We start from the raw sequence: 126,677 nt of genomic DNA, 5'->3' as shown, positions 1-126,677 counted from the left end.
TCGAGATGTTGCGTGCGCGAATCGCAAGCACAACTTATGGCCATTTCAATAAGAAATGAAATTTAAACGTTCCGAGCATTTTTTGTAATCATGAAAAAGATTTGTATCTAACCAAAGAGTTAACGCGATCGCGAAGCGCGGGCTGAAATTCTTAATATACTGACCAGAAAAGGAACATGTTAAGGTCTACATTTAGTGACTCATGAATGAACTTATATATATATTTCACAAATCGAATAATGCGTGCGCGAAGCGCGACCTGAAAATTTGTAGTATCCAACCTGAAAACTGGACATTCTAAGCATTTTTATAAAAAAAATTATGGTTTTCTAACTTAAAATGAATTATGTTGTAGACCTACTTAAAAAAAGGTATTTCATTTCGAAAAAGGGGACATTTCATTTTGAAAAAAGGGCATTTTTTTCCTACGGGGATTTTCCTACCTGGTTCCGCCGCCCCAGTGGAAAAGGACTGATCTATCGTTTTCAGGGACATGTACGCGTACGCAGAATTCTCTCAGAGGTGTGATTTTAGGCTTACGAGGCTAGTTCATAATGTTATCTCTCATTGCCAGACCTGTCAATTTCGCTAGAGGAGTATTGATGTATTTGAAATTGTTTTGTCCAAATTCAAATCTACTAAAAGATCCATTCTTGATTAAATGTTTACCACTCAAAAAACTAAAAACAAAAAATTACTCTGCGCGGAGTTGGGGATTGTTTCGACCAGAATAAAAACGATTAAGATCTTAAACAGGGACATCGATTGCCCCTTTTTGGGCGAAACAGCCACCAGCTTTGCTCAGCTTATTTACTACAAAACACATAATGACCTCATGCAGATGATAATATCATGGTTAAAATACCTATTTGCACCAAAATGCCCGTTTTGACATATAAGTGCCCTTGTTGGCTTTGCCCCCAAACAAAAATACGTTCCATCGCCCCTGCTTTTCCATCCTCATAATAATTGACAGCAACGGTGTTTCTACCCCCCCCCCCCTCCACCACGATTGCCCTTCCTGTTTTTCCGGCTCCGCCACAGATTATTTTATTTTCGGATTAACGAACCTTTGGAATAACGAACCTTATTTCGTTTTTGGACGAACGAACCTTCGGATTAATTATTTCGTTTTCGGATTAACGTACCTTCGGAATTACGAACCGTCGGAACTACGAACCTTCGGAATAACGAAACTTCAGAATATTCGAATCTTCGGAATAATGAACCTTCGAAATAACGCACGTAACCCGATACGCCCACAAAAGTATTAGGGGTGTATTTTATTATGTATTTGTAAGAAGAATTGATTTCCTGTTCAAATCATTTTCACATACAAGGAATCGGGACAGGAAGCATTCGATATGTTTAAAGTCTCTTTTAGATGTTCTGCCCCTCTCTCCCGGCCCTCTCTATCCTCCTCTCTCTATTTTCTCAATATTATTTCCTCACTATATCTTCTTTTCCTTCTCCCCCTTTTCTTTATCTCTCATCCAACCCACCATTAATTCTTATTATCATAAATGGGGGGGGGGGGGGGGCTATACAGTAAATGTATATGCTAAGTTTACATAAGAACCATTATACATATGAAAATAAAGATTCATATATTATTTTGTCACAATTTTTTTTAGACAAAAAGTAAGCACTCCCATGCACCATCTTCTTCATATTATTTCTAAGCGTTTCCATGATTTGAATATACATTGACAAATATTTGTGAACATGCAGACAATTTGCATAAATGGGGAGCTTGTTGTCATAACCATAGCCCCCATAATTTTACGACCTTGAAAATTAAAGGAGTAAACGAAAGAAAAAGAAAGGGGTTTAAAATGTCAACATGTCAAAATCTATCACAAGATGGGATTTTTGTATAAAAAAATGTTACATTTTTTTGGTCTAAACTTTTGCTCCATACGCCCGCCCTGTCTGACCTTTAAAAATATTTGAGTCATAACATCGGTGTGTAATCTGGGTGCTACAATAATTGTTCTCTTAATCGATTTGATATTCACTTCGTATTCGATGGTTGCCCAAGATTAATCTGTTCGCTTATGCTTTATTTATTTATCTAGGTTATTTATTATTTTTTTTTTGGGGGGAGGCATTTTTTAAAAGTTCTTTCAGGATGTATCTACAAATAACCCTATAACCAGAATATGCCCATCACTCGCTTTTTTCCGGTCGAAATCTTACGTCTGGCCCCCTCAGTATTTGGAAGCCGCATTATGCTTTACTGTATTCTGGCAAGATTTATTGGTACAATGCGTGACTATTTCATGTTTTTCAGTTTTAAAAATTCCTCTTGTATTATATATAGCACAAAACAATTTGGCAGTTATGGGTGGCTCATATTCATAACATGCATATTGAACGCTTCTGTTTCGATGTTCAATACACACGTTGACTGGTATCTAATTACATTTCATCGCTAATCGATAATACTACCTTAACCAAGACAATAGCATTCACAACATTACTGTAGAGATTTTCTCACATGATGAATGACGGTTACTGATGTTATCAAATCGCATCATTCAGATTATTATCTTGTGGGAATTAGGTTATAAAGAATTTTAAATGGCGGTAAAACAAATGACATGCGTCACAATAAACTCACAAATAACGCAGAAACACAGCTATTCTATACATACCGTTAAAATCAACACCAATATGTGAGAGGACAGTGCAACGGCTCTTACTGGTGTTAAAGATACACCATGGAATTGAATATAGCACAAAATAATGTCGATATAACATAATATGTTAATATAATAATCCCAAAGGGTGCACATTGAAGTAACACCATGAATTTAACGCCGGTGTAAAATACTAGGTGCTGTCCTCTCGCAAGTCCGAATGGTCTCTAGTTTTTATTCCACTATTTTAGGACAACGATTACTTGTGTCAGTTATTCAAAATCAAATCCTATGAATCGTTGAAACTCACCTTCTTATGGAAGCCAATTTCTTCCATTTGCTTCCCTCGCCGGAAGATGAACCATTGCTTCCCGCCATTATACGAAAATCTCAAATTGTATTCCTTTATAATCCTCCAAAATAAGGACGAAGTAAAGTTAGAAACTGAAGTTGCTCTCGGATCTCCTTCAAAACAATAATATTTAGTCACATGAACGGTCTGTGATGTTTGTCAACGGTTTGCGCGGTTAAGCATTTTTTGCTTATTGCATATGCCTACTCCATTAACTTTTCATCATACCGACACTGACCTAGGAAGTTCAAAGGTGAAAGGTCACCACGAGGACCACCTGGTGGTATCAAATTTGTGATGGCAATAGACACAGGGGCTCATGGTATATCAATATTAACAATGCAAAGTGCGCCCCTTCATCAGGTATTGGTCATGTTGGTGCATCGAATTCTTTGATAAATCTGTGATGTTGTAGGATTGTCTAAAGACATAACTACAACAACTTCACAAACCAAGTTCAATCAACAAATATTTCCATCTCGATTATCTTCGTACCAGAAATAGAAAATTGCTCAGTCGTTAATGTCCAATTAAAGTCGTTTGCAATCTGATAATAAACTGATTCAGTAAGCTTGTTCTATATGTCTTGCTTCTTCTGCTCATGTATGTCAGAAACGAGTGTTTATCCAAGCAATCATTTCCACATCGAAAAATATTTCCAAAGCATGTTACAGTTATAAAACCAAACTGACGATTTCTCAGAACTGATCATTTGCGTCAGATATTCGACTTCGAAAGTTGTAACAGGCGAAGAAAAATGACATAAATGAACAACGTGAATCATCATTCTTAAATCAATTTCCCTCCATTTCTATATGCTCTAAATCACCAAGGGTTCTTCGTCATTAGATATGAAGATAGTTAGGAACACAATGTATATTGCAAGAAAATATAAAGAGGCTCATAAGCAAAAATCATACTGCTTAAGAGACAGATAAAAATATATAGCCCAGATTCTATATCTACCGGTCGTTTCAAGTAAACTTGATAATAATAGACCTGTCTATTTTTAGGGAACAAAGGAAAGATCAGACAAAATTGCCCCCCCCCCCTCAGTCACTGGTATCACGACTTGAACACTTGTGGAATGGAGGAGAAAGAGAGAGAGAGAGAGTAAACGAAAGAAAGAAAGGAAGAGAGAGAGAGGGTCAGGGGTCACGATTAGGGTCAGCAAGGGTCAAGCATGTGCGCTCGTAACTAATCACAACCGTGGCGTTGGTTACCAAGAGTTCAAACAAGTTCAATACAACAGTAGATCAAGTTCAATACGAACATTGAACCGGCGGAGAAGTTTAGAATAGGAACTTGAGCTATATGACGGAAGAACTTATGATTATTCGCTTTGATAAGTTTAAGTTTGGGAATTTCTCAAAATGCTTTTCTCGGGGGCGTAGTTTGTATTCCAAACGATAAAGAATTAACCCACGCATTTGAGGATGAGGGGTGGCCCCTTCCGCCACAAAATGGCAATATCAATGTTGCTGGTGATTTTATTTAACATTTTGTTATGCTTCGAATTAACTTGACAATCTTACCCTCTGAACTTTATTTTAGACATGTTAGAGGGGTTTTTGTAACATGGGAATCCTATTTTCTCCATCAACTTCGGTGAAGTGCAGCACACGTTCTAAAACACTCACTATGATGGGGCCCCCGGAATATCAAATAGTAATTACTAGCGTATACTATATAAAATATGGAGCAATGGGAGCGTGCAATCAGGGGCAGATTCAGGGTAATTTTGAAGGGGAGGGTGATGTCTAGACGATGTAAACATGCTAAAGGTGACGTCACCTTTTCTCCGTGAGGGTTGGTAGGAAACCGAAACAGATATCTCTTTCTTTACACTTTTTTATTTCCTACTCTTCCATGATCCAGAGTATAAATAATTATTTGTATTCACAATATACAAAAATATGCTCATTATTACTAGTTCATCTGGAGGATAAAGTCAGGAGTGTCTACATGATTTTTGAACGACAGAAGAAAGTTAAGAAGGGCCAGAAGATAATGGCAATAATAACACAAATTAGTAGTTTTGTATCCAACGGTTGTGCGAATTCTCAGATCAGCTTGCAACATATAGCAAACAAAGAGGTATTTTGACTGTTTGAAATTACAAGAGGAGTCTGTTTGTGTCCCTCATTCCTAAGCAATATTGATAAAACTAATTGATCGTTGATTATAATAATTCAGTACCAATGATAGTTCGAGGGCATACTCATACGAGTGCGAGCGTATAACCATTTCTAGAGATGGTCAGATGGAGGTAAATATTGATATTCGTCAAAAATTGAAATTAATTGAATTAATTGGATTCGATTATATTTCAACTATAGCCAAATTGTGGCACACTATTCATTGCCAATATTTGAATATGGAGGCTTGAATTGGACAGTGAGATTAAAAATTTACTTCAGTACAATGGCGGGGAAAATGTGTGTAGTATATTGAAAAATCATGAGTCGTCGTTTCTTCATTATTCTACGTTAAGCTGCAAGTCGCAAAAAAAAGTACTCATACCACTACTACTACTACTACTATTACTACTACTACTACTACTACTATACTACGACTACTACTACTATACTACTACTACTACTAATAATAATAATACTTCTACTACTACTTCTATACTACTACTACTACTACTACTACTACTACTACTACTACTACTACTACTATACTGCTGCTGCTACCAGTACTATTACTACTACTACTACTACTACTACTTCTACTACTACTTCTACTACTACTTCTACTGCTGCTGCTGCTACCATTACTATTTAATAGTATTACTACTACTACAACTACACTGTAAAAACGCTGTTTAGAAGTTTAAGCACGTTCTTTAAGCCAATCACTCTAACAACTATTGCTTAAACTTTTTAAACAACTATTTAAACTCTTTAAACAACTATTTAAACTCTTTAAACAACTTAATTTTTTTTAAACAAGCTGTTTAAAAAGTTTAACAACTTGTTTTACTACTGCTGCTGCTACTACTAATGACTAAAACAATTGAGAGAGTCGATTTAGAATACATTTTAGATTACTATAGCATCATTCAAGAATACATTTTTAAGACCACAGCATCTGTTTGTAAAGCGTATTATGGTTACACTCTATGTACTGCTCAGGTGCTGATGGTACCTGATATTCCTGTCTATATAAATGAACTGACATTATAGCGTTTATCAACCCATAGGAACTAATCAAGTTTATTTCACCTGTATTGAGTGCAACACGTTTTGGATTAATTTCCTCCTGAATGAAATCTTAATAATAATCTTATCTACTCAATAAATCATAAATAGGCTAATCTATAAATAAAACAAGAAGAAAAAAATGAAAACTGGTATAAAATACCACATAGCATATCTTCTCGTATCGGTGTAAATATGATCCCATTTTTTTACTAGCATTTGAAAAATCAATAGATTAGAGTGCGATATTTTGGTTAAAGCTATCTTGGTTTATGGAAAATTTATAATATCAATGATATCGATAATATTCTTTAAACAATGAAGAGCAATGAGCGAATATGATTGTTCACTGTACTTAGTTACTTACTTGATAGTTTTGAAAGCATTTCTAAACTTTATTGCTGCTGTGCTCAACGTTGATCCATCGTCAGTATTAAGTTTAGGCCACATGTTGAATTTGCAGACAACGACAAAGATCAACTTTGTCCTCACGAATTAAGCAGTAGTAAAAAAGGAGACGTCAGTTTATATTCCTCGTAGTATTCCAATATTCCCCAGCTTATGAACCCTTTTTATTAGATTGTTCTCAGAGATATAAAGTCGAGAAATGGTCGAAAGAATCTCGGTAGTCGTAGAAATATGTAGTCAGGAATGAGACATCAGTTGAGAAATAATTCCTCTTAGATATTCCAAGACTTAATTGTGCCAAGAAGACTAAAGCTAATAGAGAAATTCCCGGCTGTATAACCTATGTACCAAAATGTTTACTAGACATCTTCTCTACAACGTGCACAATGAAGAAAATCTACCATGTTCTAATATCAAATCAATGAAAGAATATATAGTGCGCGCAGAACTAAAACAATGCAATGATCGGATATATCAATTCCACCAGATACTGCCTAGCATATCAATCGATTGCTTCCCGTAGTTAAATGTGAATGAAAAATACTGAGAAGTTTGACCGAAGTATAGCGACTTTGTCCACAAAAAGAAACGGACGTTGTTTGGAGCAATAACCAATAAACCCATAAAACACGTTGCCCAGTTGTAAAACCAAAATAATTGCAATCTTATCTGAACCATTTCTGGTTATCACCATTTACATGGAATAGATCAAATAGAATGGGAGATTATGAAGGTGACGAGTTTGTGGGTAGATCGTACGTATACAGTGCGTCCCAAAAAAAACTATACACTTTTGAAATGGCTGCCAAATAAAAAATGTAGCACTTTGGGGGAAAAGACTTATAGATATGGAAAGCCAATAAAGTCAACTTTCAAATGACACCAAAAAGTTGGAAAACTATTCATGCTTGAGCGAGCACTGCCCACTGAAACAAAGGGTATGAAAATTAGGGTGGGCTGGAATTAGCCTTCCAATTTCTTTCAGGTTTTTTTGTTTGGTACTTGCAAAGTTGAGGGTTATTTGGTGAATTAATGATCAGTTGTGATCAGTTTGTTGTTTGTGAAAATTTAATGCGTTATTAAATTGAAATTTAATGCATGAGTGATCATGAATTGCAATTTTTAGTGCAGCATTTTGTCTTTATCATGTGGATCTCAACAATGTGTTCATGAGAGTCAGGAGAAGAGGGGGTAATATGACTTAGGTAGGTGAAGTACGTTGATGGGATAAAGGTCAACAGAACATTTAAGCAACCCCTCTCTCCATCTCAACCCCCCCCCCCCCCCACTTCTCTCCTGAGAGATTAAGCTCGGCTAGACTGGGCAGGAATTAGCCTTACAGTTTTTTGGAGTGGTTAGTCCTTTGGAACTTGCTAAGCTAAGGGTGTTAAGCTAAATTGATGAGTAAGATAAGTTTTGGTTTCTTAGGCAAATTTCACGAGTTACTAAATTGAAATTTAATGCATGAGTGAACCGGAGTTGTAATTTTAGTGTACCATATTCATCTTGTGGACCTCAGAAGTGTGTTCGTGAGAGGCAGAGTAATGTGATGGTACCTGTTACAAGCAAGAGGGCGAGATATGCTAAGACTTGGTTAAAAGGGCATTCCTCTTCTTTTTGTCCTTTTTACAAACTAATAGTCATATGTACCATCCCTTCTCCACCTCCATTTCCCAGCCCCCCCCCTCTCTCTCTCTAGCTCTGTCTCTTTTCCTGGATTGTAGCCTATTCAAAACTTAACTGCCAAGTGACCGGTGGCTGATGGTCATTTTTTTTATTGAATCATTACCAAGAAATTTAACGATTATGATGATTAATGAAATAATTTATTGAAAAAAAATGTTTGATTGATCACATTGCACATTGAATGAGTTGATTTACTAATAAATTGTTGATTCAATGATTGATAGGAAAAAGTTGATGCCCCAATTCAGAATTTATCATTAAATCGACATTCTGCTCTGGACTTCACGCATACATGACAATAGCCATCAGTCTCACAACAGGAGGGGAGATGGGAAAGAGGGTGGGGAAGAGGGAGGGGGCGGGGACTCAATGTTCTGTTGACCCTTATTCCATCAACCTGCTTCTCCCACTTAAATCCTATCTCACCCCCTATCCTCCAGACTCCCATGAACACATTGCTGAGATCCACATGATAAAGTTGAAATGCTGCCCAAAAAAGAGATCCAAATGATAAAGTTGAAATGCTGCCCCAAAAGTATAATTTATGCTTACTAATGCATTAAAGTTCAATTTAATAATTTATGAAATTTGCTTATGCAACCAAAACTGGTCATGGTTGATCATTAATTTATCACAACGCCCTTAACTTTGCAAGTTTAAAAGGATTTGCCTCTTAAAAACTGACACAAATTGGAAGGCTAATTCCAGCCCACCCTAATTTTCATACCCTTTGTTTCAGTGGGCAGTGCTCGCTCAAGCATGAATAGTTTTCCAACTTTTTGGTGACATTTGAAAGTTGACTTTATTGGCTTTCCATATATGTAAGTCTTTTTCAGCAAAGTGCTCCATTTATTATTTGGCAGCCATTTCAAAAGTGTATAGTTTTTTTTGGGACGCACTGTAGAGAGAAGGGTTAATGGACGGATGAGAGATCAATATTGATTTTAGTGAAGGATACGAATTATACCAAGCACGATCTGATTAATGGTCGTTTCACCAAAAGTAATTGAACATGAATGGGAAAACAAAACACATTAACTGCTAACCCAGAACAGGGGCGGAATTGTAAGGGGCACTAGCATACCCACGGGGGGCAGACTGCCCCCCTGACGAGTCACAACCCATGCAAGGGACATATCCCTGCCCCCCTGACGAGTCTTGAAGACCTTTTTTTTTTGCTTTTCAAATTTTTTTCTGGTACGAAATCCTTTATTTGTGGTTGAAGACCTTTTTTTTTTTCTTTTTTTTTTCGAATTTACCCCCCCCCCCTGTGGAAAATCCTAGGTACGCCACTGGTAAGGGGGTGTATGTATTGTAAAAAGAAATCTAGGCAGATTAATGGTCTTATAGAATCGACTTTCATGATGCAAAATACGAAGCGCCTTTTGTAGATTCATTATCAACTATAAGAACACCCACCTTACTTTAAATACATTTTAATGTTATAACCCGAGATATTATGGTGATTTATCATCGTTCACCTTAATGAATGAAATTTGTTTACATTATGTTAAAAAGGCATTTCATGCAGCGCATTATCCTAAATCGGCGGCTTAAAAGACGTTCTGTGCAAAGACCCTTTCGTGCAATCGGCGCCTAATTGATCGACGATGACATCAACTCTGAAATGTTTTGTTGAATGATTAAAGATGGGGTTTTCATAACCTGAATATTAAAATTTTTTAAAGAGGAATTCAACTCTGGTAATACATTTATATAATTTGTATGAAGGATAAAGATAAGAAAAATAGAAAGGTTAAAATTCGAAAGAAATCTGACTATAGGGATAAGAAAAAAAAAAACACTCTTTGAAATTTAATCTATAAAAAAAACATCTTTCAATCTTATGCATCACAAATCAACCGCTCCCTACTGCACCAGCACCTGCACCTGCATTGCACCCACTTGATCAATGAAGAAATACATATAGGCCTACATCTTTACCATGATTACGAGGCCGCCATCATTTTCAATCCTAATCGCTCACGATGGCGGTCTCCTGCACTCCTCTAAACTATATGAACGCTGAAGATTTTCTTTTATTCACAGCAGAATAAAATATCGAGAGGAAAATAAGTTGTTAACTTGCAATTCTTTATTACTTCAGTGTATATTTCCAATGTAAATCTACCACCAATGTCTGTCATTAGAGTAAGTATCTGAGAAACTTGTCTCACATATATTTCTTTTACACTAATCTTAAAAATATATTTTTTAGAGAAAGACCAGAAACAATCCTATATCGCCGGGCAAGTGCTGGATCACGTGGCTAATTAGCCTATAGAAAGAAGCAACTGAGTTAAACATGTAGTTATTCCTGTAGTCTTTTGGATTATTACTAGCTGTCTTGTGAATAATACTGGTAATGTTTACCAGCATGACCAGTGGTCTTAAACGGTGATCAGAATAAACAATCCAGATTAAAGCTTTGTCATAGGAGGGTTTCGTTGTTGCTCTGGACGCAGCAGTAATCCTAAGACTTTGGTCAACAAAAAGGACAACACTAGAGAAAGTGAAAAAAAAAGAAAGAAAGAAAGAAAGGAAGGAAGAAAGGGCTACATAAGGAAAGAAAATAAGGAAAGAATAAATTATTAATCAAATGAATGAATGATCGATATAATGAATAAATATATTGAAATAAAAAAATGAATTTGATCAATAAAGAAAGAGAAAAAATAAAGAATTAAAGAAACAATAACTAGAAATAGGCAACAACCTAGCTAATAAAGACCTGTACGTATAGCAAGATAATAACCTAACCAAATCATGTCTGCTGAACAAGCGAAATTAAATAAATGAAGGCTTCTACTGACATGCTTGTGTTCATAGTAAATTTTGTGAAATTTCATTCTACTTACGCCACAACCCCTGTACCAGTAGACGCCCATCTCTTCTTGGACTTCCCGGTTCCACTGGGGGTCGGGTTGTTGGACTCGTCACCCCTATCTCCAGACTCCGCTGCCCGGCGAGCACTCGCCCTTTCCTTCCTTCTCATGAACTCCAACGCTCCCATCAACATTTTGAAAAATTTGAATTCTTTTTATTGGGAAAATTACTTGTATCCGGGAGTGAGTGGTGTTCAGTTTCAGTTGTCAAGAAGTCCAAGATTTCTCGATATGTTCTTCGCTTTGTGGAGAAGTAATTCTTCTGAAGAAAGTGAATTAATGATGGAAAAGGCCCAAGGTATCCTAGAATGGTTATTTCAGTGGTATTGAATGCAATTCAGAACTCATTCGTTCACGAATGCAAAAATTTCAATGAGAGTCACTTTATAAATTTTCCATTCCACATAATTGGCTCCAGTCAATTAACATGAAGTTTGCATCCATCTAGAGTGAAGAGTTACCATGGTTACGAATGAAAGTCAATGGCTCATAAAGTCGTAATTTATGTATCAAGACTCATCACCTCTATATAGTTTATGAAAGTCTCTCAAGTTGGTCGAGCGATTATTTGTCCAAGATGTCTCATGAAGTATACAGATTGATGACCATACAAATCTGGATTTAACGAAAATTGGCAAAAATTAGAAAGTATCGAGAATTGTCAAGATCGCGAATGATATAAATATTCAGGCTATTCTCTTCGATGAAATATACGTGTCCTCTTGAAAAGCGCTTTCGTACGTCCTTCGAATGCTAAAACCAAAGTGAACCACTTAACAACTTTCACTCTATTCAGTCACAAAAGAAAAAAAGCAAACATAGCATGACGTCAGCTTCTTTCTTAAGACGTTCACAAGTACACGGCATCAATGAATTGCACAATCAGATAATTAACAACACAAGAGTAATTTAGTATTGAGCACTTTGTATCATACTGAGCTAAAAAAAAATCCATGATCATATTCTAAACAATCTCCAAGTCCGACGTTAATGGGTATATGCATGGGTGAAATCAATAATGGGCGAAAGTATAACAATATGACCTGTTTCATGAGAAAGTCTGAGATGAAACTGAAGCAAGACACTCAAATCATCTCTGTCCCCAAGAGCCTTCATCTGCATCTTGACAAATAATGCGACAGAACATTCTAATCGAATCAAGTGTTTGTTTGTCATGTCAGCCATGTTTGTTTTGTCGTGCGAGTTTGGGCTTCTATTCTGAATAAAGCTTTCTTAAAATATCATTGATGTAAGATGTCACCCAAACCGATTGATTTTCTTACTTGTCTGGATTCATTTAGAAGCAATTGACAGTGATTGTTTTGCAAAGTTTTCAGTAGATTTTCGTCAAAATATAATAGGAAAGACAAATTGAGGAAAATTAGTCAAAATAGATATTGTTCAACTTCTGAAATAAACCAAACAAGTAGACCTACGTTTAATTATTGAATATAAAAATTTAACAATTAAATTGATCCCTGATGTGGGTACCTCGTCTTTTTGCCTAATAGTACTCACTGCATGATAAATATAAACAATAAAATGGTCATGTCTTTCAAATGGCACATGCACGCTGGTGCTCAATAATTATGAATTGACCAAGGTATAGGTCAATATTCAAGGAATGGATTTTTACCGGGTCCCCGTTTACTTCAACTGAATTGGACAAGACAGTATCTAGCAAATTTAGATCAACACTTTTCGCGGTGGCATTTGAACTCCGAAGCTTGTGATATATTCTCCATGCAGAGACATATCCACAATGATCATTGTATAGGCCACATCACCTCTACAAAATAGGCGGAAATCGCAGAATTATTATTCAATGTAAATAAAATAATAAATAAAAGTAGTCAAGTCGCGATCGTTAACCTCTTTCGTTTTTTTTTCCAAAGAGTATACTCTCAATGATGATTTTTTTTAACCGGTAGATAAAGAATTCAAAAATATCAATCTCTTGTGTTTTAGGAAAATGATGAAAATCCTCAACACCTGCATTAAAACACGGTCAGTGGATGAGAAACTCAAACTCAAATGCAACTACTCGAAGAGAGCATTGTTCAATGAAAAGAAAGGTTTGGTCAATAAAGTTGAGTGGTCTTGAGAACTGAAATAATCAGAAGGTAAACAAGAGCAAAGACTCCTTTCTCCAAGTTTAATGCAATTAACGCTCTGCTGATGGAAACCATACGTCAAAGGCTTGGTATTGTTGCTGAGTAACGTATACAAAACCTTATTCTTAGTCCAATATTTTTCTCACTTCTCTATATTAACCTCTTCTTACTATCCGATCCATCGTCCAATCCCGTAGCTACCTCTTCATTACCCCCCCCCTCTCGTCAATCTCTCACTGTTCCTCCCCCACCCTTGCTCTAGCTCTCACACCATATGAATAGTTGCAAAAGGAGTTAAATCCACTTTTGGTGTTTTTCTGTAAATAAAGTTTTTTTTTTAAGTCACGACTTTCCCTAGTCCACAACTGTTTCATTTTGATATGATGGTACTATCATCTTAGATTAATTAAATTATGTGTTTAAAATCTACCATTCAATATCGATTATTAAGATTTTTTTTAAAGTTAATTTTTCATGGATTTAGCTCCTTTTGGAATAAAACATTAGTTGAATGTCATTTTTTTCATATTTTAACATGTTTATACAGAAAAATGAACACGAAACACATAAATATTGCTAAAAGAATTTTTCATCAAAATTTACACAGATGGTGTGAACTTGTATCCTCAACATGTATCTAAAAATTTGAATGCATAACTTTTATGTAAAGTAGTAAAATTATCAAATTTTAAATGACCCGGTATCGTGGATTTAGCTCCTTTTGGCATAAAACTGTTTTGGATTTAGCTCGATTCTTTTGGAATAAAACTCAAATTTGCATTCAATTTTTACCAATCTTCCCATTTTTTTTCAAATGCGATGTGGTGCATTTGATTCCCATGTCTAAAATAGGTCTACATAATTACTAAAAAAAAAATTAATTTTGGTCAAAACTGGATTTATTTAGACCCTTTTGGAATCAAGCTCTTCATAATATAGCGTACCTGAAATGAGAGGGGGGCAGGGGTAAATAGCTGCCCCTGACGATGTTCGAAAAAAAAAAAGATGACAGAAATAGCGGACATGGGAAAAGAGATGTAACGATAAATGGAAGGGGAAAGGAACAAAAATATGCATGTAGATACACAAAAAGAAAGATAAACAAAAAAAGGAGAAAAAGAAAATACTGAAAATTATGTCAACTCTATCACAAACTTAGATTTTGATAAGGTAATTATTTTGTAATAGCTCACTTCCCTTTCTCGTGAATTCAGATTATGGTTTTGGTTCATTATGCCACTGTAAGAAACATTTATATGACGTCACACTCCCATCATGCATATCTATTTTCATAGATTGGTAAAGAGGAATTTGAATAAATATATATAGGTTTCAGTAACTAAGTAACATGCATTCACAGAGTAGTTGGTCATCATTACAAAACGTGGAAAATCACGTGGTGGGTGGACCCCCTGCAGGGGCGGATCCAGCCTTCGCCAATAAGGGGGGGGGGCCGAATTTTTTTTTCAGCCATATTTTCCCCGATCGGCCGCTCGAAGATGATTTTTTGTTTGTCCCTTTGAAAAGGATAGTCCTTTAAGTCACTTCTTAGCTTTATTCTATAAATCGACATAAATATTTAATATCATAATCCTTATTTTATAATGCGAGCGTGAAGCGCGAGCAAAATTTTTTTGTTGAAATTGTATGTATCTTTTCCTAAAATTTGAACATTCTGGGCAAAGTTTTTATCCTGAAAAAGATGTGCCTGCAACTAAATAATTACTACAAACGCGAAGCGCTAGCAAAATTTTTTGATACACGTTTTGAACTGATCGAAAAGGTAGGCCTACCTTTTAAAGACTGCTTGCAGTTAGCCATGAAGACGTTACATATTTTAACAATCAAATAATGCTGAAAAATTTTGACATTTCTACATAAAGAATGGAAGATTTTAATCAATTTTTGTAATCGTGACTAAACAATTAAACAATTAATGCGAGCGCGAAGCGTGAGCGGAAAAAAAATCGAGATTTAGACCTAGAACGGGACACTCTATTCATGTTTTGTAAATCATGAAAAGGATGAGAAAGAGGGGACCTTCCTACATTAATAATTCGAGCACAAAGGGCGAGCAGAAAATTTTTGATATTGTGATCTGAAACTGGATAACTGAAAGAACATGCGCGCACGTGTTTAAGATTGAGATCTAGAATCTGGGCATTCTAAATACATCTTTTATCATGAAAATAAAAGCGAGCGCGAAGCGCGAGCTTAAAATATTTGATATTCCGATCTGAATAAGGGGTCAATTTCAGCTTTATATTTCAAGCACTTTGTAGGAAAATTGTAAGGTGGATATAAATCGCACTTAATAAAGAGTTGATATTTTTCATTATTAATTACTTTGAGACATAGGACCGGGACATCCTTAGGACATGTTATCATATGAATATGATGACTATCTTCCTATCCTCTTGCTAAGCGCGAGATAAAACAAAAGGGACAATTTAATTATGAAATTGATATCTTATTTATTAATGCATAATGGGGGCGCAGAATCTGAAGATATTATGGCCTAAACACTGTACATTTCAAGCACTTTAATTATTATGAATAGGATGCATCAGTAATCAGTTGATATATTTTTAACCATTAAATGTGAGCGCAAATCGCGAGCCGAAATTTTTGATAAACTGTCATGAAAAGGGGATTTTAAGTAGTTTGTTATATAATCAATATTGAGACATACATAACCCGCCAATCAAAATGCAAGCACAGCAGCGCTAGCTGAAGTTTGACAATCAGACCTGAAAAGGGATATTTTGAAAACTTTATGTAATACATGAAAATAATAAGTACCTGATAAATCAAAATTTGCGAGCGCGAGCAGAAAATGTTAATATTCAGACCATAAAACTGACATATCTTTACAGAGCACTTTTTAAAAAACAATTTGTAAATCACACAAAATCATGAAAGTTCGTTTCCGAGGAGAAATATGTTTTGTATATTGACTTCCAAACTTGATATTTATAAACTCCATATTGAACAAGATATGAAAATCACCTAACAGGCAATGTGAGCGCGAGCGAAAATTTTATATAGTGACATGAAAGATCCTTTTTTTCCAAGTAACTTCTTATTTTATTCACTCGTCTTCCTCCTCTTCTTTTTCTCCTTCCTTTTTTCTTCATTCTTTCCTTTTTTTTCTTTTTGCTCCGCCAACAGGGGGGGGGGGGGTGGGCAGGCCCATCGGGCCCCCCTGGATCCGCCTATGCCCTGCCATATAGCTGCTACCTCCTAATTACCCCTCTACAGTTATGCTATTTTATGCCAAATAGGCCTACATATGCAGAATCGTATCCGACATTACGTCTGGGGAACTTTTTAGCCACGACATATATAAATAGATTATGTATAATGTGAGCGCGAAGTGCGAGCTTTGATTTGTCACACTGACAGGAAATGAATTAACGTTTAGCATTGTTTGACATATGTAGGAAAATTGTTATGCGAATGCGAATTGTCAGTAAATAAAATTAATGAATCGAAATGCAAGGCTCACAAAATTTGGGGCGGGGCCCGGCCTATCGTGTTCTGCACTGTTCTCCATCCTTTTACTAGTATTTATGTTTGGTGGCGTGCCTCAACCCCCCCCCCCCCCCTCGGTGTGACGCCCACTGTTTCTTCCGTGTATTTCGCTATACAAATAGGTGCCAAGGGAGAATTTGGGTAAAAAGTTGGCCCATATATGAGTCATCCCAACGTGAGATAGAAATGTCAATCATATTTATTTGGAAACACAAACATATATAGCCTGCAATAATCTGCATATGCTTTGTAGAAATTAAGGTATGACCCAAATCAAGTCTTCTAGAATGACACTTAAAAAAAACCCCAAAACATGAGTTACAACAACAACAACAACAACAAAACAATACTAATTAAAAACTCAGCTAGACAGAGAGAAAAAATAAATGAATTACAATTATTTTGAACTCGATAAATACGCCTATATATGATCTATAATATATGATCTAAATATGATCTATTTATAGATTTGTACTTTACTACTATCTCCTCGCCTCTGTTTCACAGTTCCCTGATTCATAATTCACAGCCTACTAGTACTTCGAACTTAACTGTAAGTGTAACATAATACGACGAACAGTCATGGCGGCGTCTGCGGAGTTACCTCCTGTCCCCATCATCTTGAAATCTATTCGACCTTATATCGCTGTTGCCAAAGAACTTGATGCCAGGGATCCCATAGTTTCATATTTTTGTAAGTAACGTTGCGATTCAATACATTTACACGTTAAATTATATTAATGGTGCTCATTAATAACGATGATTTGAAATTGAATTATGTTCAGTGATTGTGTGGTCCCTCATATTGGAATCGGTGTCAGATGAAGTTTTGAAACATGTCGACTCAGTCTCAGATCGCACCACATCAAAAACACTCATTCTAAAGTTAGGGGGCATTGGGACCTCAATAACGTTGAAAAAAAGCTTCCAGAGTAGTCAGAATTTCAAGCACCATTGTAAAAAATCCACAGATAGTTAGATGACTTAGGCCTAGATCTAATCAAAATTTTTATCTTACTCTTAGATATTATTTATAATAATCTAACCATTCTAACGTTAGAAAAATAGGCCATATTAGCTAATATGCCCAGCCGCCATTAATACCGCTCATCTAAGTAAAAAATCCGGGACGGGCGCAAAACGCACACATATGAACACACGGGTACAGTGCTTCGCGAAGCGAAGCACTGTGTGTGTTCATATGTGTGCGTTTTGCGCCCGTCCCGGATTTTTTTTTGTTGGTAAAGCTTTACGCGGTATATATAAATCCTAATTTCACTGCGACGAGTGAATAGATGAGCGTGGCGCAGTGCATAGTACTCTGGCATCCAAGCCTTCGTGGTTCGATCCCCAACATGGTTCTTTTTTTTTAGGGGATCGGGGATGTGAAGTATTTCGGTGCTATTTCTAAAGGTCGACATTCGATCGTTTTTATTGAGTATTTCATGAACTTCAACAACTTTTCTATATTGCTTAAATCCGTATTTTCAGGAAATTTGTCACTCTATACTAGCACCTTAATATGCCCAAAAGAATTTTGAATAAAATATGCCTTTCCTACTTTTCTCTTTTCGCTCTATCCCCCCTCAGACATTTCAATCCCCCTGTCCGCTGCTTATATACCCCCAAAAGAAAACCCCTTTTCTCGCCCTCCGGGCCAACACGAATTATTAGAATCTTGGCTTGTTCATCACTCTATACTAGCACCTTAATATGCCCAACAACTTTTCAATATTGCTTTATTCCGTATTTTCATGAAGCTTGTCACTCTATACTAGCACCTTAATATGCCCAACAACTTTTATATATTGCTTTATTCCGTATTTTCATGAAATTTGTCAATCTATACTAGCACCTTAATATGCCCAAAAGAATTTTGAATAAAATATGCCTTTCCTACTTTTCTCTTTTCGCTCTATCCCCCCTCAGACATTTCAATCCCCCTGTCCGCTGCTTATATACCCCCAAAAGAAAACCCCTTTTCTCGCCCTCCGGGCCAACACGAATTATGAGAATCTTGGCTTGTTCATCACTCTATACTAGCACCTTAATATGCCCAATAACTTTTCAATATTGCTTAAATCCGTATTTTCAGGAAATTTGTCACTCTATACTAGCACCTTAATATGCCCAAAAGAATTTTGAATAAAATATGCCTTTCCTACTTTTCTCTTTTCGCTCTATCCCCCCTCAGACATTTCAATCCCCCTGTCCGCTGCTTATATACCCCCAAAAGAAAACCCCTTTTCTCGCCCTCCGGGCCAACACGAATTATGAGAATCTTGGCTTGTTCATCACTCTATACTAGCACCTTAATATGCCCAATAACTTTTCAATATTGCTTAAATCCGTATTTTCAGGAAATTTGTCACTCTATACTAGCACCTTAATATGCCCAAAAGAATTTTGAATAAAATATGCCTTTCCTACTTTTCTCTTTTCGCTCTATCCCCCCTCAGACATTTCAATCCCCCTGTCCGCTGCTTATATACCCCCAAAAGAAAACCCCTTTTCTCGCCCTCCGGGCCAACACGAATTATGAGAATCTTGGCTTGTTCATCACTCTATACTAGCACCTTAATATGCCCAATAACTTTTCAATATTGCTTAAATCCGTATTTTCAGGAAATTTGTCACTCTATACTAGCACCTTAATATGCCCAAAAGAATTTTGAATAAAATATGCCTTTCCTACTTTTCTCTTTTCGCTCTATCCCCCCTCAGACATTTCAATCCCCCTGTCCGCTGCTTATATACCCCCAAAAGAAAACCCCTTTTCTCGCCCTCCGGGCCAACACGAATTATTAGAATCTTGGCTTGTTCATCACTCTATACTAGCACCTTAATATGCCCAACAACTTTTCAATATTGCTTTATTCCGTATTTTCATGAAGCTTGTCACTCTATACTAGCACCTTAATATGCCCAACAACTTTTATATATTGCTTTATTCCGTATTTTCATGAAATTTGTCACTCTATACTAGCACCTTAATATGCCCAAAAGAATTTTGAATAAAATATGCCTTTCCTACTTTTCTCTTTCGCTCTATCCCCCCTCAGACATTTCAATCCCCCTGTCCGCTGCTTATATACCCCCAAAAGAAAACCCCTTTTCTCGCCCTCCGGGCCAACACGAATTATTAGAATCTTGGCTTGTTCATCACTCTATACTAGCACCTTAATATGCCCAACAACTTTTCAATATTGCTTTATTCCGTATTTTCATGAAGCTTGTCACTCTATACTAGCACCTTAATATGCCCAACAACTTTTATATATTGCTTTATTTCGTATTTTCATGAAATTTGTCACTCTATACTAGCACCTTAATATGCCCAAAAGAATTTTGAATAAAATATGCCTTTCCTACTTTTCTCTTTTCGCTCTATCCCCCCTCAGACATTTCAATCCCCCTGTCCGCTGCTTATATACCCCCAAAAGAAAACCCCTTTTCTCGCCCTCCGGGCCAACACGAATTATTAGAATCTTGGCTTGTTCATCACTCTATACTAGCACCTTAATATGCCCAACAACTTTTCAATATTGCTTTATTCCGTATTTTCATGAAGCTTGTCACTCTATACTAGCACCTTAATATGCCCAACAACTTTTATATATTGCTTTATTTCGTATTTTCATGAAATTTGTCACTCTATACTAGCACCTTAATATGCCCAAAAGAATTTTGAATAAAATATGCCTTTCCTACTTTTCTCTTTTCGCTCTATCCCCCCTCAGACATTTCAATCCCCCTGTCCGCTGCTTATATACCCCCAAAAGAAAACCCCTTTTCTCGCCCTCCGGGCCAACACGAATTATTAGAATTTTGGCTTGTTCATCACTCTATACTAGCACCTTAATATGCCCAACAACTTTTCAATATTGCTTTATTCCGTATTTTCATGAAGCTTGTCACTCTATACTAGCACCTTAATATGCCCAACAACTTTTATATATTGCTTTATTCCGTATTTTCATGAAATTTGTCACTCTATACTAGCACCTTAATATGCCCAAAAGAATTTTGAATAAAATATGCCTTTCCTACTTTTCTCTTTTCGCTCTATCCCCCCTCAGACATTTCAATCCCCCTGTCCGCTGCTTATATACCCCCAAAAGAAAACCCCTTTTCTCGCCCTCCGGGCCAACACGAATTATGAGAATCTTGGCTTGTTCATCACTCTATACTAGCACCTTAATATGCCCAATAACTTTTCAATATTGCTTAAATCCGTATTTTCAGGAAATTTGTCACTCTATACTAGCACCTTAATATGCCCAAAAGAATTTTGAATAAAATATGCCTTTCCTACTTTTCTCTTTTCGCTCTATCCCCCCTCAGACATTTCAATCCCCCTGTCCGCTGCTTATATACCCCCAAAAGAAAACCCCTTTTCTCGCCCTCCGGGCCAACACGAATTATGAGAATCTTGGCTTGTTCATCACTCTATACTAGCACCTTAATATGCCCAATAACTTTTCAATATTGCTTAAATCTGTATTTTCAGGAAATTTGTCACTCTATACTAGCACCTTAATATGCCCAAAAGAATTTTGAATAAAATATGCCTTTCCTACTTTTCTCTTTTCGCTCTATCCCCCCTCAGACATTTCAATCCCCCTGTCCGCTGCTTATATACCCCCAAAAGAAAACCCCTTTTCTCGCCCTCCGGGCCAACACGAATTATTAGAATCTTGGCTTGTTCATCACTCTATACTAGCACCTTAATATGCCCAATAACTTTTCAATATTGCTTAAATCCGTATTTTCATGAAATTTGTCACTCTATACTAGCACCTTAATATGCCCAAAAGAATTTTGAATAAAATATGCCTTTCCTACTTTTCTCTTTCGCTCTATCCCCCCTCAGACATTTCAATCCCCCTGTCCGCTGCTTATATACCCCCAAAAGAAAACCCCTTTTCTCGCCCTCCGGGCCAACACGAATTATTAGAATCTTGGCTTGTTCATCACTCTATACTAGCACCTTAATATGCCCAATAACTTTTCAATATTGCTTTATTGCGTATTTTCATGAAGCTTGTCACTCTATACTAGCACCTTAATATGCCCAAAAGAATTTTGAATAAAATTTGCTTTTCCTACTTTTCTCTTTCGCTCTATCCCCCCTCAAACATTTCAATCCCCCTGTCCGCTGCTTATATACCCCCAAAAGAAAACCCCTTTTCTCGCCCTCCGGGCCAACACGAATTATTAGAATCTTGGCTTGTTCATCACTCTATACTAGCACCTTAATATGCCCAATAACTTTTCAATATTGCTTAAATCCGTATTTTCATGAAATTTGTCACTCTATACTAGCACCTTAATATGCCCAAAAGAATTTTGAATAAAATATGCCTTTCCTACTTTTCTCTTTCGCTCTATCCCCCCTCAGACATTTCAATCCCCCTGTCCGCTGCTTATATACCCCCAAAAGAAAACCCCTTTTCTCGCCCTCCGGGCCAACACGAATTATTAGAATCTTGGCTTGTTCATCACTCTATACTAGCACCTTAATATGCCCAATAACTTTTCAATATTGCTTTATTGCGTATTTTCATGAAGCTTGTCACTCTATACTAGCACCTTAATATGCCCAAAAGAATTTTGAATAAAATTTGCTTTTCCTACTTTTCTCTTTCGCTCTATCCCCCCTCAAACATTTCAATCCCCCTGTCCGCTGCTTATATACCCCCAAAAGAAAACCCCTTTTCTTGCCCTCCGGGCCAACACGAATTATGAGAATCTTGGCTTGTTCATCACTCTATACTAGCACCTTAATATGCCCAACAACTTTTCAATATTGCTTTATTCCGTATTTTCATGAAGCTTGTCACTCTATACTAGCACCTTAATATGCCCAACAACTTTTCAATATTGCTTTATTTCGTATTTTCATGAAATTTGTCACTCTATACTAGCACCTTAATATGCCCAAAAGAATTTTGAATAAAATATGCCTTTCCTACTTTTCTCTTTTCGCTCTATCCCCCCTCAGACATTTCAATCCCCCTGTCCGCTGCTTTTATACCCCCAAAAGAAAACCCCTTTTCTCGCCCTCCGGGCCAACACGAATTATGAGAATCTTGGCTTGTTCATCACTCTATACTAGCACCTTAATATGCCCAATAACTTTTCAATATTGCTTTATTCCGTATTTTCATGAAGCTTGTCACTCTATACTAGCACCTTAATATGCCCAAAAGAATTTTGAATAAAATTTGCTTTTCCTACTTTTATCTTTCGCTCTATCCCCCCTCAGACATTTCAATCCCCCTGTCCACTGCTTATATACCCCCAAAAGAAAACCCCTTTTCTCGCCCTCCGGGCCAACACGAATTATTAGAATTTTGGCTTGTTCATCACTCTATACTAGCACCTTAATATGCCCAACAACTTTTCAATATTGCTTTATTCCGTATTTTCATGAAGCTTGTCACTCTATACTAGCACCTTAATATACCCACAGAATATTAAATTGTGTTCAAAATTTTCTATATCGCTTTATTCTGTATATTTTGTATGTAGTCACTATATACTGCATCAAATTAATACGGACTAAAGCAATAGAGAATTAAGAATCTTGGCTCGATCATCACTTAGTACTTTATGCCCACAAACTTTTCTTTATTCTGTATTTTGGTAAAGCTTGTCACTCTTTATTAGCACCTTAATAATTATGCCCCCCCCCCCAAAAAAAAAAAAAATCTATTATTGCGTTTCAACTTTACTATATCGGTTTTTACGTATTTTGTTGAAGTTTTTATACTAACACCCTAATATGCCTCCCATTTTTGTTGCCTTACTTTTCCTTCGCTCTACCCCCCGCCCAGCCAGACATTTCAAACCCAGAACACCACTTTTCCCGCCCTCCGGTCAATAGTAATTATTAGAATCTCGATTGATTCGTCCTTATGCTCACCAAGTTTTCTCTATAAGCTTTATCCCGTATTTAGTGAAGTTTGTCACTATACTAGCACCTTAATCAATTTGCCCATCAAAAAAATCAAATTGCGTTTTAACATATGTTTTTCCTTTATTCCGTATTTGTAGCTAATCACCTTTGGAATATACATCTGTACCATTAAAAGTTCGTCTTGCTCTTTCTTGAGGAAAATAAAAATAAGCTAACATTGACAAAATCCATTTATGATAGAGTGACGATGGAAGAGAAAAGATACGCAAAAATGTTGGACATAATAAGATGCCCTATATAGAGTTTAACAATTACGGAATAAAGCAATATTGCGAAGGAGGAAAATTAAGAAACAACATAAAAATACAGCATAAAGTGAAAGTTCATGAATAAATAAAATCATGAACAGATGAAAAAAAGAAAAAAAAACACAGAGACACGTAATAAAGCAATATACACCATAAAGAATGAAGACTATAAACAAACGTAACAAATTTATTTATTTATTTAAATATCTTTATACAGGATAACAAGCTCAGATTCACTGTTTTTAAACATGGTCCTGTTAAAATGGAATAACAATATATACAAAAAGATAAAAGTGTAACTTAGGTTCTATACAAATAGTGAATGAATTCGATATCAATAACATTAAAATCAGAATCATCACTAGTAAAACAATTGTATAAAAATAACATATTCAATTTTTGAGGAATCAATGAAATGAGAACATTTCTCTCTTGCTTTATTCCATATTTCAAGAAATTTGGGCCTCCATGTATACTAGCAACTTAATATGCCCAACTTTTCTATATTGCTTTATTCCGTATATTTATGAAGTTTGTCACTCTATACTAGCACCTTAATATACCCACAGAATATTAAATTGTGTTCAAAATTTTCTATATCGCTTTATTCCGTATTTTGATAAGTGTGTCACTTTATACCAGCACCTTAATATGCCAACATTTCTGTATTGCTTTATTTTTTTTTATGCAGTCACTCTATACTGCATCAAATTGATACGGACTAAAGCAATAGAGAATTAAGAATCTTGGCTCGATCATCACTTAGTACTTTATGCCCACAAACTTTTCTTTATTACTTTATTCCGTATTTTGGTGAAGCTTAATTGTCACTCTTTATTAGCACCTAAATAATTATGCCCCCCCCCCCCCAAAAAAAAAAAAAATCTATTATTGCGTTTCAACTTTACTATATCGGTTTTTACGTATTTTGTTGAAGATTTTATACTAACACCCGAATATGCCTCCCATTTGTGTTGCCTTATATACTTTTCCTTCGCTCTACCCCCCGCCCAGCCAGACATTTCAAACCCAGAACACCACTTTTCCCGCCCTCCGGTCAATAGTAATTATTAAAATCTCGGTTGATTCGTCGCTATGCTCACCAAGTTTTCTCTATAAGCTTTATCCCATATTCAGTGAAGTTTGTCACTATACTAGCACCTTAATCAATTTGCCCATCAAAAAAATCAAATTGCGTTTTAACATGTGTTTTTCCTTTATTCCGTATATTTGCAGCTACTCACTTTTGAAATATACATCTGTACCATTAAAAGTTTGTCTTGCTCTTTCTTAAAGAAAATAAAAATAAGCTAACATTGACAAAATCCATTTATGATAGGGTGACGATGGAAGAGTAGAAAAGATATACGCAAAAATGTTGGACATAATAAAATGCCCTATATAGAGTTTAACAATTACGGAATAAAGCAATATTGCGAAGGAGGAAAATTGAGAAACAACATAAAAATACAGCATAAAGTGAAAGTTCATGAATAAATAAAATCATGAACAGATGAAAACAAGAAAAAAAAAGACACAGAGACACGTAATAAAGAATGAAGACTATAAACAAATATAACAAATTTATTTATTTATTTAAATATCTTTATACAGGATAACAAACTCAGATTCACTGTTTTTAAACATGGTCCTGTTAAAATGAAATAACAATATATACAAAAAGATAAAAGTGTAACTTAGGTTCTATACAAATAGTGAATGAATTCGATATCAATAACATTAAAATCAGAATCATCACTAGTAAAACAATTGTATAAAAATAACATATTCAATTTTTGAGGAATCAATGAAATGAGAACATTTCTCTCTTGCTTTATTCCATATTTCAAGAAATTTGGGCCTGTATACTAGCAACTTAATATGCCCACCAACTTTTCTATATTGCTTTATTCCGTATATTTATGAAGTTTGTCACTCTATACTAGCACCTTAATATACCCACAGAAAATTAAATTGTGTTCAAAATTTTCTATATCGCTTTATTCCGTATTTTGATAAGTTTGTCACTTTATACCAGCACCTTAATATGCCAACATTTCTGTATTGCTTTATTCTGTATATTTTTTATGCAGTCACTCTATACTGCATCAAATTGATACGGACTAAAGCAATAGAGAATTAAGAATCTTGGCTCGATCATTCATTAGTACTTTATGCCCACAAACTTTTCTTTATTACTTTATTCCGTATTTTGGTGAAGCTTAATTGTCACTCTTTATTAGCACCTAAATAATTATGCCCCCCCCCCCAAAAAAAAAAAAAAAATCTATTATTGCGTTTCAACTTTACTATATAGGTTTTTACGTATTTTGTTGAAGATTTTATACTCTCACCCGAATATGCGTCCCATTTTTGTTGCCTTATATACTTTTCCTTCGCTCTACCCCCCGCCCAGACAGACATTTCAAACCCAGAACACCACTTTTCCCGCCCTCCGGTCAATAGTAATTATTAGAATCTCGGTTGATTCGTCCCTATGCTCACCAAGTTTTCCGTTTTCTCTATAAGCTTTATCCCGTATTTAGTGAAGTTTGTCACTATACTAACACCTTAATCAATTTGCCCATCAAAAAAATCAAATTGCGTTTTAACATATGTTTTTCCTTTATTCCGTATTTGTAGCTAATCACCTTTGGAATATACATCTGTACCATTAAAAGTCCGTCTTGCTCTTTCTTGAGGAAAATAAAAATAAGCTAACATTGACAAAATCCATTTATGATAGGGTGACGATGGAAGAGTAGAAAAGATACGCAAAAATGTTGGACATAATAAAATGCCCTATATAGAGTTTAACAATTACGGAATAAAGCAATAACGCGAAGGAGGAAAATTGAGAAACAACATAAAAATACAGCATAAAGTGAAAGTTCATGAATATATAAAATCATGCATAAAAGTTTATGCATTATGTGCGAGATGCGGCAAGACACATCTTGATGTCAGTGGGGCACGATTGACATGGAGGGCGCAACTTTTCGCAGAGGATTAGAGTGAGGATTGTTTGAGAGGATTAGAGTGAAGAAAGAAAGGTTTAGTGAGAGAGATGATTGATGAGCTTGCCGGGCGAAAAAAAAATGAGGAAATTTGTTGACTTGGAATATTTTGGCGGAAGGAGTGAAGGAGGTTAAAATTCAATATAACGGGGCATTTATATATAACCAAAAAGGATAACGCAAAAGTGAGTATATGAAATTATTTACAATTTCTTGTGCATACTTTTTTTTTCAATTTTGCCGTGCCTACCAAAATGCCACATTTATTTGAAAATATCCGAGAAGATCGTATATTGGCGGACCGATAGCGACATGATGTTTGCTGTAGAGGGGATAACTTGGGAGTTTAGAATGAAAAAAAAGGAAGCTATATATATGTTAAATAAAGTTTTAGGCCTACACGCCGACTACGAACATCAAGTGCAAACTAGTTGCGTGACTTTTTTGTTCCATGTTTAGGCCCCCTGTTGCCTAAACAGAGAAATGTTCCGGGTGTTATTTCAGGTGACTCAATATACTCAATAGTAAACGCACATCGTGTTAAAATACATAGCGATAATATAAACGAAGTGAAAAAAATAACAAAATCCTGTTTGGAATTATTGGTACCATTATCTATAGCCCCTGGATCCTGAAATATATATATTTTCTAATTAATTAAATCACTGATCGTTGATTCCCTGGCGCTGGCCTGCTAACTGCCGCCGGGGAAACCTCCGTACGTCTTGAGCGCTAAACCAGTTTCGGCTATCAGCTCATCTCATGTGGCGTGCTGACTACGATGCTGGACTGCAGATCAAAAGGTTCGAGTTCGATTCCCATCAAGGACAGAAAAAATAAGGTTAGTAAAACAGTGTTATGTAATATAATATGAAATGAAATGTACAGTATGATGAATAAGTTGGATGGAATGAATGAATGAGGAATAAATCCACCCACCATGTATCATACAGAAAACACAAAAAGAAAACGAAAATACGATGCTCATAGTATTTTATTGAAAACCCGCCGATTTCATATATTTTAGTGCCCCTTCACCCCCCCCCCCCCAATCCCTAATCCCCGCCCCTCTCTCGCACAGCTGAAATACCCATTAACACGCCACTTCACTGAACGCCGATATCCCGCTGACTGAGCTTTGTTATTGTGCGGTCATGTGTGACACCGGTCGCACATGCTCTTACGCACGTCTAGCGATAAGAATTTTCACTCGGCTGAGCAGTTTTAATGGCGCTTGGGCACAATAGCGAATTTGGCCGAAAAATAAAACAAACCGCCCAGAAATAATTCATATAATTGGGCATGTTTTCTGCAATATTTCTTGTCCTAAAATGTATTTTCAAAAAATGAATTTGGCATCTAGGTTTGTTTGAATCAATTTGACTATTTTTACTTGCAATGGCCAATGTTTATTTTCTCATATTTCATAAAATCTTGAGAGAAATGTATTGACTCGCTATGTTTGTACCCGCCATTCAACAGCCTCGTCCTCTGAGATAGCACATTGCGCGTTCAGAAGTCTGCATGCGAGCGCCGCTAAAAAATTGTGACACACCGCATGCGATATGCAATACAGAAAAAAACGGGAAAAGGAGAAAAGGGGGGGAGAAAGAAAGGAAAAGGGGAAGGAAAGGGGAAAAGGAAAGGAGGAAAAGGAAAGGGAAAAGTGAAAAGAAAACAAAGAAAAATATATTTTTTTAAATGAAAAAGGAAGGAATTAGTGGGAAAAGGAACTAAAAAAAAACATTTGAGAAAGAACAAATCATTCCGAAATAGGCCTATGTAATGCAATAGCATGATGGGAAATAAATCAAAATATGACAAAGTGGCAAACAATAGCGGGAAACGAAGGTAGAATGGAATTAGTCAAAAGCTAAATTGGAAACAAAGAAATGGGACAAGAAAAAACCTTAATAACAGACCGGGCTGCCGAGGATTGAAAGTAAAGAGCGGAGAGAAAGATGGACAGTATACAACATTTTGCTATAAGCTTGCTAATTTTAATGCAAATACGCTACCAGGGCTTTGCCCCAGACCCCACGCAGTAGGGGCTCTTCATCTATAAAATTTAATTGGCTCTATAACGCCCCCCCCCCTCAGAGGAAATAATTGTAGGAGACAACGTATAATGAAATTAATGGAAAAAATGAAATGCGTTATTTGCTGAATATAATGGAAAATATATCACATAATTAGAATTTAATTTCAATAGGCACTTTTTTGCAGCTCGCTTTGCTCGCTGGCGACTTGTTACAAATTTTTCCACATTGCTTTGTTTTGCCCCCTCAAAATATTTGGTTCATTACGCAACTGGGTTGAATAAATGTGTTATGTGAAAGCTATATTCTATATACCCGTAATTTAATGAAAAATAGCGGCAATCTGCGAGGTTTAAATGGCTTTGATATCGAGACCCCAATCGCATTGCACTGCCATATATGAGTATGGAAGGGTTGGGCCATGGCCCCAAAAGTTCTACAACCAAGAGCGAAAAAAAAAGGAGGAAAGAAAAGCAAAGGAAAAGTGAAGGATATGATTTTTTTTACTGAATATAATGTCAAAAAATATCTCAAAGTTAGATTCTCATGAATAGGTGATTTTTTTCTCGCTCCCTTCGCTCACTCGGGACTTATATATTTAGCAGCTTTTTAGCACATGCGCCATACTGTGCCCCTCGTTTTTTGTACTCTTCACGTTACTGCCGCAAAGAATCCTGTTCACAGTGGGGTACAGACCACAAAAAAAAAAGGAATGGAAAGAGAGGAGAATGAAATATATTATTCTCTGGATATCATGTCAAAATCTGTCACAAAATTGGATTTATGTATTAGAGATGTCAAAATTTTTGCTCGCTCGCAACTTTTTTTTAAAGATAAATTCTGCCCGATCTTAGGTCTTAGTGAATTCCTACAAACAAGCCTTAGAATGCCCGTCCGCAGGTCTGAATTTCCTAAATTTTCATAGACTATGACAACAAAAAGTGATTCATGTGTTTAGATGTAATTCTAACAAAATCAGAAAGCGCTTGGCACTCGCATTAGATGACTATGATGAGATATGTATACTTTTAATGGATTCCTTTAAAAAATAGTCCTTAAAAATTTTTTGGTCAGTGATATACATACAAAAAATTCAGCTTTCACTTCGCGCTCGCATCATTTGGTTAGTGAATGACGGTCTTGGTGAATTCCTACAAACAAGCCTTAGAATGCCCCTCTTCAGGTCTGAATTTCCTAAATTTTCAGCTCGTGCTTCGCGCTCGCAGTATTTGATTAGTGAGATGCGTATGATAATCATTATTACAATGACTACGGTACGCCACTGCTCATTGGTACAAGGGTGATTAAAAATCAGAATAATTTTATCTAAATATTACTATTGGTGAACTGGTTTATTACAGGTTCGAAACTGTACTACCGCCACTTTGGGTTTTCCTTTTTTATTTTAGTTTTCTAATAAAAAAGGAGATGTCTCGTTGAAGTAATTATTCTTATGGCATAAGAATAATTACCTCAACGAGACATCTCCTCTGCATTTTCATGTAAATATTTTGCTTCCACGCTCTGCACAGGAAAAAGACCACATTGCCCCTCCCCTTTGTTTTTCCCCACACCCTTCCTCTACCCTTTTTTCCCTGCCTCAGCTATAGGACTAGTATATTTCTGGCAGCAAGTATGCATTCGGGCATAGTATAGAGTAGCGAATTAGTTTGAAGTATGAAATTGATAATTCCTTTCAAATTGATGACACAAAATTTCTGCACTTTTGGTTGGAGCAAGCAAACCCTGCAATATCTGCTGCCATTCCCTGTAGTTTGCGGTTCCTGCTTTTCATCTCATTACTAGACAACCATGTTCTGAGGGCAAACTCGTTATTCTGTCTTGGGATTCAATTGTTGTGTCTCTCTGTCTCTTTGTTTTATTCAGGTCGTCGCTATGCCATGGAAGAATCAGTGAAGGTGAAAGACCGGTCTCCCGAAGTAACACAATTTCAGTTTGCCCTGATGGATCATCTAGAAATTGTATGTGTGTTTCCCATGGTTTGGATTGAAATAAGTATTGATAAAAAACTCAAGTAGAATTACATATTTTTTTAAAGATTTTCTTTTTGGATGGTTAAATATATTATTTGTCTTTATTCTCCTCATTTAAAAAGGTATGACATAAGATAAAACTGTGCATGTAAATACATATTATATGACAACTAGAAAACAACTTCATGCACTTGTCTCAGTCAAAGGCAAACTTCAAAACAATGTTCAAGGCCTAATTGACCTAATTGAATCTTCATGAAAATCTCTGTTTGATGAAGTTAAATGCTGTAATTTAAGTGAATTATTTCATTTGTGGCTAATGGGCAGAACTTTGTAATACATATGATGTACAGTAATAGTACATCAATGCTGTAACATTGTAGGTCTCCTAAATTAAAATAATAATAATAATAACGCAGTTCTTGTATAGCCCATATCACATTATGTCATAACGTCCCTATGCGCTTCCAAAGGACTTTGATATCATTACCCTTGCCTTAGCCCTGCAGCCTTTTACAACGCGGTGGCATTTCAAGGAATAAATTCCTGCCAAGTACCCATTCACCTCGCCTGGGTTGAGTGCAGCACAATGTGGATGAATTTCTTGCTAAAGGAAATTACGCCATGGCTGGGATTCGAGCCCACGACCCTCTGTTTCAAAGTCAGTAGACTAATTCAGACCAAATGGGGAGCCAAAATAGATAAGATTATAATGCTTGTGAGGCTCAAATCCTACTTGCATTTATTAATTAAATTTCACTTAACTCTAGTTATTCTCTAATTTATTCATATTTTTTGCAAATACATAGAAAAAGAAAGAGTTAGTGGCCTCTTCTCAACCTGAAGTACTGTCGAGTGATATTGTTGCGTCGGCTCACATCGAGGAATATGCTTTGAAGTTATTTGGGTATGCCGACACTGAAGATAGAAAAGCAGTCTTCAATAAGTAAGGGGTTTTGCTATTTTACTGCTTATATTTTTGAAATACTATGGATTGATTGATTTGCTTCATTCATTTTCCACATTCACAAACTTTATCTCTAAGTATTGGTGAGTCCATACGTGTTGTACGGGACATTTCAACAACAATTTTTAGTCTCTTAGCTGAATTCTCAAGAGCAATAAAATTTTATTTTTTGTCAATGATAAAGTTGTACTGGGTAGTCATGTGAAAAAAGGATAACCAACAAAAAATATTTGATTATGGGTTAAAATTTGTGTTGTACAGGACTCAGTAAAGTCATGTACGACACGCAACATTTTCATCTCTAATTCACCCATGGACGACATATTTTTTTTAATGACTACCCAGTAGTACGGTACTTTATTATTACCACAAAACAAATTGAAGTTCCTTTTGTTTGGACAGCAAGTTGAAAAGTGTTGTGATGATGACTGATTTTTTTAGCATGGAATCACCAGTATTATATTGAATATAAACTGCAAAATATTGTTTTTATATTTGTATATACAGTACTTGTGCATGTTTTTATGCAAATAAAGAGAACATTGAATTGAATACATTTTATTCATACCGAATAAGATGATACTACATTCAGTGTGATCTATTCACCATTATACATGTAATACTACCCTACCCCTATGATTTCAAGGAGTGAAAAGATCACTTTTAATTTTTTCTTCCATAAAAGATTGTAGACTGATATTTTAAATCAATGTCTTAAAAAGTTATTATTTTTTTCCTTTTTAATTTCATCGAATAATTTTTCCATGGTCAAAGCTTCTTTAATCATGGAAAAATTGTTCGATGAAATTAAAAAGGAAAAAAAAAAAAACTTTTTAAGACATTGATTTAAAATATCAGTCTACAAACATTTTTCTACTCATTAATTGTGAAACTCTCAATGCTGCAATATTTGAGTGGTGCTGGTTTTTTTTCCTGCAGGCGTGTTGTAAAATCCTTCCATACAGCAAGCGTTCTTTTTGATGTTATGCAGTCGTTTGGACCGTTAACTGAAGAGGTAAGCTGTAACCATCAAGTCTTTCATTGTTGATCCTTTTTATGACAAGAGTGGTAGCTCTGCATCAATTGCTCAATCACTTATTAAAGGAGTCAATAAAAATTAAGGTTTCCCCAAAGTGACCATAGATGCTAGAATTTTATCATCAATGGTACATCAACATGTATTTGTGGAGCGTTGTGGTCCAGTGGATTAGTCTCTGCCTCTTCAGACTTTGGGTCATGGGTTCAAATCCCAGGAATGGGGGAATTTCCTTCAGCAAGAAATTGATCCACATTGTGCTGCACTCAACCCAGGTGAGGTGAATAGGTACCCAGCAGGATTAATTCCTTGAATGCACTGAGCGCTGAAAGGCAGGGCAATAATGATAATGATAACAGTGCACCTTGGAACAGATTATTTCTAGATAGATGGCACTATATAAATATCTATTATTATTATTTGATTTGCACAAAAAAATATATGATACTTTGGTTGTCATGCCCCCACATCAACTATCATGTTGCTGCCTGGCTTGTGGTAATTATTATTCAAAGGGCAAATTTATACCCTAATACATTAATGCATATAGATGGAAATATTTTTTGATTTTTTTTCTTCTCCTTTTGATGATTTTTTTTCTCCTTGATTGGTCTTTGACCTCATTTCCCTGAGGATGAATATTTAGAAAGCAACACTGATAATGAAGGCTTTTCAGTGTGAGACCTGAGCATGACTGGAACATAAAATATCAGTGCAGCAAAGATAACTTAATCGCAATTTGACTTGTATAGTTTCATTGGAAATTGCATGCTTCGGTTTTCGAAAGGCTGGCCAATGGATTCTTATCTGTTAACTGCCTTTTATTACAGCATTTGTAAAAATGATAAGTAAATTTAGCAATATTCTTTTTCTTAAGTGAGTGAAATATTTTATTGTTAATCATGAACATGAGTAATTGCAAATACTATATTTATCACTGAAATCTTCAGATTGCACAGGCTAGAAAATATGCAAAGTGGAAGGTAGTTTACATTCATGGATGTCTAAAGAAAGGAGAGACTCCGATCCCTGGACCAGCAGGAGGACAAGAAGGTATGTATCAGTTTATCTATTCAACTTCATTCACTTTTAGTCTATTCAACTTGGTTCATACTAAATATATTCAACTGGGTTCATACTAAATCTATTCAACTCTGTAAACTCTTTGTTTATGTGACTCTGTTCACTCTTTGTTTATTCAACTCTGTTCACTCTTAGTCTATTCAACTAGGTTCATACTAAATCTATTCAACTCTGTTAATTCTTAGTCTATTCAACTCTGCTCATTCCGACTCTGTTCACTCTTAGTCTATTTAACTCTGTTCATACTTAGTTTATTGGATTCTGTTCACTCTTAGTCTATTCAACTCAGTTTATACTAAATCTATTCAACTCCATTCACTCTTAGTCTGTTCAACTCGGTTAATACTAAATCTATTCAACTAGATTCACTCTTAGTCTATTTAACTCGGTTTGCATTAAGTCTTTTCAGCTTGGTTCACCTAAGTCTATTCAACTCAGATTAATTTTGTTGAATGCTGTTTTAACCATATTTAGTCTATAAGTGTTTTGTGAATGAGCTGAGAGAATAGTCATGCATTAAATGTGGAATGTCAAGGGCCCATACAATTTGTATGTATCTTTTGATTCCTTAGATCTCACTCATCACATTTTTAATGATGTGATTCTATTTTCACTTTCAAGCAGAAGGAGCAGAAGGAGGTGCATTCTTCCCTCCTCCAAGTCTCCAACCAGGCCCTCCAGCTCCAGCCCCACAGCAGCCAGGCTACCCACCGGGTCCTCCAGCCCCACAGCAGCCAGGCTACCCACCAGCAGGGGCATATCCACCTGGAGCTTACCCTCCACCTACCGGTGGTGCCGCTGCTGCTTACCCTCCAGCCCAACCACCATCAGTCAACCAGCTACCACCAGGGGTACCCCCAGGTCAACACGCACCCCCATCAACCCCAGACCAGGGGGGTGGATACCAGGCTGGCATGCCAGGACCAAGTGCAAGTACATCAGGTGAGAATATCACATCCAGTTAAACATGCCATGTGCAAGGTCAATTTCATGTAGTAGCTTGAAAGTTGCCGAGATAAATCCTCTAATTAATCATAAGACAGACTTAAAAAATGCACAAAGTTATTGTACAAAATCATATTATTAGGGGCAATAATGCATTCATTCCCCTTTCCTCATATCTAGAAAACTGGAGACCGATCTCACTACTTAATGCAGATATTAAAATTTTATCCAAAGTCTTTGCTACTAGACTATGCCACTCATCCTACGAACGAGGTTATATTTATAATATAACCTCGTTCTCGGCTGTATACCTCTCTATTGTTAAAATATACATTGGTCATTTTCCCCCCATCTGTTGCCCAAAGCATCGCGAATCAGTTCATACTTGAACTGATCCGTTGATGTAAACTGTTATTTTGACAGATATGACTTTAAATTAATAAATATGATATAAAAAATGAATAAAAACTCACCGATTTCTCAACGTGAACCTCATCCAACTGCCTCCATTACGTCTATTGTGTTCGACAGTGACAAATCGAAAAAGAAAAAAGAACTCACGAAACCATAGAGGCTCATCAACCCGTTTGGACCACTGACCATTGATGTTTCGACGAAACTTTGCTTGTAATGAATTCTGGTAAGGAAGTCTTGATAGCCTCAATCAAGACAAATTTGCAATTTTGTTTCATGTTTATACAAAGTCAAAAGTGATATTAGTAGTTGTGAAAGTGGAATGAAATAAGACATTTTTGTATGAAATAAAAAAAAATTAAGGAGAAATTCAGTTGTTTCGATTTTGTTAATTTTCTGTTATGGGACTCTTGATGAAAAAGCCCCTTATTCTTTTCTAATTAATGAACCTGACGATAGAAATACTTTTCACAAAGTTAGGCATTAATTTCCAAATTATTATGTAACAGAAATTCAGAATAACAAACTTTACTGTGGGTCTAATCAGGGGAGAATCCAGGATTTTCCAAAGGGGGAGGGGGTGGTTTCTTTTACAGAAAAAAATAACAAGCTCCCCCCCCCCCCCCCCGTGAAGGAGATTTATGTAACGAATAATTTCACAATTATGATTTGATTTTGATTTATTTGATTTAGTTATTTATTTATTATGATAACAGCTCCTCGCTATACAGTATGAAGTTTCAAGTTTGTTTTCATTGATTTAAAATCCTAACCTAAAGGATTTTCATTAAGAAATAAATAAAATAAAAAATCACTTACCACAAAGGCCTATTTAGGGGTAGATCACAATTTTCAAGGGGAGGGCGGGAAAGTTTCAAGTTAATTTAATTGATTTCAAATCCAAACATAAAGGATTACAATCAAATGAAATTAACAGTACAAATTATCAAACAAAATGGATACAAAATAAATGTGTTCTATGGCTTTCGAGGGGGTGGGCACGAGCCTGATGTGCTCCCCATCCTGGATAAATAAAAGAAACTCATTAAAAAGAATTGGAACGTAATTATGTTCTGTTTTATCACTTTGTCTTGAGTTTCTTGCCCCTTCCATTCTTTTCACATTTCAGCCTTTACCCATATTAATTTCAGGATGGTACAAAATGTTGGCTTACAAAAGTGATATGATGATGAATATTCCATAATAATATGAAAAATAATAGAAAACCAAAATAATAATATTAATAATTAACCCTTACAATGATAGTACTCAATATAAGAGAGGCATCGGGGATCGAGAAAAGAAGCAATAACCCCCCCCCCCCCCCAAAAAAAAAGGCATCATATTTCCTTTTAGCATACGACAAGATACAGTTCATTATAGAATAAACTAAGCTGATGGCGCTAAAATTATTCTGATGTATAAAATAATAAAAATAAAATATTGTGTGTCAGGGGAGAAAGAGACTACTATCGCTGGATCTTGGATTTCCGAAATAGAAGCATCACCGGAAACAGGTATCTGTGGTGAGAAGCATTTTTATACAGCTTTGTAGAGGACAGTGGTGTGGTCGCTTTCCGTTAGCTTTCTTTAATTGAGCACAAGAGGGCGCGTTACATCCTCTACGTAGAAGTCTATGCGCTGCTGAGGATCATGACAAATTTCATCATACATTCTGACGATTTACCGAAGAGTCCTCGAATAATTGACAAGATATCGTTGAGTCCAAGATAAATTCCAGCAACAACGGAAGGAAGATCAACGTTTGGTTCGGGGGGAAAGACTGGTAAGTCAAACTCTCTTACTTTTACATTTTTTATCACAAATTTTGTCTATGAGTACGCCTCACATACCTCTAGTCCCATCCCCTACCTTTTGCTGTTTGGCAAATGGTCGGGGATGACGAGTGGACTATGCAAAGTTTTACCTAGATTGATACATCCATGCCAGACAGGTTTTATGAAAGATCGATACATAGGTGAATCGATTCGAACTATCATAGATACTATGTTCTACACAAAAGAAAATGATATCCCAGGTTTGCTTTTATTTTTAGATTATCAAAAAGCCTTTGACTCTTTAGAATGGAATTTTATTTTCTCTACCCTTGGCAAATTTGGATTTAGTCAGAAATTTATAAAGTACATTCAGTCCTTTTATACAAATATCAGTAGCTGCATATGTAGTAATGGACATTCATCAGGATATTTTGATTTAAATAGAGGGGTTAGACAGGGAGACCCCTTGTCCCCGTATTTGTTCATACTTTGTATTGAATCTTTCGCATGTGAGATAAGGCAAAGGGATGATATTAAAGGTATTCTTAAAAATGAAAATATGATTAAACTTGCCCAATATGCCGATGACACGACATTGATTTTAGCGGACAAAAAGTCTGCAGAGAAAGCTTTTTCAGTTATAGATAAATTTTCCTCTTTTTCTGGTTTGAAAACAAACAGAGATAAGTGTAAAGCCATGTGGTTGGGCTCGTTTAGAGAATCTCAAGATAAATATTTTGATATTGAGTGGCCAGAAAACCCAATTAAGGGTCTTGGAATATTTTTTTCTTATGATACTGATTTAGCTTTAAAGCTTAATTTTGATAGATGTATCAAGGATGTAAAGGTATTGCTAAATATTTGGCGAAAACGTAATCTTACTCTGTTGGAAAGATACAAATCTTAAAAACTTTTGCATTGTCAAAGTTCATATTTTGTGCCTCAGTTTTGTCTGTCCCTGAACATGTGGTGGAAGAACTTGAGAAAATTATACATGTCTTTTTATGGAATGGAAAAAAGAACTATATAAAAAAGTCAACACTGATTGCCCCTTATTCTAAAGGGGGACTGAATATGATCGATATTCGTTCAATGGTTAAGGCACTCAAAATAAAATGGATAGTAAGATTTTTTGATGAAGGACTTTCTTCATGGAAGATATATTTTAATCATTTTATAAGAAAATATGGTGGTCACTTTTTACTCTATTGTAATTTTGATAAAAAAGATTGTTTAAAACTAAGATTTGTACCCTCTTTTTATAAAGAGGTCTTATATGCCTATTTTGAGTTAAGAGATCTGAGTAACCATGATGCATTTTCTCATGAAAGTATTATTTGGAATAATAGACAAATAAAAATAGCAGGTGTCAGTTGTTTTGTGAAGGAATTGTTCAATATTGGTGTTTGGTTTATACAAGATTTATTTGATGAAAATGGTCAATTAATCCCTTTTATAAAGTGGCAACAAATTGGCTTTAAAAACTATCTTCTTTGGCGTTCAATTGTTTCTGCTATTCCACAGACAGTTAAAGCTCGTTGTTTCGAGAGGCGACATCTGTTAAAAAAGTTAGATATTTGTATAGTTTTTGGTAATAAAAAAATATTTATATCAAAATTGTCAACCAAGATCATAAATATGATATTAAAAGAAGATAAATACCAAACCCCTACTTCTGAAATATATTGGAGATCAAGGTATGATATAAGTGAAGATGATTTTAGTTTTATTTACGAGTTGCCTTTTAAAGTTATTCCAGATACAAGAACAAGAATATTTCAATATAAAATAAATACAAGATGCTTACTAGTAAATGTAAAGTTAAAGAAAATGAAAGTTGTAGATAATGAGATGTGTTCTTTTTGTAAACAAGAACAGGAAACAATTGAACACCTGTTGGTAGAATGTTCGCATACTCGAGATTTTTGGAATGAATTTCTAAGATGGTGGCATACTAAATTTAAAAAACAAATTATCCAAGTAAAGGATGAAGAGATTTTATTCGGAATTAAAAACAAGCAAGATGTGTTATTGAATCATTGCCTTATTGTAGCAAAGAAAACTTTATATCTGTGTAGATATATTAATATCCTTCCTTGTTTTGACTTGTTTACCAGTAAATTAAAACAAGTGTACCAAACAGAAAAGTGTATTGCTTATAGGGACTCTACTATGTATAGATTTTTAAAAAAATGGAGTTTATTAGATTTTGGGTAATGTAGACGAACAGACCTGTATTGCTTCTCTATGTTTCTTTTCTTTTCCCTTTGTTGTTTTTGTTTTGTATGTATTTTTTTTATCAAAATGTAACCTATCCATACTGTACATTGTTATTTTATATGGTTATTAAACTCGTTTTGTAATATGTGTATGAGATGGTTATACTCAATAAAAACGTTTCAAAAAAAAAAAAAAAAAAAAAAAAAAGTGCAAGTACATCAGGTGAGAATATCACATCCAGTTAAACATGCCATGTGCAAGGTCAATTTCATGTAGTAGCTTGAAAGTTGCCGAGATAAATCCTCTAATTAATCATAAGACAGACTTAAAAAATGCACAAAGTTATTGTACAAAATCATATTATTAGGGGCAATAATGCATTCATTCCCCTTTCCTCATATGATTGCTGGTGTTTGTTGGGGGTGATGTATTGTTATGATAATTTGCATGGTTTGTATGACTGGTGTGTAGAAACTACCTTGTTCAAGTTCATATTAAGTTTTTTTTTCTCTGTTAATATTTATTTTTATACGCCCGTCGTAGATGGGAGGTATTATGGTATCACGCTCAGTGTCTGTCTGTCCGTCCGCCCGTTAACTTTTCCTTGTAAATGTGATAACTTCAGTTTGACTTAACCTAGGCTCATATAATTTGGTGGGTATGATACTAGCATGGATCCCAGGAAGCTTATTGATTTTGAGGTCAAAAGGTCAGAGGTCAAGGTCACACTGACATATTTTCATCTTACCCTTCTGCAGTCCTTCTAAACGTGATTACTTCAGTTGAACTCAACCTAGCCTCATATAATTTGGTGTGTATGATACAAGCATTGATCCCAGGAAGCCTATTGATTTTGAGGTCAAAAGGTCAAAGGTCACTGACCTGTTTTTGTCTTACCCTTCTGAAGTCCTTGTAAACGCGTTAACTTAACCTAGGCTCATATAATTTGGTGTGTATGATACTAGCATGGATCGCAGGAAGCCTATTGATTTTGAGATCAAAAGGTCAAAGGTCAAGATCACAGTGACTTGTTTTCATCGCCACCTTCCACTTTTCTTGCTTGACCAATAACTCCATTTTTTCCGCATTACAGGCGTGCGTATTATACAATTTTTCATTCCCAGAGGTTGGCAGGTCTGCTGAAGTGCCCTTCTCAAAACATGATCCTCCTCAACACATACCCATACCAACGTACTCTCTTAGCCTTTGGCATCTGATCTTAAGTCTCTTCCAAACCCAACTTCTGCATCTGGTAAAATATACTAGATATGCGCTTGTGGTCGTGGTTAAGAAAAAGAACTATCCACATTTAAGTAAATAGCCTTCACTCTTGCATTAGTCCATGAACAAAAACATGACAACAAGAACTAATTTAGCGCATTTTACCAAACATGCATTCTGTATCAGAAATCTTGGAACCATCCAAGTGCCTATGCCAAATGAACCAAACCTAGCCATAACATGGGAATTTGAAATACAATCTATAGTCTAAATTTAAACCCCCATTTGTGCCTTGCACCAATTTGGGAGTGAAGTTTCTGCAATTCTCATAATATCTTGACTTACAACATCCTTTGCATTCACAAACAATGAATTTAATTTAAAAAGATTGGATTCCAAGTCATTCAGTGTAGTTTTGTATGATGATTTTGTGCATTTTTGAAGTATGGCACAAGAAAGGTCCCAGTTATACGTCAAATTATGTGTGTATTGTATAATAATAATGATAATATATACTCCTTTATGAAGCACCACATGAGCAATGAGAATAATTGCCTTACCAAAGGGCACTTACTTGCACAAGGCTTAAACTCGGGTTGCCAGACCACTGTTCTACAAAAATCTCAATCTTTAAATTAATTATTTTAGATGTTTAAATTATCACTCTCCACTCTTAACTGACTCTCTTCTTTCCTTTAAATTCTTGGCAGATGCATGTGAGGTGTCACCTGCAGTCTCGGATAAGGCCCAGAAATTCTGTAAATTTGCCGTCAGTGCCCTCCAGTACGACGACGTTATCACAGCAATAGAGAACTTGGAAAAGGCATTGAGATTACTTCAGACTGGTAAAGAATAAGAGATGGACGTGTACATGGCATTCTATGAAGCATTGAATTTGTTGTGAATGGATCAACTCTTGTAGGAGTAGGATATAAATTGCGACATAACTAAGGATCATTCACATATGATGAAACAGGCAGCTCCTTTGTGTACTGCAAAAATGGCATATTGGAAAGAAGATCACATAGTTGCCATTGTAATAGTTTTGATTAATCCTTACTACCAGAATGTTATTTATTACCTCTTCAATTATAAACACAGAAGGTAGGTCGTCTTAACAATCATTGTGGCTTGTAAATTAGCAGCTAGCAATATTATGTAATGTATGAATTTAGCCCATTAACATGAATTATTTCCCTCGGGGACCCTCACTCACTGGTTTCCCAATAGGGAAATGATTAATTTCAATATGTCAAGTTCATACAGCAGTAGAAAACATAAAAAGGGCATTTAGATCATTCTTTGAACTGGTAAAGAATAGGTGAATTTGAAATTACTTTTCATTTTATGAAGCATCAGATTTGTTGTGATGGTGGGGGGGGGGGGGGTGAGGAGACTTGAATATGAAGCATCATATTGTTGGGTGCCGATAAAACTTTTACATTTATGTGGATAGCTCAGCTAAATCTCTATGTGATATTTCCCTATTGGAAATAGGATAATCTTTTTAGAAATATGAAGTTGCCACCATTGATTGCCATAGATCTAAAATACAGCTTTTTCTGAGCTGTTTCCTTAAATTGAGAAATGAGACATTAAACATCCATTCAACCAGTTTGATTACTCAAATTATAGTTGAAATTGTAGATGAATATCATTAGTTAGCTTTGTGCAAGGCTTTCATTCCGTATGACATCTCTTGGGAGGAAATTCATGATGTTAGAGTGGTAGTCATGTCTCTCAGCAATTCCCTTCACCAAATTTATAATAATAACAATTGCAATAATAGCCCCATCTATCTAACAATAATGAAAAATAATCTATTCCGAGGCGCTTTATATGGGTTGACACAAAGAAGTCAGTGTGTGATGATGTGTAATAAAAAGTTCCTTGCTATCATCAAGAAAATTGGTTAGCAAGGTTCTTGGAATCTTTGTCCTTCCTAGTCCAGGGGAAGCATTTCATGAAACAGTCTGTATTAATTTCAAGCTACTGAAATACCTGCATCTGATTGGCTCAGAGCAAATTTGTCTGTGAAACAAGACATTACTTTAGAAACACACTCCCTGATTTAAATGTTTTAAAGTGATTACATTGTTACCAAAGCTGAATGGCTTAAAAGTGCAATTTTTCATCTGTTGCATTTTAGGCATTGTATGTTAGTACCGGTAGTACAATATTTCTCTCTTATAAAAGATACAGTAGATGCACCAGTTGTGTACTTTATTTTTTTGTTGAATGATATATCTGAGGTTTAGAACTGGATTATTATGCCTTTTATTGATATTAATCGGGTAAAAGAAATTAGCTAGAAAAATTGAATTGTAAGCTTAAGTTGATTTGAACAAGACGCATAAAACCTGTTGCCTTTTACGTTATTTATGCAATATGGATTCTTGCAGCTTCCACTCAAATGAAGTATATTTATACAATGTTTGGTTATACTCTGGGCCCCATTTCATAAAAAGTTGCTATGATAGCTACATGTACTCTTGCTGGAATGTCAACTTTCATTTGGGAGAGCCAATCAGGAAGCAGAATTTTCACTGTTGTCATGGTAGTTGACATTCCAGCAAGATTTGCTATCAGGGGGGGTGTTAGAGTCGCACTTAAATGCCTAGTTGCGTGCATTATAAAAAGCTTTATTGCATTGGTCAGATCATGCCAAGAGGACGCGCACTATGGCGTATTAATGAGAATCTGCGTTGCATATCATGTACGCGCTGACATTTATATGTGACTCCTAAGTCATATATAAACCTTTGTGTGAAACACCCCTCAGATTAATTCTTTTATGAAATGGGGCTCAAGAGTTGAAATACCATAATTTGGGTATATGTAGATTTAAAATTTCTCAATTGGATTTTAGTCACATAGGCCAAAGTTTGAGATGACTTGGGTGAGTTCAATTTACAATAGAAATTCAATATATTGTATGAATGCATGTTTCATGGTATATTTGACATTGTGCATAATAACTTATAAAATAGTACTTTCTTGTTCTTTGAGTGAAATGTCCAGGCCAAAATGCAGTAATGATTCAATGCACTGGTAACAGCATAGTATAAGTCCTTTTATCATTTTGCTACTTAGGTCATGATTATGGCTGTAGTCTTGTTATGTACCATTAGATAAAAATCTAAAAAATGTCGATCTGACTTCATATTGTAACATATTACATATCTATATAAAGAATTGTTTTTTATTTGTCTATTTATGTACTATGATATTTTGTAGAATCATATGATGATACATTGAAAGAAAATATTTTTGTTGTTAAGCTTTTCTATTTGACAGGCAGAATGGATTTTGTTTCAATATTTTTTTTTATACATGTGTATTGCGAGTAAAAAAACATGATTGGAAATAATTTTGCCAACTTCCTTCATTAATATTTACTAAATTCTGTGTAATACTGTGCATCATGTGACCATAATTCACAAAAGAAGTTGTTGGGTACAAACCATGAACTATACAGATTTCAAGTACTTAATTGAGCTTATTTCATCCAATGGAAAATGTGCCTTTTCAGCAAAGAAATGGCACTATTAAAATACATGTTCGAACGAAATGCGATTCTGCAAGAAACCTGCATAGTCCATGGTTTTATATCTCCTGGTGGGTGTGTCATAAAGCTGTTCGTAAGTTAAGAGCGACTTTAAGAACGGCTGATGACCCTTTCTTATGGCGAATGGTATATTCATTAGCAATGGTTTTGCGCGTAAGAAAGGATCACCAGTCGTTCTTAAAGTCGGTCTTAACTTTTACGAACAGCTTTATGAAATGGCCCCCTGGTATGGTAAGGTCCCCCAAGTCTGCAAAGTGCCCGTTGTCTGCGCATACACAATTCTAAAAAGAAGATACGCAATGACCACAAACTTTACACCTGCAATACATAGATATTTAGCAAAAAGTCTGACTCAAAATGGAAAATATTCAATTTCAGGCATTTCGTGTAATGTCCTCAAGATGCAGCCTTTCTCATCAAAATCCCTGAATCGTGTGTAAAGTGAATAGGTGCGCAGACATATGGCACCAGTGAATGCTGCGATAGGATATGAACCACGGACCTTGTGGTCCAAAGTCCAGAGACTATGCCATAACCCTTTTGTTACTTACCTTTGGCTTAATGCAGGAGGTTAATACCTTGTATCAGAGTTACCTGTTCACATTATTCTTCAAATGTTACCTGTTACCTATTCTCCACATGACTAGTGGCACATAAGGCCTCCACTGAACGTCTCCACCTTTGCCTATCAGAGGCCACAGCTCTGGCTTCTGTCCACGTCCTCCATCCAGCCAAGTTGTTTTGGGAATGCCCCTTTTCCCTTCTGGTGCCCAGGTCAATGCTGTGTTGCAGATGCTTGCAGGTTCCCCCCTTAGTGTGTGCCCAATAAATTTCCATCTTCTCCTCATTATTGTCGTGCTCAGTTTCTCCATTTAGGTCTTGTCTAAGAGCTCTTCATGTGATTCTCCAAATCACTGACTATTTTAGTTCTCCTTCAGATTATCAATATTAGAGTGATAATTGTTATTAGATATATCTTGAAATAGTTGATTTGATATAGACTTGTAGATTCTTGTACCATACATGTAAGAGTAGGAGGCCAGAAGTTCAGTAACATTTTGGGAACCTTTGACCGCAGATGTAATCCACAGTTTAACATATCACATCTTTGTGAAAACGGGGCCATGAACTGATGAAACCATGTCATCATTGTCATTTCATGAAATGTTTGAAAATATATCTTATGAGATGAGAACTGTACACATGTATGTAAATAAAATATGAAGCAATTTTCCTTGAATGCAAATCGGATGTTGAAGTCTGTTTAATAGTGTGTGTTACAGTTTCGTTATCTTATGAACAATGCCCGAAACCATTCCAAGGTGGAGGATGACTGTATCCTCATACCAACTATCAGACAGAGAAGTGGACCTTGTTTCACAAAAACGTAGTATATCACTGTGAAAGCTGAAATAGATGGGAAAGCTGGCTGATTCAGGAGCCCATTGCATAAAGAGTTTGAATGCAATTGAAGAAATGAATTGCAAATTCCCAAATTCTTGATTCCGGCTAGTTAAAAATCAACCTGCATTTGATTTTTGCACTTGCGTTTGATTGTAACCCTTAATGAAACGGGTTCCTGAATACATGAATCTATCAGCCAGGCATCTAGGTATCAGTTTGAATGATCATGCCAAACCAGTAATCAGTCTTGTCTGCAGGTTACATGATGATGTACTACCTTATAATTACTAATGTCACATTTTAGTCTTGTTCTCAAAGGCAAGCATGAAGGAGGAGGGGGGGGGGGGAAGGAGAAATCAATGGGAACCCCTTATTTGAACACCCCTCTTGCCTTGAAATATTTTTTTTCTCCCCTCCCAATGAAGCCACAATCATATAAATATAATTTGAGAAAGAGAGTGGAGTGAGAAAGGGTGATAGAGCAACAGAACAACAATGAATCACAGATGACTTGTTCTCAAATTTTCTTTCTTTTTAATAAAAAAGATACTACTGTAGATGTATCCATGCTATTTACAAGAATAAAATTTGCATATATACATAATTGCATAAAGTATAATTTAAAAATGGAATGATTATACAAAGATTGCAGAGAGATCATAAATACGAATGGAATTTTCTATACACAACCAATTCACAACATCCATACTACATGTATACAGTTTGCTATCTGATCTATCTTCAACATGTTATCAATGTTAAATACAGGCAGGTTTATACATAAACTATAAACATTAAAAATTAGATGGGTCAAAAGGGTTTGCAGCCCCCTAATTTGCATACAGACCAGAATGTGCATAGAACACCTATTCTGCTGCACTGTTGTTACATTCACTCATATCAATAAATACTTGATAAATTACTCAGATAATCTAGTACTTGATCAGGGAGTGATTCATATACATGTAGCTGTAGTAAATTTTTCCATGACTACAGATGTTTCTGTTTCATTAAGACCCGTAAGAACTCCACAGTGCAGCTTTCTGCTGCATTAACACCAAGCTTGTATGACAAATGACTGAATCTTTCAAAAAAATTGCATTTCAATTAATCCTCTTACATTTAAGATCCCAAATACATACTTTGCTAGAAAGATATGGCCAATAAAAAGTGCATACTGCAACTTTTCCTCAAATGCAATTAAAAAGTATTGAAAACTCATTTGGAAATCAAGTCGGGATAGCTCAGTTGGTAGAGCGGTGGATTCTGATTCTGGTGAACCGGGTTTGATTCCCTCTTGGTGCGATAGTGCCCTTTGGTAAGGCATTTATCCTCATTACCAGGTCCCTCAGAGAGGACCTTAAGCCGTCGGTCCTCTGGTTGCTTGCTTATAAGCATTCATGCTTTCTTAGCAATCAGCTAAAAAAATAACCACCATTTACCATCAAAGTTGTTCGTAAAGTCATGCCTAACTTTAAAAAAGAGCTTAATGAAACACCCCAATCATTCACTTTTTTTAAAATCTCCAAATTCAAATATAAAAATAATGATCTACATTTCCATAGAATGCATTAGTATGTTTTACATAGAAATCTTTTGGGGTATATGATTCACATATTCTGTACAGAATTTACAAAAAATATATATATCATGTTAAAATACTGCCACACAAGACGTGAAAACTAACAATCCTATTAAGAATGCATGTATTGTGGACGGACCTAAAGAATAGGAGAAAGAATTACATGTACTCTAATACCACACATGCATATGACTTTTTTGCTAAGGCAGCAAACAAGAAAATTATAGAAAACAGTCTTTACAAACTACATTTGGATAAAACATAAAATGTTTATGTTTTCCAATTAATGTACTGGAATGAAATATTAAATAAGATGTATAAATTTCAACATCTGAGTTATTTTTCAATCGATTCATTCTCAATGCATACGGTTATTGGATTAATAATGAGTTGCTGATATAAATTTGCGATAACATATTCATTCCTATGTATCATAAAAGTTTGCATACAATGAAAGACATGAAGATGATTGATGGACGGGAATCACACAAAAATATGCAATTTATTCAATCTTAGAAAAGTCAGCTGCAAATACTGATAATTGACCATGTGATCTTTTGCTTCCTCATAATTTTTGTTCGTAATACTAAAGAGACCCACACTAAAAACATTTAATGGTTCTGTAGTACAAGTACTAGTACATGTAGCTCTAATCTGTTTGAAAAAAGTACACAGGCAATCAAAAAAAGTTTATAAAGAATTTCACCAATTAATCACTATTTTCTGATGAAAAACAATTGCGCTCTGCGTTGTGAAGACAAAGATGTGATTCACCGCACGATATTTGATTTTGAAGAGTGTATTTTCATTTTTATGCTAGATTAACCACCCCCTCCCGACCTATAGTATATAGGCACTGTTATATAAAAAATAATTGATTCAAAGCAATGTAGACTATGGAAAGCCAGCAACTCAACTTTTTCTCAATCCTTGTGATCTTCATATCCAAAACAACAATAGAATCAACAAACAGGTAACTCTGCCCGAGTTGAAATCTGTTCAACTTTTAGAAGAGGCATATAACACATATTTTGAATAATGTGGTCAAAAAAATGCTTAGACTTTGGTGAATATTTGACTTATGGAAGGTCGACCAAGACTTAGGCAGAGTTACCTGTACATGTTTTTTTAGACTAAGGATTGCGCCATTGCTGGCTATCCATAGTTGAGAATACTTTCCACTCTTGAATCTATATCACTATATATGACATCTAGATATGCCAATTAAAATTGATCAGAAGACCTGGTGGGTGTCTTATAAAGGTATTCATAAGTAACAAATGATTTCATGTATGACTAGTAATCTTTTTTCTGAGTAAATGATATAGGCCTACACCAAATATTCATTGACATTGATGTTGACTTGAAGCCTAAGAAAGAATCACCAGTCATTCGTAAAGTCGCTCATAACTTACAAACAGCTTCATGAAACATCCACCAGGTAATAACCTACAATGAGCTTTTTTATACACCAAAACTCTTCATTGGTGACCTGGGCCCCGTCTTACAAACAGTTACGATTGATCCAATCAATCATAACTCTATGGAAATCCATCAATGTCATAATTTTTCTACATTCATATCTAGAAATTTTTTTGAACAAACATGCATTTTGTATGTTGACTTTGCTGGCTTTCCATAGTTGCAACTAATCGGATCAATCGCAACTCTTTATAAGACGGGGCCCTGCTGAATACAAACTGCTTGGATCTAGGTGTGTTTCACAAAGATTTAAGTCTGACTAAAAATCACACTTCAATTCCGTGTTGCATGTATTGTAGTATTGCATAACTGTATTGGTCAAACCAAACCATGCACATAGGACCTATGCTATACTTGCACATTAGCACCTTAGCATGATTTAAGTCATTCTTAAATCAATGTGAAACACCAACCTGATTTCAAAATTCAGTCCAAAATACAGAAACCCTTCATGACATCGCCACAATTTTCACACCCTTCCAAATTCCCCAAATTTCCCAGACACCACATAAATTTGTTACCAAATCATTGCAGCTTTGATCTTCTTATACGAACTCTCAACATCCTGTAGGCATTCGTGCGCCATCGCAGACGAGTGTTTGATGCGAGCCCTACTCATATCAACCGCGTCCTGGATACCGCGCAGCTCTCGCGTAGTAAGTGGATTCTCCTGCTGTGCCCTCTTGATGGCGTCCTCACAGTCCTGTTCAATCTGGCCGTCCAGCTTCAGAAGAGCAGCGACAGCACCAGGACACTCATGAAGTATTGTCCTGCTTGCTACTGCAACCTGCATCATTACAAAGAAACAAATATAACACCCATATAATTACAGAATCTAAAAACTCTGTTATATCTCCTTGTTATATTTTGTTATTCACATCACTATGTTTGTTTTGAAGAAAAAACTTGATTTTAATATCACGAGAAAAGTAGATGCACATAACATGAAAGTCTTATTTACAAAGTCATTAATATTTTCCTTTCATTCATTACAAAATTGGTTTGGTACAATACAAACATTAATATGCTTACTCAATTATATACCCCATGGAATTCTTATATTATGATTGTACCTGAGCATTTAATACAAAAGGGGCAATTCAATTAAATAATCAGCCATCTTGAACACCTGACCCAATTTTCCTCCAATTTTATTTTAATAATCACAAGTCATGATAATTTGAGAGCATTATACTTTTGTTTTTTTTACATAAAGTGCAAAGTTTAGACAAACAATTTTAAGAAGGAGTTGCACAAAGAGGGTCAGATGGAAATACTTCACGGAATTGGCCTAAAGTGCATGCCATTTATTGGAATCTTCTGAGAGAAAATCAATGTTCTGTAAAGGGAACTGCTTACCTCTGTTTGAAATGTTTGAAGTAAATCTCTCATGTCTTCAGATTTCTCATCTTCATCCATTTCCTGTCCTTTCACTAGGAGTGTCACAAAGCCATTCTCATCTTCAGCCTAACAAAAAATAGAACATGGATTTGAAAGCTGGTTTCCTATCAAGCCAAAATTACTTTATGCTAAGAAACATTGTTGAAACTTTTTTTTTTCAAACTAAAAAAAAAAAAATGTTGAATAGTTTAAGAAGCAAAGCTTGAAGAGTCTGACACAGGAACACCAAATAGCAGAAGAAGGGGGAGGGGGTGAACAAAATATTCGGAATTTATATCACAAAGTGGGCAGTGCAAGATGACCCTGAAACTACAATCTAGATGCCATTTCCTTCCACTGTTCAGAATCAAGACCTGGTGGGTGTTTCATAAAGCTGTACGCAAGTTAAGAGCGACTTTAAGAACAACTGGTGAACCTTTCTTGCGCAGTCGGTCTTAAAGTCACTCTTAACTTACGAACAGCTTTATGAAACGGCCCCCTGGGATCCATTTCATTAAAGAGTTACAACTATTGTAATTTTGCTATTATGGCAACTAGCATAGGAGCTTGGCTTAGCAGCCAATCACAATCAAGGTTTACGGTGTTGTTGCCATAATGGCAAATCTACGATAATTTAGCTCTTTATGAAACAGGCTCCTGTGGTCAATAACACAAAGCTCAGTAATCGATTGTAATCTTGAAGTTTTACGATTGATTGTACATTTAGGTCAACTCAATCTATCATGAAAAATTAGTATACATATAATTGCTAACCTTAATGTTACAGGACCAAGAACTAAAATTGATTTCTAAACTCACCAGTAACTCTAGACTGTCCTTCTCCAGGGATGCCTTGATGCCGCTCACACAGTCTTCCATAGAACACTTAGGTCCTTCTGGAACCATCTCTGCTTCCATACACTGGCTCTTGAAGAGACGCACAGACTGTCTGTATGCTAGTCTGGTCTCATGGATCAGAGACATGTGGCGGTTACATTTGTTGAATAGACTATCAAGCTAGGGATAAAATGAAGACATGAATGATACAGTCAACATGCTTCAGTGACCCACTGTATAGAAACATCACTTTACTATAGAGACAACAAATAAAAATTCCCCTTGAAAAGTATTCACAAGTTGAGTAGTTGAGGTTAAGCATTCATATTCACTTGTAGGTATAAATACTGAAGTGTGTGAACAAATCAACAATTATATCAATGTAAATCATAGTGAAATAGGCTATGCAAAATCCAATATTAATTATTTTTTAACGAAAAAGTTTGCCCATCTAAAGATAAGAAGAATGATCCATTACTTTTTCCAAAAGTTGGTTTGGAACTGCATAAATTATTATGGAAGGGAATTTTATATCTGTTGGGAGTTCATGTACATGTATATCAATTAAGACAGGGAAAATAAGTTCTAAAACTTGTGCAATTTCCTTAATATTATATGGACAGAATTATGCAATATATCAATTTTCCTGTTCGCTCTTGAAAATTCCCTAGCATTTGTTGATTTATGATTACAGAGAACGGGTCATATATCATCAGGAAAAGGGAAAATACACTCCTAATCAACATTGATCATTCAGCATGAAAACTTCTCTGAAAAATATTTACCTCTTTGATACCAGTTTTATCCAGGGGTTCAAATGCTTTCGGGTCTTTCTTCTTTTTCTTCTTGCCCTTTATGACCTTAACCCTATTGACCTTGACCTCTGTCATCCTGTCCAGGGTTCGGTCCTTCAACTTTCGTTCAATGAGATGTCTGATAAGAGCTTGAATGGCAGCATGAACGCTGCCATCAGCATTCTTTGCGGAGACTGCAACGCTGTAAAACAAAATGGAAGGACTACTGATCAAGAGGAATTCTTATACTGTCAACAAGTAAATATACATTGCGACATCTGAAATGGACAGGATATTTTAACCTATTTTGGCACAGATAATAAGAAAAAAAGGTGATAATACAACAATAAAATGTGATTGAAAATTTAACATGGGAATGGGTGAAAACTAAAATTTATATCTTGAAAAGAATAAAATACAAGTAGAATTTGGTGTGTGTATAGGCTGATTGCTACAATTAATAATGATTACAATTAATATAAGCACAGCTGATAAAAAAAAACAAAAAACAGTACATCAATAAACCAATTTAAAACATGATATTGGCTTGATACGTCATTATCTTGCTATCAATTTTAAAGGCTTCAATTACGTTAGTCTCATTTCTACCCACTACTTAACAACTACATCATGCAGACTTTACAATTAACTCAATAAACTGTCTCCTCTTCAAGAAGTTATTTTTTCCAATTGTAAGCCACAAGGGGAAAAAAAAAACATAGTATCAATGCCAATTGTATAAATATTAGTGTAATCTTGAACCGCATCAAACAGAAAATTACTGTGAGAGGCGGTACATACCAAAAGTGGGTGCACAAACAAATACACAATCATGTACATAAAAAGATAATCACTAATGACAGCTAAAAGTAGTCTAAAACGTGAATAAAACTACTTTAAATGTTACCTGCCAACAAAGCCATGTTTCTCTGCAAAGTCATCCAGGAACTGGATCTCAGCTGGTACCTCCTCCACCTCTTGCTGTTCCTCATATTTCCATACCATCATCTCCTTCTCCTTTCCTTCCTTCCCTCTATCCTCCACCTCTTCATCTTTTCCCGGGTTTTCAGACTCTGCATCCCTCTTCTCAGCACCGGGGCTTGACCTATCTCCTCCTCCTCCGTCTTCATCCTTGGTGTTGATGACATCATCTTCATCTTTCTTTGATAGACTATGGGTATCTGCATCCTTGTTATCTTCAATCAGCACTGGTTTGTCTTCTTCTTCATTCCCATTCTCTTCCTGCAGTGCTTGTCTCTCCTCAACCTGAAGATAAATATTTCCCAACATAAATAGTGCATCTAATTTTGTCTGAAGGAGAGCAGCAATAGACATTCTACTTTGATTGATGAACAGGCTTAGTCTTACAACATCGTTGGAGTAAACTAAACTAACTAAACTATGATGAGTATTGTGATGAAATCTACTATCCAAATGTCTTCTATTTGTTTAAAGGATAAGATAACACAATATTTTAAATATTTTGTGAAGAAAAAAGCAATATTAATCAATGTGAAGCCTTAAAAATTAATACAAATGCAAGTACTACTATATCCGGTCTTTTGCAATCAAGGAACAGAAAGATGTGTTAATAAATCATAATCATTTACTTTTGATTTTTTCATTTTCTTTCAATTTATTCTCCACATTGAAATCAGTAAAATTCATATAAAATACACAAAGTAACACAAAACAAATATTTGAGCATATACAACAAAGGAAATGTAATTACAATATGATATATTAAGAATTACATCACATAGAAAAAGAATAAGAATTACATTACATAAATGCCTTCATAATTCCTACTTTTTTCCACTCATTTATTTTTTTTCCATTAAAAAATATATGTACAGATTTAAAAAAAAATGGAAATACAAAGTTGATAAAATAAAGCATTTCAAGCATTATGCTACAGTCACATGAATGAAATCAACTACAAACAATCCAAAGGTATAGACAGTTTCACTGATGTGGCATTATAATTTCTAATACTTCAACCAAATTTATAACTTATGACAAAACCATTCTTTATAAAAGCATATTTCACTTACCAAATCATACTTGTTTCCCAGCAAGAGAACTGGAATCTGTGTGTGATCGGCCGGCTCATAGTCAGTCACAACCTTTGACCCCTCAGCGGTATTGACAACACTCTTCTTGGAGACAACAGCATGGTTCAGGATATCTTGTTTCCAAGTGCTAGCGAGTTCCACACTTTCCTGATCTGCGATATTAGCTACAACTGTAGGTTAAGAAAAATGTGAGTTTGGTGAATCAAATTTGTCAAAAAATATCATTTTCTTCTGCTCTACTTCCTTTCAAACAAAAGATCAAGTATAATATAAGGAGCATCAGAGTCTTGTATCAATATTACCAATAAAATATGCTTCTGTATAACCTTACAATTCTGAGCAGAGGACAAACAGTCCCTTTACCTCCAGAAAAAAGGAGTTCCTTATAAAAACTGGGGAAAGGGGAACCCAATAATGGATGAGTCAGACACTGTAACAGCATTCGATTCGGAAACAAGGGAATTGCCATAGTTCAGTCGCAGTTTTGCCAGTTGCAGGCCTTTAATTTTGATATTTTTAGGGCAATCTTCATTTTCTGTAGAGCACAATCCTCCATGTATACAGCCCCCCAAAATATAGAATTTGACAGGGCACAAGAAACCTTGAACAAATGAGACAGACATTGAGCCTTGAGGCCAATCACATGGAAATCTACAACCATGGCATTACTAGTAGTTTATTGCCTTGGATTCATTCAAGCCTTGTAGCTTCTATCAAAATGCTGATGATCAGTCTTACCAATAGCAGCATCAACATCTTTGTAATAGCTTGTACGAAGGTCCATCTCTTCCCTGCCTGGTAGATCCCACATCGCCATGGAAACCACAGTATGCTCTGGAACATTCAACTTCTTCACTACATTCTCTGTCAAGAAAAAAAGGTGAGAGATCACATTTAAAAGGACATGGTAATTTGGAGATACATTCTAAAGAATTAAAAAATCATAATCCAGTGTATAGCATATACATGTAGTTTACTCACTGAATAGGACAGCCTCAATCTGCCTATACCTCAAGAAGCTACATGCATACACCAGTTTAACAAGTCAAACTTATATGTTTCACTTTGCTACATAATAGAATATTAATACCTGTAATCTGCAAATACTACTCTAAATGTATATCTGTCCTGACATACATGTAAAAGAATCAGCTTTGGCTGTTGCTATTTTTCTTTCCTTTTTTCCATTAGTGATATGAAGGTATGCATGTTTGGGATATTTACTCACCTATATTGACTGTGGTTGTAGGCCGGTAGCTATAATCAAACTGATTTTTGAAGTAGCGCATGAAAACACTTGTCTTTCCACTTTCAGCATCACCTGTAAATGAGGAAATTTTCATTACAAAGGAGCAGTGAAATATACAGGTATCCTGCCAAACAAACAAAATTAATGTCAGCTTTTTTTAAACATCATATTGGCCAATTCAATTTTCTGAAGATTTTTTTCAAATTCTTTGTTTATACATGTATTCATTGCCAATTTTGATCCCCAATATTCATTGACAACAGCATTGTAAAGTAAAAACATCAACTAAAGTAAATAGCTGCAACTGCATGTTGAATTTCCTGCCTCCTCATAAAGAAAAAAATAAATTAAAGAATGAAATTTATCTCAAAATGTCAATTACCAGCAGAATATCAAATTTATTGAAGAAGAAATGATGGCTTTTTCAACCTACATTGTATTTATTGCCTACACTGTTACAGATACAGGTAGTTTTGTTCATTTCTGTGAGCAAAGAGAATTTCAAGGAAGGTAGACCTAAATGTTAGAATGTGCCTCTATATCTCTCAAAATTTGGAGATGAAAAAAAGATAGCTACATGTAACACTCTAAAGATCTACCAGTCCTCCATAAAAGTGTGGGTAATCAATATAGGACATCACTTCTAACAAACATATTTCTGATGATTTTTTCCTTGGCCTTGACATTGAAGATCTCGCTTTATTCCAACTTTTCGTCATGAATTTTATACAATATATCAATTAATTTATTTGAATGTCTGCATTGACAGTGTTTTCCATACTTGGCAGGTCAATGCAATTATTTGTTTTAATCAATTTCATATATTTCAGGTCAATTCAATTCAATTTCAATGATACATTATTATTAGTAAAAAAATAATTTCATATATCAAGCCATGTAAAATCATCTTAATATTTACATATGTACACTGTGCACATACATGTTATAATTTAAAAAAATATATAAAAAGTATTGCAAAAAGGAACACATAAAGGAAATATCTGGGGAGCATTTCATGAAAGGAATTGTTGGATAATTCATTCAACAAGTCCTGTTTTATCTGACAGTTGCCATAGTAACAATGCTTCTCAGCCAATAAAAAACCAAGAAAGTCGTCAGATCTGACAACTTGTCGGACAAAAATATTCATGAAACGCTCCCCAGACCACGCATTGTTTCCTCCTCTCCCCTTCCCTTGGGCTTTTTCTTGTTGCAAATTAGTAAAACTTACCAACTAGTACTATTTTGAAGCTTGGGATACTCCCAATGCCTGGATCCAGGGCTGGACAAATGAGAAAGACAGAAAAAAGTAAAATGACAAAAAATATGATTCATCATATAGGTAATTAACACAAACACATGTAGATTATTACATATCTCAATGCTGACATAGCTAGATCTAGAGTCTAGACTCTATTCTATAAAGGCCATGGCTGGGATCAGGACCTGGTATTGAGCAAGAAATCACCGTTTTCAGGGGGAGGGGGCATTCCACTAAATTAATAGTCAGTAATTTTCACTTTAAAGTAAGGGGTCTTTGCCAGGCCAGGTCCAAAGACCAGGGTGGTATTCTGAAAGAGTTTGTATCTCAAATATGTTCTTATATCTACTTGTATGTTGCAATCACAAATTGGTATTCTGAAATCTTACTGATCTTTTCCAGTCTTTTCTGGCTTTACAACCCAAGCTGAGTGTGTATATTTATAACTTGTGTTGTGCATATAATAGCCTACATAATGCTAAAAGATAAGAACATGATGAATGAGATAATTGGTATTGTGAAAATGTTCACATACAGTATTTCATCTTTGTTTTTATCTTCTATGACATTTATAATAACATTTTCAATAGCTAGAGGTCATCACATTCATATCTCAAGATGGCTGTGTTTTTTCTTGGTCTAAATCGATGACTACTGGTAGTGGTACTAACAAGGAAAGTAGAAATCGGTCTTTCCTCCATCCTTTCTTTAATTCATTCTTTATCATATCTGTTTCCGTTCCATTTTCTTCATTTTCTTTCTTTCATTCTCTTTTTTATCCTTCCTTTTTTGTATTCTTTTTTTTTATTCCTTCCTTCTTTTACTTCCTTTCTTTCCTCCATTCATTCTTTTTCTTTTTTCCTTTATTTTCTTTCCTTTTTCAGATCTACATCTTCTTTTCTTTCTTTTTTTCTTCCTTCCTTCCTTTCTTTCTTTTCATTCTTTCTTACTTTCTTTATCAATTTCTTTTTCTTCTTTCTTTACTTTTTTCCTTGTGTGTTGCCTGAAACATTATTTTTTAACATTAGGCCTTATGTTCTTTTTTTTTTTTCTTCTTACTTCCAGTTGGAACTTGCAATTCGAACCTCTCGCTGCAGAACGATGCACCTCCAGTATGACTAGTATACTCTCCAAGAATATTGGGTATTTATTTTTCTGACTAAATAAACCGATGCCATTGGGAATGAATTACACACACTCAAAATTTTGACGGAAAACCACGCGATTTGCATGCTGTCGGAAGACAAAGAAATCAAGATGGCAACTGTTGGCAACGTAAACACGGCCGTAAGCTCTTCCCATCTTTTCATAACATTTTTATTGTTTTTTTAATGAATTCTTCTTTAAAAATGAAATCGATATCGCAGAAATGTCGGAAATGAAGTTTAACCCCATGTACATGATTTAGGGCTAGATCTTTTAGAGGGAAAGTAGAAATCTCGAGGGCGAAAGTTTCAGGTTTTGTGGCCTTACGTGCATGACTATGCCTTATTAGTGTCCCAGCCAGGCTTCATGGGGAGTAAGCCTACGTAGAGTAGATGATTTTTACTCCCCAGAAGCCTCCAGGCCCCTGTTGCATGAAAGGGTCTTTCGTAGAACCATTCTACGTAAGAACGAGATATCGCTCAACTGTTTCACAAAGCCGATTTGGGCGATAGGAAGAATGGTCCTTGGAAAGACACCTCCAGACATGTATGTCCTACGTAGGCATCATCTTCTTTGCACACCGCCCCCCACCGCCGGCATTGAGAAAAAATGCGTTTACGGCAAGCCACACTGACATATCACCTTTAAACATTTTTTGGGGTTGCAAACTGATGCATTTTATCTGGGATGGCGCAAAGTTATTTTTTATGGGCCAGTTGTCATCAATTTCAGGTCGTCTTTTTGCACGGCAAGACCAAAAACAGATGTCATTTTAACTTCTCCGGGCATTATGTCCGGGGTAATGTAGGCCCAAATATTTTTTTTTCATATGTTTTCTTTTATTCTCCGTCCTATCCCCACACCATTTCCATTAATTTTTTTTTGAAATATCGAAATGGGCGGCACCATCTCTCTGACCCCTCATGTTTTCTCATTACAGATAATTAAACAACATGAAAACAAATTTCTTTAAAAGAAATTATGTAAGGTAAAAAACGTGTTATATAACGTTCAGCAAAAAAATACACGATACAAAACTAAAATTTAAAACTTGGTAAATCATTCATTTATTTTTATTTCATTTTCATTATAATTCTTTTTTTATTAATTTTAATCAATGAAAATTAATTGTCGGATTTGGGCTAACTTGAGATGTGAAATAGTGAAACAAAACAAAAAATCTGCAGTAACAAAATAGTTAATTGAATTTAAGATACAGATTAGGCCTATAGCTAATTACGAATCCATCACAATTATTACAAAATAATGAAGATAAGCTAGTTCATTAAAGAAAAGATTATGGAAAGTCCGTACGAAGAGGCGCATTTTAAATCGTAGGGTAGGCCTCTTTCGGCCCCTATGTAATGTTAAAGCAATAATGTAGTCTCTACTGCTCAACTTTGAAATGTTGAACATATATATATTTCTTATATTCTTATATAAGCTTCCATAAATTAAGTGATCAACTTTAAAGATGACCAACGTTTATGATCATTGTAATATTTAGCATTATTTCTGTAAATAGTATTTTTTCCATTGCGGATTGCACACCTTTTTCTATGTTTTAATTGTTATTGCAATTACTTTATCCATGTTTGCAGCAATTTTTATATTTTCCTTGTCTTCGGTTACTCATCATGCAACTGAGGCATGTTTATACTCTAAACACTCATGATCATTGTAATATTTAGCATTATTTCTGTAAATAGTATTTTTTCCATTGCGGATTGCACACCTTTTTCTATGTTTTAATTGTTATTGCAATTACTTTATCCATGTTTGCAGCAATTTTTATATTTTCCTTGTCTTCGGTTACTCATCATGCAACTGAGGCATGTTTATACTCTAAACACTCACATTTGTATTTCTTGCGTTATATCTGACAAATAAAATATATAAATTAGATCTTTCACAGGCAGCCTCTCATATTTTCCTTTTTAGTCGCATACAATCAGACACTGTTGATTTTGTTAACTCCATTCAAACCCTATTTTTACCTCAACAGATATCATATTAACGCATAATTTGCAAAATCATCATCATATATGTGTATTCTATAAAAAATCAGTATATTGAACTAATAAAATGTCGAAATTACTTAGTTAAATCAATTTTTATGTCGGACAAGGGTCTCTTTCGTTGAAATATCAATGAAAGGTGTCTCTAAAAAAAAGGACACCGTGTTCTAAATAAGGGAAATAATGAAAATTTCGATTTTATCCAGTTATGTTTGTGAATCTTGAAAGTTTTTTCTCTTTTTAGTACGCTCCATACATCAATTCTACAATCAGTATGACAGTAATAAACAAAACATTATTTGATCCCCTTTTATTGAAATAGGGGCCTATACGATTTTATTAAAAGTCGTCATTCCGAAATAAAAGGTTCAGGTGACGATGAAGACTAAATATTTTTCCGATACTATCGTATCGATATCAAACGATGTCGCGGACTTGAAAGACAAAATTGCCTTCGTGAAACGGAAAGCGCTGATTTGTCGCCAATCTTCCTATCTCGGAAGAATGGTCCTACTCCTAGGACGTTCCTACATATCGCTCATGTCGTCATGCAACAGGCCCCCGGGCCCGGCTACTCACAACAAGCCATGACAAGTTACGCCTACGGCTACAGGCTCGCACCCGTGGCGGCCGTGTTGTCGCGGCTGCTGCACTCACCGTGTATGCCAGCAACGAGTGAACGGGCAGCGGCGCGGCGCGGCCAGGGCCAGGCAACCAAAGGCTAGCTAGCCTAGGCATGCAGCTAGAAGTAGAAAGGCAACAGAGGGGCAGATCCAGTCCAGGCATTACGTGTTTCCCCTAAATTTTCCATGAAACAGTATCGAAATAGACCACTTACCATATCCACTGCTACATCCAGTACCCATATTGCTTCAAACAAAAGAAAATTGATATATAAAATATGTAAACATTTTCTTTTGATCGACGATCGACAAACTTTATAACTTCCGGTTAAAAGGTAATTGTGTTTTAGTACTAGTCAAATTTAATTATTAAATTTTTAAAAAAAGTTGATCATTATTAATTTTTAAAAATATTTTGATTTATAATTTATTTATTTTGTTTCAGATATTGATCTAAATTATTAGAAAATTATCAAATAGTGGTCCAAATTATAGAAAGCCCTGACCGTTGCTTGGCGATAGTAAAAAAGTTTACACTGTGACGTCATTGGCGAAATGTTCGCGTATGATCCATCCACTGAACTGGAAATACGTATTTCCAGTTCAGTGATGATATGATCATAGTAAATAAATGCTTGTCGTACTAGTATCTGGCCGCCCAGCCCATCACTGAATTATTTTGAATAATTATTAGGGGAAAGGGATCGATTTTGAAGAGATGGTGCTGATTTTGGTATGCTATTTGCGCAGCGAGGTTAGAATTTTCTTCATAAACTTATATAATTTTATGAAGAGCTCACTTGCAAAAGGGAAGTGTTTAGGTCCATTTTTCATCAATTTGTTTTGGTCTCAATGTATAGATTTTTAGTAGCTCTGTAAAATAGAGTAAGATGACATAGGCGGCGGAAGCGGGGCGTCCTGCCCCCCTAAATTTGAGGTGGGGGGGGGGGACGGACCCCCCCTAAAATTTCTGTTGATAAACCTTTTTTGTTGTTGCATGTCCAATTTTTACCTGTGTCCATCCCTAAATTTCAGGTGGACCCCCCTAATTTTTTTTTGGCTTCCGCCGCCAATGTAAGATGATAAGAATGATGATGATGATGAGAATAAAAACATGTTTTTTCTCGGAATAGTCCAAAGTGGACCTAACCCCTTTTGCAACCAAACTCTTCTGTATCTTCAAGATTTTTCCTTTAAGGAAATGTATAAAACTGTTTTATAAAAGACGGTATTTTACAGATCAAAATACATTCAAATGAAAATAAGCACACATGATAGGCCTAATTTATTCAATTCTGCTTTTCCGACATAATATTCGACCAGTATATAGCGCAATGAGTAAAAAAGAAATGATGGGGCAAAATATGGCTTGTGTGACGAATTCCTACAAGTACACACACAAAACGCGGTATAAAATTGCATAAGTTAAAATAGAATTGTATAAAAATTGCGGAAGTTGTATAAAAAACAAATAGTTAATCTTTATAACTTTGCGTTGAATAAAAAAAATCAGCACTTGGCGCATCAGTAGATGAATATCAGGGGAGTGTTTCATGAAAGAAATACGGTCGAACGTTGTATCTGACAAGTCCTGTTTCATTCGACAGTTGTCATAGTAACAGTGCCCCGGGGGGGGGGGGGGGCACTTCCATTGACGAGTGGATACCATGCGCGTCCATGGGGTCTCGAAAAGCGCCCTAAACACATATTTTCCATATTCTGAAAATGCACCCCTTAACAAGTATTGGCGTGTGAAACCCTACCCTTAACAAGTATTGGAAACAAACAATACTCTTGGCAAGTTAACGGGAACTGCTACAATGCCCCCATGCCCAGAAAACCCTCCAGGGATCTTGGTCTATATCATAGAGATGTATACTCTATGGTCTATATACACAAGCAGAAATTGTCATTGCATAGAGCTATTAATGGCTCAATGGCAGAGGCGTCGATCATGGGGGGGCAGGGGGGGCAACCGCCCCACCAATGAAAATATTGGGGGGGGGGCAAACATATCGTTTTGCCCCCCCCCCAATAATTCCGCATGTGCAAAAAATAAAATAAGATTGTAATGTTACACAGAAATCAGCAAGCGAGATTGAGATACACAACTCGTTCTTCATCTAAAATCGTGCTTAAAATGTCCGGTTTTCAGATTAGAATATAAAAAAATTTCAGCTTGCGCTTCGCGCTCGCATCATTTCTGTAGCAAAAACCCATACTTTTCATGATTGAATAGGTGAATAGAATGTCCCGTTTTCAGTTCTATACCTCAAAAGAACTCCCACTTCGATTTGCAATAATCTTTTGTTGGATTTATTTCTTGTTCTTTATTAAAAACGTCAATTAAACTCTTGTTTTTTAAGATCAAAATATCAAAAATTTCAGCTCGCGCTTCGCGCTCGCATCTATTATTTTTAAATTTTTTTAAAATTTAATTTGTTGGTGAGATGTGTGTGTGTGTGTGTGTGTGTGTGTGTGTGTGTATATATATATATATATATATATATATATATATATATATATAGGCATATGTGTGTGTGTGTTTGAGTCTGTTTTGTGTGATCGAGCGCCTTTGGAATGTTGATTCATGATTTTGCCCCCCCCAATCTGAAAAATGGATCGACGCCCCTGCTCAATGGTCATTGTATATACTGTACATGTACTGTATAATCATGGAGCTATATATAGCTCTATGGTATAATGTAATCACCTATAAAAAAAAAAATCTTCCCATCCAAAGCAGGGAAGTGAAAAAGTAAGCTATACAAAGTTCCAATACTTGTAATAGGCCTATAGTCCAAGTTTGTTCCACTATCATATATCACCATTAGATTACATTTCCTGCAAACAGTTTCTTTAGGCTTTATATATATTTCTGTTGTGCATTTTTTCCATGTAGGAATCTCCTTCAGGTAATATTGTATCATCCGGAGTAGCTCCATGATTATATTAGTCCTTAAATTATGAATATTTCTCAGGGTCAACATTCAAGGACAAGTTCATACCAACAAAAAGTTGATTGGAATAAATAGAGAAAAATCCAACAAGAATGACAAGGAAAATGTTAAATAAAAAAGTTACGAAATTTTAAAGTTTTGCTTAATCTCACATATGCACATCCTGGTCGGTATTATGCACATCCTGGTCGGTTTGCAAACGAGGAGACTGATGACACCATCCACTTTAAAAAAATCTTATATATGAAATATTCTAATTTTCTCCGCATTGTCAAATCAGGGACGTGAGAGGGAGACAACGATCAATTCCTCCCTGAACATGTGGAATTAGCAATGTTTCATTTGTTTAATACTATTTGGTTCAGTCAACATAGTCCTATATAGTCAGATCTGTAAAAAATAAACATTGCATAATTTAAACAATAAAACACAAATGAAATAGTGAGTGAGGGACATCCTCGGTCCTCTCACTTGCATGCCACTGAGTTGTGCATAACTGTTTTTGTGAAAAACAAATTTGATGAAATTTTCAGTGGAATGCTTGACTGATTTTTCTTTATTGATTCAAATCAACTTTCTTCTGGGGGTGAACTTAACCTTTAAATAAATGTGAAAATTTCGTGGAGGCTTTGCCTATTGAACGAGATAGCATGGAAAATATCTCAAACTTTCAGCTCGCGCTTCATGCTCGCATCTTTGTTGATTTTTATACGGAGTTTATTTTAGTTTAGTTTTAGTTTAGTTTACTCCAACGATGTTGTAGGACTAACCCTGTTCATCGATCAAAGAAGAATGTCTATATTGCTGCTCTCCTTCAGACAAAATTAGATGCGCTACTTATGTTGGCAGGGGTATCGTAGACAGCAAAAAATACCATGAAAACATACAAGACAAATTTCACTATACGGCCCCTGTTTATTGATTCCAAAAGGTGCTAATTTGATTCATATAGAATATTCATTTTTAAAGTCTTTTATATCCCTTACTTAAGATTGTTGTATTGAGAGTGCACACACGGAGAAAAAGAATAGTTTTACTACGAACAACGTTTGCCATGAAATAGTTCATTTTCCTTGCTGACGTCACGCATAGTCCATTTCATGGAACAGGCAATGGCGTCATAAGGCAAAAATTTTGAGGGGGCGATATGGCGTATCGGGCAAATATACTTATATATAAAAGCGAGCGAGCGAAGCGAGCGAGCAAAAAATTTTGCCATTTTTATTGCAAAAATCCAATTTTGTGATAGATTTTTACATAATGTTAAAAATATGATATCATATTTCACCCTCTCTTTCCATTTTCTCTCTTTTTTTGTACGCCACGGTGAACAGGATTTTTGTTATGATTGTGAGAATCAGGGCGAAGCTCTATATGCTCGAGGGGGCCGAGTATGGCGCTTCTGGCAAGAAGTAGCTTAACATAGGTCCCGAGCGCGCGAAGCGAGCGAGATAAAAAAAATCACCTTTCATGAGAATCTAACATGAAGATAGATTTTAACGTGATATTCAGAAAAATAAAATACACTTTCCTTTCTTTCCTCATTTTTGTTTTTGTTTGGTTGTAGAACTTTTTGGGGCCATGGTCCAAACTCATCCATACAACAGTGCTTTATGGGTGGGGTCCAGGGCAGAGCCCCGGAACCTCTTGATATCAAAGCCATTTTAAACCTTACAGATGGCCACTTATTTTAATCAAATTGCGTGTATATTTATATAGCTTTAACACAACACATAAATTCAAGTGTGTATCGTAATCATCCAAATATTGTGAGGGGCACACCATAGCAAATGTGGGAAAATTTGTAAAAAGTCGCCGGCGAGCGAAGCGAGCCAGAAAAAAAATGGCCTGTTAAAATGAAATTCTAATTATGTGATAGATTTTTACATCATTATAGCAAATATCATGTCATATATTTTTTTTAATTCATCTCATTTCGCTGCCTCCTTTATTTTCTTTTATTTCCCCTTGGCTGTGGAACCACCCCCGGTACGCCAGTGCTTCAACGTAAAGCCTCATGCAGGAAGGGTCCATATAGGGGCCCGTTATATACCCATTAAAGGTTACAGATGAAGAGCCCCTACTGCACGGGGTCTTGACTCTTGAACAGAGCCTTTGGAGATTTAGCAAGTTTATGATAGACTTTCATACGACATTATATACCATCCATTTTTCTTCGCGCTCGTTATCTCAATCCTCGGCAGCCCGGTAGTGTACGTTATCTTGTCCCTATTCTTTATTTTCCAATTTAGATTTTGGCTAATTCCATTCTGCCTTTATTTCCCGCTTTTGTTTGCCTTTTTGTCATCTTTAATTTATTTCCCTGTCTTACTAATCATGCTAATGTATTTGTATATCGGGGCGAATTGTTCTTTCTCACTTGTTCTTTTTTCCTTCCTTTTCCCGTTATCTTTCCGTTTTCCCTTTTTTATGTTTTTTCTTAGTTTTCTTTTTCCTTTCCCTTTCCCCTTTTTTCTTTCCTTTCCCTTCCCTTCCCTTTTTTTCCCCCGTTTTTTAATTTTATTTTCCCGGTGAGCTCCGCCAGGGGGGGCAGCTTGCCCCCCTGCCCCCCCCCGCCTGTTACGCCACTGAAATGCAGAGAAAACCAAAAACTTTTTGGAATTTTGGAGTTATATTCACTTAAATTTCATTTTATCCTATAATATTATGAATATATTCTAGAAATTGAGGCATAGGAAATACTATTTTTTTGCATGATAAATCGAGTGCGTAGCTTTAGGACCCCTTCTACATCAGGTGGCGAAATCAAGGTGTTCGGAAAACACGGCGGGATTTTCGTATTAGTGAGTTTTGCGATATTTTCTTCTTGGTTAATGATCTTTAGAATGTTTGCCACAAATTAGTGAAAGATATTTGTTGAAATATTAAAATTGGGATAGTTTTTATTGTTTGAAAACAATGTGCGTAGCTTTAGGCCCCCCCGATCATATATTAATTGAGATAGGATGGGGGGTCGGGTGTCCGGACACTTTATATTTTTGAAGCCTTCTTTTTTGTCTTTGGATTACACCAAAAATGTGAATTCAATAGTTGTAATCATCCTCTATTTTGTTCTCTATAATATTTCCTAACATTTTGTACTAAAAATTGATGAAACTTCGCTTGTAATTTTTTCCGAATGACTTTCTAAAATTGATCGTCCGGACACACAACCTGTCCGGACACACAACAACTGGGTATACAAGTTTTTTTTTACTATATAATATATACAATGATACTACATCATGAAACATTAATTTGGAATACATCACCAATCCAGGTTTATATATTATCATTCACTTTTCATGTACATGATGTATAGGCCTATATACAGAATTTGGTATTTATATATATATATTGTGATGCTTTTCACAAAATCTAATGCAATTTGTAATGATGAGTAATTTTCATCTAATTACTTTGATGAAACTGGATATAATGCTTAAGACCTGAATTCAGAAAGAGATCCTTCAAGACAGAGCTTTGGAAATAGTTCTCCAGTTTTACAGGTATCGTTATCTTTGTTTTTAACTTCTTCCTGAGTGATCAGATGAATAATATTTAACTTAATGGAAGATGAAAATAAATCAAATTTTGTGGTGTAAACATTTAAACGTTAAAACAAAGGTATTGACAAACTGTATTTATACATTAAAAAATCATAATTAGTGGTTTAAGGTCTAACGAATATACGTCGGGTTGCGTAATTGTGTACACTAGGTATTAGCAAAGTTTTGGACTAAAATATCGAATCATCTTCATAAAACACTATAGTAGCTGTCTTACACTAAAGGCCATAGAGGTGGCACAATGTGGAATGTGTAAAGAAGAAAAGTGACTGACCTTTTTTTTATTAAAGCATTGGAAAATAAGATCAAAATTAAAGGATTTGCTCTACACTTTTGTTTGATTCTGGGATTTTTAAAATAACAAATTAAAGATTTCATGACATATGTGGGCAACTGCCCTGCCCCAGTCCACTCTGTGCATGCTGTAAGGGCATGCGAAAAGGTTTGTTATTCGTTATGACCATTCAACAATAAAATGTATAACCAGGTAGGCCCTTCTTCATTATTCTATATACCGGCGCCTATTTATTGGAACCAGGGGACGCTGATTATTCTTGTCCGGCGCCGATTTAGATTTAGGTGGACCTGCTTATCCTTGATCGGCGCCGGTTAAGACTCTGGCAGTGCCGATTTTTCTTGACTGGCGCCGATTTATAATGGCGCTGATTAATCTTGTCCGGCGCCGATTTAGATTTAGGTGGCGCTGATTATTCTTGATTCGCGCCAGTTATATGCAGGCAGCGCATGCACTGCTGATTATTTTTAACCGGCGAAGTTGTTGGGAAAAGGGTAGTTAAAAGAAAAGATAAGAAAGCTAGATGATATGATTGTACTTTGCTGGGGGATAGTCTTTCCTTTACTGTTGCTAATATTATATCAGTGTATAATTTTTTTTAAGCTGTGCCTTTTCTTTTCTTTTCTTTTCTTTCCTTTATTTTTATTTTTTTTAAGCGGCGCCTTTTCTTTCTTTTACTTTTCTGAGCGGCGCCGGCGCCGCTCAAACATTAAGGGAGGGGGGGGGGGCGTGCGCCACCTGTGCCCCCTGGATCCGCCACTGAACACTGTAAGCAATCCTTAAAGGAGAATGAAACTCTTGGAGCAAGTTAGCTTTTGTGAAAGCTGAAAAATCAAAGAATAAGATCAACAAAAGTTTGAGTAAAATAGGACTAGCAATAGAAGAGTTATGAGCATTTGAATGTCGAGATCACTAATGCTATGGAGATCCTCCCATTGGCAATGCGACCAAGATCTATGATGTCACAGATGAACAACTCTCCCCTTTTGGACACTGAAAATATACCCCAAAACATCTCTTTCTGCTCATTCTAATCATATGACAAACGTTTCATCAATGATATAATGTTGTGAAACCTCTGTACTTGTCCTCTCATAAAGAGAACACCTCACCTTGTGACAGACTCTATAAAAGTGAGAATATAAGTGAAATAAGTACTAAAGTAATGAGGGAGTTGTACGTGTGTGACATCACAGATCTTGGTTGCATTGCCAATTGGAGGATCTACATGGCATTAGTGATCTCGACATTCAAATGCTCATAACTTTCTTATTATTCATTCAATCTTCCTCAAACTTTCAACAATATGTTTCTTTGATTTTTCTCTTTGATATGGATTCAGCTGGTTTCAAGGGTTTCATTCTCCTTTAACCCCAACAAAAAGTTGATTCGAATGAAAAGAGAAAAATCCAACAAGCATAACACTGACAATTTCATCAAAATCAGATGTAAAATTAGAAAGTTAGGAAATTTTTAAGTTTCACTTAATTTCACAAAACAGTTATTCACATCAGTGTCGGTATGTAAATAAGGAGACTGAGGACATCACTCACTATTTATGTTGTATTTTATTATATGAAATATTCAAATTTTCTCCCTGTTGTCGTGTAAAACAACTATTATTTCCTCCCTGAACATGTGCTATTAGCATTGTTTAATGACTCAATCAAGTTGGTCCTTATTGTCAAATCTGTAAAAAATGAAATATTGTATAATTCAAACAATAAAAAAAAAGAAAAAGAAAGAGAGAATGACGGAAATCATCGACTGTTCATTTGCATGCACTGAGTTGTGCAGATCACTGTTTTGTGAAAATAGGTGAAACTTTAAAATACTTTCTTATTTAAAATCCGATTTTGATGTAATTTTCAGCATAATGCTTGTTTGATTATTCTCTGTTTATTCAAATCAACATTTTTCTTGGTTGGACTTGACCTTTAAAGGTATATACTTCGGGTGAAAATAATCATATCTAAATAAATAACAGTAAAATTCACTTAATAAAATGCTGAAAATTTAATCTGTTAATCTGTTAACAAAGTTATTTTTGTGAAAACAGTCGTGCACGTTGTCATGAATATTCATTTGATGGGCCGATGATGTCACATCCCCATTTTTTTCTTATGTAATTACATGAAATCATTATTATTTCATTTTTTCATACATGACTGTTCGATATGCCTCCCTTATGATAATTTAAGTTTCAGTACACTGTAAGGAATATTGATGTATTAAATGAGTTGACAATCTAAACTTTTTAATTCTTGGAACATAAAAAACGAAAAGACATATCATATTGACATTGAATATATACCTAAAAACGCATTATATGTTTTTTTTTTCAAATATGAAAGAGATAATATTGATTTCCAATTCAAGAAGTGTCTTCATTATTAACATTCTTGGGTGAACTGTTGATATAATTATATAGGAAGCTTACTTGGGCTTGGGGCATGGACCTAGATTTCAATTTTTTTTTAGTGTACAAATTAAGCAGCTTTCAGACAGGGATTTCAATTTTCATTTTTGTTTGCCATAATAATGTTTTACCAACATGACCAAGGACACTTGAATATTTCTGTGTTGATAGATTATTGAAGCTATATAGCCTGTGTTAAAATTTTGTTTATTTTGACTGAGTGGAATTTGTGTAGTGCGCTTGTGCAAGTTTGATAAATTTCTTTTGGAACCCAGTTTATATAGCTTCTAAAGTATTTTTGTTTTTCCAGAGTTTGTTCGCCTTTTTGTTGTCTCATTTTTAGTGTAATTTCTGTATCTGTTATTTCATCATTTTTTTAAATACAATTTTAAGTAATTGGGTTGGCGTTTAAGGTAAGAATGTTATGACAGTATCACAAATCACCGAGTTCATACATTTGTACTTGTATACTTCCTGATCATTACTACATGCAAATGTCACACACTATTTTAATTTTATTATTTTATGATATGAAATGTTTCAATTCCTTCTGCTTGTAATCATATATTATGAAAAGTGATCATTATGACTAAAATATGTAGAAATATATAACGCATATTGTAGATTGCTCGAGAGTATATCTTTATTTATATCAAAGTACAAACAAATCACTTAAGTAAAATAAAAAAATGTTTAGTGAGTGTTAATTGATAAATGTTATGCTGTTTTGCAATTAAAAGGGAATAGAACACACCGATATAGGCCTACAAACTAAAATTTGATAAGTTTATATGACAAAATTGATAATGCAGTTATGGAGAATATTTCCTTGCCATAAATGTTATACATGTACGATAAAAATGTCATGCTTGGGCTGACCAAGTTTTTTTTTTTTTGGGGGGGGGGGGGGTTCGACTAAAAATCTTTGCTGTACAGTGTTGATTATAAATAAGTAATCTAATATACCTTTGTTATAAAAAAAATTGAGTGATACAAAAGAAAATAAGATGCCAACATGAAAAAAAAAAAACTATCAAGCCAATATTCAAAAAGAAAGTAAGCAACATTTATTTTGAGGGAGATGTAATGTATGCGCGCTATCCTATTGCGTAATGCTAGACTGGAATTTCAATCAGGAGTAGAAGTGCAATGCAGCATGTAATTGAACAAACAAGGCCTAGTTGATCTCCTTCTCAGCGGGTGACCGCCCAAATGACCAGCTATAATAGGAGGAGGTGTTCAGAGAGGAATGACAAACTCACAATGATTGACATGCATGGCACAATATTTGTGCCCAACTTCGAAAGATGAAGCAGACATGGATAGCTCTATGCTCTGAGCGAGAGGGCATTCGGTGCACAAGGCATGAGTAGGCTAGTCTGCTGGGCAAACCCTTCACTCGAGTTAAGGGTCTGAATGTGCAGCCTACTCATGCTCTCTCGCTCAGGTATGTGCTAGTCTTTGCGTGGAGGCACACTTATTGATCAAAGTTCCAATCAGGGTCTGTGCCTGCAGACTATGAGTAGGCTGCAATTCAGACCCTTTTCTCGAGTGAAGGGTTTGCAGGGATGTTATTAGAAAAAAAAAAGTCTCGCTGCGAGCAGGGTTCGAACCTGCGCGGGAAGATCCCATTGGATTTCAAGTCCAACGCCTTAACCACTCGGCCATCACAGCTTGGTGCCGTGAGAGGACGCTCTTACATTTATATTGACAGTACCGTTTTAGCATACAATCTTCGTGCAAGAATTGTGACGTTTTCAAATAACAGTCTCTGATTGGTGGAATCAACCAAGAGGCACAATTTTTAAATTGGGAAACGGCAGACAGGATCCGGTCCCCTCATCATCGTCGACACGTTTTATTTGCAGCTGTTCATGGAAACAATTTTTGTCAAAAATGGCATCTGACGGACCATTAAAGGTATGGTAATTCTTCAGTAATGTGTGATGAATCATGAATTGCGGAATGAAACAATATAATTTGTAAGATTATGCATGAAATCGAAAGTCTAAATGAACGTTTTGTTTTGCGTTGCCGTTGACCGAGAGCTGCCGTCACCTCGGTCCTCGCGCTGCCGCCGCGCTGGTGCTGACTGAGCTGCGAGTGCGACAGCATGTCACTACTTGGTCTTGGACAATAAATGCGACTTCGACCTTCGTAGAATGAAGTTATGAAGGCCATTTTTGTTTTTGATGACAACAAAATTCCTTAAGTTATAAAAAGTTAAAACAAAAGTAGATCTAGATCTATATTTAGTATAGACAGTGATTTTTTTAAGGACAAGTCCACCCCAAGGCAAAGTCAACAAAAGGTTGATTTGAATAAAACAGGAGAAAATCCAACATTGACAAATTTATAACTGTTAGCACTGAAAATTTCATCAAAATTGGATTTAAAATAAAGTTATTACGTTTTAAAGTTTCTCTTAATTTCACACTCACACTAACACTACAGTTACACACAATTGTCACTGTCAGTGTCAGGTTAATGACTAATGTAGCCTGTAGGCTGTAGAGTGTAGGAAGTCTGGAGAAAAAAATTATTTTTCTTATTTCAATTCAAGAAAATATCACATTTTCTTTGTGAATTTGAAGAGAAATGACCTTCAGACTGACAGAAATGTAACATTTTTGAAAAAAATCGAATTATTGGCTGCAAAAAAAGAAGAAAGAAATTAGGCCTAGGTCAATTTTCAGCATTTCTCTGCCATAGACTGTGTCCTAGTTAAGAAATGGACACACACAAATCCAAATTTTTAGCTTCCGAGAGCTGTTATGAATTTATTATTAAAGCCAAAAACTTGTCCATAAAGAGTCCAATAGGATTTTTTTTTATGCTCGCTCTATCTGATGGTATGATTTTTATAAAGATTTGGAAACAATGAAAAATTGCGACAAAGTGAAAAAAATTGTGCAAAACAGAAATTTCATTTTCCCATAGAAAACGCATGGAGAAATGGCAATCTCAACACACACAAAAATAAGGGTTTGCAATTCATCTCTAATTTCTAAATCCTTATTTAAAATGATCATATAAACTTGTCCTTACTGTCAAAAGAAGCCCCTGAATTTTCTCTTTCCATACATGCCAAACACAAGTTAATATAATAAATTCAGATCACATTTTTCTAGTAGCCTGAACTTCCCCCAAAATATGTGCCATATTTTCCCCTAAATCAGCCTGTATTATGCTGACACTTTTCAGTGTGGCTTCAGACAACCTAGTTAATGTAATTAGTAAAAATTACGGTATGCACTAGTAATTAATTCAACCAGGCATAATTCAAAGATTTTGACAAATTCCCCCAAACATTATTTTAGAAAAAGGGATATCTTAATTTCATACCTTTCACTTTGTTATTTCCAGGGTAATCTGTTGTCGGTATTTTCGTTATCTGTCGACTGTATGCGCAGAGGATCAAATTATCCGGCGATGACCTTTTGCACTGAATGGCACAAGTATTCAACCTAGTGTCTAGTGATGATTGACAGCGAATTTCAAAATGGTTTAGAATGTTAAACTAGATCTAGATCTAGGTAAGTCTCTGCCTCTGGCTTTGACTTATTCCCTGTTTGGTCTCATCTCAAATGGTCTAGTCCATAGTCGGATGGGACAAGGGCAGATTGGGAGACAGGGCCATCTTTCATCGCTAGGTTGAATACTAGTGCCAAAAACCATCGCCGTATAATTCGATCGCCTGCGCACACAGTCGACAGGTTGAAGAAAAAAAAACGCAAAAAGAATAACCAGCATTTGCTCTTGGAAATAAAGACTGGTCTGAAATTAAGGTAAATTCCATATTTCTATATATTTGAGGAAACTCTCCAAATGGGTTGAATACTAGTGCCCTTACGGTATGTATGATGGGGATGGGGGGACCTAAAAAAAGCTACGCACTTTGTTTTCAAAGTCAAACGATAAAAACTATGCCAATTTTAATATTTGAACAAATTTATCTTTCACTAACTTGTGGCAAACATTCTAAAGATCATTAACCATGAAGAAGAAAATATCGCAAAATTCACGTAATACGAAAATCCCGCTGTGTTTTCCGAACACCTCTTGATTTCGCCACGCCACCCGATAGAAGGGGTCCTAAACTACGCACTTGATTTATCATGCAAAGAAATAGTATTTCCTGTGCCTCAATTTCTAAAATATGTTCACATTATTATAGGATGAAATGAAATTGAAGCGAATATAACTCTAAAATTTCAAACAGTTGTTGGGTTTTCTCTGCATTTAGAGATTTACTGCAGTTTCTGTAGAAAAAATTGAATAGGAATCGTTCATCACTGCAGTCACAGTTCCACACACAGAGTGCGCATTTGCCATAAAAACTGCATGCGCGATGAGTGGTGCGTACTGCGTAGCTTTAGGACCCCCTACCATATGCACATCTGATTCCTGATTGGTATGCAAATGACAGGACTGATGGCAACATGACGTCACCCACTCACTATTTCTTTTGTATTTTATTGTATGAAATATGAAACATCTTAATTTTTTCCTCATTGTCATCATGTGAAACAAAGATTTGTTCCTCCCTAATTACCATTGTTTTGACATTTCATGGTTCAGTCAAATTCATCATTGTCAAAATTGTAATATTGTATAATTCAGACAATAAAAAAAATCAAAAGAAATAGTGAGTGATGGACATCGACTCTTTCGTTTGCATATCACCGAGTTGTGCATATTGTTTCGTGAAAAATAAGCCCAACTTTAAAATATCATTTATTTTACATCCGATTTTGATGAAATGTTCAGTGTTATGCTTGTTTGATTTTTCTCTATTGATTCAAGATAACATTTTTCTGGGATGGACTTGACCTTTAAAATAGACGGTGAAAAGGGGTAATTTTTCATTAGGAATCTGCTTATCAGTCACATTTCCATTTGCCACCAAGGTAAACCGTTTGCAGCAAAGTTAAACAAAGAAATTGGTCTCCCAAACTGGAGACTGTCTCTGAAACTGGATACCAAAATTCCTTTGAAAGTCTCTGATATTGGAGATAAATTAATCTCCCACATGGGAGACAATCTCCCATATTGGCCTTGTGCCCGTACTGGAAATCATTCACCGACCTGACTGAGATTTCTCTCCATGTAGCAGTAGCGGCGCAAGGCCAATATGGGAGACTCTCCAGTAGGAGATAATCTCCTAAAGAGTATATATAGAATCTAATGGGATCTTGCTTAGCAAAAGAATAAAAGAAACAATACCAACAAGAAGATTATTTTTTCACCCCAAATTTTGCCTCATCAGAAGCCTTTCCTTGGTGATGAACACACATGTGGTACATGTATGTGGTCAATATGTGGTCAATAGATCATATTGATCACAAAATCAGGCGAGACTCGTGGTTCACGGTCCACCACATTTTAGGATATATATACTAATACACAATTCTGTAGACAGTAGAGTCATAGTTACATGTAGCCTGTAGGTATTTACCGAAATAGAATTTCAGTTTGACTTTAATGATTTCAATTAATCTGCCTTCTGTCACCAGACCCTCTTTGACAATGCTCAGAAAAATGAAATTGCTGACCTCCCATCTCCCGGCCAACCTGGCAAGGGAGCAAAGAATAAGAAGCGTCTTTCTGTGGAGAGGATTTACCAAAAGAAGACTCAGCTGGAGCACATCTTGCTACGTCCAGACACTTACATTGGATCTACCGAGCCAGTCACACAGGTACTTGTACATCAATGTTATGCTTGATACAGGGAATTCCTAATAATTAAAAGGGGGTATTTTTTAATCAGCAGGACTTAGATTAATGCATCATATATATGCATGGCCTTGGAGTGGGATGCACAGCTAATCGGCCTCAAAGTCCATTTCACTCACGTTTGATAGTTTTTGTGCCCTTAATAGAATTTTTGACATTTGTGCTCAATGTGCTGTAATATAGAAACATGCTGCTTTGAAAAGTGGCTTTGTCCTGAAAATATTGAAATTTAAGGCCTGGGGCAGTATTCTGAAAGCTCAATTAGCGGTCAATTAGCATTTTGGTATTCTGAAAAGTCACTTAAGTGCCCCTTTCCTTATTTGGCAGGGTTGAAAGCTACAAATGGATTCAAATAGGTGGATGTGAAAATCAGAATGCGTTCGAAAGATAAAGATAAAAACACAAAGGTACAATAAATGAGAGAGAAAGGGAAAAGACAACAGTTAATTTCAACAACATAACGAACCTCTAATCTCCGATGCAAATGCTTTTAGCATTATTTTTCAGCAAAAATTCTTTGTATCAAGATCGTGGTGCAGTGCACCTGCAGCAGCCGGGCGCTGCGCTGCAAGCCAGCAAAGTGAACAGACACTGCGCGCTAGGAGAAAATTTTACGTTGTAAGAGCGCATTTGATTGGCTAATTCGGCTCAGTAGGGGCGTGGCCTAAAGGGAGTTAATTTAGCGCTAATAGCGTTTTCAGAATACAAATTTGGAGGTACATTAGCGCTCCATTAAATGGGTAACTTATGAGGAAATTTAAGTGGAAACTTACGAGACTTTTCAGAATACCCCCCCTGAATCAGTTCTCTCAGTGTCAAAGAAATTGTTGCAAATTTACATTATTATTCATGGCATGATTTGACCCACTCTTTTGAAGGGGTAACATAACCACATTATTGATAGATTAGTAATTATTATAAATTATTTTGGACACCCAGATCCCAGACTCGTCATCACTTGCAGATGGCAAGACTTGAAGCTTTGTATTTTCAGTCTGACTTGTAGTTGCAATCGAGTGCTGACTGTTGTGCTCTTATTCTTAAAGGAGAATGAAACCCTTGAAACCAGCTGAATCCATATCAAAGAGAAAAATCAAAGAAACATATTGTTGAAAGTTTGAGGAAGATTGAATGAATAATAAGAAAGTTATGAGCATTCGAATATTGAGATCACTAGTGCCATGTAGATCCTCCCAACGGCAATGCGACCAAGATCTGTGATATCACACACGTACAACTCCTTCATTACTTTAGTACTTATTTCACTTATATTCTCACTTTTATAGAGTCTATCACAAGGTGAGGTGTTCTCTTTATGAGATGACAAGTACAGAGGTTTCACAACATTATATCATTGATGAATCGTTTGTCATATGATTAGAATGAGCAAAAAGAGATGTTTTGGGGTATATTTTCAGTGTCCAAATGGGAGAGTTGTACGTGTGTGACATCACAGATCTTGGTCGCATTGCCAATGGGAGGATCTCCATAGCATTAGTGATCTCGACATTCAAATGCTCATAACTCTTTTATTGCTAGTCCTATTTTACTCAAAGTTTTGTTGATCTTATTCTTTGATTTTTCTGCTTTCACAAAAGCTAACTTGCTCCAAGAGTTTCATTCTCCTTTAAAGATTCTTGCATTCTTAGATAAGTCTGCATTCCAATAGTTTTTGTTTGCAAATGTTTCCTTCATAGGCCATGTGGGTGGTGGATGGTGAAACACTTGTGAACAGAGAGATCACATTCGTTCCAGGTCTCTACAAGATCTTTGATGAAATTCTTGGTGAGTATTTCTGTGTCTATAAAAACAAGAGTGAGTCCAAGATTCCAAGAATTCACCATATGAGTGCGATCCCCCACCAACTTTCCTGTCTTTGATAATTGCATGCACAGTCATTCAAAGTCAATGTTTTATGGAAATGGAAATTTGATAAGGAGTAGACCTGATTGACACAAAGTGCGAAGGTCATTAACTTACATGATGGTCGTCAAAATTCTGTACTTTTCAATTTGTGACATAGCAAATCACACCAACAATTTTCATAAGTTTGACTAACAATATTTTCTATCTTTATTTTCAGTGAATGCGGCCGACAATAAGCAGAGAGATCCTAAAATGGACTGCATCAAGATTACCATTGATGCGTGAGTATCACCCAATGCCTGAGATGGCTAATCAAATTTAGGGCCCTGTAATACATGGCTATGCAATCAATTGCAATTTGACAGTAGGCTAGCTTATACCCTCTCTTGTATAGCAACAAGAAAACAGGCCCCAAGGATTGTATTACTTAAGAAAAATCATAATGTGCAAATCTCTTATCTCTTGAAAAACACCAGCTTACAGAGATTTTACAAAAAATTTCCTTTGCATATTTTTCTCAATAATGGAGAATGGAGCAAGTTTAACTTGCGACTAGAGGTCACTTGCGTGAATAGAAATATGTACTGGTCCCCTTGGTGAGCTTTTATAAAAAGGGTTTTTACTCTCATAAGAGTCAAAGAGAAAATGATGTAAGATTCATTGCAGCACTGTAGAGCATAGGCATCGGCTGAGATAACGTCAACCAATTATGAAGATTTCTCAAACTCGAGGAAGCCAAAACAGTTTTCATTAGCTGATGTTATCATAAATGCTTTCTATGGCACACATAATAAAGTGTAATGATTGTACTGATGTATGAGGCAGGTCAGTATTTTTAAAAGGTTTTTCAAAAATATTGAGAATTTGAAGGGTCCAGACTGATGCTGAGAGTCTGTGCAATCAATTAATTGCCGTTTGGTCGACACCAATTTGTCTTTATCATCCTACATGGTTAAATTCTAGTTCGTCTTCATCCACTTAGTCTACTCTCCATTTGGACTAATTACCATTTAGACCATTTTGTCTAATATCCTCTTCATCCAACACCAATTAGTCTAAATGATTAGATGAACTGTGTGTGACCAAGTTGACAAAGTGTAAAATATAAGTAGAAAAAATGGAAATTTTACCAGATGTGCATTTGACTTACATGTAATGGCAGTTGGACCAAGTGAGGATGAATCCAAGTGTTGGTTGGAACAAATGTTGATTAGACCAAATTGATAGTAGATCAAGCAGGTTTGGTCATGAAGGTATATATTTTATAGAATATCTGATAAAGTGGCAGTTACCATGATGGTATAAGACTAAGAATTAGACCATATGCTAGTAGACCAAGTGGGTTTAGCATGGTTGTGTAAGGGACCTTGGAATTAGACCACCTGCTAGTAGACCAAGTGGGTTTAGCCATGATGGTGTTAGGGACCTGGGAATTAGACCACCTGCTAGTATACCAAGTGGGTTTAGCCATGGTGGTGTTAGGGACCTGGGAATTAGACCGCCTGCTAGTAGACCAAGTGGGTTTAGCCATGGTGGTGTTAGGGACCTGGGAATTAGACCGCCTGCTAGTAGACCAAGTGGGTTTAGCCATGGTGGTGTTAGGGACCTAAGAATTAGACCGCCTGCTAGTAGACCAAGTGGGTTTAGCATGGTTGTGTAAGGGACCTTGGAATTAGACCATATGCTAGTAGACCAAGTGGGTTTAGCCATGGTGGTGTTAGGGACCTGGGAATTAGACCGCCTGCTAGTATACCAAGTGGGTTTAGCATGGTTGTGTTAGGGACCTGAGAATTAGACCACCTGCTAGTAGACCAAGTGGGTTTAGCATGGTTGTGTTAGGGACCTGGGAATTAGACCGCCTGCTAGTAGACCAAGTGGGTTTAGCATGGTTGTGTAAGGGACCTGGGAATTAGACCGCATGCTAGTAGACCAAGTGGGTTTAGCATGGTTGTGTTAGGGACCTGAGAATTAGACCACCTGCTAGTAGACCAAGTGGGTTTAGCCATGGTGGTGTTAGGGACCTGGGAATTAGACCGCCTGCTAGTAGACCAAGTGGGTTTAGCATGGTTGTGTAAGGGACCTGAGAATTAGACCACCTGCTCGAAGACCAAGTGGGTTTAGCCATGGTTGTGTAAGGGACCTTGGAATTAGACCATATGCTAGTAGACCAAGTGGGTTTAGCCATGGTGGTGTTAGGGACCTGAGAATTAGACCACCTGCTAGTAGACCAAGTGGGTTTAGCATGGTTGTGTAAGGGACCTGGGAATTAGACCATATGCTAGTAGACCAAGTGGGTTTAGCATGGTTGTGTTAGGGACCTGGGAATTAGACCACCTGCTAGTAGACCAAGTGGGTTTAGCCATGATGGTGTTAGGGACCTGAGAATTAGACCACCTGCTAGTAGACCAAGTGGGTTTAGCATGGTTGTGTTAGGGACCTGAGAATTAGACCACCTGCTCGAAGACCAAGTGGGTTTAGCCATGGTGGTGTTAGGGACCTGGGAATTAGACCGCCTGCTAGTAGACCAAGTGGGTTTAGCCATGATGGTGTTAGGGACCTGGGAATTAGACCGCCTGCTAGTAGACCAAGTGGGTTTAGCCATGATGGTGTTAGGGACCTGGGAATTAGACCGCCTGCTAGTAGACCAAGTGGGTTTAGCATGGTTGTGTAAGGGACCTGAGAATTAGACCACCTGCTCGAAGACCAAGTGGTTTTAGCCATGATGGTGTTAGTGACCTGAGAATTGGACCATCTGATTGTAGACCATGTGGACACAAACCATGCTTTCATCTTTTCTGAACGCTTTCTAAACTTTCTTGTACAGTGAGAATAGCACCATCGTTGTGTGGAACAATGGGAAAGGTATCCCTGTAGTTGAACACAAAGGAGAGAAAATGTTCATACCAGAGATGATTTTCGGCCATCTGTTGACATCCAGTAACTATGACGACACTCAAAAGAAAGTCACAGGTTAGTATAGGTGTTATCTATCTCTGTTGTGCTTTCTCAATTATCACCATTTTTTTTTGTGTGTAACATGTCTATCATTTTACACGTACATACATGTATAAGAAAGCAAGTTATCAATATCATTTCTGCGTTCGGTCACAGTGAGGTTGAACAATACTTTCCAGATAGATTTTATTCCTGGCAATGATATCAGAGTTTTACCATCAAATTTTCATGTTTTGAAATATATTAAACAGAGCAATGATCTAAAAATCTGATATATTTTGATTGAAATGTAAAACAAGTTCTAATTTAAGAAAAGATCCTAGAATGCTATTATTATCTTTTGTAATACAAGTTTTCATTGCAGATTTTAATTGCCCAAGTGTTATGTTTAATGTCTACTGCTTTGGTTTTGTTGGTATACAGGTGGTCGTAATGGTTATGGTGCAAAACTATGTAACATCTTCAGCAAGAAGTTCACTGTTTCCACTGCTAGCAAGGAAGACGGCAAGAAATTCAAGCAGGTTAGTTTTTAAAGGGAAAATTCACCCTGACATCAAGTTGTTTTTAAATAAAAGAAGGAAATGAGAGAAATACTGTGTTAAGTAAAAAAAAAAAACTTGACAGCTCACAAATCCCCAATTTGAGGAAAAAATATTTTATGAAGACAATAATTATTATATATAGCCTAAAAGAGTATCTTCTCCCAAATAATTTGATACCATATTTATGTAGTAAGTCTTCAAGCTTGGATAATTAGTATGTATTCTTTGCAGTGATGTACATTTCGACTTGCCCCAAAGATAGGCATGACTGTAATGAATGTATCCAGGTGCCAATGATGCCATAATCCTACATGAGTTAGCAAACATTTGCAAATCCCTTTTCACTGATATTAACTTGAGACTTGATACTTAGAAGTGTTTATTGAACATTCTAATGTTATTGAATAGGTGTTTGCAATGGATTTTAATGCAACCCTTGTAAGAATATGACATCTTTGACATCTGAGATTCATTCATTGCTGTCATGGCACAAGTTAAAATTTACATCACTGCAAAGAATACCTACTAATTATCCAAGCTTGAAGACTTACTACATAATTATGGTATCAAATTTTTTGGGAAAAGATACTTTTTCAGGTCATATATGATAATTATGTCTTCATGAAATATTTTTCCTTAAATTTTGGATTTGCAAATGTCCTATACAAATAACATTAACAGTTAACATGATCATTGGTAAAAGCCACAGCTTAACTTGGCTCAGACTTTTGTGAAGGTACCTTACGACAAGGGACCTGTCAATAATCAACAATAAGAAAATATACTACCCTGAACCCCTCCCACCATGCACACACTATGTTTAGTAACAACCACAGACAATAGTATACAAATAATGAATGTTTTTTCATTCGTGCAATGGACAGAATACTTCATGAGGTGAAAGATGAAATGATCCATTCAACGAGGCGTAGCCAAGTTGAATGGATCATTATTTCATCTTTCACCAAATGAAGTATTCTGTCCATTGCACGAATGAAAAAACATTCATTATTTGGTTTATATGACACTTAGAAATTGATTTTTTTTTGTTCATATGAAATTTATGAATTTCGATGCATGAAAACATGCTCATGCATGAAAACATGCTCATGCAGTGCGAGTTCGGCCTGTTGATTGTTACGTCATTATAACATGCGCACTGCTGGTGCCTGCAGCTGCAGTCTCGGTGCGCGCGTGCAATGGACAAAATCGTATGGATCCAAAATTGCGCAATGAATGGATTAAAAATTGCACGGTTGATGACGTCATTGCAAAATGGGCTGAATGAACGATATCAAACAACCAATCAAATCACAAGGATCTATCTAGGTGTCATATAAACAGGTTTATGCCATTCTGAAAGTAAATTGTAAGTCTGAAAAGGGAACCCTTCTGGAATAGTCTGTTGTATACACCATGTATCATCCTAATCATCATGCAATGAAAATGCAAAGTATATATCTGACCTCATATTCTATCTCTCTTCTACAGAGTTGGTCAGACAACATGAACAAGAAGGGTTCAAACAAGCTTTCACCGTTTAATGGCACTGACTACACCGAGATCTCCTTCAGTCCTGACCTTGAAAAATTCAAGATGAGCTGTCTGGATCGCGACACCATCGCCCTTCTAACCCGCCGTGCCTACGACATTGCAGGTTGTCTCAAGGGTGTCAAGGTCTTCCTCAATGGCAAGAAGTTGCCTGTAAGTTACGGGAGTTTATATTCCATTTGATGTTCCTCGGATAGGATGTTAATTTTAAGGGAATGTCACCCCATTTGCATGTTAAAGAAGGAAGATATTGCTGTCTTTGCATAAGTGTAAATTTTAGGCCTTTATAAATGTCCCTTTGATAGGATGTTAAATAGAGGAGAGTCACCACCTTTGCATGTTAAGAACACACTGCATTCATTATATAAGTGTAGATGGGAAACCCTGATATATAGTGGTCCACCTGCATACCCCCAACCAGCTTTGTTAGGAGGAAAGACCTGCAGGTTACAGTGATTCAGGTCACTTTGTCTCCCAGTCAGAGAGGAAGCCAAATAAATAATGATAAAGACAGATGCCACCTGTTAAGTTATGCAATATCATCACTGCCTTTTGCCCCCAGAAATTGATTTAGTGGAAATAACTGATGTTGGAGACGACTTTGCTAGAGTGGCCAAGATCAAATCCATATGTTTACCCCCTCCTAACTTTTCAGAGAGAAATACGTGAAATGGAGAATTGTGATGAGGAATTGCTCTCTAGAAATGTTTTATGATTTGTCTGTTGTCTGGGTGGGTCTTTCATAAAACTGTAAGTTAAGCACGACTGGAGATTCTTTCTTGTGGTAAATGGTATACACCAAAATGTTCATTGGTGCTCAGTGACGCCACTCCTCCGGTTTTACTCGGAATTCTGATTTTTCCCCGTTAATATCTGTCTTAATTCCGTGTTTCAGACTTTTCCTGTTTTCTGTATAAAAAATTCGGAATATCCCTCCTTTTACCCCCCCCCTCTCTCTCTTGATTGCTCTGTATGTCGATTGACCGGAGGAGAGATGTATACACGCGCGCACTGAGTCGTCACTGACCTCGGACACTGCCCCTGCCTACAAAATAAAATCAGGGTTTACGGAGGACACCTAGTGGCATCCCTGGGTGATGGTTTAGCGCGTAAGAAAAGTTGACCAGTCGTTCTTAAAGTCGCTTTTAACCCTAAGAAGACTGGGGGGGCTGATTCATCCCCCCCCTCGAAATTTTCGCGATAAATCCCCCCCCCCCCCAGTCTTCTTAAGGCCACCGCACACCTTACGACTGTTTGTGATCCAATTTTGGAACAAATCGCATTTTGCTCATTTTCTGAAAAAGTGAATGGAACATATCATTTTATTTGAGGTTAAAATTAAAGGTATATTGTATGATTGGTTGATCTCAGACAAGGGCAATGAATCAATTTTGAAATTATTACATTCATTAAATACCTATATTATTGCTCTATTTTATCACGGAAAAGAAACTTGCATAACTTTTCTATTTTCATGATATTGAGGGGTAAAACATATATTATGACTTGATCGGTTAACCGTTATAATGTCGAGCTTTCTTATTGACGCCCTCTCGGGTTAAAAAATAAATTGATATTAGAACACCGTTCGAATCATGCATATTCATTACGACTCATGCATATTGATGAATACGTCATGGCGCATGCGCAGTATCAAGAAATCCCCGTGCAGTACAACAAAGTGCAGTACTGTGTGTGTGCATAGTAGCTGAGTAGAAAGCAAACAGCGAACGGTGCGTGCAAGCTCAATGATCCGATGCTAGCGCTCTGCATTAGTTTCAGATATAATGCACTATTAGCGATAGCACACACAGGATAAGAATATATCGAGCTGTAGCTCCATCATTGTATCGTACGTGAAAAGGGATTCAGACACGCTGATTATCTGACGTGAATGACGAAGCAAATGGTTGCCCGATACGGCTTACTTTCGGAATCTTATGTCATGAATCTGAAAGTACTCCAAGACCATGGACCTATTACGAATAGGTCCATGCCAAGACTAAAAGAGATACGAGAATCCCAGAGATGGGCAAGGGCCGAGTTCCGAGTTTGATCTTTATTCTGTGGATTGTAGCTCTTTTATGCACCTTTTCCCTTCATACATAGCTTGGCGTGCTATATACGGGAACTAGAGCGAGGTGCTAGCGCAGCTTACTGTATACTGACTCCTTGGCCCTTCCCAAAGGAAAGGGGGAGGGGGGGGGGGGAGAGAGAAGAAAGAAAGAAGTGGATTGGTGAAAGAGAATCAGGAGAGCCATCATAAATATAACATACCCTAATTTTATATCTTTCCTAAATGTTTCAGTCAGTTTCAGATTATTTGGCTCCACTCGCAAAGTACAGAGGAGAAATTGGAAAAAAAAGTTAAAACAAAAATATTTAAAACTCTAAACAGACGGCCACCACCATTCTGTCTACAGCCAAGCATGAAGAAAGGGAAAGGGCGAAGAGAAAAACGATTACTTTCAGGGCGGGTTCTACGATATAAAACAGGGTTTATTTAATACGGGGTTAAATATAGGCCTATAGTAAAACAACGAAGATTCAACCCCAATGCAGGGTTAAATATAGGCCTATAGTAAAACATAACGAAGATGCAAACCCAATGCAACACTAGACTACTCTTCGTTTGTTTAGGTTGAACTCGCGAGGTCAAAAGGTGAGCTGAGAAACCTGTTGATGCGAAGTACGTACGTGTAGTCTACATTGTGTAGACCGTGATAGCACGCATCAAGTTGCAAATTTCGAACAAGCAGAGTAGAGGCGTCATGAGCCAAAAAAAAATGAGGGGGCAGACATGACCGTACCGGTACCCCCACGCGCACACATAACCAACACACACACGCCCTCCACTGATTCACTTACCCCCAGTGATTCACCTAACCCACTGATTCACTTTCCCCGAAAAAAAATGTTGTTTCGTGTGACTATTCAGGGGTGTGTGTATGCGTGTTATGGGGATGTAGTGTGTTGTGTTTGGTAGTCGTATCGTACAAAATACCAACAGTCCAGGAGGTGGACTAGCTAGCGATATGCTTGCGCTCTGCATGCACGTCTACTTTAGACATAATCCACTATTAGCGACAGAACACACTGGACAAGCATATTATATGGAGCTATATAGCTCCATGATTGTATCGTACGTGAATAAGGATTCAGACACTTGGATTATCGAACGTGAATGACGAAGCAAAGGATTGCCCAATACGGCTTACTTTCGGAATATAATGTCATGAATCTGAAAGTACTCCAAGACTAAAAGAGATACGAGAATCCCAAAGAAGGGCAAGGGCCTAGTTTGATTTGACGGCCACCTCGCTCTTTGCGCTCGCATCAATATTGTTAGGTAGATGACAATCAGAGATATCTATGATGACAATCCTGTTCATGATAACCAAAAGTGCTTAGAATGTCAGAATTTTAGTTCAGAATATCAATCACTTTTTAAGCCCAAGTGATTGATATTCTGACCTAAAATTTTGACATTCTAAGCACATGTGGTAATCATGAACAGGAATGTCATCTAATTTTAACTAAACAATATTGAAGCGAGGGCAAAGGGCGAGATGAAAAATTGTCATATGTATATATATAGACGGCCACCCCCATTCTGTCTAGGGCCGAGTATGAAGAAAGGGAAGGGCGAAGAGAAAAACGATTATTTTCAGGGCGGGATACAAAATTGTAAAACATAGAAGGAAGATAAAAGTTGATGGGACCATGGAGGACACACAGTATTGACATGAAAGTAGGATTATTCTTCGTTGTTTAGACTGAACTTGCGAGGTCAAAAGGTGAGCTGAGAAACCTGTTGATGCGAAGTATGTAGCGTAGTCTACATCGTGTAGACCATGACAGTGTGTGTATCCGACCATTGTCAAGTTGCAAATTTAGAATACAGTGTTATTTGGTCAATCTTTACAAGCAGAGCAGAGGCGTCATGAGCCAAAGCAAAAAAAATTAGGGGGGGGGTAGACGTAAGGGGCAAGATTTCTCGGAAAACTCTTATTCTTGCAGCCACACAAGAAAGCTTGTAGCTAGATGTGGAGTAATGAGAAGTTGAGTATATTCAATATGGTCTATGGTAGAACCGTTGCGCTCTAGGTATGCAGAGGGGTGAATTTCGGAGCCGACCCCGGGGGCCGACCGGCATGTTTTACAACAGAACTTTACAAGTCATGCCGTTTGAAACAGGGCAACGAAGTACGTGAAAGAAGACTAAGCAAACTTGGAGAAGCAACGTCCGAGGGGATAGTAATTTATGTCTGCTTTGAAACGTGTATCAATAAAGATTTCCAGAGAATGGATCGCAGAGTATTTATCCAGTATGGGGAGGGTGGGGGTAGCCTATAGGCCTAATCAATCCATCAGTGGATGGATGACTGAAAGAATGAATAGATGGATGAATAGGCATATATATGAATGGATGGACAAAGACAAATGGATACCAATGACGAATAATAGATAGGGGCGCCCCATGGGAGCTGTTGTTGAATGGGCTACCCCTTATTAAATAAACAATAAACAATTAAAAATAGATGGAAAGATGAACTTTTATTGCAACAAATGAGAGGAAGATAGGCCTCCGGGATACACGCATACAGTGTGTGCACGAGCAGTTCAACTGTTGAAAAAATGTGAATGACTGTGGTGCGTGGCGACGTGAGCAGGACAAAGACATCACTCACATCTTGATTGGCATAACGTAGACTTATTTAGCAATGAAAGTGGAACCGGGAATTGGGACTCCCATTTTCCTGCTATGAATATAGGAAAAACGAATGATAACTGTTGTTTTATAGCCGAGGAAATGTATTCTTCATATTGGGATTGGGACCAAGGAGATCCCGGCGTGTCAAAATTTCACAACTCATGGGGAAAATAATATAATAATCATTTTTGATGATTGAAAAAAAATGTGCTCAGTTCACACTGTCACGATTTTTTTTTGATGGGTTTACCTGCATAAAATAATTTGACAAAGCAAAAGAAAAACACCGTTGGTCATTCCATACATTTCTCAAATTTGACACCTATCAGAATTCCAGGGGGTGCTGCCCATGGAAAATAATACATGCCGCATCCCCAGCTCCCCCCCCCCCCCCGCTTCCAAAAGGCATATAATCGCGGAATAATTAATCGTATCAGCAAGTATCAGATCAGTCAAGGCGATCGTATTGATCGTAGAAAGTGTTGGAATATGGTTCAACTATTTTGGAGATCAGTTATGAAAGGCCAATCATGCAATCGTGCATGGTGTTCGTGACGGATTGCACTATTGTAGGAATAAGAATATTTTGGGGCGGGAAAGTCGCCTACTTCCAAGCGGTGATGACTTTCGGGGAAAAAAAGAAATTTGTGTTTGAAATTTTTGGGCAAGCCCATTCTGGCGAGGTTCAATGGGTATACGCCTATTCTGATGTATTTAATTTATGGTGATGTGATGCAAATATGTTGCCGATAAAAATAAAATATTTTGCCTTTATGTGTGTTTTACAACTCACAGGGGGGGGGGGAGGGGTCAAGGAGAATACAGTAATAGCTCTGAATACTGACTGAGAGACACTCCGATCTGCAAAAGTGAAGGCAAAGCTGTCATGGGGCAAGCAAACAAGTAATACTTTCTTGAATATGCATACCATAATAAAGTTTGTGAGAATAATATTGAAATAAAGAGAAAAATAACATTGAGAATGCGAACATAAGGAATACACACAACCTAAGGTTAGGAATTGTATAAACAGCGAAAAATACAGAAAGATGTTATGAACATGCTTTCACTATTCATGTGGGTATAATGCAATGATATAAAGGGAAAATGTTTTAAGTTGAATTTAATTTTAACCAGTGGCGTAAATAATGAACATAACAAATGAAGGGGCCAGATATACATATAGGGCACAAATCTTGATTTTTTTTTTGTAATCTATGATAGATTTTGACATGATATTCAGATAATAGTTTCCCTTCTCTCTTTCCTTTTTTTTCTTGGCCGTGACAAATTTGGGAATCCATACAGCCCCAAGCCTTATTTTGAACGCCACTGATTTCAACTGAATATCATCAGAAAAATATTTACAAGGTAGTCAAGTGGCAGCCGACGCAGCGTGTAAAAACAGTATGAATTTCATTGCATGATAATAATAAAATGATAAATAATGTCATGTGTGGTTAGCGGAAACGAGGATAGGACGTTTTGTAATTCGCTATGCAGTAAAATAATGAGAATGACTGAAACGATATATATTCAAAATATAAATTTCATGAGAGAGAAACGATTCAAACAATAACAGAGTATAATATTATGTTGCGTTCAAATTCCCTTTTGATCTTTCTTTTGATTCCCTTTCAACAATCTATTTCTTTCTTCCTTTCTTCTCTCTCCTCCTTCCCTTTATTGGGGCGGCCGAGCTAAGGATGGAGGGGGTATCGGATATAAGGAAGCAGTTTAGGTGTTATGGCACATGACAAGTTCAATTCAGTGGCCTAGTACTAGTAGGTCCATTGGTAAATTGCCAATTCGTCAACTGCCAACTCATCCATTCACCACATGGTCTACATTCATTTAGTCCATGCAATGCCAATCCGTCCATCAACATTTCATCGAACAACCATTTGGTCCAGTTAGTCCAGTATCCAATTCATTTTCATTCATTTTGCACAATAACACGTCCAATAACCAAATTGTATATGGACTAAATGACTATTGGATCAGATGGTTATTAGACGGAATGCTGTGGATAATGAACGAACTGATGGTACACCAAATAATGATAGTAGACGAGTTGGCATCAGACGAAATGGAAGTAAACCGATCCGATCAGTGGACTAGCGCCTAGTATCACGCCGGTATAGATAAGGAGGTACAATGTTGGAAACGATGCCCAACGGACATGCCCGTATCCAGGATCCATGATTGAGCCCGACTATTTTGGCGCCCCTGTGAACTTTTCGGAAAATGGCACCCCGACCCGCCCAGCACGGCTATCATAGGTGCCTTAAATGCAGTTTGAATTATCGTATTTCATAATCACGTGAAAAAGGCATCGAAGACCACTTTTTAATGTGTTCATGAAAAAAAACATCCATGAATATGTTTTAACCACCTTTTGAAAAAAATAAATGCGACCAGAAAGCACAGAATTTTAAACATTTTTGGGTTTCAATTTAGTTCAACTTCTCATCAGAGTGGTAGACCATACTAAAATTATGTGCGGGAGCTGTAATTTCTTAACCGGGGGCGGATCCAGCTTTCGCCAATAGGGGAGGGGATATTTTCATCTCTTTTCCGATCGAACATTCTGAGTTTTATTGCAACCGTGAACATGATGGGTATATGTATTATCTAAACAATATTGATGCGAGCGAAAAGAGCGATATGAAAATTGTTCATATTCTTACCTAGAATTTGGAAAAATCTATGAGCACTTTTGGTAATCAAGAACAGGGTGGGTATCTATCAACATTTTATGCGATCGCGAAGTGGAAGCTGACAATTTTTGAATTTCCAACCCAACACTGGACATTATAAGCACTTTTCACATGTGTTTTATAATCATGAACAGGATGGGTATCTAATTAAATAATTAATGCGAGCGCGAAGCGCGAGTTGAAAATTTTTGATTTTCTGACATAAAATTTGGACATTCTAAGCACTATTGGGTAATCATGAACAGGATGGGTATCTAACAAATCATTTAATACGAGCGCGAGGCGCGAGCTTAATTTTTTTGATATTCCAACACAAAACTGGACATTCTAATTTGTAATCATGGAAAGGATGGGTATCTATTTAAACAATTGTTTGTGCGAGCGCGAGGCGCGAGCTTAAAAGTGATTGATATTCAGAACTAAAATTTTGACATTGACTAAGCACTTTTGGTAATCATGAACAGGATTGTCATCTAACTAAACAATATTGATGCGAGCGCAAAGAGCGAGATGAAAATTTTTCATATTCTTACCTAAAATTTGGATAAATCTATGAGCACTTTTGGTAATCAAGAACAGGGTGGGTATCTGTCAACATTTTATGCGATCGCGAAGTGCGAGCTGACAATTTTTGAATTTCCAACCCAACACTGGACATGATAAGCACTTTTTATAACCATGAACAGGATAGGTATCTAGCTAAATAATTAATGCGAGCGCGAAGCGTGCGTTAAATTTTTTTGATATTCTGACCTAAAATTTAGACATTCTAAGCATTATTGGGTCATCATGAAAAGGATGGGTATCTAACAAATCATTTAATGCGAGCGTGAGGCGCGAGCGTAAAATTTTTTGGTATTCCGACCCAAAACTGGAAATTCTAAGCATATTTTATAGCCATGGAAAGGATGGGTATCTATTTAAACAATTGTGCGAGCGCGGAGCGCGAGCTTAAAAAGTTATTGATATTCTGGCCTAAAATTTTGACATTGACTAAGCACTTTTGGTAATCATGAACAGGATTGTCATCTAACTAAACAATATTGATGCGAGCGCAAAGAGCGAGATGAAAATTTTTCATATTCTTACCTAATATTTGGACATTCGAGTAAGCATTTTCGATTATCATGAACAAGATGAGCACTAACAAAACAGTTTATGCGAGCGTGAAGCGCGAGCTGATTTTTTTTTTATATTTCGATCCAAAGTCGGACATTCTAAGCACTTATCTAACCATGAACAGAATCGTCACCTTACTAAACAATTAATGCGAGAACGTAGAGTAGGATGATTTTTTTTTGTATTCTGATCTAAAATTATAGGCACTTTTGGTAATCATGAACAGGATGAGTATTTGATGCGAGCAAACATGAATTTGGCGCCCACCCCCCTCCCTTGGTTAATTGAACCTGAATTTGGCGCACCGGGACAAACATAAAATAGGCGCCCTCGTGTGGTGAACATCCATTAGGCACCCCCTAGGTTGAACATCAATTCGGCACCCCCCTATGTCAAACATCGATTCGGCAACCCTATGAAAAAAATCGATTCGGCGCCCCAGCCCCTAGGTTGAACATCAATTCGGCGCCCCCTCGGTGCCCCTATGTCGAATTTCAATGCAGCCCCCTCTTATGTCGAACATCTATACGGCGCCCTGAGGTAAAACATTAATTCGCCCCCCCCCCCCCCCCCCCCTCCACCTAGGTTGAACATCAATTTGCCACCCCCTGTGTTGAACATCAATTCGGTGCCCCCCTATGTCAAACATCTATTCGGCAACACTATGGAAAATATCGATTCGGCGCCCCAGCCCCTAGTTTGAACATCAATTCGGCGCCCCCTCGGTGCCCCTATGCCGAACTTCAATGCAGCTCCTCCTATGTGGAACATCTATACGGTGCCCCGAGGTAAAACATTAATTCGCCCCCCCCCCCACCTAGGCTGAACATCAATTGGCACCCCCTAGGTCGAACATCAATTCGGCGCCTCCCTAATTCGGACATCAAGTCGATGCCCCCAATGTCGAACATCAATTCGGCTCCCCTATCTATGTTGGACTTAAATTCGGCGCCCCTATAGGTCGATTATCAATTGGGCGCCCCCCTCCCTAGGGCGAACATCAATTCGGCGCTCCCCTTTCCCTCTTTTGTTTTCCTCCTCTCTTTCTTTCCCCCTTTTCTCTTTCTATTGTTCTTTCCCTCATTTTTTCTCCCCTTTTCTCCCTATTTTTGGCGCCCCTTTTTCGCCTACCGGGGGGGGGGGGGGCGTGCCCCGAGGGCCCTCGATTACGCGCATGGTGGAGCTACGGATATAGAGAAATAAGGACAAAGATGTAATGCAAATATAAGAACTCTTGAAATATTTTACATTTTCGAGGCAAACAAGAATCCAAAGCGTATAAATAATGCCCGGCTGAATAGACCTCCATTTGCATCCTGTTTGATATGCTCGCGTTTAAATAAAATTTCCTGCAAGTTCCATTGCAGGCTGAATAAAGGGCAGAAGTAAAAGTTTTTTCTTTGAGAGGGGGGAATGACGATAAATAAAAATACCAGCAAGTGCGATGGGTGATAATCAGGGGCGGCGGAACGTATTTTCATTTGGGGGACAAAAGAGGGCATTAATATGTATTTTTTATGCAATTGAAATTTTCACCATGAGATTATCATCTGCGTTAAGTAGTTGTGCGTTTTATACTAATTAAGTTGAGCAAAGCCTTTTTGAAGTCTTTTCTGATTGATTAAATATGTAATCAGGCTTTATTTTTTCGGGCGCGAGCGTAGCAAGCAAGCGGTTGGAAACATTTTCAAATCTGAAGTTGTGAAACTCGCTTTTTGGTCAATTATTACCGCGCAAATTATTGTTAAAAGAGCATCCTTGCGAGATGTTGTGAGCGCAAATCGCGGGCTCAAAATTTTGGACATTGCATGTACTAATAAGACCTGAAAATCAAGCATTCCGAGCAATTGTTTTTGTTGTCATGAAAAAGATGTGTATGTAACTGAATAATGGACGCGAGTGTGATATTCCAACCTGAAAACTGGACAATCTAAGCACTTTTTGAAACCAATAAATAATAATTGATGCGAGCGCGAGCCGAAAATTTGTGATATTTCAACCTGATGGACATTCTAAGTTTTGAAACCAAGAATAAACAATAATTGATGCAAGCGGAAAGCGCGAGCTGAAAATTTGTGATATTCAAACTTGAAAATTGAACATTGTAAGCAGAAGTTGTAACCAAAACACTTGCACCCCTCTCCCAAAAAAAATCCCAGTAGGGAAAAAATGGAAAGTGCCCTTCTTTCAAAATGATTTGAGTGCGAAGCGCGAGCCAAAATTTTTGTGATTTTCTAACCTAAAATGTATTGTTTGACTTCAAAAAAGGTATTTTATTTTGAAAAGGGGCACACATCATTTTGAAAGAAGGGCACTTTCCATTTTGAAAAATGCTAAAAAGTGCTAATATGGCCTTGGGTTAAAATTTTTAATGTAAGTTGAAACTGGTATTAACAAAACATGTTGGTTTGACTGCATCAAATTTTGATAACGATGGTTTTCTTTAAAATATATATTTTTTTACCATTTCGATCCATTACATGTTTGCATTTATTTTGTTATTGTCCGTTGACATGCCCAGCGCTTAGAAGTCGTGCCAAAACGTGATTTTGCATAGAGCACATTCGCTGAACCATCATCGGAACTTCGGAATAACAAATAAATGGAAGACCCCTTCCCCAAATAATTCCGCCTAGCTGTATGTCCTCGATATATCTCTCCATGATACGTACGCAATTTTATTCGCCAAACCCAGAGGACCAAGGAGGAGTGGGGTGAAGGGGGAGGCATCCAGGAGACGTCATCATCAATTTCACTGAGAAAACCGTACTAAAGTTTTGGTCACAAAGTTGGACAAAGTCAAACGTGATACTTGTTTAGTATATACTACCATAACAAGTTGAAAAGAAAAATACAAATAGAAACTTTCGGGGGGGGGGGGGTTAATCGATGTTACATAAACATCAATTGCTTATAATATACAGGCCTGACGTACCGGTATCATAGGCGGATCCAGGAGGCCAACGGGGCGCCCCCACCCTATTGGCGGTGCATAATAGGGGGAAAGAAAGGGAAACAAGTAATAGAATGAAAAGCAGAGGGTGGGGGGAGAAGAAAAAATATAAGGAGGAAGAATGAATAAAATAAGGTGAGGGTAATTCAGACTAGGGGGGGGGGGAACCATGTCACTGCATAAAATTAACAATTAGCCCGCGCTTCGTGTTCGCATTGCCTCAGGTTCGATGGAATATCTATTTATCAATACCTATTGATTTATTCATTCATTCAGTCATATTTAAAAAGGTTCACAAGATCAGAGTTGTAATTACTGTTTTTTTTTTCATCTTGGTCCTTGTATAATAAAACATAGTAAAATAGCGATTACAATAAAAAAGGTATTATTCATATCAAATTAAAGAAATATCAGCTAATCGATATAAACAAAAACAGGCCTTAGTAAAACAAACAAGGGAACTACCATATACTAATTCAAATGCTTGAGCGCAGTTAGCCCAGCTAAAGCCGGGGTATCAGCATGGCCCGCTGGGAGAACAGTTTACGGAACTGAAGTCGCTATACCCGGTGCACCATAGGCCCTACGTACCGTTATGATCAGAGGCAGATCTAGGATTTTTCAAAGGGGGGGGGGGCACATTTTCCCGAGGAAAATTTGACAAGCAAAAAAAATGATTATATCGATAGATTTTTACATAAGAAATATTGATTGTGCCTCTGAAGGGGGGGGGGGGGGCGGGGGGCACAGCCGGCACGTGCTGCATGGATCCGTCAATTTTCAGGACACAATACACGATTTCCGAAAATTTTACCTTGCGCTCGCATTTTTTATAGGGCTTATGAGTAACTGTTACGACTATATAGATACAAAAAAATAGCTTTGAGCTGCGGATCGATCGGGGAAAATATTTTTCAACCCCCCTCCCTCTTTATTAGTGAAAGCTGGATCCGCCCCTGGATATTGTAAAAAAAAACACTAGGCCACGCGGTATTTGTCCAATTTAATTGATAAATACGTTGAGGCAGTATATTGACGAATTCAGTGGTGGAGAGCTATAGGACACACAAAGCAAATAACGAAATTGGCGGCCAAGCTAGTTCAATACAAAATGATTTCTAATTTTTCCTTTAAAAAAAATGTAGCATAGGCCTATTATTCAAACAATTAAGAAATTACAACGTACTACACGTGATAATAATGAACACATCAAAATACAGAACCTGAAGAAAATGATAACAATTCAGTGAATCTGAAAAAAAACAAAAATACATATAAAAAACTAGAAAAAATATAATAAATAAGAATATAGCCCTTTCTCTCCCTTGCACCTTTCTCCCTCCCTCCCTCCCTCCCTCCCTCCCTCCCTCCCTCCCTCCCTCCCTCCCTCCCTCCCTCCCTCCCTCCCTCCCTCCCTCCATCCCTCCCTCCATACCCTGGATAAATAGAGAAACAATACAAATCAACGAAGCAAAGATGACGAAATGCAATAGAAACCGGGAAAGAAACCCGTGCATTCACGGTGTACATACTCCGTACCCGCCCATGCGTCTGTACCGTGCATCGGCACTTGATTGAGACTCGCGCAGAGGCGAGAGCTAGAGATATGAATATTCATGAGCAGGTATTGATGTCATTTGGTCTCAAGGTGGCGCTCTTCATTTTTTATGTTAGTTCGAAAAATAAATCAAAAAAAGCTCACTCGGCAAATCTTCTCATCTTTATTTTATTTTTTTTAGAATAAAAACAGTTCTTTCTGGCCAATGCAATACATTGTATGGACTCAGAACGTGTTTATGAATATCGTGGAAAGCAAAGAGTGAAATTTAAAAGAAAGTTTTGAAATAAACCAATGACACAATTTACCTTTAATTGAAAGAATACTACTATAACCATTTTGAAAGATTACAAGCCTTTATTTTGGAGTAAAAGCCAAATTAGTTTCAAATCGTAGCCAATCGTACGACTGCTATGACCTCATTACGACTAGATATTAAATTCCCTTTTATTTTAAGAAGGATGATAGCATAGTCACAGATTTGAACATAGGTATTCGTACGATGATTTGGAACATTACACAGTAAAATATTCCAAGTCTCAATATTAGCATCAAATTTTACTACATTTTACTCTGAAATCGGGTCGCCGACCAATCGTAAGGTGTGCGGTCGCCTTAAGGCGTCGAAATAGCCCAGTCTATTTAGGGTTAACTTACGAACAGTTAAATGAAACGGCCCCCGATCTATTCACATCTCATCCTAAATAAAAGGAAATTATCCTAATTTTACTTAGTTTTCTATTGATCCATGTCCTAGACAATGCTATAAAGTATGTTTATCCAATCTCTCTACGTGGGTCCTCCCTGAAGTGATTTGTCTTTTTTATGCTATCAAATTATTATGGCTAGAGCAGTTCATGAAGTGGTGTAAGAATAGAAAAAGCGATGATTACTTTTTTGCAATTGCCATTCATACTCCACATGTATGTGCACTAAAAGCAATATAGAGCAGAATTTCTATGTAATACTCACATAATATTAAGACAAATAAAATTATCTTGTATCTGAATAACATCTTTGTATCTATATCCATTCATACTACTATTCAGGTGAATGGCTTCAAGTCATACGTGGATATGTTTCTGAAGAGCTTTCAGAAGGAAGACAGCGAACCGTTGAAAGTTATTCACGAGGAGGTGAACTCACGATGGGAGGTGTGTCTGTGTATGAGTGAGAAAGGATTCCAGCAGGTCAGCTTTGTCAATAGCATTGCTACTACCAAGGTATGCAGACTTAGGAAATCACTTTATTGCAAATAATGAATTACAAATGAACGCAGATGCGTTGATGATTAAAAAAAGTTTAAACACCTCAAGTCCAAGCAGTGTAACATCATTTTTTTTCTCAAAGAGTTGTTTTAGAAATCCATCTATTTTGTTCAAAAACTTTGACGCACTGTGACATATAGGCAGAAATATGATATTTGCTGAGATATTTTCATTCCATTTACAGTGGCTATTTTAAGAATTCTGGGGGCCTATCAGTTATCACCCATAGCCCCGCTTATTTTTCCACTAACTCCCAGCTTCACACTTATATTACAAATCACGGTTATGACATCTGTCACCATTATGTATGAGGTGGTTCATACCAGCACATTGCTTATTTTGTGTTGTTAAAATGGCACTGTTGGTGTAGATACTAAAATATACTCAACTATAATTTTTGCATATTTTTAAGTCAGTCTTTGAAAATTAACGTTATGTCTGTTCATGGAATTGATTACATCACAGAAATGAATCGTGTAATTTCTTGTGTAGGGTGGTCGTCACGTGGACTATGTCGCTGATCAGGTGATTACTAGACTGATTGAAACAGTCAAGAGGAAGAACAAGGGAGGAGTCAATATAAAACCATTCCAGGTAATAAATCTCTTATATTATTGTGTTTTTTTTAAAAGAAAAATAACAGTAAAATTCTGCTTCCTATAACGCTTAATACATCAGGATGACGTCTCTAAGCACTTTACAGATATATAATTACCCCATTCATCGGATACTAGCTTGCCAGTATACAATGTGTGTACTTTCTCCTGTTCTTGTGGAACATTCCATTCCATCATGAACATGAAAGTTAGATTGACAAAATATTTGAGTCAGAAAGTTGACCAATATGGAAGAACATTACTTTTCTGTGAAATTCTGTCTGCCTTTAAAGCAGCTTGTGGATGTGTGAAAGATTGTTAAAATAACTTGTAAGAAGTGAATATTATGTTGGTATCACCCCAGGCAGGGTATTTTGCTTAGGCCTAACATGTCATTATTTTTGGCAAGGCCGCTTAGGCTGCTTTTTCTATGTGGCCTTTGTATATCACCATCAAATGGAAACATAAAAGTCTCAACAATACTGCCAAGGCAAATGAGAGGGACATTGAGGCCGCAGATTTCAATTAAAATTGTTTATTTTAATAAATAGAGAAAAATCAAACAAGCATAACGGTGAAAATTTCATCAAAATCAGATGTAAAATAAGAAAGTTAGGACATTCAAAGTTTTCCTTAAAGGAGAATGAAACCCTTGAAACCTGCTGAATCCATATCAAAGAGAAAAATCAAAAAAACATATTGTTGAAAGTTTGAGGAAGATTGAATGAATAATAAGAAAATTATAAGCATTTGAATGTCGAGATCACTAATACCATGTAGATCCTCCCATTGGCAATGCGACCAAGATCTGTGATGTCACACACGTACAACTCCCTCATTACTTTAGTACTTATTTCACTTATATTCTCACTTTTATAGAGTCTATCACAAGGTGAGGTGTTCTCTTTATGAGAGGACAAGTACAGATGTTTCACAACATTATATCATCGATGAATCGTTTGTCATATGATTAGAATGAGCAAAAAGAGATGTTTTGGGGTATATTTTCAGTGTCCAAAAGGGGAGAGTTGTTCATCTGTGAAATCATAGATCTTGGTCGCATTGCCAATGAGAGGATCTCCATAGCATTGGTGATCTCGACAATGAAATGCTCATAACTCTTGTATTGCTAGTCCTATTTTACTCAAACTTTTGTTGATCTTATTCTTAGATTTTTCTGCTTTCACAAAAGCTAACTTGCTCCAAGTCTCCTTTAATTTTCACAAAACAGTTGTACACAACTCAGTGACATGCAAACGAGAGTCGCTGATGTCCCTCACTCACTATTTCTTTTGTAATATATTGATTGAATTGTACAATATTTCAATTTTTACAGATTTGACAAAAAGGACCAACTTGATTGAACCATGAATTGTTAAAACAATGGTAATACCACATGTTCAGGGAAGAATAAAACTTTGTTTCACAGGACGACAGGGAGGAAATTGGAATATTTCATATTTTGTATAATAAAATGCAAAAGGAATAGTGAGTGAGTGATGTCACCAGTCCCCTCATTTGCATACCGACCAGAATGTGTATATAACTGTTTTGTGAAACTAGTTTTGGTAACGATATCAGTTCGTACAGAATCCAATGAAATGACCACCAAAGTGTCTGTTTGTATAAATAAAACGCATGTGCCAAAGGATTCTGGAAGAAATTGTGTAATTGCTGAGAAATCAGCAAATAAGCACAGGATACGGGTAGAGCGTCGGGCCCGACGCTCAAAGCAATAATTATACACTGTCCCACGTGCGCTTATCTGTGTTGGGGAAGTTCAGTCTGAACATTTTTCAGCGTAGATTTCAAGATTTCACAAAGTTCGGTTTATGTAACTGTACCAGATCTAGATCCTCGATGATATACTGACAATTAAGCCTGGTTTTACAGACTTTCTCATGAAATCAGTGTTTAATGCAACTACTGGAATTTATCTTTAAGTGTCATAACTCTCTTATTTTACATCCGATTTTGATGAAATTTTCAGTGTTATTCTTGTTGGATTATTCTCCTTTTATTTTTTGTTGGGGTGGATTTGTCTTTTAATTGTTCCAGCCACACTTCCCAACCACCATACGTTTATGTATTCTTCCTACAGATCAAGAACCACCTTTGGGTTTTTGTGAACTGCCTGATTGAAAACCCAACCTTTGACTCGCAGACCAAGGAGAACATGACCTTACAAGCCAAGAAGTTTGGCTCAGACTGTAAACTGAGTGAAAAGTTTATCAAAGGGGTAAGTTTGCTATGTTAGAATAAAAAAAAAAAACAAAGGATGGTTCATAATAATGATAAACAGTTTTGATAACTTGAAAGCTGGTAACCCTACCCCCCAAAAAACATTGCTTAGATTAATATGATTTTGATTAATAACAAAGCGATTTCTTCATCATAATGAATTCTGTTATCAATATTTGCAATATTTTTAGCAATGTTATGAGTCATAATATTAGACATGTCTTGATGAATTTTTAATTGAAAGAGCATGAATAAAGTTGAATTAGTGACAACTCTCAATGAGACTAAATGTTTAGCCCTCATGTTTCAGATTTCTCTCCTGTAAATTACCTTTGTATCCATTCTCTTTCTCTTGCAGGCTCTGACTTGTGGTGTTGTAGAGAGTATCATGTCATGGATGAAGTTCAAGGCTCAGGTTGGTGAAATTAACAAAAAAATTAATCTGCTATATAAACATTTTAATGATCACAAGCAATATGAATTATGGATAAAAATTTACAATGAATTTGAAAAAAGATAGAGGAAGTGAAATACCGGTAAGTTGATTTCTAATACAGTTACGGAAAGTTTTTAAAAAGTTTCATAGATTGGGATAGAGGATTGATGCTCAAAAGAATTTGAATTTTGATATTACCTAAATTTAATTTACTGCTACAACTCTAATAGTTATAGCAGCATATCCTGAGGTATTCAATTCATGGCAAGGTTTACAACATAGCTGGCAACATTTTCCAACCAGGGTCCCAATGCGATTGGCAACTTACTGCAATCAGATCCTAGTGCAATCGCATAGTGTGCGTCGGGCTTTAGAATCATTTGGCATATGCAAATAAGTTGACATTTCAGGAGACAAATAATCACCTAACTCACAAAGTGTTCTTTTAGACCAACAGATGCAAAACGTGTCATCTTTAACCCTAAAATGGCCGGGAAGGGGGGTTGAATCAACCCCCCCCCCCAACATTTTCTGCGATCATTCCGCCGCGCGCATTTTTTGACCGCGCCACTCGCAGAGTTTATACTTTTAAGTCTCGTGCATCTTTTGAGGACAAATTTACGACGCCCGGGTACGTGGTTCCGAAATTACACAATATTTTGTAAGTGCATGTCAGACCAAAAATTGTTCCAAAACGTGATTTTGTGTACAAAGTCAATGCAAATTGAGTTTTCTCATTATTCACAAAGATATGATTATTTTTACTTTAAACAGCTGAAAGCAATTGATTTTAGCATAATTATGCTTCAAAAAGGTTGTGCAATAAATCTGGTGAAAAAAACAAAGAAAAACAAAAGGTTGAAAAACAAGGAAATACATAAGAAATTGATAAAACAATAAAATACATAAGAAATTGAATTCCAAACCGAAGTTTTTTTCAATTGCCATTGTTAAGAATGCTACAAAGAATATTCTTACCAAAAATTAGCATTCTAGGAGCTTTATTTAGTGAATTAGAGAAAAAAGTATGATTTATGCATAAATTAGCATAATTAATTCATATAAATTAAAATCTCATTATTTTGGAAAATTTTACCATAGTACCAGCGTGCAAATTTTTTGCGGCGCTCGCGCGATCGGCGGCTGAGATCTCAGGGGGGTTGAATTAACCCCTCCCCCCGGCCACAGAACAGCCAAAAAAGCCCGGCCTTGTTAGGGTTAAGGGTCAAATCCATCCCAGAAAAATGTTGATTTGAATAAATACAGAAAAATCTAACAAGCACAACACTGAAAACTAGATCTCAGGGGGGTTGAATTAACCCCTCCCCCGGCCACAGAACAGCCAAAAAAGCCCGGCCTTGTTAGGGTTAAGGGTCAAATCCATCCCAGAAAAATGTTGATTTGAATAAATAGAGAAAAATCTAACAAGCACAACACTGAAAACTTCATCAAAATCGGATGTAAAATAAGAAAATTATGACATTTTAAAGTTTCGCATATTTTTCTCAAAACAGTTATATGCATAACTCAGTGATATGTAAATGTTTTTATTGTTTGAATTATACAATATTTCAATTTATACAGAATTGACAATAATGTAAAACTTGACTGAACGATAATAAAATACAAAATGAATAGTGAGTGCGTGATGTCATCAGTCCCCTCATTTGCATACTGGCCAGGATGTACATATAACTGTTGTGTGAAATTAAGCGAAACTTTAAAATGTCATAACTTTCTTATTTTACATCCGATTTTGATGAAATTTTCAGCGTTGTGCTAGTTTGATTTTTCTCTATTTATTCAAATCAACATTTTTCTGGGGTGGACTTGACCTTTAAATTTTCCCTAGTCGAACAGATTCCTGTGGTCCCAAGAAATTCAACTTTTTGATAGACAGTCGCCCATGTTTTTGTTTTATATTCATTATGCAAACACTTGGTTAGTCATTTTTATTAGATAAGGTTTAACCTCATTTTTAGATCGTTACCACAAGTGGCTTCTCTTTTTAACTTCCTGACACAGAGTCAGTTGGATAAGAAGTGCCACTCTTCCAAGCACTCCAAGCTGAAGGGCATCCCAAAGCTGGATGATGCCAACGACGCAGGAGGAAAGAACTCTTCTAAGTGTACCTTGATCCTCACCGAGGGAGATTCAGCCAAGACTCTGGCTGTTAGTGGTCTGGGCGTGGTCGGAAGAGATCACTACGGCGTGTTCCCTCTCAGGGGTAAGCTGCTCAACGTGAGGGAAGCCTCTCACAAGCAGGTGAGTGATTATAATTTTTCTGAATTTCTGGCCTTGATTGAATTTCTCAATTTTTTTTAGCAGGGAATATGTTGACTGTTAAAAGTTTTTATCGGTGGGAAAATACTTTTTACAGAGTTCTGTATAATCCTTCGCAACCCCCCCCCCACTGCCATATATAACATTTTTTTTTTAGAACTATCATATCAATAATGCGAAGCAAATTGTAATGTGTTACCAGCAAAAATAAATGTTTTGTGTCCGCAAAATATACTGGCCCGTATTCTGAAGTCGGGTTTAACCCTATCTTAACTGGGCTATTTGGGACCAGTATATACTGGGGGGGTCAATTTGACCCCCCCTCAGATCTCGGCCGCTGATTGCGCGATTATCGCGAAAATTTGCACACGCGTAGAGCCAGATGTAAACTACAAGACTGTATAGAAAAATTTTCAAAATATTGTTTATATTTTTTTATTAATTATGCAAATAATCGTATGATATTTGCCCTAAATTTGGTTTTTTGTGTATGTTTTTGCCTTTAACTCAATCTATATAGCTAGAAGAATGCTAATTTTTGGTGGGAGTATCAATTATTACATTTCTAACAAATATCTACAAAAAATTTGCAAAAATATAATTTATTTCTTATGTATTTTATTGTTTTTTAAAAGCTTATGTATTTCTTTGTTTTTTCAAACCTTTGTTTTTTATTGTTTTTTTCCGATGAACTTTGTCAGGGACCCTTTTGCGATCATAAATAGCATAAAATAAATCCATTAAAACCAACGAAAGTGAAAATAATCATACATTTATGATTTTTGGTTGAAAAACACAATTTGCATTGACTTTGTACACGGAATCACGTTTTTGAGCAATTTCAGGTCTGACATGGACTTACAAAATGTTGTGTAATTTCGGAAACCGCGTACCCGGGCGTCGCAAATTTGGTCTCAAAAGATGCGCAAGACTTGAAAGTAAAAATTCAGTGAGCGGTGCGGTCAAAAAATTTGGCGCGACGGCGTAGTGACGAAATTTGTCGAGGGGGGTCAAATTGACCCCCCCTCCCCAGTTTAATAAGGGTTAACTTAAACTCAGGTTTAAAGTTGTGGTTTAAGTATGGATAGCCAATTGTTACATAAATCACCAACAGTAGAGATATCATATTTCAGCTCATTAGGCTCTCAAATCATTCATAATTGTCTAAGAAGTATAAATAGATGATTGTCTTCACCATCGATGAATCAGGAAAGAGCATAGTAAACAGAAACATATTCAACTTGATACAAATTTTGACACTTTTTCCTTCCCATAATTTTAGCACAGAGTTAGACCATGATCTAAGTTAAACCTGACTTCAGAATACAGGCTACTGCTTTTTATTCATTACAAATGGAACTTGTAAGAAAAGGTACGACTAAAATCATTCTAATATTGCTTGTTCTTTACAGATCATGGAGAACGCTGAGATCAACAACGTCATCAAGATCCTGGGTCTCCAGTACAAGAACAAGTACGAGACTCCAGAATCCTTGAAGACACTCCGATACGGCAAGCTGATGATCATGACTGATCAGGATCAGGACGGTTCCCACATCAAGGGTCTCCTTATCAACTTCATCCAGCATAACTGGCCCAAACTCCTCCATCACAATTTCTTGGAAGAGTTCATCACACCTATTGTCAAGGTAAGGCGTCAATAATCTGAAGGGGAGTAAGAATGTCCGATCAGGATCACAATGATACTCAGTTTCAATATAAATTGAATTAGAAATGGATAGAATCTAGTAAAAAATACCCTCTGTTCAGTATTAACCTGTACTTTACATGTGATGCAAGTTGTATGCCACTTCTCAACTAAAACTTGTAACAATTGTTATGTTGCAAATTTCCTATTCCAGTCAGGCTGAATATAATTTAATATCAAACTATGCATTCACATGAATGTAATTCCAAATTTATAAGGGTTGAATATAACTTGAAAATCATCACTCAGAACTGATTGACAGGGACATAACTTTGGAATACATGCAATATATATGCAGCACTAAGCCTTGTATATCTATATTGTTAATTGAATATAGGTTAGCAAGGGGAAAGAAACCCATCCTTTCTACTCTCTACCTGAGTTTGAGGAGTGGAAAGAAGAAACGGCAGGATCTAAATCATGGAAGGTCAAGTACTACAAAGGTATTTTTTTTTTACATTCTTTTTTCTTTTAACCTTTATTAACCCATTAGGGACCGAGCCTGCATGTTTGTTGGCTGGAGTGTATGGAAAACGTGTTATAGCAAAATCATCCCGTCTCCAACGGGTTAAAAGATTTCAACCTTATATAAGCAAATATTTAGATACATTCATTTTCATTTTTGTTTGGCTGTGTCTTAATCTCTGTCACCCTCACTCTCAATCTTGTGAAATTTGACCTCGTGTAAATAGTACAAACATGAGTTACATTGACTTGACATTTGCTATGTGGTCAAAACACATTCCATACTTACTGTAACAGTACAATATCATGATGCATATTACAGTTACAATAGAGTGGACATTTATTACCTGAAGAGTTAATCATTTTGACCTTTGATCTATGACCTTGTAGGTTTGGGTACAAGTACCATGAAAGAAGCCAAGGAATACTTTAGTGACATGGTCCGTCATCGCATCCCGTTCCAGTACAAGGGCCCTGAGGATGATGAAGCTATTGTCTTGGTAAATAATTTTATTTCTAAAATTCAAATCCAAAATTGTTTATCTCAGTTCATGTTCTTGTCTCTTTACCATAAAGCTCAGTTCAGCGATTGATCGTAAGACATGTTTTTATGATCAATTGTAATGACAATCATGTGTAATTGTGCAATCAACTGTACAATCAATTGTTAATATTTGTGTTATGAGGCCCATTTTCTTTGTTTTTGTACTAGATGAGAAAGTTTCATTCATTATTCATCTGATGGTTTCATGTCTATATATTTATAGAGTCGCTGATGAGCCTTAGGGTGAAACAGTCTGTACGACTAGCTTAGTTAAGCAATCCAACCAATAAATTATTTATATATTTAAATACGCATTTATAATAAGTCTGTTCACGGTTGTAAACTGCGCACGAGCAGAAAAAGGTCATTTGAGATAACCATGAAGGTGGCTTTCAAATTCACTGATATAGGCATTTGTGATTTGATGATTATTCATGTATTCCTTTCAAAATATTCATTTTATCACATCCAAGCTGAAGAGTAATAAATAGAGCCTTCATGGCATTTGACAGTAGCCTAAACAATAGTCAAATGTACCAAAGGCAGACAATAAAACAGATTTCCAAACCCTGATGTACTATTCTAGTCACCTGGTCTATACAATGCCTTTTGTTCTTAGAATTTGAATATTCTACCGGTAATGCTTACGCAACATCTACATTTGAAAATGATAGTGCTTATCCTAAAGAAAAATCACAAAGGTCATTTGAGAAAAGTTGATCATGAGCTAACCATGAACTGGCTTATTATATTGACCTTAAATTTATTGCAAGAACTGGCTTGTGAAAAGTACCGTGAAAGTTCACTTGTACATCATCTTGATAATTTTAGATTTGGAAATCATGCATTATTTGCCGAAAACTACTGAATTTGCATTTGATCAATACATTTAGAGGGGCTACATGTATTTCAGTTCTCAGGCTTAGAAATGAATGATTGAAAAATAACAGGTTTTTGTCTCGCCTGCATAGCAGAGCGAGACTGTAGGCGCCGCTTTTCCGACGGCGGCGGTGGCGTCAACATCAAATCTTAACCTAAGGTTAAGTTTTTGAAATGACATCATAACTTAGAAAGTATATGGACCTAGTTCATGAAACTTGGACATAAGGTTAATCAAGTATTACTGAACATCCTGCCTGAGTTTCAGGTCACATGACCAAGGTCAAAGGTCATTTAGGGTCAATGAACTTAGACCATGTTGGGAAAATTATTTTCAAAATCTTAACCGAAGGTTAAGTTTTTGAAATGACATCATAACTTAGAAAGTATATGGACCTAGTTCATGAAATTTGGGCATAAGGTCAATCAAGTATTAGTGAACATCTTGCTCGAGTTTCAGGTCACGTGACCAAGGTCAAAGGTCATTTAGGGTCAATGAACTTTGGTCAAGTTGGGGGTATTTGTTGAATTACTATCATAACTTTGAAAATTTATGGATTTAGTCCATGAAACTTGGACATAAGGTTAATCAAGTATTAGTGTACATCCTGCCTGAGTTTCAGGTCACATGACCAAGGTCAAAGGTCATTTAGGGTCAATGAACTTTGGCCAAGTTGGGGGTATTTGTTGAATTACCATCATAACTTTGAAAATTTATGGATCTAGTTCATGAAACTTGGACATTAGGTTAATGAAGTACCACTGAATATCCTGTGCGAGTTTCAGGTCACATGACCATGGTCAATGGTCATTTAAGGTCAATGAACTTTGGCCGTATTGGGGGTATTTGTTAAATTACCATCCTAACTCTGAAAGTTTATGGATCTAGTTCATAAAACTTGGGATATAAGAGTAATCAAGCATCACTGAACATCCCCTGTGAGTTTCAGGTCACAAAACCAAGTCAAAGGTCAGTTAAGGTCAATAAACTTAGGCCATGTTGGGGTAATTGTTTAAGTGCCATCATAACTTTGAAAGTTTATGGATAGAGTGAATGAAATGTGGACATGGGTGTAGTTGACAGTCTTAAGTCTCCGTTCAAATGTCATTTATGGTCAGTGAACGTGGTATTATGTCATTATATGAATGATTATTTTATAGTAGTTTTCAAAATGAGCACTGCTGCTATATTAAATTGCGTAATGCAGGCGAGACTGCCAGAGGCGTTCCACTTGTTTTTATGTCTGTTGGCTTGTTGATTGAAATCTTGTCAATTGTAATATTTGTCACCAAGTGGTGAGATAGTATTATAGATATGTTATTTTCCCATCTTTGTGATCTTTCTTGTAGGCTTTCAGCAAGAAGAGGTGTGAGGATCGCAAGACCTGGCTGACTGAATTCCTGAAGGAAAGGAAAGAGAGGAAAGAGGCTGGTCTCGGAGAGGTAACAATCCACATGAAAATGTTATCTATTGCAAAAATATCATCATAGCTGTCTTTTATTTCAGTTTCACTTACTTTGAAATCATTTCTTCCAGTTTGTGAAAAGTTACTTGCTGATTATTCAACTAATTTGATGGAAGTTTTTTTGTTTTCTTTTTATTTAATTTTAGAAGGAAGGAAATAATGGTGACCATTGTTCACAGGAGACATTACTGACAAACTTTGGCAAGAAATTGGAGAGATATAGACAGCTTCTTATAGAGCCGGCAACTCAGGCCTGGAAAGAATAGAAATGCCTAAAATGTACACTAGAAATGAAGTACATGTATTTGTATACAATAGATGTCTTCATTTGAAGAAAGATCTTTTCTGATAGTTTTGAGCTTATTTTACCCTTTTCTTTTTGTCTTTTCAAACTATCAGATGTACCTTTACAACAAGGATACCCGGCGCATCACATACACAGATTTCATCAACAAGGAACTTGTTCTCTTCTCCAACATGGACAATGAGAGATCAATCCCATCCATGCTTGATGGTGAGTAGTACTACCTCACAGACAATTACTGAATCTACAGGATTCCCACAGTCATGGAAAATCCTGGAAAAATTTGTGGTCATGGAAAGTCAGGGAATTTGGAAAATTTGTGAAAAGTCATGGAATTGCATTTACCTCTTGGCAATGGCAACTTTCCAGTTTGTCTTGTGTCTCTCAACTCCCATACTCTGTGATCATACTCTGCTATTATAATTGGTGTTCATGATTTACATTTTCCCCAGTTTTGTGACATCCCAAATTCTACATAACTCTGGGGATGTCATGGGAAGTCATGGAAAGCAGCAATTTAGTCATGGAATTTTGTTTTCGAATTTCTATGGGAACCCTGATCTAGACAATGGATGATTTCAAGTTCAATGTTGGCTTTTCAGTGTTGATCCAACATTTTTATCAATACAATAACCAATGCAAGGTTTTGAGCTTTCAATATTTTAATTTGATCATGTCGGTTAAACTCAGTAAGCTTGTTTGTTTTGAGGAGAGGGGGTTATTAGGTATTTGGACCGTGGCTGTAAACACACGATGTTAAGCTCTTCAAGTGGTGGGGGGGGGGGGGGGTTGATCAATGTTCTTATTTATGGATATCTTATTTTCATGGTTTCATCTTGTTAGGTCTGAAGCCTGGACAGCGTAAGGTTGTTTATACCTGCTTCAAGAAGTACGAGAAGAAAGAGATCAAGGTTGCCCAGATGGCTGGTGCTGTGGCTGAGCTTTCAGCTTACCATCACGGTGAAGTGAGTTATCCTTACCACGTACAGTCACATGTACATGTAGATGTGACTTAGTTTGTGAACCGACTTTCATCCATTTAATAGAACAGTGAAGCAGACATTATACACAAATAATGCAGTCTCAAGTCTTGTTTTCTCCTAATGCTATTTCAGCCGATTATGGCAATGGTACTGTTTCACAAACCTTAGTACGTTCTTACTCTTATCTCTGATCATCACTCACAAGACAATCATTCCTCGCTCTTGCAATAATCGATGCTTATTGTCTACCCAATGTTTCCTATTATTTTAGTTCAATTTTCCAAATTTGAGAGAGGTATTTGTTATAGATTTGAATGATGAAGGGATGGCATGAAAATTTGATATCAAATGCAAAATCTGTTTGTCACTTACAGCCACTTTTCACCATTTTGAATTGTGTTTAATTGCAAAGATGTATGCATCTAGCAGTTCTTTCATAGTTTAGATGAATCATTTTTCATCATCACAAAAATCATATTTTTTCCTTTATCCTTTTTTCCCAGGGAAAATAGTTTATGACTTGTCATGGTACTGATAAACAAATGATTTTGTTTTAACATCTCCCTTTTTTTTAATTAGTATTATTTTTTATTTTCAGACATCCTTGATGAGCACCATCATCAACTTGGCGCAGAACTTTGTTGGTAGCAACAACGTGAATCTCCTGCAGCCCATTGGTCAGTTTGGTACCCGTCTTCATGGAGGAAAGGACGCTGCTAGCCCTCGTTACATCTTCACTCAGCTCAGGTAAACATTCACTTCGACTTGACATGACCTTCCGTGTCCACACCCATTCAGCAACTAGCGATGCTGTTTTTCTTGCAAAGAAAATATTCTAGACACACATGTATGTACATCGAGTCGCACAAGACTGCACAGCTGTGCAACAAAAACTGTTCCAATTTGTGTCTATCTTTACTTTGAATATTGTATTTCCTTTTTGGTCTATTCGTGAAAACTAGATAGAGATTGCATTGAATAATATTGAGCAATATGGATTGAAATCTTTAGTGAATGAGAATGACAGAGTCTGTCTATTGTGCACTGATTGGCATCATACCATTTACATTTTCTATTGTCATCCCCTCTACCATAGCACCCTGACCCGTCTCCTCTTCCCCGCTCACGATGACAACCTACTCACCTACGAGTACGACGACAACCAGCGTATCGAGCCTGAGACCTACGTACCCATCATTCCAATGGTTCTAGTCAATGGGAGTGAGGGTATCGGTACCGGTTGGAGCACCAAGATCAGTAACTACGATGTCCGGGAGGTGACTACTAACATCCGAAGACTGCTCGCAGGAGAGGAACCTATTCCTATGGTATAACCCTTTGTTATACAGTCTTACCTGCTTTAGCGACCTTTAAGTTAGAAAGACCACCTGTCTTTAATGACCCAGGGATGTGAGAGTTCGGATTTTAATCTGATTCCAGATTTTTTTGTTTTGATTTTCAGCTTAATTTCAGCTTATTTTTGGCCTTCCTCTGTACAAACAGTATGGGAGCTCTTTCTATTTCAGACTTTTTCAACACTCTTCAGCTTTTTTCAGATCTTTTTATTTGTGACCACTCACACCCCTGTAGTGACCACACTTTTCTTTTGATATTTCTCTCCATTAAAAAGATGTATTACAGGAACATGTCCATAAGTGCCAAGTGCTCATGCTAATCATCTATTGTATCAGCTATTGAGAAGGATTGCATGACATTTGCTCCGACGACAATTGCTCCGATGGAAAATCTACATGTTAAGCCAAACATCAAACCTTACCTCCAAAACTAAATAAACCCTAATCCTAATCTTTACATTATTTTGAACCAAAAACTATTACGGTCCTATGCCCTCAGAGATATCTGTCACTGGAGCATATGTTATGTCACCGAAGAGGAAACCATATGCTTCACATTGATAGGACATTTGTTTATCATATCATTTTGTGATTGTGCTATGATAAAGCATCATGAATTTTTGTTTTCATTTGATCTGGGATGCACTTTATATGAATCATGTTCAAATCAATTATTTATCTGTCTACATGAACATGAGATTTATTATCTCGTTTCATTTCAGATTCCATCATACAAGGGATTCAAAGGGACCATTGAAGAACTCGAGGCCAACCGCTTTGTGGTCAGCGGAGAGGTATCAATCATCGACAACAACACCATTGAGATTACTGAGCTTCCAGTGAGAACCTGGACCCAGGTCTACAAGGAACAGGTCCTAGAACCTATGCTGCATGGATCCGAGAAAGTCCAACCCATGATCACGTAAATCATTATTGTGTTTCTTTCCTTTTATGAATTGTATCTATCTCTTAAAAAACATTTAGGGATTGCGAGTGCATTAGGGATCAAAGGTAATCTACATAAGATTACCATTCAGGTAAAGCGGGGACTTGTTTCTCTAATCCTGACAGTTCTATAATCAACTAAAATGACTACATTTGACTTGTTGACAGCCAAGGTTTATTGCAGAATACTTTGTGATGATAGATTGTAAACGGACAGAATGTATCATAAATTGATTCAGGACTGCTTTTACATTGTTGACACTCAGAAATTTTGATCATTTTAAGGGACTATCCATAGCACATTGCAGATGCAATCATGATATGCATGTGAATGATTGAGAATCAAGCATTGTGGAATCCACCTGTACGAATGGTCTCTACTTACTAGCTCTTGTTAAATGCTGTTTAATTATCATGACGTGAGCAGGTCTTGGAGTGAAATAAGAAAGAAGAAAAATGGGGGTTTGATGTACAAGAACGTTGATTATTTTATGGAATTGCCCTTTAGAGTAAGGATAACCACTTTTCTACTAACAGTACGTAATTTCATTCTTCAGGGACTACAAGGAGTATCATACCGATACCACAGTAAAGTTTGTGATCAAGATGAGCGAGGATAAGCTTCTGAAGGCTGAGGAACAAGGACTGCATAAGACCTTTAAACTCCAATCCACAATCTCTCAAACAAATGTCATGGTAAGGATTATTCTGAACACACTATTTTAAGGAGTTGGATGTTGTTTTTTCATTGAAATAGACCAGTTCGTACAATTTTCGGTCAAATGACCTTTCATTTCTTTCATTATGATAGGCAGATTTCAAAGCAAAATATTACGTAAGCTTGCCTTACATAGCAGGATGAAGAAATTGAATAGACCAGGTGACTAGAATAGCACACCAATGAACACATTATGAAGGTATTTGTTGCATTCCTACTTTGAATGCATGTCATAGCATGTTGCACAATGTACTTGGCAAACTGTGAAAACCAGTCGTTCGTGGACGCGTTGTTGTTTTTTGTGGATGTAAATGAAAACAATTCAAAAGAATATATGAATAATCAAGACATCAAAGTTGGTGCTTATCTCATTAGATTTTAAACCACCCTGTCACTTTAGTACAAATGACGTTCCTCTGATCATGCGTAGAATCTTTTGATCATGCGCAGAAAGGAACTACGAACTGGCTTATTACATGTAGTACGTACTTCTCACCCCCTAAGTGAAGGACCTTCATAAAATGATGTGCCTTATATGATAAGGTGTAATGCTTTATGAATTATCATGGCTTGATTAGTAAATTAGAAGAAGTAATAATGGACAATAGTGAGTGTTCTACATACAAGAAAATGTTGATTGTCTTATGTTTCCCCATAAGAAAGTATAATTCTTAAAAGATACTGTATGAGACCTACATTGCAATAATAATAATAGCCAGTTCTTGTATAGCGCATAACACATGAATAATATTTCTATGCGCTTCCAAAGGACTTGGATATTATTACCCCGGCTGTAGCTCAAGCAGCTTTCCAGCACTCGGCATTTCAAGGAATAAATTCCTGCCAGGTACCCATTCACCTCACCTGGGTTGAGTGCAGCACAATGTGGATTAATTTCTTGCTGAAGGAAGCCATGCTGGGATTTGAACCTGCGACCCTCTGTTTCAAAGTCCGCAGACTAATCCACTGGGCCACAACGCTCAACGCAATGATAGATATGTAGATAAAGGCTTGAATTAATAGATGAAAGATATAATAGCAGTTCATGGTTTGATTATGTGTAGCTGTTAGTCCATGACAAACTGCATAAAATATGTCACACAAGTAATTGTAAACATCAATCGTATCTCTTTATGCTGCACCCCCAGGTCTTGTATGACAGCCATGGTTGCATCCGTCGCTATGAAAATGTAGTTGACATCCTCCGAGAGTTCTTTGCGGTGCGTATGGAGCTGTACCACCAACGCAAGGCTTACCTGGAAGGAATCCTTGAGGCCGAATCCGCCAGACTCAACAACCAGGCAAGGTTCATCTTGGAGAAGATTGAAGGAAAGATCAAGATTGGTAAGCTTTATCCATTCCCCCTCCACCTCATCCTCTCTACTGAAATTGGTGGTCATCTGCTGTCTGCTGTTTTGCCACCAAAATAATGAAATATTGATAATTATATAATATTGACTGTCCTTGAGGGGAACATCATATATATTGCCCACAAAAGAATCATGTTGGCCTCGAGTCTTTAGACAAGGGCAATATATTTGATGTTCCCGTAAAGAAGAGCCAGTCATCTAGAGCAAAATCATGAAAATGGAGATATTTCTTTCAAGAATATGGTTCTATTTCTACTTTGTCATGTCTATATCACGGGTCTAGGCTCTGCACTTTACTATTATGACGTACTTGTACTATAAGATTGCATCCCTCGGGACGCATATCCAACGCCCCGCCCCGATCCAGTATCGTCTTTATTGTGACTTAAAATTGTTGCTGCACAGATCATTATGAAGCATATCTCTTTCTACTTATCCTCAAACGCCCGGATGTGATACCAGGGAAAATACAAGGGTATATTTTGCGTCGTCTTTGTGAGCGAAGTCAATACGCGCATTGAGACCGAGCAAAATACAAACAATATACCTATCCCTTCCCAATATTCAGAAAATCAAGAGCAATACAGTTTTGTTAATTACCAGCTCAGATATCTGATATGGTTGATAACTCAAATTTACCAAGAGTAGCCACTTCAGCTCATTTTGCTGGTCTTCCTGCAGGCCCTTTCATAGCTTGATATGTTATTACCCCTCTCCATTCAAATACACCAAGCGCTTGGCTAAATGGCTGAAGGTGCTATTTAAAAAAATTGGTATGACTTGGCCTGGGATTGAACCCATGACCTCGCTTTCATGAGGTGGATGAGCTACCACTGAGCCTAACTGAACCCCTGGTAGTTAGACCGAGTTTTGCAAAATTAAATTAGAACGAACATCAGGAAAGTGGCCCCTGTCCAGATAATCTTATTAGTTCCCCTTGTCTTGAGGCCCGTAACACAAACTGGAAACATAATTGATTTCTTTTAATGATAGAATCAATCTGTATATGAAATCAGTCTTAAAAATCAATCATATGATCGTTAGCTAAGTTTTTTGTTTCAGGGCACAGGAAGTACTGAGATCAGTCTCACTGCCTTTACTCACTGTCGATTTCCTTTGATAACAGAGAACATGCCTAAGAAGGACATGATCCAGGTGCTCATCCAACGTGGCTTTGACTCGGACCCTGTCAAGGCATGGAAGGAGAGCCAGGCTAAGCTGCAAGGTGGGGAGGATACAGAGGACGAGGGAGCCGAAGAGGCCACGCCCGCATCGGGACCGGACTACAACTACCTCCTTGGTATGGCCCTGTGGAGTCTGACGAAGGAGAAGAAGGATGAGCTTCTGAAGAACAGGGATGACAAGGTAAGGTATCTTTGTTGGTTTAGTGGAGCTGATCATTCTCATCCATGGTATTCAAGTGTGTACTCCAAAACGCATTGGCCCGAATTCACAAAGGTGGTTTTGAAAACCCACGGTTGAGTCCATGGTTTATGCAGATTTCCTGTATAAGTTACGCTTATTTTACCGCGTATATTAAAAAATGTCCAATGCTGATGCGCGCTTTTGTCACAGTGCGCCAAATTGACATCTGTTGCCGTGGTTATCCACGCTATTTTATTCATGAGTCCACTGTTTTTAATTAATGAGCCCACTCTTCAAACAGTGGACTCATGAATGAAATAGCGTATCTAATCATGGTTACAGGCGTCAATTTGGCGCACTGTGACAAAAGCGCGCATCAGCATTGGACATGTTTTATACACGCGCCCGATACGCGCTTCATTAAGCGTAATTTATACAGGAAACCTGCATAAACCATGGACGCAACCGTGGGTTTTCAAAACCACCTTTGTGAATTCGGGCCATTGAGTTGGAAATTTAACGACGAATGTAATCACCAAGGTGTTAGGTGTACATTCCCATTGCATTACAATTAACATGATACACTGTTTCTTATTTTGAAATGATTTTATTGGTCTTGTGAAGTTTTTTTTATAACCAGGATGTGTTTTTTACTTTTTTTCTGCAGGCCCGTGAGCTGGAAATTTTGAAGGGCAAGACAGCTAGTATGCTGTGGACTGAGGATCTAGAATTGTTCTCTGCTGAGCTTGATGTAAGTCTATATAACTGAGCTCAAATCAGAGCCCAGTTTCATGAATGGAAAGTTACTGAAATCATTTCATTTTAGATCTGCTAAGTTGTAAGATCTCTGCCATTTGTATGGATTGTTTAGTTGTAATTCAACATTTCATAATTCAAATAATCACTGATGTCAAAACAATTTTTAGACCGGATTATGCTATATGTGTTGTACTTGAGGTTAATATTCTCCTCATTTGACTTCGACTAAACTTTGTTGTGCACATGAAAATTAATGGAGCTACATTTGTCTTGTTATAAGGAAAGGAGTAACATCAGAAAATACTTTGCGTTGTAAAAAAAAAAAGGTTACTTATCTGTTTCTTCTTTAGTTTTCTTTTTGTTCATTTGGTAACTACAGGCTAACATATAAGTCAAAGCGATTTTTTTTTTCAGACCAGATTATGGAAGACTTGTTATATATCTTCCAAGTCAAATCCCTCCTAAGTCAAACAGTTTCCTGTCCCAACCAGGGTTGGGCTCAATTAGTTTCTTCAATTACAATTATGTAATTGAAGAAATGTTCAATTACTATTACTTTTCAATTAAGTTACATTTTTCAATTACAATTACCAATTACTTTTGTCAATTAAAATTTCAATTACTTTCTATACAAGTCATAAATGAAATCACTTTGTATTCTGTATGTATTAGCACCACCTTTTTCAACATGATTCTAAGTTACAGAGAAACTGACAAGATGAAGGGTTATGTTAAAGAGCATGGATTCTGCCTATGACACTCTTTGATGCTGAATCAGTTGACATGAAAAAGTTTACTAAATTAAATCATATATTAAGTAAGTTTATTGTAAAGTAATTGAATGTAATTAAAAGTAATTGACAGTAATTGAAGTCAATCACGTTTATTTCAATTATAATTACATTTACTTTCCTTAAAAATTTCAATTACAATTACAATTACTCACAAAAATGTAATTAATTACTTAATTGATCAATTACCTTGTAATAGAGCCCAACCCTGGTCCCAACAGTTTCAACTTAGGTAGAATTACCTGTATTACTGAAAAGCAAGTCTCTCTCCAATCATTCCCATGAAACATGCGATTGTTTTGTTTGTTGACAGCGTGTTGAGGCCCAGGAGAAAGAGGATGAATCGACAGCGGTCATCTCAGCCGGCGCAAAGGGAGCCAAGGGCAAGCCCAAACCACGTAAGCAGAAGCTTCTAACCAAAGAAGAGACAAAACCATCCCCGATGGGACGTCGTGTGGTCCCACGCATTGATCCAGCTCTCAGGAAAGCTGTCGAGGCTGAGAAGAAGAGAGCAAAGGTACATGCGATTTCCTCCCTCTTATTTTGTTTCTGGAGGAAATTCACTTGGTTTGATCCATTTAAAGTCGGTTTGTAATAATAGTAATAATAGTAAATTGTAATGATATACAAATATACCAGGCTTTGAGTAAGTATAGCAGGAATTATTCATTTGAGGTTGGACTGGCATTACTATTATAGTGATTTTGCCAGTACAACCGAGGATGAATAATTCCCTCTATACTTTCGAAATAAAGGCCTGGTATATTTGTTTTATATCCTACTTTAATAAGTTAGAGCAATAGAACTTGATAATCTAGTTCTTGTACTTGTAGTCCATCCTTTTTAATCTGAACCAAACGAGCCGCGCTGACTGACCTACTTTTCCCGAAGCCACGCGCTCAGCGCGCGGAACGCGTATTAGTGCTTGTGCAATCATGATATGTGACGTCAATGATGGAATAGTTGACTATTCCATCATTGACATCACGGAATAGCACATTTTCTTCGATGGGCGTTTCATTTTCGACATCATCACGAAATAGTCACATGATGCTATTTAAACCAATCAGCATACATGTTTTAATTTATATAGGATATAATAGTAAATATAGCACCTAATAGAAAGTTTCCATGCGCTGCTTAATGTTACACCGGCTTTAGCACGGCTACTTTGGGGTTTATGTGATGAGCTTCTGAAAAAGCCTGTGATTATTTTGATTGTGTAGATTGTTATTGATACACAGTAGACACTCCATGAGGTGACTTTCCACTAGCAGGGCTGCCAGGTAGTACTGATTTCCGTATTAAGTACTGAAAAAATGATAAGAATACTAATGGACTTTCATGCGAAATACTGATTTCTAAAGTTTCAGTTTTATATCATGTCCATTGGTATTTCATTGAAAATAGTGATTTCCTCACCAAAATACTGATTTTGTCAGCTTGTGAAATACTGAAATATTCATGTTCAGGTTGGCAGCTCTGCATAAGTTGCATTAATTGTCTGATTCAGAGCTTTATTCTAGACCAGGGGCCCGTTGCAGAAAGAGTTGCAATCAATCGCAACTCTAAAAATCATGCGCAACTTGATTTTCAACCAATCAACAGCGCGCATTTGGGACTTGCGATTGATTTTTTTACTTGCGTTTAAACGCAACTCTTTCTGCAACAGACCCCTGAATCTGTTAAACTCAATTTCTGCCTTAGTCCAACTTGGGCCCGTCTTACAAAGAGTTGCGATTGATCCGATCGATTGCAAGCCAGCAGAGTCAACATATAAAATGCATGTTTGTTCAAAAGATTTTCTAGATATGAATGTATATCCATGAATTCATTGATTTCTTGACAATTTGGTGTGTTCTCCTTTGTTAACAACAGACGTTTTGCAAATTTCCTGTAGAAAAAATTATGACCCTGATGGATTTCCATAGAGTTACGAGTGATTGGATCAATTGTAACTCTTTGTAAGACAGGGCCCAGGTTTCTACAGTCCCTGGAAATTTGACCAAGGCAGATTTACCTGTATAATGTTTTATTGTTTAACTCTGTTCCTTTGATGTTTCATAACACCATCGTTATGAAGTGAATTATTTGTTTGCGATTATAACAGAAGGTGAAGGCTGAACCGGGAGAAGGGAAGATCAAGAAAGAGATCAAGAAAGAAATCAAGATGGAACCAGAGATCAAGATGGAACCAGAGATTCCTGAAGAAGATAGAGAACCGCTCTCATTGGCTGAGAGACTTGCCAAAGCTAAATCAGGTTAGTTTTTGAATTTCAGCCCAGATTTCCAAGGGTCATTTTCAGTCAAATTCTACAGTGTTCTGAAGCAAAATACTAAATCCACCACATCTAATTCTAGTCTTACTTTTCAGACATGTTTTTTGAAGTTTGATCACTTAAATGGTTCATCTAATTGGTGTAATGGCATGCCAAAACTTTTCATAAAACATCAAAATAAAAATTGTACATGTTTTTTGTATGCTTTCGCTTGTGAGACTCCAAGCTTCATCAGACCTTTGTTGCAGATGGGTAATTCTATAAAATATGTACGTCCGACCTTCCAGGGGGGCGTTTCATCAACATTTTTGTCCGACAAGTTGTCAGATCTGACACCTTTACTTCATTCTGATTGGCTGAGAAACACTGTTACTAGGACTTGTTGGATAAAACTTCTGACAAGTCCTTTTATGACTTTACTCTGTTCTCTAGTTTGTATGAAAGAGTGTAATGCTCTCAAATTATAATTTCTTTAGTGACCTGTGAAGTGAAGTAATGATTGAGGGGAAAATGGGGTTGGAGGTACAACGAGGAGGATTATTTTGTGGAATTGCCCTGATGGTGCAGTTGCTGATGCAATAAACAAAGGAGACTCACCAAAACGGTGATTGTGAAAAAAAGAGGATGTTTTGTCATGTCCTTAAGATAGTGGCATTGATAGATGCATGATCTATCCTTCACCTTCTCACTGTTTGATCAACCCAGGTGGTGATGGAGCTACCAAGTCCAAGAAACAATCAACCTTGTCCCTCAAACCCATCAAGAAGGCCACCAAGAAATTAGATTCGGAATCCGACGATGATGATGACTTTGGCTCCACCCTAGTCAAGAAAGAGAACGCTCCAAAGCGATTGGCTTGTAAGAAAATTAGAGTTTATTTCACCAGAATTTACCCACTTACGTGTTGCCTCTTAGACAAGAATGTGCTATGTTTGGTATTCAATGATGTTCATAACAATAACGATGAATATTCAGAAGCGCTATAAACAAAAGTCACCATACCGCATACAATATATGAGTTCATTTGCAATATGTCAAAGATAAAATATTACTCGAAGAAAAATAGAGATTACTGAGGATAAAAGTAACTTTAATACCAGTATTGTTTATTTATATTCTTCACTTTAGGAAATTAATGATATTAGATGCACTTTGAAGTTACTTTCTTGGCAGAATTTAAAGATATCCCATTTGTTTTTGTGATCTCTAGCTGCCAAGATAGAATTTACTTTTAGCGATGAAGAGGAGGATGACATTGAGATGTCCATGCCACGCGAGATGTCAGACGACTCCATTAAGTTGGAGGACCTCGCCGATGAGGACGACGGTGATGCCGATGGGTCATTCATTGCTCCACCAGCCAAGAAAAGCAAGAAGGCAATCATTGCTTCTGATGACGAGGATGATGATGATGCTATGGACACACAAAGCACTGCCAGCTCCAAGAAAGGTGTGTTATGTACTAATACAAGGTATATCTAGGGGGATGGGGTAGGCCTGTCACCTAACGACATAATCATGTGGCCCGTTTTAGAAAAGATGAACAAATTCTTTTTCTTTATGGTAACTACCATGTTAATAGGGACAAGCAGCCAATCAAGATCAAGATTTCAATTGTAGTCACCATAATGACTAATATAAAACAGACCCCTGATTTTATCACAAGCCAGATGGAAGTAATTAGAAAGTGGTGTGATTTCAACATTTTCCTCCTTCACGAATATATGGTACTTACCCCTGCCGCTGTATTTCCCTTAACCCGAAAAGGCCCGGGGGGGGGGTGCCCCCTCGACATTTTTTGCGATTAATCCACCGCGCGAAATCTTTTGACTGCGTCGCTCGCTGACTTTTTGTCTCGCCTGCATAGCAGAGCGAGACTATAGGCGCCGCTTTTCCGACGGCGGCGGCGTCAACATCAAATCTTAACCTAAGGTTAAGTTTTTGAAATGACATCATAACTTAGAAAGTGTATGGACCTAGTTCATGAAACTTGGACATAAGGTTAATCAAGTATTACTGAACATCCTGCCTGAGTTTTAGGTCACATGACCAAGGTCAATGGCCATTTAGGGTCAATGAACTTAGACCATGTTGGGAAAATTATTTTCAAAATCTTAACCGAAGGTTAAGCTTTTGAAAGGACATCATAACTTAGAAAGTATATGGACCTAGTTCATGAAACTTGGACATTAGGTTAATCAAGTACCACTGAATATCCTGTGCGAGTTTCAGGTCACATGACCATGGTCAATGGTCATTTAAGGTCAATGAACTGGCCGTATTGGGGGTATATGTTAAATTACTATCCTAACTCTGAAAGTTTATGGATCTAGTTCATAAAACTTGGACATAAGAGTAATCAAGTATCACTGAACATCCTGTACGAGTTTCAGGTCACATGACCATGGTCAAAGGTCATTAAAGGTCAATTAACTTTGGCCGTGTTGGGGGTATTTGTTGAATTACTATCCTAACTCTGAAAGTTTATGGATCTAGTTCATAAAACTTGGGATATAAGAGTAATCAAGCATCACTGAACATCCCCTGTGAGTTTCAGGTCACAAAACCAAGTCAAAGGTCAGTTAAGGTCAATAAACTTAGGCCATGTTGGGGTAATTGTTGAAGTGCCATCATAACTTTGAAAGTTTATGGATAGAGTGAATGAAATGTGGACATGGGTGTAGTTGACAGTCTTAAGTCTCCGTTCAAATGTCATTTATGGTCAATGAACGTGGTATTATGTCATTATATGAATGATGTTTTTGTGAATGATTATTTTATAGTAGTTTTCAAAGTTAGCACTGCTGCTATATTAAATTGCGTAATGCAGGCGAGACTGCCAGAGGCGTTCCACTTGTTACTTTTAAGTCTCGCGCAACTTTTGAGACCAAATTTGCGATGCCCTGGTTCGCGGTTACGAAATTACGCAACCTTATGTAAGTGAATGTCAGACCCAAAATTGCTCATAAACATGAATTCATGTACAAATTCAATGCAAATTTTGTAATTAGACAAAATTCATAAATGTATCATTATTTCTACTTCTACTGATTAAAATTAATTAATTTTGTCTTGTTTATGATCAGAATTAAGTCTGCAACAATTCCTTAAAAACCAATAAAAAACAATAAGTAAAAAAAACTAAGAAATACATAAGAAATTTAAAAAACAATAAAATACATAAGAAAAAAATTGGGATACCAAATTTTTTTTGATGTACATTTGATCAGAATCCTACAAAGAGTCTGAATAAAAAATTAGCAATTTTGGGGCCATAATAAGTTTATTAGAGCAAATGTTTTATTTCATGCATTAATTAGCATAATCAATTCATTTAAAAAAATCTTATTTTTTCAAAAAAATTAATCATACAGCCTTGTAGATTTTATCGCACACCAACACTGTGCAAATTTTTTCGGCGCTTGTGCGATCGACGGTCGAGATCTCAGGGAGGGAGGGGCGGAATCGGCCCCCCCCCCCCCCCTCGGTTGTGAGATGGGTCCAAATAACCCGGCTCTTTAAGGGTTAAGGACTCTCTAGGATCATTGTGTGGTAACAGGGAAAAGAGCAACAGTATCATGTGGGCATACATGAAATCTTTCACGATGTTGTAGAAGACTGGTTTTACTGTCTTGGTGCTGATAGCTGCATCAGTTATTTAAGATCTTATGCGCTTCATGTCTCTCTTTCTTTTGTCATTACCTCTTGTATTAGATGAGGACATTTCCCCCAAACCAGCAGCCAAACCTGCCAAGAAACCCAGGGCCAAGGCAACGAAGAGCAAGGAATCTAAGAAGGAGAAGGGTAGGTTAAAAGAGATCATTGACAAGAGAATGAGATAAAATAGAGGGAGGGAGATATAGAGACAGAGAGGAAGTGGAGGATGGGAGAGAGAAGGGGGGGGGGGAGGGGTTGGTATTAGACAGAAAAATAAGGAAAAGGGGGAATTAAGGAAGCATATTTTTATTAATTTGTATTTCTGATTGACCAGCAGCACAGGCTGTAAGGGTTTATTTACAAACAGTTCAGGGAAGTATTAAATGTGCAGAGTAATTGCAAAACATAACAATCAACTTAATAAACAACATACTGGATAAAAGTAGTTACTTTTGTTTGTGTAGAGAGAACTATAATGTTTATCGTTTTTAAATTGATATATTTCCCAGATGAAAAGCAACCTTCAATCACAGACATGTTTGGTAAGAAGGCAGCCCCTAAGAGGAAGATGGAATCATCAGAAGATGAATTGGTCCCTGTCAAGAAACCAGCAGCTTCAAAGTCAGCTAAGAAAAGTGAGTTTGTTTATAATGAAATTGAACAGCTTTTTATGTTGGTATTTACACATCAGACTGGCGTCAAGAGAATTCACTGGAATGGGGGGGGGGGGGGGGGGGTAGTTTTCAGAATATTTGTGTCATGAAGGAAGTTTAACCCTAAACTGACCGGGGGGGGGGGGTTAAATCAACCCCCCCCCTCAACATTTTCTGCGATAATTTCGCCGTGCGAAATTTTTTTACCGCGCCACTCACAGAGTTTATACTTTCAAGTCTCGCGCATCTTTTGAGACCAAATTTACGACGCCCGAGTACGCGGTTCCGAAATTACGCAACATTTTGTAAGTGCATGTCAGACCAAAAATTGTTCCAAAACGTGATTTTGTGTACAAAGTCAATGCAAATTGAGTTTTCTCATCTTATTCATAAAGATATGATTATTTTTGCTTTAAACAGCTGAAATCAATTAATTTTAGCATAAATATGCTTCAAAAAGGTTGTGCAATAAATCTGGTGAAAAAAACAAAGAAAAACAAAAGGTTGAAAAACAAAGAAATACATTAGAAATTCATAAAACAATAAAATACTTAAGAAATTGATTTCCAAACCGAAGTTTTTTTCAATTGCGATCGTTAAGAATGCTACAAAGAATATTTTTACCAAAAATTAGCATTCTAGGAGCTTTATTTAGTGAATTAGAGCAAAAAGTATGATTTATGCATAAATTAGCATAATTAATTCATATAAAATAAAATCTCATTATTTTGGAAAATTTTACCATACAGCCTTGTAGATTACATCGCACACTACCAGCGTGTGAATTTTTGCAGCGCTCGCACAATCGGCGGCCGAGATCTCAGGGGGGGTAGAATCAACCCCCCCCGGCCACAGAACAGCCAAAAAAGCCCGGCCTAGTTAGGGTTAATGGGCAAAAGAGCTGATAAAAGTTTAGATTGAGCACTCACATTATTGGCACACCAGGGCCCCATCTAACAAAGAGTCGCAATAGATTCAAATAAAAATCAAATTGCAATTGTTTAATATTCCTGTTGCATATCTAAAAAAAATTGGAAATGAATTGTAATTGTAATTTGATTTAATTTATTAAAACTATTTGTAAGGCAGGGCTCAGGAAATATTACCTGCACTTGAAGGACAGCCTCATTCTGTTTGGAGAATCGGGGCTTTTTCTGTCTGTATAATGTCATGAAAAGCTAAAATACGGAGTGCGGTAATGTCCTACATGAGGGTATGCCATTAGGATTACATTATCCCTTGAGCTACAGTCTTTGTTAGTACCTTAGTTAATGGTTATATTCCTACTGAAAAAGGGTATCAAGCTACTCAACTCTATGATGAAGAGTGTATTTAGGTCCACAGGGATGTTTCGCTTGTAATGACCATTCATTTTACTGTCTCGTTTTTAGCTGTTAAGTCTTCAACTACCTCAGACTCGGATGATGCCTTTAAGAAGCCTGCTACGAAGAAAGCTGCTGCAAAGAAATCATCCAAGGTGAGACCGTTTCTATGAAGACATGCTACTTGTCAACATTAAATGATCATAATAGGCATTTATGTAGCACCATCTATCTAGAAATAATCTACTCCAAGGCGCATTGTTATTATTATTAATTTTATTACCCCGGCTTTAGCTCGAGTGCTTAGTGCATTCAAGGAATTAATCCTGCCGGGTATCCCATTTACCTTACCTGGGTTGAGTTCAGCACAATGTGAGTAAATTTCTTGCTGAAGGAAGACACACATTGGCTGGGGTTTGAACCCACGTCCCTCTGATTGAATGATGAGTCGTAACCACTAGACCAAGGCGCCCCCTTGCATCAGTCCAAATTGGGACAGACATAAAGTTGTTTCAACTCTGAACAAATCACATCCCCCTCTCTCTAATTTCAAGTGTGTTAATCTGTTGCCTACTGGAACTTGGTGGTCTATGCACAAGGCAATAAGGGATTACAGAAGTCAGTAGTCAATGAGTTAAATGGAAAAAGTAATAAACACCACAAAACCACTAATCAGTACCATGACATCGGAGCCATGTTTCAAAGGTATGCGGATGACCATGGAGCTGATTTTTGGAATGTCTGCATTGATTGTGAATGATCAATCACCAAGCTTCATGAACAACTGTGCTTCATGCAAAAAATTAGGTGTTTGGTAATTTAAGCAGACTAGATTGAGATTGCATTGATCTAATTAGATTATATTATCTTTTATCTGTTTTCAGCCCAAAGCCAAGAAGGCTAAGAAGAAGGCTTTTGATTGGTCAGATGACGATGATGATGATGACGAAGATGAAACTTCGTTTGCTATTGATGAAAACGTTACCGTCCCAGCAAGAGAGAAGACTGGTCGTGCCAGAGCTACAGTCAAGTATAATTTCTCTGATGATGAAGATGATGATGATTATTAAACAAGAGATGCCTGCCATAGCACCTACACCTTGCTTTCGATAAAAAGGAACAAGTTTCCATTCATATGTCATTCCATCTTATGTTGTGTATAATTGTAAATACTGTCAAATTTAATTTAGTTTTTTTTTCTGTCCTGTACATATTGTCTGTGTAAATATTGTACAGCTATGATGTTTTCTGACAAAGATCAGTGGACATGTTTCATAGTAGAATAGGCCTTTCCAATGCCAAGTAAGTGCTTTACTTGAGATACACTTGGAAGAATAAATAAATAAAAATTTGTCTTGCTGCTTTATTTTTCCTCCCAAATCATGTGAAATATACATAATGGCAGATTCAACGTGGGTTGGAATCGTGCAAATTTGTTTGAATTTCAGAAGCGTAAAGTCTAATGTAGATTGTGTCTCTGAAGAAATTGGTATAAATCGAATAATGTTCTGATATGAATCAAAAGCTTTTCGAAACTTTCTTAACCGTTGTATTTTTCTTGACAACAATTGATACAATCTGCTCAAAATATGAAATTAATTGACAGATTACAGACAAGCTGGATTACATTTCTACAAGAAAATTGGAACTCTATTCCCATATTTATTACTTCATTCATTACCATATTACAAAAAGATATTGTAGATTTCATTATTTTGATCAAGGATTCGATGAACCTCCTTGTATATGTTAGGGAAACTTCCACTTGTACTATTCTACTATTTTCCGGCTACTAAGTTATAAAGCTTTTCATTCTCTCACAGTTACCATAGTAACTGTCAAGAGAGCACTGCTTTGCAGTCAATCAAAAGTATGGGTTTCGTTGAAATTGTCAAGAGTCAACAATTTGATCAATCCTGTTGTATTTCATGAACTGTTATAATTTCTATATTATGTTAGATGTATTTATTCTGCACAATTTTGTTTACAGTGTTTGTTAAGCTGGAATTTCTTTGAAATTGCATTATTATTTTTTTTAAATATGTGTTTGGATTATTCTTATGTTTTGTTCCCATTGCTTTTTCATTATTGCATGGTATGGTTTTAATTGTTACAGGTTGATTTTTTTTTAAATTTTTATTGTTTATTTGAAAGGTAATCATAGATGAATTTACATGATAAGTGTTTCATTTATTTAAATCTGCACATTCCTGTTTATTTCATTTTTGTTAGATATGATAAGCCGTAGGTTTGTCATCTAGAAACTTTATGCACTGTTATTTTGTAAACAAAAGAAGGATGCTGATTGTTTAATTAGTTACATAGGCACAACCATACATAAATACATGTATGTCAAGAGTACTATGCACCAACATATAACTTATAATAATTATGATGTCACTGGCTTTCCATAGTCAAGGCAGATTTGAATCAGAAACAGTCATCTTAGTAATGGTGAGCTTTACATCTAATATCCACCTGATGGGTCGTTTCACATAAGGAACAAGTATGGTCAACATTGCTTTATAAGGACTTTGGAAATGTCTCAGACTTCAATAGAATAGCTTCTTACCTCATTAATCATGAAGCTATATAGGATATTTGATATATGTTCATGTATGTATGTGGTACAATGATTGTACCGTGTTCTGTTTTATTGTTAGATGTCAACATGAGTTTGATGTCTTGTGTATCATTAAAACAGACAATTTGAATATCAAACACCTGTTGCTTTATTTTATTGTGGTACTTCATTGCGAGGTTGGGGTTGAGCTTCATGGGGCATGTACTGTGTGTTATGTGGAAGAATGGAGGAAAGAAGACTATAGAGGTAGGATTAGGTGGGAGCAATTGGGGGTTTTAAAAATTGAGCGTAGGATAATGAATGACTGGGACAAGGAGTGAGAGAGGGGATAGAGTGAGGGAAAGAGTGAATGGGGGGGGGGGGGGAGAGATTAGGGGAAGAGGGAAAGTCCCAGATGGAAGGGGAAGGAGACAAAGAATATGTATAGGGGTGGGAGAGAGAAAGTGAGGGGGGGGGGGGGTAGAGGGAGGGAATCCGAAGGGGACGTAGGGAAAAAGACACGGAGAAAGTATTCAAGTTCCTGGCATTCTCATTGTGATTTTGAGGACATTGAATAACA

The 126,677-nt window shown here is 36.6% G+C and overlaps 4 protein-coding genes and 1 non-coding gene across 11 annotated transcripts; 3 read left to right on the top strand and 2 right to left on the bottom strand.

Moving 5' to 3' along the window:
- The first annotated feature begins 30,999 nt into the window (after window positions 1–30,999).
- On the top strand, window positions 31,000–45,579 carry LOC129259151 (vacuolar protein sorting-associated protein VTA1 homolog). Of its 7 annotated transcripts, none has more exons than XR_010293311.1 (7): window positions 31,000–31,095; window positions 31,917–32,053; window positions 33,014–33,089; window positions 34,061–34,163; window positions 34,821–35,135; window positions 41,482–43,221; window positions 43,583–45,579. XR_010293311.1 is itself a non-coding variant. In XM_064098122.1 (7 exons), exons 1-6 carry the CDS (start codon window positions 31,015–31,017, stop codon window positions 35,735–35,737), a joined length of 786 nt encoding a protein of 261 aa, XP_063954192.1. In that variant the 5' UTR covers window positions 31,000–31,014; the 3' UTR covers window positions 35,738–35,778; window positions 41,482–41,567. The 7 variants fall into 7 exon arrangements, 5 of the variants coding, with proteins under 5 accessions (XP_063954192.1, XP_063954193.1, XP_063954191.1 ...); XR_010293310.1 differs by having other exon boundaries at window positions 34,818–35,135; XM_064098122.1 differs by lacking the exon at window positions 43,583–45,579 and adding an exon at window positions 35,670–35,778 and having other exon boundaries at window positions 34,815–35,135; window positions 41,482–41,567.
- Window positions 45,580–46,254: 675 nt separating this feature from the next.
- LOC129259148 (uncharacterized) lies at window positions 46,255–60,527 on the bottom strand. The gene is made up of 10 exons (XM_054897437.2): window positions 60,406–60,527; window positions 56,374–56,424; window positions 55,122–55,214; window positions 54,632–54,757; window positions 53,873–54,063; window positions 52,726–53,084; window positions 51,810–52,020; window positions 51,007–51,204; window positions 50,167–50,274; window positions 46,255–49,594 (listed from the first exon to the last, which is right to left on the bottom strand). The coding sequence occupies exons 1-10, from the start codon at window positions 60,431–60,433 to the stop codon at window positions 49,325–49,327; spliced, it is 1,635 nt and encodes a 544-aa protein (XP_054753412.2). The 5' UTR covers window positions 60,434–60,527; the 3' UTR covers window positions 46,255–49,324.
- A 10,498-nt stretch (window positions 60,528–71,025) lies between these two features.
- TRNAS-UGA (transfer RNA serine (anticodon UGA)) lies at window positions 71,026–71,107 on the bottom strand. Its single transcript has one exon. It is a non-coding gene; the product is annotated as a tRNA-Ser (tRNA).
- Window positions 71,108–71,229: 122 nt separating this feature from the next.
- Window positions 71,230–84,515, top strand: LOC129259675 (DNA topoisomerase 2-alpha-like). Its single transcript, XM_054897940.2, has 7 exons — window positions 71,230–71,353; window positions 74,950–75,132; window positions 76,867–76,954; window positions 77,253–77,316; window positions 79,860–80,005; window positions 80,414–80,511; window positions 82,024–84,515. Exons 1-7 carry the CDS (start codon window positions 71,330–71,332, stop codon window positions 82,264–82,266), a joined length of 846 nt encoding a protein of 281 aa, XP_054753915.2. The 5' UTR covers window positions 71,230–71,329; the 3' UTR covers window positions 82,267–84,515.
- An 11,687-nt stretch (window positions 84,516–96,202) lies between these two features.
- LOC129259677 (DNA topoisomerase 2-alpha-like) lies at window positions 96,203–126,255 on the top strand. Its single transcript, XM_064098118.1, has 26 exons — window positions 96,203–96,370; window positions 96,908–97,009; window positions 99,113–99,250; window positions 99,611–99,667; window positions 101,714–101,953; window positions 103,384–103,620; window positions 104,017–104,122; window positions 104,535–104,644; window positions 106,918–107,010; window positions 107,433–107,547; window positions 108,181–108,302; window positions 108,919–109,067; window positions 109,417–109,648; window positions 110,398–110,597; window positions 111,178–111,316; window positions 112,487–112,682; window positions 113,835–114,073; window positions 114,741–114,824; window positions 115,937–116,140; window positions 117,734–117,884; window positions 118,608–118,760; window positions 119,113–119,352; window positions 121,617–121,706; window positions 122,069–122,194; window positions 123,604–123,689; window positions 124,419–126,255. Exons 1-26 carry the CDS (start codon window positions 96,224–96,226, stop codon window positions 124,602–124,604), a joined length of 3,942 nt encoding a protein of 1,313 aa, XP_063954188.1. The 5' UTR covers window positions 96,203–96,223; the 3' UTR covers window positions 124,605–126,255.
- Window positions 126,256–126,677: the final 422 nt, after the last annotated feature.

The sequence above is a fragment of the Lytechinus pictus genome, chromosome 4 (genome assembly GCF_037042905.1).
Source record: "Lytechinus pictus isolate F3 Inbred chromosome 4, Lp3.0, whole genome shotgun sequence".
Classification (NCBI taxonomy): domain Eukaryota; kingdom Metazoa; phylum Echinodermata; class Echinoidea; order Temnopleuroida; family Toxopneustidae; genus Lytechinus; species Lytechinus pictus.
This window is presented reverse-complemented; position numbering and strand designations above follow the sequence as displayed.

Coding starts and splice junctions, on each gene's coding strand:
- LOC129259675 (XM_054897940.2), top strand. CDS start 71,330: ATGGCATCTGACGGACCATTAAAG. Junction 71,354..74,949: donor CATCTGACGGACCATTAAAG/GTATGGTAATTC, acceptor TTCTGTCACCAG/ACCCTCTTTGACAATGCTCA. Junction 80,512..82,023: donor ACGGCAAGAAATTCAAGCAG/GTTAGTTTTTAA, acceptor TCTCTTCTACAG/AGTTGGTCAGACAACATGAA.
- LOC129259148 (XM_054897437.2), bottom strand. CDS start 60,433: ATGGGTACTGGATGTAGCAGTGGATATG. Junction 55,215..56,373: donor CTTCAAAATAGTACTAGTTG/GTAAGTTTTACT, acceptor CCTCATTTACAG/GTGATGCTGAAAGTGGAAAG. Junction 49,595..50,166: donor TTCAAACATTTCAAACAGAG/GTAAGCAGTTCC, acceptor GTAATGATGCAG/GTTGCAGTAGCAAGCAGGAC.
- LOC129259677 (XM_064098118.1), top strand. CDS start 96,224: ATGTTTCTGAAGAGCTTTCAGAAGGAAGACAGCGAACCGTTGAAAGTT. Junction 117,885..118,607: donor ACTTGCCAAAGCTAAATCAG/GTTAGTTTTTGA, acceptor TGATCAACCCAG/GTGGTGATGGAGCTACCAAG. Junction 119,353..121,616: donor CACTGCCAGCTCCAAGAAAG/GTGTGTTATGTA, acceptor CTCTTGTATTAG/ATGAGGACATTTCCCCCAAA.
- LOC129259151 (XM_064098119.1), top strand. CDS start 31,015: ATGGAAGAATCAGTGAAGGTGAAAGACCGGTCTCCCGAAGTAACACAA. Junction 31,096..31,916: donor TGATGGATCATCTAGAAATT/GTATGTGTGTTT, acceptor GCAAATACATAG/AAAAAGAAAGAGTTAGTGGC. Junction 32,054..33,013: donor AGAAAAGCAGTCTTCAATAA/GTAAGGGGTTTT, acceptor TTTTTCCTGCAG/GCGTGTTGTAAAATCCTTCC.